Source organism: Zonotrichia leucophrys, chromosome 1 (genome assembly GCF_028769735.1).
Source record: "Zonotrichia leucophrys gambelii isolate GWCS_2022_RI chromosome 1, RI_Zleu_2.0, whole genome shotgun sequence".
Lineage (NCBI taxonomy): Eukaryota > Metazoa > Chordata > Aves > Passeriformes > Passerellidae > Zonotrichia > Zonotrichia leucophrys.
The window spans coordinates 51,701,058-51,845,236 of record NC_088169.1 but is presented as its reverse complement, the minus strand read 5'-3'; the positions used below and the strand labels follow the sequence as shown (position 1 = coordinate 51,845,236).

The 144,179-nt window shown below is 37.5% G+C and overlaps 1 long non-coding RNA gene across 1 annotated transcript; it reads left to right on the top strand.

Moving 5' to 3' along the window:
- Nucleotides 1-47,772: 47,772 nt before the first annotated feature.
- LOC135452383 (uncharacterized) lies at nt 47,773-132,766 on the top strand. The gene is made up of 4 exons (XR_010441608.1): nt 47,773-48,032; nt 49,176-49,236; nt 58,294-58,474; nt 132,412-132,766. It is a non-coding gene; the product is annotated as an uncharacterized LOC135452383 (long non-coding RNA).
- The last annotated feature ends 11,413 nt before the right edge of the window (nt 132,767-144,179 follow it).

Here is a 144,179-nt window from a genome sequence, read left to right as displayed (position 1 = left end):
TAAAGCATTAATAAGAACAATTAACCTTGTAGTACATTAATGCATATGGAAAATACAAGATGGTCATGAACATGATAATAAGTATGTTTAACCATATAGTTTTCTTTTTAGACTTCTGTGAAGTTAGGCTGGGGTTTCAATATATTTGGGAAGTTAAAATGTACTGGATGATGTTGTAATAAGAACAGTCATATCATAAAGTATGTTAGGTATTGTTTGAGACACACAGTTTACATGTTTTGTTTACAGGAACATTATTTACAAAACTATCCAAAACAGATAGTGCAAGAATTAGAAGAGTCTAAGAGTTAAGTTAGAAAAATAATTCCTTCCCAGAGGAAAAATATGTCTGTTTTCTGTAATTCAGCTTGAATAGCTCAGCCAACTGGCTAATGAGTGTGATAAAAAACTGTAGAGGTTTTCTTGTTAGACTCATATGCAGCTAGTATTAAAACATTATAGTAATGATTTATTGCTTTTACCATGTTGGCACACAATATTTTTTGTAATAGTTTTAATAAGTTCCATATGACCCATTGGAAAGACGAACTTAAAACATTATTGATTATCTTTTGCTAACAGTCAACATTTTGGTTAAAACTTTAAAACTAATTGGAGAAATGATGCAGAAGTTTATATCCTTGATATTAAAGTGTCAGAAACCAAATAAAATTTTTAAAAATGGTTCTTGTTTGCTGTTATATTCTATTTTACACATTTCTTTTTTAAAGTAAAACCTCTGCTGTGTCCATTTGTACCATCTGAGGAGAGCAGTGGCTACAAGATTTAACCTCTTATATTCTTTCCTCTGAAATTATAACTGCTCTTTCTGTCATTGAAACAAGGTTAGAAAATCAAATAAGGTGTATGTCTGATCTGCAGAAGCTTTACTACAGAAATGTTTATTAAAGAGAGTAAACATTTCTTTGTAATTTTTTTGCTGTAGCTAATAAGACAAGATGAAAGACACTTTTTTTCAAAATGTGGTTAAGATCCAGAATTCTTAAGGTACTTGCATCCAAAATCCCTAGGTCTTTTTTGGTTTTTCTGTAAATTTTAGCAAGCACAACTTTCAGAACATGATTATATAGTTAAAGTGAACAAGTTTTGCAGAATTGTATTTGCATGGACAACTGAATTACTTGCAAGTAAAGTGGAAGTGGAAATTCTTACAAATTCCTTCATAAATTAAAAGAAACTAAAGAAAACAAATGTTTTCTAAAATCTTGTTTCTTTTTTCCTACTACTACTAGGGAAAATAGTAGTAAAAACTTGTGGGAAACGCAGTGACATTCTTGCTTTTCTGTTTGCCTATTAGGCTACAATTTGGTGCTGCAGTAATTTCTTAAGACTACAGGAACTTTTCAGGAATGTCAAGAAAAAGTTATCTGAAAATTAGAGAAACAATGGAATTACTTCAATTTGTGGAATAATTTATAGCTGAAAGACAAAATATACTCTTCAAAATCTAAGACCCTAATAATTTACTGCTAGTAAAAGAAAGTAGAATACAGTATACCCAGTCCTGCCAGGAAGAGAGTTTTTACCATAATTCTTCCTGGAACAACAGGAATTAGGGAACAGACAAGCTAAACAGGGCTGCCACCTCCCTATCAAAACCTGTCAAGCCAAAATACTATTACTTTTGGGATGTCAGTGTCTTACTAAACCACTTAGCATTAATTGACAACTTCTCCTGCAGTGTAAGAGACTTAATTGCAAACTTAGCACAACTCCATAGTTTGAAGTAGCAGAGCCCAAAGTGTCAAAGCTGGCAGTTTTAAAAATTAGTTAGCCTAGAAGAAGACAAAATGCAGAGGGTGAAAAGTTCTTCCTGTCAGGGAAAACTATACACAGGCTTGATGGAATGCCTGTCCTGGTCTCTGCTGTCACCAACAAACATGGCCCATATTTTGCTGCTGCTGTGCTGGGAAATAATTGAGGAAACTGCAGTGGAGAAGTGCATGGTTATGGCTGGCAATGTCCAAGGACCATCTGAGTCCTGCAGTAATTATCATATGTTAAAATAGCTCTTGTTTCAAGGGATGGGGCAGAGTTTGCTGCCAGGGCAGGGAGCAGACAGTCTGCTGGGGTGTGTGATCAGCTGCTTGTCAGAGGGATCGTCAGACTCACAGCCTGGTTGGGACATGGCTTTTCTCTCCACAGTGTGAAGCTGCAAATGCACTGGTATGACTTTGATGATGATGTTTCATTGCTTATGAGAATTAAATGTATCCCAATAGAAGACTGGGACATTTGAAAGAAACTTGATCGATTATTGCAGGGTTACTCATTTTTCTGATTCAGCAAACTGACACATTTTCATTCTGTTTTTTTTTTCTCAACACTTATGTTCAAAAATGTTGCTTCACTTAAAATTCTGGAGCTACTTAAATGTCTAAATCACCTCATAATAGGCCAAATGAAAACTGACAGTTTAAGAAACTTTAAAAAAATCATACTTAAAAGTTAAATTTTTCTTGAACTTCATGTAATTTATTTGTTTGAGATTTAAGAGAAAAACTGTCTTACAACACATTTAGAAGGTCTACAGCATCATTTCCTAGAGCTAAAGATGTACATGAAAATATAATTATTTTATTACAAATAATTTATAAGAAAAGACTAGACAGTAACTGGACACATGCCTGTGAATTTAAATTATAAGGGATATAAGCAAATAGATTTCCAAGAGCTATTTATAAACCAGAATTTATTAGCAGTTCAGACAGAATTGTACTTAACTGTAAAGCAGTCCCAGCAGAGAAATGTAGGATTGTTTTGTGGGGAGCCTTTCCTGTTAGGCATGACTATGGAAAGCAACTTATTCTTGACACTGCCACCTTCAATAGTAGTATGTTATGTATGGTCTTTAAATAAAGTTAGTAAAGTCCAAGAGATAATGAGATTAACAGAAAAATGTATAACAGATGTTTCGTATAATGTCTAATGTGATGTATAAGCAACTTCAATAAGGCTTTTTAAAACCATAGTCTCCTAAAAAGGACCATTGAAAGTATGGGACCCTTAGCTAGCAAATTAAAGCCAGCACATGTAATGATAGGTTTGTTTTCTGTAATTACTTTTCACAGACCTTTTAGAAACAGTTTGTGGAGAAACCCCAGGGTTCTGTGCACCACAGATTGCAAACCACTGAATTAAACATCCAGGACTGGTGGAGGAGTTAGCCAGTGGGCTAAACAGGAACAAAAGAGTAATAGTTTCTAAACACACAGAGCACCCAGAGCTAGGGATTTATATAGCTCACAGTTGGTTAGGCCAGTGATGTGAGTAAAGAGCTCTGGGTTTATTTAGAATGGTTATAACCACTTGTATTTGTTAACAAAGTTTACAGTAGAGATGCATGTAATGAAGAAAAAATTTTACTGAATTATACCCTTAGAAGACAAGTTTGTAATGAAAAAAAAGGACACAAAAGACGTGTTTAGCTGGAGCTAATGGGATATTGATATTACACAGTGAAAAAAAGAGGTCATTGGCACCCAAAATGAAAAGAAAATGTAATGGAATTTGTGTCTGAAGTCTGAGCTCTGAGGGCTTCTTTCTGAGGATCCACAGCTGTAAAGGCTGAGGAATGTTTCAGGAACTCTAGATAAAATGAACTAAGTAATTAGAAAGCTCTAAGTAATTAGAACAGGATGCATTTTACGTATTTTGATTGTAGCCATTTAATGTAAGCAAAGGCCTAACCTAAATCTCCTTCCTTAGTTTCAGGCTTTACTGTTCTGTGAGACAAGATGCATGAGAGAGAAATCAGAGCCAGTGGAGGCAGCAAACAAAGCAACACTCTGTGCTGTGCTGAGGGACTCCAGATTGTAATACATTTTTCTGCCAAATTTCTAGAGGTATTTTGGTGTCAATACCTCTGGTGCTGAATTTTTATGAAGGACCTGCTAATAGTGGTACCATGTAGTCTGGTGTAGACAAGGAAGAGACCATGTAGCATCACTCATTCTCCAAACCATCACAGTATTTACAGTCTAGCTCTGCTGCTGGCAAGTTCTACCAGCAAAGTCCTTAGACCCCCTTGCAGCAACTGTCTCATTCTATATGTGCATAGCAACCTGAGGGGTTTCATCCCTACCCCCCATTTCAACCAAACAGGTCTCTTTTGTCCCTGGTCACTGCCTTAGCCAAAAGGGAGTGTCACTCTCTTCCACCCTACATGGTATATGCAAGGAAAAGTGACCTCACATGAATAGTCCCAGGAAAAGAAGTCTCTTCTATGCCCTGAGTAAAGCACAGAGCAATTCTTTGAAACATAAAATTTACTCTCTCTTCACATTTAAAATATCAGCTCTGCTTTTTGGCTTCCCAGAACGTTAAACATTTTATTTTCTCCATGTCTATTTCTGTCCAGTTTTGAGAGTGATTGTTCTAATGGCCAACAAAGATTTCTAGAAGATAAGCAACAACTTTACAGTTTCTGAGGAAGTGGAAAAGTCAAGATTTTCTGTTTAAAAATTGTGATTCAGAAATACCTGCTCATACTTATATGGTGATAGTATTTTAAATTAAGATTTTATAGCAATAATAAGACCAGAAACCCTGTGAAAATGAGGTAATTCATAGTGTGTTGTATAAAAGGCAGTGGTACAATAATAATAGGACAATGAGAAACATGAAGAGATTTAACAGTTAAATCTTGAGGGGATATTTAATAACTAGAAGTCTGATAAAGCACTATTTACCATAATTACATATATAGTTAAACTTTATGTACATGTTTTAGTTACAATATCTCAAGCTAGTGAAAGAGAATCTGCTGCCAGACCATAACAGATTGTTCCCACAGGACATCTGTTTCATGTGTTTAATTTCTTTAAAAAAGTAGGCAATTCTTTGTGGCTATAAAAGTATGAAAGCATAAAGTTTTATTTGATATTATGTCAAAATTAAATAGTTGTGCCACATTTTTTCTTTTATCCCAAATAATATTTAATGCTGACACAGTTCTGATGCACCAGTAAATTATTATACAGTCTTCTAAAACTATTGTAGCATTCAGAACACGGAAAACACTAAAATACTTTTGGGCTAGACACAGAGCACTTCTTTGGGATTAAGCACCTTATTGAAATGGGATAAATGCACTTACACACACACGCACACACACACACACAAAAAAATTATCTAGAAAACCCAGCATTCACAGGTGTCTTTTTAGGCATCTTTAATTCAAGGCAGACTCATGACCTTTGGCTGATGAATGGGTATAACACGGAGCAGGGCAGCTTCACTGGGAGCTCCAGTTCATACGAAGATGTGCATGGGATTTAGCCACTTCCAAGCTGAGGTGTCTTGCGTCTATGGCAAAGGGAGGACACTAATGGTAACTATCCTTGGAGTGAAGGTGGTACCACAACCAGTATAGACACTTATGCCTGAGCTAGTTGTCAGCGCTGTCTTTGTGGAATACAAGTACCTAAATACAAGAGCTTGTTCAGGGATTCATTTATCTCATTCTATCAGAAACATCTCAAATAGTTATGACTAATCTCTCCCTAAAAATATCTGTTTCTCTCATTGACTACGAATGGAGACTAGACATCTTGCTTGGGTGTAGATATTTGCTTTATTCATATATAAAGTTAAATGGCGCTCATTCTCCTTGATTTGTAAGTCCCAAACCAAACCCAGCTACCCCAGACCAAACACTGGGCCTAACTACCCAAGCCATAAGTGTGATCAAAGGAGACCTAGGAAACAACAGGACAATTATATTCTTATAAAGACAGATTTAAATGCTGCTGCTCTCCACTCTTTGCCTGATAAGCTGAAGTACTTGTAAGGCAGGCAGATATCCAGGATCCAGTGCCCACACCGTGGAGGAAGGTTAAACATCTACTTCTCACTCCCAAGAATACCTTGCTCAGGAGGGTCTAATTTAACGTGGAGAAGGCTCTCACTTCTCCTGGGAAATTAGCTCACAGAAAGCAAAAGTACAAGAGCTTTGATGCCATAAAAGAGCAAACAAGGAGCAGGATGATTCATAAGCCAGTGGTGAATACAGTCCACTAAACCAAGAAGTAAAACCTGGTGCCTAATGAGGGAATAAAACAGTGAAAGATTTAGGAAGCAAAGGCTTGCCTCCAAGATTTCTGTCAGTAGTTCTGGAGGCCTGATTTCTACGTTGGTGGTCAGTCTTCCTTTTGCTTCTTGACTATGTCTGCACTTTTTAGTTTTTCTTAGATCTAACATTTTTCAAAGCTCCATGGTGGGTGAAGGGAAGAAATATAATTCCCATTCTAACAAGAGTGAGAGAGATATGTATCATCATGGCTGATGGCATGTACAGCAAGAGAGCAGATCTAGGAAGAGTAGGGTAGGACATCAATAAAAGATCCCTTAATGGAGAGGCAGGTAATTTTTTCTGGTTGGTTGGTTTGTTCATTTTCTGTTTCTTTAAAAGAGAAAACACAGAGAATTTCAAGCAAAACAAGTGCTGCCAAATCACTGCATTCAGAAGAGAGAGGGATTATAATAATCAAAAAGCTATATATTTCAATCTATTGGCATTTCTGTTGGGTGCTGGAGGTGTAAGAAAATATCATCATTACTATTTCCTGGCACAGGTGCAGGATTGGCTAGTAAGACAGTGATTTACAATGCTGTCAAGGACAACTCCAGCTCCTAATCAAGGAAAAGTTCAATTTTTTTCTGTATTCGGACCTATATTTTATTTTTTATAATCCTTTTCCACTTCAATACACAATACTCAGCCAAAGTCTCACCTGAGCCCTTCAGAAGCTGTAACTAAGGTGGGTAAACTGCCCACCTTAAGGGACTGGGGCACTACAACCTAAATATGACAGCATTTACAAAAATGAGAGTGGGACTCGATGTGCACAATGTGGGCATCAATCTATCCTTGAGTCTTTACTTCATTTGTTCTTGTGTGCACCAGACTAAACCCAAAAGTTTCTAGAATCAATGGGTTTTCTTTACAGATGCTGAAAATGTAATCCTCAGTGACTCAGTCAATAAAAAATCACTCATCAAACCACAGAGCTTAAAACCTTGATTTGATAATCTTAGTGTTAACTAAGTGTTAATTATTTCATTAATTCTATTAATTTGGTTTGATTATAGTAACCTGGTGTTCAAATAAACCGTATTACTAGAAAATAATTCTGTCTTCATTTTTTTAGGGTTAAGACATGAAAAATCAACAACTTCTCTTGCTCTTTTTGTGCATTATTCCAAGTAGTAAACACGAGTTGTGTTCTCAAACCCCAACACAGTATTCTAGCAGAAGAGTATTCTTTCTGGACCTAAATGTCACCTTGCCTGTTTGTGCCTCAAAGACCTGAAACAGTTCTCTTTGCTGTGTTATCATGTAGGGTTTGATGATATTGTGACACCTCTCATTGTTTCCTGAGCTGCTGATTTCCAGAATATAGTTTTCTACTGTTAAATGTGACCTAGATGCATAATTTTGCATTTAACTTGAATGGGTTCAGCTTGCCAAGCAATCCAAATTTTTCTTTATACCTTCCTGGTCTTCATCATTATGTACCACTCTGCCAATCTCTGTGTCAGCAATGTGAGATATCAACAATGTTTTGATATTTACTAAGGCATATGGAAATGTTGAACAGCATCTTTTAATTCCTAGTTTTTATGACCCATATTTGAAACCATTCAACCCTTACTGAAAAACCCCTACATCTGAGAGTGGAGTGCTAGCCAGTTCTCAAGGTATTGAGTGTCTGCTTATTAATCCTGAAATGTATATGAATTTAGGATACTTTAACCAAGCATTATTGACACATGGGCAACCACAGTGTTACTTGATGTCAAAGGTGATAAATATTTCCATATGGGAAAACTCAGGGACGCAATTAAAGATCCTTCTCCTTATAATTCATGAAACAATAGACATTTTCATCCCATGATTACACTGCATATAAATTCAGGGAGACATACCTGATTTGCATGTAGTACTGCCTCTGTAAGAGAGAAAAAGTCAGGAAACAAGCAAAGAAGTAGTACCAAGCAGAATGAAAACAGGGGAAAACCATGTAGTCATGACAGAATTTAAACAGGGAGAGCTTTTTGAGTGATATTCTGTCTGGAAAGCTGGCATAGAACTGTGAGAAAGGAAATGCTCTCCTGTTGTTTAATTGTACTGTGTTTGGAGTAATGGAACCTCTGTGTACATTCTTTGTAAATTAGAATGATTGCAGTAAGAAAAATATTTGGGTCCTATGGCATCAGGGAGGCCAGGGTTTCTTAGAAGAGGGCTGAGATCACATTGGCTTTTTATTGCTTGGAAGAAGGATATGCAAGTGTCAAAGCAACTCATCCGAGTTTGGAATTTCAGTGAAATTTACAGAAAGTGTAAAGTCAGTGATGGGCATTAGCTCTTCAGAGAATGGTTTTTCTCCAAAGGCTTGTAACTCCTGAACTCTTTTGCAAATAAAATTACTGTGATTAAGAACTTCTTTGTGCCAAAGCTTGTGGTTTTGCTCTTCTAGCTGTCATCCCCAAAGGTTTGAAACTGAAAGTACAGTTTTGGTAGTTTTATTGTCATGATTTTCAACAATTTTATGATCTCCATGTAGAAATAAACCAATATTTTTGTTATAATAATGTTCCCTTCTTAGTTTTCTTATATAAATGTCCGCATTTCATGACTGCTATTTTGAATTATTTATAGTCTATTACCCACTTTTATCCCCCTTCTGGCTCAAATTAGCCAAAGTAATTCTGTCTTTTTTGTAGGAAAAAAATATTTTAGTATTCTAATAAATGATAGTCTTAGATTATTTAAAAATACTAATAATACTTAGTTGTAATTAATTAATTTCTCCTTTTGTGGTGTCTTCCAAATAAGCTGTGCTCATCCTCAACTTTGTGAAAATAGGTCTTTCAAAAATTAAAGCATGCATACTGTCCATTTCTTTGTTTACCTGCATTCCCACAATTAGGAAGTTTTTATTCATCATTCTAATGTCCAAAGTGACACTATCTTTTTCCTGGTTATAATGTATTTTGTGTCTTAGTTCTTTAGAAATTATCCCAAAGATCTTGGGGGCCATCCCCATGCTATTGTCAAAACCCACCATCCATAATCTACAAAATCATAAAGCATAATTTTAAAAGTGCTAGAATTCTTTTCCTGTCATTCCCCAGAAGTGTTTCAGGAGTGCTTTCTATTAGTTAGAAGCCTACTGTTTTGTATTTTGTACCATGGTTAACTCATCCTTTTAAAACAGAACAGAAACTGAGGTATATGTATAAAGTGATATTAATACTTCCCCATATCTACCAAAAAATGCAGCCATAGGTACATTTTAATGTACTATTTCCCAGATTTGAAGTTATAGCTCATTGTTTTCTTAGTTATCCTGTACAAGATCGATTCTGTGACTTCTTCCACCACATTATTAGTAATTTTGAAGTCTGGAATTGATTAATTTTCCCAGGGTTGAGGTAATAAAGGATCTGTTAAGATCATCTCATCCAATCAGCCTGGTGAAAGCAGCATCACCAAGAGCAGATTTCCAAGGGCCATGTCACCTTAGGTTGTGAACATCTGTGGGGATGGAGATTCCACAAACTCTCTGAGTAACTTTTTGCAGTGTTTGAATCTCTTTTATCCAAGTCTCCAAGCTGAAATTCTCCACACTGATCTTGCTTTTCTCCACCCCCCATTCTTTTCCACACCCCCACATACATTACCCAAAAGCCCAGAAGACAGATACTTGCTAACCTCTCAGTCACAGACTTCAGAGAACAGAGACTTGCCTCTTGTGTTCTATATCTTTTGATTCTTGTGTACCAACAGCTCCTTCACAGCATCTACTCTGTCCCTCCCAAGCAGGTTTTAACAAGTGCTTTCAGTATTCTGATTATATGGATTGCCTCATCAGATTTCACTGGTTTCACTTATGTAAAATTTCTTCTTGTCGATGAGAATTCACAGTTCTTCTTGCTCATTGCATCCAACTCATATGTAAGCAGCTGAAAGAAAGGTCATTTCTCAATGCTTGTGGTCATTGTTTCAATTTACTCATGACATGCTGGTTTGAGCTACATTGATGCCTCCTAGTCAATTATTAGTTTGATGATTTTTCTGTCACCCAAGCAGGAGACAAGAAGTTCACTCTCCTCCCTTGGAGGAGCTACATGCCATCTGAAATTTATTGTCCTTTCTGTGGCCTTGATGAAGTTTGAGTTTTTAAAAATCCTTCAGTTCCTTACTAGCTACCCATCCTCTAGCATCTTCTGCTTTTTTCTTTCCACAATACCAGAAGATTGGCTGCCAAGCCCAGTTTCCCCTTTATCTCTCTTTTGGACCCCACTGTAGTTTGCATATTCTCTCTCTGGGATAATTGACTCGGGTATATATCATGACCAGTAGAGACTTGCCAGACAACCTTATAATCCAGCCCAATCTTGCAGCTACAATGGATCTTGTGACCACACTGTGTACATATGTAAACAGTGCAGGTATTTACAGAAAACCAGTGAGAGGCAGATAAAATATTTCCTCTTCCACAGAATTTTACAGTACAGAGCTATCAAAAGCATGGTTTAGAGCACCTGTTTTATAAATGATAATATACAATAAACAAAAGTTCAGTTATACACAGTCTAATGGAAAAACATAGATGATTCATTTCCAGGGCTAAAATAAAGCAAAAGTCTTTTAACCTGAAGTCTGCCCTGGGAAAATACAAAAATGACAAATAGGATCTTTTTACATTAACACAGTTGGAGTTTTTCTATTTGGGTTTTAAATTTTGCTGTTCAATTTTGTTTACTATGTTTTATGGAATATTTGCTAACCTCATCTATTTTATCTCAAAGTTTCCCACTATCTTACTGTGAGACAGAGCTCCATTGATTTCACAAGTCTGTTAAAGTCTGCTCAGACAGGACACTAAATGAAATGCTGCTAGTATTTTATGTATGTTTAAAAAGTTGGGATTATGCTGGAAAAAATTCCATTAGAAACATGATGAGATCCAGAAGTCAACATGATTGGTCAGTTTTTGAAAACTATAAAATTTAAAGAATAAAATAAGGAAAATTCTTTCAATAGAGAGGAGTAATGAAAAAATAAACACAAGCAAAACGAGCCAGACTTGTGTTAGGACAGATCTAGCATGGGAAATAACATTTAAATGAATAAATACCTAGAATTATTGAGCATTTTAGAGGACAAGTCCAAATTTGATACTATAGTTAATAATAAATTCCTTCAGGTGATGGCAAAAGATAGAAAACCCACTATCCAACCAACCAAACTAAAACATTTTAAACTCCTAGGTAGTATGCCAGGAGAAATCAAGTGGTCCTTTTCATTATTTTTGAAGTCTGTAAAAAGTTCTAGAAATTTACAGGACTATGAATTTCCAGCATCCAATGAGAGTCCTAACAGAACATGAAGGGAGCAATTAGTATATGAAAGATTTCTATGAGATTAGGATCCCTAAATTGTAATATCCTGCTGTAATTTCAGCCAGTCTAATCCTCTTCTACAATAACTTGAATATTTTCGCTTTAGAGTCCACTCAAACCTGTTTGCCTGGCCTAAGCACTAAAGCAAATCTTGGAACATAAAGTTCTCAGGATTTGATACATATAAAAGTGTTTCTACAGCAAGTTAAGTAAAAGCTTGTATGATTTTTTGAATATTTGTTCAAAGGAAGGGTTGTAGTTAAATAGATTCTGCCGAAGACCAGAACTACTCTTACCCTAACGAGAGTTTTTTTGTTCTGATGTTCCTCTCATATGTCAATGGAGGCTTAAAACACATTGCTTCAGCTCCTAAATCCAGTTTGGGCTTCAAATTTTCCATTAATTTCCAAGGAATAGAACTAAAACTCATCTCTAGGAGTTTTAATCTTTGTTGAAAGAAGTAATTTCCAGCTAAATAAAGAAAGTAGAGTTTCAATGCAAAATACACAAGCATTCTTTGAGGCAGATCCCAGGACTCCTTTTGATCTGATATGAGGTCCTAACCAGTATAGTAGGTACTCAGTTTGTGCTGGGCAGGTAAGAAGAAGAAAAAGTCTCTTGGAACACAAGTCTGCAACTCAGACTGTAATTTACAACAACAACAACAAAAAATGGCCTCTGTTGTTTCTCTTTGGGTTTTATTCTGTGTTTGAGGGACAAGAATATCTCCTGGAAACTACTACTGTTTGATATAGCAGAAAATTATAATTTAGAAACTAAGCAGAAGTGCATGATAACTTCTGTGTTGTTGAATATTTCTGTTCATATGAAGAATGTGCTGGTCAGTAATTTAAGAGGAGATGTGACAGTAAAGTAATGACCATGTGCTGTTCTCCTGTGCAGTTACACAATGTTCTCAGAGCGCTTTGGTGCAGTACTACTTTTACAGCATAAATTGCAACACACTTTGGAACTGCAGGTATGCTTTTACTGGAGAAGAATGTTTTCATAAGAAATTACCATGCTGCAGCAAAATGGAAGAATTCATTGGAGTTTATTCTCTTCTTCAAAAGACAGGAATGTTGGGATTCATGTGATTTTATTTCAGCGTTAACAGTCACCCCAGGATCCTTTGTACTCACAGTGAAAATGCCTCCACATTTAGGGCAGGATTCATCTGACCTACTTTGAACAGATATATCTAATCAGTGTAATCCTGCTGTCAACGACCCAAAAAAAAAAGGAGTTCATGAAAGCATGAAAGTGTTCATGCCAGTGCCTTGGTAATAGCAAAATGCCATCCTAATAATTATCAAAAGCAATCCTCATTACAGCCAGGAGGGAAGGAGCAATCGGTGCTGAGAAAACTGAGCCACTTAGATGTATTTTCCATTTATAACATAGTTCTCAAAATGAAAAATTACAGATTTTGATGATTGAATGTCCACGTGGTACAATGACTTTGGGGAAAACAGAGAAATGCTCTTGAGGTATTCTCACTCATTTAAGGCTACAATTCAGAAGTCATTATTAATCAAACAATACATAGAAAATGCATTTTTATTTTAAGGTTAAACCCATTGTGTGATAGCTGATAGCAGAACACTAATTCCAAAACATGTTTTCTCATCTGCCTATGATCAGAGTCTTCTGTCATTCACCTGAGGGACCTAGAGTGGGAAATTAAACTCTGGTTAACTTCATGCTCCCTCTGGATTAGGTAAAGTGTTTTGCTATGCCATGCATCAAATATTTGAGTCCTTCAGTGGAGACTACAGGTACTTAATATTATACGCATGCAGTTTCAAAGCTTTCTCATTGCCATTCCCACATTTGTTCCCATTTTGTGACATTACTGCAACTAGGGAAAGATTGTAGCTAACCCAAGTTGGAAAAACTTTACAAAATAGCAGTGGTCTCTGTATGTCTACATCAAAGTAATTCTATGTTTATTATTTTTGTTTTAAGACATTACCCAAATGCTGTAAATCCAGACTAAATTATTACAATGCTAGACAATACACAAACATTCCCTGCCCCAAGGAACTTACACACAGGAACACAAACACAGGAAAAATACCGATAAGGATTAGATAAGGATTAATTCTTTCTTTTTGACCATTCAACTATGTGGTTGAAGAACTCATAAACTATGAGTTTTAGATTAAATTTATGTTCAAGTTACTTATAATGTCGTTTTTCTTCTTCTTCTCCATTACTGATTTGTTGTAAATGCTATGATGGCATTCCCAGAATTGCCAGGGAATTATCTTTGAAGCAATATTTTATGACCCCCTTCTTCAGTCCTCAAAAACATTCACAAGAGAGATGTAATCAAACTCATAAAAATGCCTTAATTGTTCATTCATTTAAATGACCTTTGAGATCTTCAAAATGAGGTTCAGGTGTTTGCATGCTATTGGATCTGCTTACAGCAAATACCACGGAAAGCTTTTCAGGTGTGTGTTGTGGGTTTTGGTCTGTTTTCAAGCACTTCTTACAAAAGTAGGCTTGTGCTTAAGAGAAGACAAATTACTTGGTGTTAGAAAGAGAAGACCCAAGCAACTGAGAGCTGTAGAAAAGATTTCTGTTCTTTACAGAGGGCACCCAATTGTAACCAAATAAATTAATTTCTGAAAGGAGGTGCAATTAAAAAAGTAATTTTAAAGGAAAAAAACCAAAATGAAAACAATGAAAAGTTTCCTGGGTACAGAAACAAGGCAGAGGAGCCTCAGGTCAGCCCAGCCTCAGGTCAGTCCCTCACTGCCACTGGCATTTCCTTTATCCATTCCTCCAAGTCATGCCTGTTGTGTTTTGGAAGGCAGTGACAGTGAGCCCGGGATGTCACTGCAAGGGACAAAATGGGAGAGAGAGTGACAGCAGTGCGGGGCTGAGCCACATTGAGCCCGAGCCCAGCAGAACTGGGGGTGCTGGTGTCGCTGCTGGAGACAGAAGAGTCTGATCATAGGCAGATGAGAAAACATGCAACAGGGATCCTAAAAAAGGAATTTGCTTGCCCTGGTTCCCTGTTGGACTTTTTGGACTGATAAGAGAGAGGGTGTTAAGCCACAGAAACTCTTGTTCACCACATTGGGAAGCATGTTTGTTTGTTCAGTGGTGAAGACACTTCTGAGCATAGATGATCCTCTCTCTTTTGCACACTTTTGTTGCTAATATTGTTGTGATTATTGAAATTTTCAGTAAATTGCTGTTTCAGCTTTTAATCTTTCCTTGTGTTCCTCCATTACCAGAAGGGGTGAGGGGAAAAGGGAGCAGCTTGGGTGGGTTTAATTTTTTAGCTCAGTTTTAAAACCAGCACAAAAAGCTGTGTTAAATACAATAAGCTTTTTGAGTCAATGGCTATTTCCTCTGTTTCCTTTGTTTTCTTGATCCTTTTTTACCTTTTTGCAGAAGTATTTGGGCTGAGTAGATTGACTGGATTTCTGTTGGAACAAAAAGAAAATTCCTCAAAACCACAAAGCGTAACAGAACTTCATAAGACTTTGTTAATTCAAAGAAATACTTTTCTGTGCATATTTCTCTCACTTTCCTGGAAGTTATATAGGGGAATGTAGGCCTAATGCAGGCAGTGAAGCTGACAAATATATATCAGATTTTATGAACTTTATGCAATACCCCTTTTTGTCTTCCCAGTCATATGTGAGAAGGAATTGTCCTTCTGTCCGTATTAAAGACGTGACATACCCCAGGACCTGTACTTTACGTGTTGCTCACCCAAGCATCCTGTAATTCAGAAGTGGCAAGATCACCTTAGCTCTGAGACAACCACAGGCATTCTACACACCTCCACAACATTTTACATGATGTCAGACCTCCTGGGAGGGACCTGCCTGGTATTAGTGATGCAATGTTGCTGCAAGGGCTGATAGAGGACAGGGAGGATCTCTGCGCTGTGATCAGCACCACCAGCCTCATTCACAGAACAGAAACAGACCTGGGCACATGCTGGCACGTGAATAAGCTTCATCCTTCTCCTCAGCCAAGTATTGGAGCTCAAATGCAGACCTTCACTGAAGAATTTTTGACAAAAAACACTATGTTGATCACACGCCTGACGCTAAATTTCCACTCTAAGATGTATGGCCACCTTACTAAATAAAACGGCTCTAGGACAAAATTTGAATAATGTCAGTCTGCTGTGTGCCTTCTTTGTTTAGCTGTTGGCTCCCTCTCTGGCTCTGTTCTGGCCTGCTCCAACATGTTCCACTCAAAGTAATACCCAAGCAGAGATCAAGGAACATGCAATCTTTGGGATATCTCTCAAAAGACAGTCCAGGATAAGTCTATCTCATATGGGGCTCTCTCCAGCCACAGCTGGAATGTTCTTCAGCTTTGTTCCTAGGGGACTTTGCACTCCCAGTAATGCCCTTACACCCCATCCAACAGAATACAACTCAGTTTCTTCAGTTTCCTACTCTGGGAACATGAGCTAGTTCACTGAGCTGCAGCAAAGCCCTAGCACTGTTTAAAACAGTTTAAGCTGTCAAGGCATACAAAACGCAAGGATTAGTGTCAGACCAATAGAAACACCACGCCAGGTAGGGAGGAACTCCAGAACAGTGTTCCGTGGTGTGGACACAGCAGGTTTGCTCATCCTAAGTACTATAGTTACACGAGTTTCCAGTCTGTTTGCCTGCTGGGATAGGTATTGGTCCCTTGTCTTGTTTTATTTAATGGTATTGATCTACCCAGACTGTCCTGTGCGCTAGGAGCTTCAGTTTTGACTTGTTCTATGCAGGAAGCAGAGGAAGGCAGAATCATCAGAGCTGGAATTCAGCAAGAGTGGCACTGCTTTAGGCAATATCCACAGACTAGGAGATGGCATGCAGAAAGAGCACTCAGAAGGCCTGCACCATAACTGTTCTCCTTCCTCCACTGTGGATTCTGTGTTCATGTTTTCCTTTCCTTCTCATTTGAAAGAAAAGAGGACAAACTACTCAGTAGCATCACATAACTATTCCTGTCTAATAAGGCACTGCACAGTGCCTTTATGCTTTTTTTGAGTAATGTGTGTACCATCTCTGAGAATTATGAAATTACCATTTCAACAGAATTCAACGCTGCTGCCATGAAAAGTTTGTAAGCGTGACAGTTCACGCTGAAATTAATGCAAATGGCTTTTGTGTTTGTTTTGGAGATCTCTCTATCTTAATTCATATATCAAAGTTTGGTATTTGGTGCATCCATCAGGCATTCCTCAATGCTTTTCAAACCTTCAGAGAAGTAGTCTAAGTACATTACTGACTTATATTTTAAGTCATTAAGGTGGAAACATGTTAGGAAAAACACATTCCAAACTATAACGATTGAAAAGAGCGCTTTAAGTAAATATAAGTAAATAAATAAATCAGAATATTTTTTTAGAAATAAAATAACACGTAGCAAAAATACAGATCATATTAACTCAGCAAGTAGGGGATTATTGCCAAAAAACTTTTAGCTCTTTTGGGAAAAAGAGAATAATATTGAAATTGTGATTAGAATGAGACAAATTTCACTGTAAGGTTTTCTTGGTCTACTTATGGCAGCAATTGGCCAATTGAAAGTACTTCATCAGCAGTAGCATTTGGCATTCCAGAACCACTTGAAACAAAAAAAAGCTCTCCATATGGAAGAGAATAGTTCTGACACCACAGGTGCTGGAGTGTAAATTTGTATTTTGTGTGAATAAAGAGTTAGTGCCAACCCTCCTTAAAATAATCCTGAGAGAAAATCCTGATCCAATAGGTAATACCTGTGTCATAATGACACTCATATACATACCTGAGCAATTTTTTAATTGACTGGCTGGTGTATAATCAGTGTTCTGTCACCCAGAGCTCAACACTGGCTGTAAAACCTGACCAGGAGCCTGTATAAATATGTGGATTTCTAGCCTGTAGCCAGAGGCTGCAATGAAGTACTTGTCTGTGAGCTGCAAGACAAACAAGGGTGGAACTAAAAGTTCTATTTTACAGGAAGACTGTTTAGAAGGTACATAACCTTCTGAAGATGCAATCGTGTAATGCAGTTGAGGAAAGCCTGGATTCTCATAGGACATAAATGTCATTCCGTAAAATTCCTCAGAATTTTAGTGTATATACATCTCTATCATGGTAGTTCTAGAAATTCAGTGTACAGAGTTTAAAGATACCTCTACTGGTAAATAAAGCAGTGAGTGCCTAGAAATGCTCCTATGTCAGTTAAAGCAGTCTCTGACCAGATTGTGGCTAATAGAGCAAACACCCTACAAATAGGATTTTATTTTGAGGGTAAGGGACCATTTCCAATGGATTGTTTGCAAACATCAAGACTCCTTGGGAGAAAACTCCTTCCACCATCTTCTTAGCACAGATATAGTTGTTTCCTGCTAGAGGGCCTGGGAACTTTAGCAGATGATCATAACCTAGACTGGATTTGGGTAAAAGGTCACCTAGGAAGTTTGTGGCAGAGCCAGTGAGTCTGCCATATCTTAGACTGACTACCTCAAAAATATAAATTATATGATAAAATAAAAATAAAACTCACTTCCAAAAGTAAAGCAATTTTAATACTATTTTACAACCATTGGAATAAAATGGAAAACATAGACAGTACATGGAGAAGACATACAAAGAAAGGCCTTGTGATTAACAGAGAAACATTGCTTTAAGAGGTTTCAAAATACCATTTCTACAGGGGTACTTATCAGAGAGAAGGAGGGTAGAATGAAAACAGAAAATGTTGGAATTCATTTATTTAAGTGCCTGCAGTTATCATTTCAAGGCAAATGAAGCAATAATAAATACAGAGCATTTGAAAGAAAGATAATCTGTATCCACCACATTTTAATAAACAGTAATCACAAAAATCAATGCAGGCACATTGGATCTGCTTTTCTATTAGTTTTCCTATTACTGCTCTCCCTTTCTCTTCTTTCACCTCCCTTCTCTATCTAATACTTAATGGAATGATCTGTAGTCCCCATTGTTTTACTGTCTGAACTTTTGTCTTTATTTTTCTTTCATAAGCTGGGTTTTAAACTTAAAAATTAATTTCCTCACTTGTATTATCAATACTACCAGTCCTAACACCTAGGAGACAGCATATCTCTTAATTTGTTTTCTTTTTGCAATCAATAGGTCAGAACTGCTTCTTGCTAATTTTAATCAGCATTAGGGTAACTGAGAAGGATGATGCTTCCCACCATGAAGTCTGGGAAGGAGAAAGTGGATCAGAAAAAAAAGTCAGATAAGTTTATTTTGAAAGTATTATCTGTCACCAGCCAATTTTAAAACACCGCTAGGTATGTAAAGATCAAATTTTACAGATATTCAGCAAAAACATGATTATTTTACCAGGAAATAAAAAGAGTCAGCAAAATCAACATTTTCTGGAAAGTACAAATGCTTTCTTCTCACACAAACATAATTTTGTATCTGAAATTTAAGCATAATATGAATATTTTGAGAAATTATTAAAAAAATTAGTCTAATTTAATGCACGATTTTATTCCAATGTAGAAATGAGGAAAATATTTGGCCACTGAGTAGAAGATAACACTAGAATTAAATTATAAACAGTTATTTTCCATCAAATAGGTTTCTGATTTAAGAAGTGAGCTAGGTGTCTCCAGAAGAAATTTGTTGCATCCTAAAGTAGATGATGCCTAAGTGAGAGTGATTGAATCATCTGCTGGACATGCCCATCTCTCCCTGTTTACTACAGAGGATGCTGCTCTTGATTTTTACCTCTTATACAGATAGAACCACGTAGGTGAATTTCATCCTACAGAAGTAGGATATTAGAATAACAAATAAGGTGAAGGAAGCCAATTTAGCCTCTCAGCCACAGCTCCACAAGAGGATTTTCCTGGAAATTGCACAGGGTATGTCCCCTTATTTCAGGTAAGTACAAGTGTCCTAATGCCAATGGAAACCTGAATATTCCGTAAGAAAATACACCTGGGTCAGCTCAGAGTAGTTTTGGCCTTAAATCTAATCTTGTAGCTTAATATATCCATTTTCACATTATTTGCTATGATGTTACCAGAGAATGAGGTAAAAAGGGGAACTATATGTTCTGGACACTGTACGAAATAGCAAATGGATCTTCTCCAAAAGACTTTCAGTAATAGGTGGACAAAATAAGGAAAATGTTTATGACCCATAAATGAAGCCAAGAATCATGTTAATTCCTAAATTTACTTGATGGATTTTTTTTTTTTTTTTGAAGGAGATTGCTTTAGCTGAAAGAGAAGAGCTTAAAATACAAGCAGACCAGAATGGGAAAAAAAAGTTTGGTGGAAACTGTGGATGCTGATTCAATGAAAACACTAAGAAAGGATGGATAGAAATGCTGTCTCAATTTAGAAAAGCAACTACACATCACGATATTCTGTGAACCACTGGCTCATCTATTTGTTTGATTTTTTTTTCTTATTATTTACTGTAAGTTATGTGAACATAAATAAACCCCACTGTTCATAGCCATCAGTGCAGAAGTTTGTTTCATGTGTCTTTGTAGCTGTACTAGCTTCAACTTCTGTATCTTAGTTTGTACTCCATGTTGATATTTCAACAAATGACCTGAACCACAGCTGTGGTAGGCAGATTTCTACATATAAATTAACACTGTTAATGTCAAGTAGTCAAGGTTCAGTGATGACCATCATTTTATATTATGTCATGTAAAGACTGCAAATATCATGTCCCTATGTTGCCTGTTTTTACTGACAACCAAGCATCCTAAACACTGTAGCATTTTGTCAGTTCAGCAGATCCAGAGCCATCCATCACTGCTGCTATTTCTGTCATACACATTTAACTTCAGCATCAGCCAGCAGTCTGCAGCCTTGGTTACTGATCAGTATCATCACAACTGTCAGATGGGGAGTGAATTCTTTTTCTCTCCAAAAGTAGGTTCTTGTAATGTTTGATATAGATGCTTTGCTTAACAAGTTTTCTGAGCCGTGTTTGATATTTGAGTGTGAGAATGTTTCCATCATGATCTTTCATAATTTATTTACATTGGTAACACCTTTGTGGACATTTTAGGCATCAATATTGGCTGTTCCAAGGATGAATGTTTTCTTCTTCCCAGCAGTCATAGTCCAAAACCCATGAGCTTCCAGTTATCAAGGGAAGGGGTTCAAGACATCCTACAGTCTTAAACACAGCTGATTTCAAAGATGTAATAAAACTAAGGAAATTTCATTGAAGTATTGCTATGACAGTTTATTTTTATTTCAGAGTTAAGATTTTTTTTTCATTTTTCCTGTGAAGATGAATGAAAGATTAAGGAAAGTACCTAAACAAAGTATAAATCCCATTGATCTCAGATTGTGATCTAGTAATATTCTGGAATAAGGTAGAGACACTCTGATTAACAAGCAGTTTGAACTACAGCTTGTCTTTTATCTTTTTACAAAAGCATCCTCTTCAAACTTGTCTGAAAACAATCAAATGAAATTTTAAAAGGGAGGACTGTCTCAGATCACAGATCAACTGGATTTATTTAAAGGGGAAGCTTTAAATTAAGACAGAAAGCTTTCAGGGACTAAGGTGGTGTTCCTGCAGCACTGTGATGACACAAAATCCAACCATTGTAATCTTTATATATTAAAAAATTAAAATGCCATCTAATACCTCATGATTTAAATAAGTATAACAATTTAAGAGATTCCTTTTATCATTGACTACAGAACTTTTTTTAATAGTTGAATTCTTGCAAGTGAAAATTTCTTGAAATAATCCAATCATTTAAAACTCAGTACAGTTGTCCGTAACATCAGCAATAATAATTCTTGACTGGAATTATTGTCAAAGTTGCAAATTAAACACAGATATGTCCCACACCTGAAGAACTTGTGTGTATGTGTATGTATGTATATACACAGTCACAAACTGCATATTGAATAAGCATAGATCTTTGAAATTCAAAGCAAAAAGAAAAAAAGCATACATCATGAGTACTGAAGATTTAGTTTTTTTAACTAAAGCTAGGTCAAACAAGGCATGAAAATGACTGTTCACTAGACAGATATATTTATCTACTCTATATATGCATCTCAGGCATTGTTGGTATGTTTTCTTTTTTAATACAATAGCAGAATTTATTATAAATTCAATATATTTAATATATAATAATAGAATTTTGATTTTTAAAATATTCTTCATCACAACCTTGGAGAAGTCAAGAACTATTAATTTTCCTAGTAGACAACTGTTGCTTCTTAGTAGAGTGATTGGACTGTGATATTTGCCATTTAAAAAAATCATTAATAAAAGCTGAAAATTAAAGAAACTAGGGAAATAAAATGAAATTACTTCAGATCCCTGCATTTCTCTCCCTGGATTAATTTTGTAATATGGTAAAATATAAAATTATTTTCAAACAAAAATAATAGGAAAAAGTCCCTGAATCGTTTCTTCATAGTTACTTCTAATGCTATAATAATTAACTCTAAAATAATGGTGCATTAGTTAATCACCATATTGCAATGGAATTTCCATGGATACACATATAATGTGGATATTAATAATAGGTTTGTTCATCATAATTCATCTTATAACAATTAATATGAAATGAATGAATGAATGACCGATTAGTCATTTATTAGCAAAGCAAGATGTGCAATTATGTCCTTTCTATACTAAACACTTTTTACTAAAAGATAGTTTTTTGTCTATAGTAACAGAAAAGATGATAGGAAAAGGTTAATGCTATGAATACTTTCTCTTTTTCAAATCACCATCAGATGTATTGATACATATGAGAATACTGTAAGAATTGTCACTTGCTTTAATTAGAAAGCACAATTATTCATATGAAGTAGATGGATTCAATAGAGGGTGAAAAACATACTTTTATAGATTAAACTGAATAATTCCACTTGTTTTTTTTGTTTTTTTTTTTCCAAAAGAATAGTTGTGAAATGGTTGGACTGGAAATTTGACAAACAGCGCATAGAAAGCAATGTGTACATGGTGGTTCTGAAATTATTATCCCAAAATCTGAATTAAGGCAGATAGAAAATGTAAGTTATCTAATTATTTGTTCTAATTGTCTAATATATACAGGGCCATAGAAGGCCATGGGTGTCTAGGATAGGCTTTAGTTAGAATTGAGGTTTTTGCAATCCATATTCTGATATGGAAATCTGTGTTTTTCCACTGCTTAGCCTGTAGGCTCCACCCAGAGCTCAGGGCAGCTGATTGGGGAAAATTTACAGCTACACATGAAGGATACATCTGAGCTTCACACCAGTCTATTAATGCTGGTCTATTTATTGGAAGGAGTTGAATGCTAATATAATTGACCTCTGTGAATTACCTTAGTGGTGGGAACACTTCAGTAGAGAGGAAGCATTTCTACATCACTGCCTTGAGTGCTTTCCTGCTCTGGGAGTACCTAGCCTACTTGTCAGTGTAGTTTGAGCAAAAATGACTCCAGTGCTCTTCTTTTCACCTCTCCCAATGTCAATGTGTCTCACAGAGAGCAGAGCTCTTACATTTAAATAGCTCTTTTAATTTTTTCTCCATTTCATATGCATAGGAGTTAAAAAATTATATAAATCTGAATTTGTTTCTTTACTTTTAATAGTTGATAATTAAAAAAAAAAATCTTTTGGGAACTCATTTTAACCAGAGAAATTTCAAGTTCAATAAGAAAGTATATGTCCTGACAATCAGAAACATTTGCAGAGCAGCTTTTATAAATGTTTCAGCTTTGTGTGCACTCTGATACTAATAAGAAAGACAGTACTTCTGTGCAGGAAACTGTAATATGCATTTTATTCCGTATTTGTCTCCTTCAGCTTTTCCAGAAGCCAATCTTCAGATTATTTATGAGTAGATAATTAATATTTACATTAATATATTTTAGTCTTATTTAAATAAATCAAGTGTCACAGTTCAATTTTCTAACAATGACACAAGTCCCCGGTGAGCAGAGGAATATGTTGACATTGACCTCAATGTTCAAATTGCCACGATATAGTCATAAAAAGTAAAAAAAAAAATTAAAAAAAAATCAACAAATCTATCTTTTTTTTTTAGTTTATTTTCCCTGCTTCTTGTTGCTCTAGGATATGTCCCATCTGGTCCATATTTAGATGAGTGATTATGTATGTCACTCAGTACCAGAAAAACCCCTAGTAATTTCAATTGGAGTTTACTTTCCAAAGATGAATCACAGTTCTCAGCAATGTCTGGGGAATAGTGCCACGGTGGAAGAAATGTATGTGTTAGTTTATTATCTGAAGTGTCTAATATGCTCCATTTCATCTGAGCAAAAGCTAGAAAAATAGCAATCATGCAATGAGAAAAAGAAATCCGAGAAACAACATAGAAGGACAAGGAGTCTGATGTAGGTATATTTGAATTGCATTTGCTTCAACAGCATTAATCCATTTCTGACAAGTGAAGTATCATGCTATCTATAAAAGTGCAATTGCTATTCATAATACCACATATTCTTAGAGAGAATCCTTCCATCCCAAGGACTCACATGAGCTTCATTATTACAAATTTATAAAACTACAAACTAAGCTTTACTTAGAACCCCAGTTTTCAAAATAATTTCCTGTTTACCTGGTGATCATTTTTACTACTCCAGCAGCATAGACCAGTGTATGCCTTATCTGGAAATCTGTCCAGAAAAAGGCTGCAGAAGCCGAATAGTCCTGTCTGTATTCTTCATAAAATTTCAGGCCTCTGCCTTCCAGCTCAAGTTTCTGTGGGACATTCAGGTGTGGTGCATGCTTTTCAGGAGCAAAGCCAGCTCTCTTTGTCACTGGGAGAACCTGGAAGGTATTAGGGATAACCAGAATGATTGGAGAATGGTGAGCAAAGGGTAGAGTCAATTATTAACACTAATTATCGTCAAATGTCTCGGTGAAGGTATCAAGTACTGTCCCCCCTTCACTGATAAGAACAGAAGCATAGGGCAGTCTGTCCTGAGCTCTTTCACACACACTGATCTTATCTGGTCACATCTAGGACAGCATTTATTTATTCAGACAGCTCAGAAGTGGTTTTTCATCTATTTAGGCACATCATACGATTTTCCTGGTTGCCAACATTGAGGCAATAATTTAAAGCAGATCTTGACTGCCTCTGTGCTGTGTCCAGCTTTATGTGTCCTTTTCCAAGTTGCTTTGTCAAATTTCCCAGGGAAATTGACAGTTAGCTCTTGGAGGTGATAAAATATGAGTCGACAAAGTCATCGGTGTTTGTGAGGAAAAGGTACTCAAGACAGACAGCAGTCTTACACAAACTATTATTATTTCAGTCAAACTTCTGGAGTGCCTTGTGAATGGAAAGAGCAGTGAGGCAGCTCTGTCTTGAATTTTCTATTCTTTGTCAATTCTGCTCTCTTTTAGTGTAGAGATGCCCAGACAAGTTTACCCTAGCAATTTCTAAAGATTTTGGTCTGTTGAGACCAAAATTCTCTGGAAAATCGAAATGTATTTTCACTGTAATCAGAGCAAAACTAAGAATTTAGGATTTTCAAAGACAAGAAAAATGACTATATTAGGAATACTTAACAAAAATCTAAGAAAAACTTTTCATGTGAGTGGGATGTCCTAGTTCTATCTGTATTACTATAGCAACCAGCTAATTATTCCACTCCTCCTCCACTGCCCTTGTGTGCATGGAACCTTTCTTTTTTTCCTTTTAGGATCTATTCAGCATCCAAGATTTATGGAGAGGCGATGGTGCCAACTTCTTGTTCTGAACTATTTTTGCAAGCTGAAATTTCCCTTAAATCTTCATCATAAAGCAAATCAAAGGATTTGCAGATAAAAGAGTCAAATCAGTTTGCTTTTTGGAGCACATGCTTAGAATGCTTTTAGAGACACTGCCTGAACTGGTAATGGTAATGACAGTAATGTACCTCCTGATTTTGCACAGAGCTTCATTTTTGCATCACCTTTTCAAAATCCTCAGGATTTTGAGTGCCAGTGTAATGAGAAAAAGAAACAGTGATTTCAAATTTCCTTTTTTAAAGCTTGGGGGTTTGTTCTTGTATTTCCTCACCTTTTTGGTGTGGGGACTGAAAAACACACTGAAAAAATAACCAAAATAAAAACAAATCCACCAAAACCTCTCAAATCCCCTACTCTTACCCTCTGTTGTGGATTTAGTGGAGGAAAGAGAAGGTGCTAGTGGGATAGTTGGGATAGTGAATTGACTCTTCCCTGGCAATTGTCTGCCTCTGTGGTTATCTGCAGAGCAGCTTTGCTTGGCACAGCTAGGGCAGCAGAACCCACATGGCACCGCTTTTGGCCTGGCTGCAGTGCTCCCTTCAAAACTGTCTTGAGAAAGCAGTGCAGATGTTCTTAATGAGATATGTTTGGCATCCTGTGTATACACAAGGAAGCAGAAAACTATGTGGCTTCCTGCTATCAATAGACAAGCAGCCTTGATAAAGCTACTGCAGGGACTCAGGCCTGCTTAGTGTCACAGAAGTGAAAGCCATTTTGTCACTGACTCATTGTGAGCTCCCTTTAGAAGGCTTTTGGGACAAGATTGCTTCTTTTAATTTATTTTTATTAGCAGTTAATCTTGGGGAATATGATCAGATTTCCTCTTCATCAACTGCTTGGTGGACAGCTTCAGTTTGTTTTTCCTAAATATGAGTCACTGTAAAATGGGATGAATAGAGTTAAGAATTATATCTACCTAGAATAAATTAGAATTTAGCTTAAGATATAATACTGTTTGTGAAGACTTTCAAAATTATCCAACAGAAAGAAGGGATTGCTGTTGCAGTTCTCTAACTGAAAGCACATATGGCTGACTGAGAGGTAGACAAGGAAGAGGAGTCTTGACTGAGAAATTGCCCTTTCTTTCCCCTTCCAGGCTCCCACTTGGGAAAGAGGAGAGGGAAAGGGAATACATACCCTATGTCTTATTTACATATAAGACTGGTGTTTGTTGGACAACATCCTTCCTCCTGGGATATCAATGTGAAGTGAGAAACAAATGTTCAATTGATTGTTTAACAGCCTTGTCTCTGCTCAGATGCCACTAACTGAAACGTGAAGTGAGAGCTTAAATAGTGGCAGAAAAGACTAAGTCATCTTCTACTTGTTGAAAACATCTAATATATATGTCCACTATTTTTCTTTATTAAAATATTCAATCTTTTTCTCTCTATTGGATGCCACAAAGTAATAAGGTTGTCTCATTTACCAAGCTGACCTATCTATTCCATGTGGGGCTCTAATTATAAGTCAGGGAGGGAGAAGAAAATGCTCTCTGTAGAAATTTGCTTCAGATTTTTTAATTTTACTTTACAGATCTCTCTTATAATGCATTCCTGTGGTTTTGTTGGGTGAGATGATACTTAGTTTAAGAGTCTCATGCTAAGTTAGTGACATTTCCTTGAAGCAGACTGCCTCCCTGCACAGATAATGAAACATTTCATCAGCTTCCCCACAGGAAACTGATCTTAACTTTTAACCTTTTATTTTCTCTGCTTGGACAAAGCAAAAAAGAAAACATCTTTAAAGTGTTTATTCAATCTAAACATTTGCTTGCATTTCTGAAAAGTTTCACAGCTTTTGACTTCACAGAACTCAGATTTGAAAGAGTAAAGCGTTTGAAGCACTCAGAGAAGGACAAGGCAGTAACTGCTTCATGCTGCATTTGCACATGGGTAGAAACTGATTTCAGTGCTGTTGCCAATTATTTCCATGCTATCTGTGGACAATTTTGCGTTCACCTGGTTCTTATATGAAACATTCTGTGATTCACCAGGTTGCATTGCTGCATTGTTTGCAGCTTCCTAATGTGAATGGATCTCCATAAACAAATGGAACAATAGGATTGGTGGAAAGCTGGGGTTACATACACGTAACATAACAATTCTGTTTGGTGCATGATGATGTATGTATTTTATAGCAAGAATTTTCCAATAAAGGGAATGTGTTTAAAAATCTGCATCATTGGCCAAAGAGAAACCACTAGTCAGAGGCTATTGGTCAGTTTAGATTACCATAGCGGTTTCTTATGACCTTAAAATTTATTGATCCAGGGATTTATGCAGTCATAGATGATCTAGAAAACTCAACAAGTTACTCTTACTCAGATGAGATATACTCATTCCTAGATCATATCAAGTAAATTAGAATGACTTAAATTAAAAATCATTTAGGTCAGTTTACTTTATATCTGCCCTGAACAGAATTTATGCCACAAAAGTAAAGTAACCATGGGCAGTCTTAAAGGCTGTCTTGATAGATTTCTTTCCCTCACCCTGCCTTGATGCATTGTATTTGTTTTTTTCCTGCTGTACTATTATTCACTGTTGAATTGACAGAGAGCTGCTGCTGGACTTGTAATTCTGGATGTTGGCTCTTTTTGCATTCAGAGACAGAGTGAAAACAGGCATAACAGACACAGAGTTTGAGAGCATTAAGACATGTGTTCTGCTTCCATCTTGGTTCTAATAATTATGAGTTTATTAGGCCAGTCGTTATTCATCTGGCTTTTGTCACTATAGTAGAGCTGCCACATTCTTATTAAAACCTCAGGCATTCTTTTAGTTAATGAACCAAAAGCAATGACAGTGTATGGGATACAGCTTCCTTACAGTATTCTTGTTTCTGGTTTTAAAGACTTGGTTGCTTGTTTTAGTAACTTTTGCAGTGTCATATTTGGTTTGATTTTTAATTTCTTGAGTTTTAATTTTTGACCTGCTAAGAATATTTTACAATTCTTCTGTATTTTGATTTTTGCTTTCTGCATTTTCTTGATATCTCTCTCTGAAAATATGTAGTTGTGTCAGTAGGTCAAGCTCATTTTTCTCCAAATTCATGAGCCTTCCCAAAGTGATACCAAGTTTTTGGTATCCATCCACTAAGTCTTCAGACCTATTGGTCTTATTGACACTTTTCTGAAGTTTAAGTGGGAAATATCTCCTGTTGAAATCCATAACTTGTTTTTTACCAGTCTGTTTTTATTTATCTTTCAACTTAATAGACAGAATGAATTTATGATTACTTCACACATATTCTAGACCTGCTATTCTATCACATACTAATTAGTTTCAATTTTGCATGTAAAATAGAAAGACCTCTTGCTGATCCAATTGATACTTGGTGAATAAATTTGCTAGCTATCACATCAAAAAATGGCTGATATCTGGTAATATATTCCAGTTAGGATATGGGAACACATTTTTCTTGCAATATAGCTATTGGTAACATTTATATCTCCATCAGTATTGCAGAGATCATACAGTTAAATCTGTTTCTGCAAGCCTACAGCAAGACCCCAACAAATACCCGGTAGAATATATTTTCAACTTTTGCTTATATAAACTTTGAATAAATAAAATTGAATTATATTGAAACATTAGTTAAAATATTTATCAAGTGTTAATTTGTCTTGGAAACAATGACACTTAATCTGTTCATTTCAGAACTTATCTATACATGCAAGATGTATTTTATATATTTCAGAGCTGTGAGCCATGGGAAAGGTTTCAAAGCTAAGCCAAGGTTTCAAAGTATTCCATAGCCTGGGTAATATTTTAAGACAGTCACTGCTGCTTTATAATAAAAGTATAGCTTCTTTTTGAAAAATGTAACATATGATCCAATATAAATAGAAAATCACCTGAAAGATCCCCAGTGCAGTCTCATCAAATGTGATAGGAACATATTTAGTGAGTTGTCAGCATTTTCAAATGACATTTAAGTTTTCATGTGTCAAACTTAGAAAACTACTGAGTCCACAGAACAGAGTTTGATAACCATTGCCTTGTCCTTTTGCTTGCAGCTTCAAACAAAATACTCAGTGTTAGTATGGATTTCACAAAAGCTTTATTGGTGGTTTTCTTTTTGTTTAATAAGATGTTTAATAAGATGCACATCTTTTTCCAAATAAATACATACCAATTGACCCAAATGCCAATACCATTTTAGGAATTGTCCTTTCTTAGGAGTTTGACTTTATCACAGCAATTTGGATTAATATAATCTGGGGGCTTACAGATAAACTACAATCCCTCAAAAGGTCCTGAATTTTTTTGCTTTCTCTTTCCATCTGTAGAAAATAAACCTTATGCTTAACAATTGAGTTTATTTTTTATTGCTGCGCCCAAGGCAAAATCTCAGATTGGGGTTTGCAATCTCAGAAGACAGACAGATTTAATATATTTGTCACTACCTTGACAGGGGGAAAAAATTGCTTAAATTCAGGTGTGAGAGATGAGCCTTTGTGTAACAGACGTAATCCTCACAATGAAATGTTTTTCAGGCACTCAGTCGTACATGTTCTGATTAGAAGACATGGGCCTTTGTTCTAATTGGCCTAACTGTAGTCACTGCTTTCATTCAGATGCTTCCATTTTCCTTACATTACCCAGCCCAAACCTCTGTGGATATTGTACCCTATTTACCGACTTCATGTATTTCTAAATAATTACAGTATTTTTCTCAAACATAAAAATGCACTTTAAAAGGCTGGAAATGGAAAGGATAACATTCTTAACCACAGTAAATAGCAGTAATAAAATTATAGCTGTAGGCTGATAAAAATGGAGTCTTTTTGAAGATCAAACATAGTGTCATGTTCATGAGTATCAGGTGAGGTGTCCAGGGCTTCAATTTAGAAATACATCTGTAATTGTCTTTTGTCTTTACTTTCTAATTCATATTTAGGGGCTTTAAAGATCTGTTGTAACAGGACTCTTGTTACATTTAATAAGTGCCATGTTGATTGGCGTACTCTAAGTAGGCTTTTCAGTTTGCCTGTGGGGAAATTTAATATAAAAACATTCAACATTCTTTTATTAGTGTTTTTTACTATTCCCAGTCCCATCAGACCTTTGGTGCAAGCAGTGTATTATTGAAAAGCTTATCTGTAAGAAGTGAGCCAAGGGGAAATTCAGCCTTTATTAATATTGACATCATGTTCCTGCACAATGGTTGTCTAAAGAAACTTTTCAATTGGATTTCAACTGCTTTGATGCTGTATAAATGGAAACAACTGAATGCATGATTTAACAGAGAACAGTGAAAAACGTTGCAGCCTCTATGCTCTAACATAAAGCATGTGTTCAAAGATACTACGTGGCTGTATTCTGCAATGTTTTCAGTCAACTTTTAGTTAGGAAACCAGAAAAAAGAACTCCTTTGCTTCAAGATAGACTCAATTTAAAATGAAGTTAGGTTTTTTTTGCATTTTTAACAATTAAGTCTTGTGATTTTAGGTCTTGGACCTTGGTCAAAGGATTCTAGTCCTGTCACTCTTTAAAAAACACTGTACAAATTTGGCCTAATTGTTTAATGGACCAGATGTCCTGGCAAGGCAAAAATTGCATGGGATTTGGTGTTGTGAAGCTTCATTTTCTAGACTGGGCTCTAGCTTCAATCAAAAATCCCTGAAAATGACAAATTTCCTGATAACATATCTTTAAGACATCTAGCTATATATAGTCTCTGGAATATTTTCATAAAACAAATATGCATATGCCATTATAAATTTCAGGTGGAATACATACTGCATACATTTGGTTTCAGCAGTGTTTTAATTTGAAAAGAGCAATGGGGAGGTAGAAGATTCAATGGCCTCTGAGCAGGGTAAGGGAGATCTAATCCAGTTATTTTCTCATGTTAAGGGAGAAAGGATGGAAGAGTTAAAGCTGAATTCTTACATAGGCACAATGCATGGGCACTGTGACCTACAACCCTCCTGCTGAAGGTAAGTCACTGTTCAATAATGAATTTAAGGTTTTCTGGGCCAGAGATAGAGGAGGTAATAAAGTCTGACTCTACAGACAGCTCACTAAAGCACTCATTCAGAAGTGCTTGGCCTCCCCAAATCTGGAGCTATGTCTCTTTTTCAATTCATTATTATCTAATAAAGAGTGTCCTTAGTAGGTATTCTTTTTCATTTCAGGCTTGAGCCATTTTAGGTTCTTGTCCTGGCTTCTGCTGCAATAGAGTTAATTTTCTTCATAGTAGGGGGTACAGTGCCCTGCTTTGGATTTAGTATGAGAATAATGATGATAAGAACCTAATGGTTTAGGTGTTGCTGAGTCGTGTTTACGCTAGGACAAGATCTTTTCTCTCATCCTGGCCCACCAGTGAGGAGGCTGGGGGTGCACAAGAAGTTGACAGGGGACACAGCCGAGACAGCTGACTCCAGCTGACCCAAGGGATACCCTTCACCATATGGTGTCGTGCTTGGCACACAAAGCTGGGGGAAGCAGGAGGAAATGGGGAACATTTGGAGTGATGGGGTTTGTCTTCCCATGTCACCACGAGGTGTGATAGAGCCCTGCTCTCCTGGAGAGACAGAGCACCTGCTGCCCATGGGAAGTGGTGAATGAACTTGTTCTGCTTTGCTTGTGTGCATGGCTTTTGCTCTACCTATTAAACTGCATTTATCTCAACCCATGAGTTGTATCATTATTTCTCTTCCATTTCTCTCCCTAGGGCTGCCACAGGAGAGTGAGCGAGTGGCTCTGTGGGGCTGAGCTGCAGGCCAGGGTTAAACTGTGACCTCTGAAGCATTTCTGTTTTTATCTCTTTTCTTTCTCTTAATAAGAACAATGGTGCTTGAAAAATCTGTCTTCTTAATAAGAGTTTTTCATGGTGCCCCAAAAGGACATTTTGTGTTTTATACTGGTACCTCCTGGCAACTATGTACATTGTAGCAGACTAATCATAAATGCTTTATCTCAAATGTTTTTTAACTTTTCCCTGCATAAAATGTGTGTCACTAAGGACTTCAGCTGTGCATCATAGCTGAAGATCAGGTAGATGGTGATGTTGAGTGTTGCAGACTTGCAAGTAGGTTTTGATGGTGGGACCACGTTATAAAATGTTTCCATTACAGCAAAAACACGCCCATGGGGAAGGGCTGTTATTAGGTACTGAATCTATTAAAGATTATACTGTATGAATCCCAGAGCTGAGTTTAGATGCTATTCCCTTCCCTCCTACTTATTTCTGCCGCTTTTTCATCACAATAGCTTTCTCAGTGGTCTCATAAGATGGCCTCTGAGATGTGGCTGTCTCAGAACAGTCACATGCTTTGTGAAAAAATGAAGTACTTCATGTTCTGAATTTCAAAATATTTAAGAGATTATGTCATTGGGCCTAGGGGAAGTGGAGATGACTCAAAATGATAAGCAATCTTTTCCTGACTTTAAACTTTTTTTTTGTTTAGTAGACTCATAAGTCTCTGAGTCAGTGTAATTTAAGCTAATGAAGAGTCCAAGAGGATAGCAACAAAATGAACAGGGCATCAACAAATAGCAATAAAAATTATTAAGTCAGTTTAGTCTCAAGAAAACACAAAGCCATGATGACAACTGTACTTTATGCAACCTATACAATATGCCAGATACAGGACATGTCATGGGAAAAGTTCAAATGAAAAATATGAAGCATATAGATGTAGTTCTGATGTTAGTTTTGCTTCCCAGAAGTATTACAGTTCTCTAGAAGTATTACATAAGTTGATATCAGTTGAGATATCAGCTGAGGTATTTGAAGGAACTCCTAGCCTACAAGACAGAAGAAAAAAAAAAAGAGTTAAAAATGAAAAAGAAAGATTGATCTTTCTTGTCCTTTTTTTTAAGATTTAATATTGTTTTAACCTAGGTAATAAGAATGAAAGACAAATAGTCATCTTCAATCCAAAATGTCTTATTAAGGATTGGGAAAATGTGAATGCTGCTCCAGCTTGGAGATCTGTGAGAGGTTTTTTTGTTTTAGTTGAGCAACAGTATCTTAGGGCCTAGGCAATTAAACTTTTCATAGCTTTGGTTTCTTGATCTGAAAAAATTAGATGCCACTTGTGAGAGGAGGTGTAGGCGTTCATATCTTCTTGGATCTTATTTCAGACTTCTTAAGGTAACCATCTAAAATAATTTGAATGAATCATGGGGTTTTTTGCAACTATCTTTCTCCATTGTTTATACAGGGAGCCTAGGAAACTGGCTTAGGCTACGTGACTACATTGGGACAGTGGAAGAGATATGTCAGGATAGATGCTTAGTTTTAAATGGCCAAAGATATATGAAAGGAATATGTGCCTAAATGTTCATTCAGTCAGCAAGTTGGTGAAGGGAGTAGTTTCTTTAGCAGGAAAATAAAGACATGCTATTTTTAAATGCAGAAGGTTATTGACACAAGACTCTAAGCAGAGGAAGATACTGTAAATAGTAACTATGGAGACATGCAGTTCTATAATGTCTACCAGTTGTAGAAATGCATTTATTTGTCGGACAGCAGTAAATACAAATGGAATTGGGAGGACAAAAAGATTAGGCAAATGGTCTCCATGAGCAGCAACTTTACCCATGTGAAACTTGGCAGGAACCATTATCAAACAGATTGTTTCTAAAGCCAAACACTTTAGATTAGGTACTATTTTGTTAAGCCTTCTAAGTAATTCTTGCCTTTTTCAGAGGCCATTTAATTTACAAGTTTAAGATATAATAGACAATAGAGTATCTTGTATTTTTTCTAAGTATGGTCTCAGTCTCCAATTATTTCCCAAGGGAAGAGTCCCAACAGCTCGGCTACCTGGTCTTACTGACTTGCTGACTATCCCAGTGCACTATTTTAGACACTAACACACTTTAACAGGACTGATAAGGGGACCCTGTTCTGAAAGATGGAGCTTGAATTCCTTTTACAGGAGCCAGCTCAGGTTGTCACAGTTGTGCTGAACCTGAGTTAAGGGGAGTAATGAAGCAGAGTCTGCTGCTAAATAGAAGTCAGCCTGGGAATGACCCAAGGATCAGGCTGAAGGGACCTGCTGTGGTAATGCTGCTGAAGGCTGACTCCACCCTAGACACACTTTTTTTGAAATGGACAAGGTGAAGCCCTCTGAAAAATATCCAGGGAATAAACCAGCAATTAAACAATGTAAATAATCAGGGACCAGTACTTCAGCACTCTCTGCAGTCTTCTTTTATTTTATCAGTGCAGACATACCAAGTAAGCTCCCATTAGCATAAATAAACTATTACCAGTGCATTACTCTCCTTTCTACCTCTAATTTTGGGAACACAGTGCTGAAACATCCATTCCGGCTAACACAGGATCAGCTGAAACTACAGGAGTGTTTCATTTCTCTGACATATGAAGGATACTTGACTCTTTTTGGACCTAAGCTGGCTTTGGCAGCAGCACAATCATATTTGCATTTGTGCCTGAGCTAATAAACCCAGCCAGATCCATGCAGTCCCTGAGCAGAGTCAGCCAGAGTTGTGGCAGTTCACAGCAGGGCTAGTCCATGGAGCACATACCTGAACAATGGCTGTGGCTGCAAGAAAAATTTGTTTGTGCCTTCTAGCCTTACATTGCATTATTATTTTACAGGCTGCAATTTTTGCTTGCAAAGGACAAAACAAAAGAGCCCCACCCTGAGATGAGAACACTTGATTTCCGAGAATAAACATAATTACTGCTGTGTATTTTAGACAACAGTAAATTAAAAATAGCACATTAGTATCTCACAGGAGAATTCTGTCTTTTACAGTACAAATGATGATTATATGCACTCCATGTATTTAAAAACATAGTTCTTATGGTGTGAAAGAAAAAAATGTTTCTATACTTAGTAGAGTAGGCTGTATACTACATTAAGGAGCTGTATGATTTCACTCTTGAGTCTTTAATAATCTCCAGATAAACTTACTTTACAAAGTGGCAGAGTATATTGCCATGAGGGATCTCTAAAAACTTCATAATACAGTTATTATATAAATAGTAGCTATGAGAAATCAGTCAAGTTTCCAGAGTGACACATGAGATTCAGCAGGCTTATGGTCCACAGAATTTAAATTAAGGCAATTCAAATTCTGGCCTTTGTGCTAGTTCCACAAAAGGATGACAGGGATTTTTATTTGTCTTGGGACTTTGCCCAGCTTTGCCTTGTGTCCAGTCACAAAAAAAAAAATTTCAGGTAAAGTCTACCTTTAGCAGATCTAAATTGAAAGCAGAGTGTTGGCATAAGCAGCAACAAGCAAGAAAAGGAGCAAGGGCAGCTGAAGGGCAGCTTGGAACTGGCAGCAACAAGTTGAGACGGATGAAAAAGGAAAAGTGCCTGAAATTGGTTCCAAAGCTCAGCACAAACCCCGACAGTGCCCAAGCAAACCTTCTTCCACTGTCTGGCTCTGGCTGCAGTGATGAGAGGAGAGGAGGTGCCAGTGTGTTCTGTGCAGACAGGGCAGACACTCCTCAGCATAAAGGCCGTAATCCTGCCTTGGTGTGTTCTCTCTTGTGTGGTACTTCTTTCAGTAAGGCACATCAGACCTGCTCTTTTGGCTATGGCTTTAAATATGTCAGCAGGTCCCTGAAATTCCTTCTTTTGCACTGATTGTCTTATCTGACTTCAGGGAAAAAGATCAAGCTCTGCTTGAGACCAAAAATTACAGAATTCCTCAAAAAGAAAATACTTGCAATTATGTGAATCCTCTACAAGGTGTGAGAGGGGAAAAAAGGGGAAAATTTTAAAAAAGCACAAAAGAAGAAAACTACAAATAAAAATGAGAATTGTTAGTTATTTAGCAAAGCATTGGTTCTGCCCTGTGTACCCTTCTGTGAAGTAAGAGTAGTTAGTTTAATTAATATGGATAAAGAAGTGAAAAGAGAGAGTTACAAATTTTTGCAGGTATATATCCAAGCTGTAAGTCCCTGTACTGCAAAAAGGAAAATGGGAAATACTTTTCAGGAGGTGATTTTTCCTGCCTTTAAAGACTTCTGCAAAGCAAAATCAAAATCCCACATTAAAAACAAATACACACTCATAAAAAGATTGAAACTCACAGCATTTCTTATGATTAATAATTACCAAAACATACAAAGTATGGAGTGCACTGTGTCTTTTACAATAGAAAATACTGTTTCATAAAAAGGGAAATTTTAATTACAATCTCAAAACCTTACAATTTTACAGTTTTACTTTCCCCAGGAATTCAACCATCATGTTTTCTCAACTCTAAACTTTTTCCCTTAATTTAAAGTTCTATGTTGTGAATGGCAAACATATAAGATTGGTAAGGCACACACAGAGAGATACTAATGAGGGTGTTAAAGTTTGCAGCAAATTATCCTAAAGATATTTTATTATACATGGAAGCATTCTCCTAACATGCAATGATATCTTGGAAGAGCACTTTTTAGCTTTATGAAAAAAAACCAGCAGCTGAAAAACTAGAAAGCCTAAAAAGTATTTCAGTTCATCATAAAGCAGACTTGGATAAAATAGGTTAGCTCGTAAATCAGAGTTATAGAATTGACTGCAGTATAACTAAAACAGCGGAAGCAGTACTATTTGCAAAGGAACTGCAACTCCAAACAATGCATCTAACCAATAGAAAACAAACACATTAAAAGAAAGGAAATTAGTGAAGTCATTACACAAACCCAGCTGGGAACCCAGCTGTTTAAAGATGAAGCAAGCACTCTAATTCTTGATCTTTGGGAGTGTCTAATTGGAAAACAAACTAAAAAGTTTTTCTCCAAGACAATATTGAAATCAAAATAAAAAGAAAGCTTCCTTTCAGAATCAGGCTCGTCTGCTGTGACAGTGCAGGATTTTGGAAAGCTGAATAACCAAGCAAAATATAAGCATTACTACTGCAGAGTTATGGAATCAATCACACTTAAATAAGGGCTTAAATCTGCCCAAGCATAATTCCGTGATGTACTTATGAGCAGCTTTTGTTTTGCAGCTTACCTGTTGTGTTTTTACTCCACTGTTTAAAATATTAAATGAATAATTTGGAAGCCTACAGTGTTAATCACCCTGCTTGAACAAGTCAGTCAGGGAAGTACTGCATTGTTGAGGACATAATGGCAAATTGTACTCCAGACCACAGGCTATGCGCTTCCACCCAGAGCCACCTTACCTGCAGGAGATGCAGCAAAGCATGTTTGTGTTATTATAGAATTGCAATCCCAACTTTTCACTTCCTCATTTTCATGGCTCTACTGCTTTGATGTCAGTAACTTTAACGCACAAAGGAGTAAGAAGTTTGTTGCAAGCACAGGAATTGACTGAAACAGGCAGGAGAGGATAAAGGAGACTGGATTTGAAATAATACAGATAAGGATAAGTGTAACAACACTTCTGACCATGTGCATCTAGCAGCTTTAAGATTTCCAAGAAGATTAGTGTGACGGTAAAGAGATTTTCTGAAAGAGATGACCTATGTCATCACTCTTCTATTTTGGAATAATTGTCATTAGACTTAGTGTGAAAGCTGAAAGAATTTGAGACCCTTTTCCCAGCTGATTTAAAAACATGCCTCAGATTGTCCTCACAATTCTCTGAAACAGAATTTTCTTTATTTGTTCCAAAGTGTTGCATTACTCTTTATGCGCCTTACAACTTCAAAATCCCTTCACTGTTGTTAGTACTCTTACCTACTGTTATTACTTTATCTACCATAAAGACATAATTTATGTCAATATAATGGCCGTGTTTAAGCTGCAGTAGTAAAACAATTTTCCCAGTATAATTTGGTTCTAGGGTGCCATCCACTGAAATGCTAGTACTATCAGCCAAAATCCAGTAGCAGAGAGGGTGAGGTTTGAATTTTCTAGGGATTTAGTGCAAAGAAAGGATCTTGAGGCATCAAGAATGGTATAAAACATTACATGAAGCAAGACTGTGCGGTGAAATAGTTTTAATGTGCACTGACTTTTTAAGAATGCTATGTGTATGCTGAATATTAAGCCAATACTTGAAGATATTGGTATTAATCTTTTGAAGAGTACCTCTTTTTACATTATATTAATACAACTTTAAATTGCTATAATAAAATAAGCATGCGGGTTCACTTTTACAAAAACGTATTATCCATCACTAACCAGTTATTCTGCAGGCTAAATTAATTGAAGCTATTTTATTAAAAATACCTTACCAGTATGTAGTATTTTCATCCCTCCGTTGGTTCGGCCATTCATTAAACTAAAATCCATCTTCCTTCTGAGTTTTCAGCCTACCCTCTCACCTGGACTGCATCTACATGACAAAGATTTAAGTTTGGAGAAAGTGTTCTAGGATCCAAAGATCTGACAGAGTGCTACTTTTTTTTTCTCTCATACCTGTAGTGTTTAAGTCGTTTAGCTTGTTTTTTCAGTTCCCCCCTGACCAGACGCCTGGTCATCTTCCCTGTCAGGAGACACACTGTACAAATAACCTTCCTAGCAGTTAGACAGATGCCTGTGATTGTGTAGTGGCTATTTTCCAAATTTCAAGATGGATAATTATGAGCAAGAAAGAAATTTTGGAAGAACTCATGCAAAATCTCTCCTGAGATGGCCCATCACAGAACAGTCTGCCCGAAGGTCCTCCAGAAGCAGTTCAGTCAAGGAAGGTCTCACTATGAGCCTTACCTTTCCAAATCTCTCCTGAGCTATCCTGTTAAATGCAGAGATTTAGAAATATTGAGATTATGATGTAGAGGACTGCTACTTGGGGATTTTAAAAAGTGTTGGTCATTAACTAAAATTAATTAACATCACTTGCAATAAGCAATGAACTTAGTGGGCAGCTGATAGAAAACCTATCTTGACATTATTCTACAAAAGAGGTACATTTCTGTTTTGAATCCAAACACCTCTTCTTTGAAAGAACTCAATGGTCCATAGAAAAAACAATTTTGAATTTAAAACCACATATAAATATTTAGTATGCACACAGACAATGACTGCTCAAGTATTTGATATTTTGTTTGAATGAAAATCAGCACTTCTTGTAAGCTTTCAATCAACTTTTTAAGAGAAGTGATTCTGCCAGGTAAAAAATATGTAATCTCAAAATATTTTGTAAACTTAAATGGGTTGTTAAAATAATTTTCTTAGCAATTATATAGTTCAAGGGGACACAAGTGCACTACGAATTTAGGCAAGATGTATAGGGTTTCAGTACAATCCTGCACAAGCAAGCAATCTTGTGATTGAATATGATTCCTAGATTATACCTTCAACTTGCTATTACATCTTTTCCCCCACCTTTACAGTTTTTGGTTTTAAATACCTTGGTTTTTCTGTTTTCTTTTCTTCTACCTGTTTTAACTTGCCTTGCATTTGTTTGTCATGTCTTATTAAGAATGAAATCTCTCCAGGGCAGGGAACTTGTCTTGTTTATTTTTATCAAATTCAGAACAAATATATGGTATTATGTAAATTATTTTAATTTTAAAATAATAATAGTTTCCTATCAAGTCTCATTTTGAGGTCTGTGCTCAATTTTTCTCTAGTATGCTTCTTATGTTTTTGCCAAGTTAAGTATTTTTCTCATGCATATTTAAATACTTACCTTTCCTTATTGACTGCCTAAATTAATTTACTTTACTTAGGCAGCTGGTTTTCCTATGAGAAGTCCCAATTTCAAGGGGCAAATTCATAGACCCACTGGAGGTAATAAGAATGTTACCATTTACCTCACCAGGGACAAGATTTCCACTAAACCTCAGCTGGCAGTGGTCCCTGTGCCATGAACTGCTATTAAACTGACTACGAGGTAAACTCTGATTCCATCTGCCACTGAATGGGGGAGAAAACACAAATTATTTCCCCTTTAATCCATTACATTGTGTAAAACACTTTCTGAGTGATACTCAGTATCACTTTCTTTGAGTTTTATTTTCCTTTATGGCATCATCCTTTGGCTTTAGTTGTGCTCACTCTTTAGCAAGAAGATTGTTTTTGCATGATGTTCGCCCTTCAGCAAATGAACACCTGTTGATGCTCTCAGCTCCACTTTTCATATGCCTTCTTTACCCTCTGTTTTCTTTCCTTTGTGTTTCCCCTTCCATCCCTTCTAGTAAACTCACCCTTTTCCAAAATTTTCCTTTTTTCCATTCTAGTTCTTCCATGTCTACTCTCCTAGCTCCACATTGTCTAATAATAACATTGTCTTTCTTTGCATTCACTAGTGAAAAGCAAAATCCCATCTCCTGAAGAAGCAAAATATTATTATTATTATTACCCTTATTTTCCAAACAGGAAAGCGAAACAAAAAGGCAATGAATAGACAAAACAAGAGAAGGAATCGGTGTTTAGGTCTGGGATTAGCACACAGAAGGCAATCTGCAATTTGTCTCATGGTTGAGATTTTCTCTCAATATTGGGATATTCATCTCATGGCTTGGGATTATATTGACTGCTAAACTGAAGCAGGCAACAGCCACACTGCCATTCTGCAGCAGCTTGGGCTGCTTCCACTGCTTGCAGCTCACAAAAGAGCCCCTGCTAAATAGGAGATTAAGTATAAATTACACTGAATAAACTGAGATTAGTTTTGGGAGTCACAGCATCCTGAAACTCAAGAGCCCAACTTTACAGACATAAGAGTATGTCTTTGATACATAGACCTAGCACTTAATGTGCCCTGGAAGTCTCTGCACACACTATCTTTGTATCTTTCTTTGAAAGAAAAAATAACTCAAAACCCAAGCAAAAATAAATAACAAAAATTAAGCCATTCTCCTAAGCAAATTCTTAATGAGTGATTGCTTATAGGAATATTTTCACTCTGTTTTGTTAATTCTTGAAACGAGTGCTAAAGTATTTCTACTGGCAATGGATTTACTTTATACTATCACAAGTATAAAATGCTTCAGATGGAAAAAGAAGGGTGAATTTCAATAAAACTGAAGAATAACCAGTGAATGTATTTGTTTCTTTTAAACATTATGCACAGCTGTTGTAAAGTTGGCAAAGATGCATGCCAGAGATCTGCATATCTGATACTACAAACTGTTTGTTTCACACTTTATTCAGTAACAGCTGGTAAAATGGTATTTAAGAAGAGTTTTGATTTAATCTAATGAGAAACTATATTGCAATGTACTGTACTGCCTGCAGAAAATAATAGGGCAAACATTGATTTTTATGTTGCTATAATAGTTTCATTTTCGATAAATAGGAATTTATATGCATAGTTATTTGCTATCATTTCTCTCTCCATATACAGGCTACCAAACCAAACCAAACAGTGTTGGAATGAAGTTTAGCCACTTGAGAACTGCCAGAACAGGAAAAGATCTCCCTTAAGATTTGTTTTATGTTTCACTGACATAAGACCAAGCTGGTGGCAAAGGGAACTAGACAGTGGGACCTAGAGAGAGGCAGAAAGGAATTAGGGCACACCAATACCAACACCAACATGAAAGGAGCGTAAACAGAAAACAGAGCAAGGAGAGTAGCGTAAATTCAACTCCAGTTTCGTACATACACCAAGCATTTGAATTATTAAATATCTTATTTATGTATTTTAAGAATGGCATAGTTCTTAAATACACTAACACAAGACAGCAGACAAAATGTAGCATCTACAAGAGCTCTGACTCAAAGTAGCTCTTTTCTTCCATCAATATGAATTTTGCTTATTTTACATCAGTGTTAATCAAGGTCAGAATCAGGTCTAAAAGTATGTGTTTATGGTAAAATGAAGCAAGCAATGAGCTGGACACCCAATAATTCACACTAATTAGGTGTTACTTACCTTGTCATTTTGCACTACAATTACTTCTATCAAAGGCAGGGCACACATCTGAAAGTAAGTCACTCAGTGGACTTTACCTCAATGTCCAAACCACACAAGATATTATCCCTTCTCCTCAACAGCCTTCTACTTTGTCCCAAGAGACTTTTCATTCCTGAACATCCTCACTATCTTCAGCCATACAATTCCTCTCAGCTTTATGTTATACATCTTTAATTTTGTAGATGGAAAGACAAACCCTCACATCAATTCAGACCCTTAGAACAGAAAATACACACACACAAAAATTAAAATGTAGTATAAGAGTCACAGTGAGACCTTCTATGAAGGAAATGTGGCCAGTCAGTAGGGCACCCTCAGAGAAACTGGCCCAAACCAATGTGGTGGTGAATCAGTATGTACCTCCTGGGCTGGTTGTCAAGGATCACTCTGTAGATCCTTGACATGTCACATGGGTGCCACCAAGAAGGCAAAGTTCTCCTTTGAGTTCTAAATGGAAATGCAATTGTAAATGAAGCTATCATTGGCATGAGAAGACCAGGGTCTTACATGATTTTTCTGGGCGTGATTTAAATGTGTCCATATTCCAGAATTTCTTGGAAGTTATTTTGCAGAAGCTGGCTTAGTAGTGCACACCATCAACCATTTCAAAACAGTTCTACCTATTTCCAAGCAGATTTTTCCCCACATATTAAGAATGAGCCCTGTCAAGTAGTCATCTTTTGGATGATTACGACTTCAATTTAAGTTTATTGGGACTTTTGAGTATGACTTTAATACAGGATGAAAAACACTCATGACATCTGATACCTATTAATTTGGGAATTCACAATTTAATACCTTCAGTGTTATGAGTGTCTTATTTGCAAATACATTTCAAAGTGTGTTTACTTGTGCTTATAATGACATTATGCTGAGAATATTTCCTCCTCAAAGGAATTTATCATATTTTGTTTGCTATTACTAACATGTTTTTTGAGCTGTTAGTCTGAAACAAATATTTAGACAAGTGAAGGAAGTAGTATTATTATTTCTCCCACTGCACATTAGTAAAATGTAAAGTACTGTGCACCTAGATTGTTATCTGTTTCTGATGAAGCTTGTGATTATATTTTCTGGGTTTAGTTTGAAAGCTAAGACATCTGTTTATCTGGTGCATACAGAATAACTCTCATGTCTCTTCATCTCTTAAATTTTCAAAGGCTTTCATTCTGTTTTAAATCCTTTGAAGAAGCAGTAATCAAAGACAAAAATTATCAGAGGTACATTTTTGTTTTCCAAACAATGAAAATAACAACGCTCATCATACTCCGATTTCAGGCACTTGCGATGAAACTTCAAACCTGGAGATTTGCCACAGAAATCAAAAGTAATATGGGTAGCAGCAAACTCCAAAGTGCTGGCTGGATTACAGTTAATATGGGTATACCCCCCCTAGACTTCAATTCATCATATAAATTTAAACCAGGCATTTAAATAATAAAGACCAATAAGGCAATGCAAAGACATCAAAAAACATATCCCATCACAGCATGACAATGCATCAAAGTTTTTTTCTTCTCCTTTTTTTATTCAGATAAAGAAACCAGGGAGAATAACGGTGAAATGCCTTTGTAGCACAAAAGGATTCAGAAAACAGAACACTGAACAAAAAATATTTTGCCATTCAAAACTGATTTTGAATTTCAGAACTTAAATGGAAGCAATATTTTGCAAGGAAGAATCAATATATGCCTGTGAAGAAACTGGCATTGCAGTTGAACTCTTTTAAGTAAGACATTTTTCTTGCCAAACCTATCCAAATTAAAGTTTTACTTAGCACTTGAGGGAAAAACGAACAATGGTCTTTCTTGAAAACCTGAAAAGTTTCTATGTATTTTTCATTCATTGATCACTTCTACATACACCTCCACCAGGATCATTGCTTTTGGAATAATCTTTAGGATGAAAATTAGCAGATTTAGTCAAGTTAATAACAGTGGGATTATGGGAAATGTGTTTTTTTTTTTTTTTAAAACTTCAATTAATTTGTGGCAGATTTGAATGCCATGGGTAAATCCACACAAACTTGGAGTCAAAAATGGCCTTTAAGGATTTGCTTATTATCTTTTGTTTTATTAGAGATTAACATGATGAAGATGATAGTTAAGAACAAATTTTGTAGTCAGTGATAGGATTCCTGCTGCCCAGATTTAGATCCCTGTGCTGCAATTGCCTACTTTATTAATCATCCTTTACAGTCAGTGCAGAGAAACACATTTTGCTAGTCTCCCCTCACCTGACCTATTGTAGACTTCTGCTTCAAAATGAAGTGAATTGCAGCCCAGGAGCATCTAATAACAGGAGCTTGAATGACCATTTCACTGGATATATATCTGTGTTTGGACAAAAGGATTTAATTTCATTTCAGGTATGTGCATTTCCTTCCCTTTCTGACAAGTCCTTGGTGGTCCCACATATGAACTGTAGAGAAGGGAGGGAGGGAGGGAGGGAGGGAGGGAGGGAGGGAGGAAGGAAGGAAGGAAGGAAGGAAGGAAGGAAGGAAGGAAGGAAGGAAGGAAGGAAGGAAGGAAGGAAGGAAGGAAGGAAGGAAGGAAGGAAGGAAGGAAGGAAGGAAGGAAGGAAGGAAGGAAGGAAGGAAGGAAGGAAGGAAGGAAGGAAGGAAGGAAGGAAGGAAGGAAGGAAGGAAGGAAGGAAGGAAGGAAGGAAGGAAGGAAGGGACGGAAGTGGCGGAAGGAAGTGCGGAAGGAAGGAAGGAAGTGGCGAAGGAAGGAAGGAAGGAATGGCGGAAGGAAGAGAAGTGGCGGAAGGAAGGAGGAAGTGCAAGGAAGTGGCGGAAGGAAGTGGCGGAAGGAAGGAAGGAAGTGGCGAAGAAGGAAGGAAGTGGCGGAAGGAAGTGGCGGAAGGAAGAGAAGTGGCGGAAGGAAGGAAGGAAGTGGGAAGGAAGGAAGGAAGTGCGGAAGGAAGAAGGCAAGGAAGGAAGTGGCGGAAGGAAGGAAGGAAGGAAGAGGAAGGAAGGAAGTGGGGAAGGAAGAAGGGCGGAAGGAAGAAGGTGGCGGAAGGAAGTGGCGGAAGGAAGTGGCGGAAGGAAGTGGCGAAGGAAGTGGCGGAAGGAAGTGGGAAGGAAGTGCGGAAGGAAGGAAGGAAGGAAGGAAGGAAGGAAGGAAGGAAGGAAGGGGAAGGAAGGAAGGAAGGAAGGAAGGAAGGAAGGAAGGAAGGAAGGAAGGAAGGAAGAAGGAAGGAAGGAAGGAGAAGGAAGGAAGGAGAGGAGGAAGGAAGGAAGGAAGGAAGAATGGCGGAAGGAAGGAAGTGGCGAGGAAGGGAATGGCGGAAGGAAAGTGGCGGAAGGAAGTGGCGGAAGGAAGTGGCGGAAGGAAGTGGCGGAAGGAAGGAAGGCGAAGGAAGGAAGGAAGGAAGGAAGGAAGGAAGGAAGGAAGGAAGGAAGGAAGGAAGGAAGGAAGGAAGGAAGGAAGGAAGGAAGGAAGGAAGGAAGGAAGGAAGGAATAATGGAATGGGAAGATATAAGACATTTTTGATAGATGCGGAAGGAAGTGGCGGAAGGAAGTGGCGGAAGGAAGTGGCGGAAGGAAGGAAGTGGCGGAAGGAAGTGGCAGAAGGAAGTGGCGGAAGGAAGTGGCGGAAGGAAGGAAGTGGCGGAAGGAAGGAAGGAAGGAAGGAAGGAAGGAAGGAAGGAAGGAAGGAAGGAAGGAAGGAAGGAAGGAAGGAAGGAAGGAAGGAAGGAAGGAAGGAAGGAAGGAAGGAAGGAAGGAAGGAATTAACTTTTGTGAACTGGGCACAATTTTCACCTTAAAGACTCATTCCTCTTTTGACTCATCAGTATTCCTACAGCTGCCCAGCCACTGAAATTAGGCTGAGGACATATTGGAAGAAAAGAAAGAATGCAATACAGTATTCTGCTCCTCAGCCTTCACTCTGGAATGCAAAGCAGACACCACAGAGGGTCAGAGTCCTACAGGTTGCACAGGTTCAGCCTTGCGCTCTGCACTCTGCTCAATGACATGTTATGGGACTCCAGTGGATTACTGTGCTGAAACTGTGCAGCCTTGTCATGCCTCTCACCATTATGGATAGCAGTGGTACAAATAGCATGCAAATTCTGTCGTCTTCACAGTTGCATTGAACAGGAGGAAATAAGTGAAGGTCTTTTTTGCTGTGCTGGAAAGCAGAGACAAACTTTCAAAATGCCCAGATTTTTGACAAGGGACCTTTGCTTGGTTTGTGACTGATGTGTAGCCCATAGATATCTAGTATGGAGAAGAAAAACAACAATTATCTATCACTCAAAAGTAGATAGGAAACGATATTCATGTATATTTCTTATGACAACATTAGTTTCCCTTATGCCTACATTCTCTTTTTAAAACAAGTGTAGTTTGATTAGATCAGTAGTGATCAAAATAGGCATCAACAGAAACAACTTTCTGTTCATTTAATAGCTATGACACCTGAGTCCTTTGTCCCCCAAAACAAATACACATGCGCAAACATAAAAAGAAAGATTAAAATGTAAAAAAGCATGGGATTTTTCTAATTTTAATAATTTGAAATAGTTGTTCTCACTTGTTTTAAAAAGCTCCTTTTGCTATCACAATTCATCTTTGAGATTGCAATGTAGTTTACATCAGTTTGACTAGGCTTAAAATAACTGCAGCAAGTGCTAAAAGTGGAAGCTTTCTCCCAAGTTATCCTAGGACTACATATTTGCTGTCTGTGAAGAGCAGTGCTGGCTTTCAGTCCTGTTGGCTCAGGGCTGCACTCACAGCCCTGTGAGAAACTCATACTGTGGTTTACAATGGCATTGAGGTGACTTAAACCCGAACTACTACTGAAAGTGCCAATTGCCCTGGTTCTTCCTCTGCCCACACTTTCCACTCCCACACCTCCCATTAGCATTTATGCAAAAGTAACTGGTCCAACTCAAAAGTTTTAGTGCTTGGGAAGCTGGGTGTTGGACCAATTCCCAGATCTCTCTAAGAAGGTAGCCATCAGATCTCACGTGCTGGCACAAGGGAAATGGTGGGAACAGTGAGACAGAGAGGAGAAGTTGGAGGGATCATCTTCTTTAGCAGCATTTTGTACTTAAGTTAAAGTGTTCATGGAAGCACAGCCTAATTTAATTCACATTTCCAAGTTTCTCAGTATTTCCAAGATAGATGAGCGACTGTCACACTCTCTGACTCTCGTTTCTACCTCCCTCCCCTCCATCTGGGAACAACCTCAAGATGCTATCATCACAGCAGCAAAAGAGCCCTCAAAAGCATATTTGCCTGTCAGCTGGGTAGTTGACTTCAATTAGAAGTGTCAGGAGTTTTGTTCCATAGGTTGCAGGTAGATTTTCCTAGCCAGATTGGGTTGGTTAACAAATCTATTTGGGTCCTTTGCCTTTATCTGCATGATTTGATTTTTTGCAAAGGGAAATAACAGTAGGGTCAGCTATATGTACCTTATGACCTTGCTCTAAATGGAAAACACAGAATTAAAGTAAAAACCTAAGTAATTATTATGAGGAAAAATAAGATTTTCAAGCTGCAGTTACAAAAAATGAAAAGTAGAAAAGGTGAGGGAAATCAAAAGTAAAGAAGGAAAGAAAGAAGGAAAATTAAGTATATAGTAATTTTGATAAACCAGCATAGTGAAAAGGGTGCCATGAAACATTGAAAATACATTGGCCTTCTGCCTCAAATGGACAGATATTCTTTCAAAACCCATTAATATTATGTCTTAATAAAACTCATTTCAATGCAAATTTCAAAAATATTAAGAGAGCAACTTTTGAAATATTGAAAGCCTATCTGCTATAAACCAACATGTTAGGAAGTATTCCAGAGTGACAGAGAAAAAACCCAAACAACTGATGCCTTTGTTGAATATAAGTCCAAGATGGTACATGGCTTAATGATTTTCTTTTTCCACAGAAAATAATCATCTTGCCTCTTGGCTTTCAGCAATATCTTCTGCCCTGGATATTTGCTCCCCTCCCCAGCTGGAAGAATATCCCACTGCTCAGTGACAATTTGTACTTGTACAAATCATTGACCGAATACCAAGTCAGGTGTACTTGGCCACTCTTTAAGGAACAAAATCCTGGGACTGTCAGATAAGGTAAGATAGGTATTTTTAAATATTTTTTTTAAGAAGTATAAGGGGTTGTGTTTAGAAGACAGAGTTAACAAGCAATATCTAGAACAGATTTAGGACCCTACACCTGAGAGAACTTGGAAGTGTAATCCATCCTGCCTCTTATCCTCTCTACCATTTCCAAATGAGCCTTCTCAGGAAGGGAAACCCAGTTTGTTTAACCATCCCCCAGTGTCAATCATTCAGTGTTAATAAAACATCCCATAGCAGACAGTGTCTGTCAGCAGCAGGCTTTCCTGAACTCCTGCTGAGCAATACTGAACTGCAGACGGAAGAGAGGAAAAGGCATTTTCAGCAATGGGCTTGCACATGTATAAGGTTAATTCCTATTCTGAAGCAGGCAGATGAAAATGAAGAAGGAATTCAACTGTCTAATGTGTCTGCTGTAATTTTAAATGCCTTAGGCTATGTCTGCATCAGGAGCTCATGAAATCCAAAAGGAACACTCTTGCAGTGCTCAAGACTCCATGTCCCCACCACTTTCATCTCACACGTTTTCATTGTGTACTATTTGTAGTCTGGTCTGAGAGGGTGAACTTGGTGTGCTCATGTGGAAAGCACTCTCTAGTTTAGTTTAGACTCTCCCAAACTTGGTTCCCTGGCATTGGAACCCCTTTGTAATGGAAACTGCAGCTTACAAAAAGGGAACCTGTAGGAGATTGTTTCAGAATGCACTCCTGATGCAAACATCTGCAAGGTATCTGAGGCATTTAGGCAACCAGATAGGCCAGAGATTGTGGAAGGCCTGTGCTTTTTTGGAGGAATATTTAGAAGGTAGGCAAGACACTCTACTATGTCCAAAACATCAGAGTGCCACTCCCTAAGGGGAAAGGAATTGGATAAATACATCTCACGGCAAAATGAAAACAAATCTGAGCCCTGTGCATATTCTGACCAAAGCAAACAATCCCCTTAATATTCCCATCTGTGAACACAGACCTCTGTGACAGTAAATGAGGTATTTATATATATTTGCACAGAATCTTTTTCTTTTATCTTCTCTGTTCATATAGTCCTAAGAACCTCTGGGAATTATCTGTATTTATCTGCCTGATTCCTCCCATTTGGTTTTGTATCTCTTCAGTTCTATCTTTTCTTTATTTCCAGAAGTCCACATGGCAGCTTTCCAATTGTATTTATCCACTCCAACTAATTGAGTCACATAAATGTAAGTAATTTGAAACATTATTGTGAGAGATTTCTGTTTGCCTCTTTAATTAAGCAGTTGTTCACAGGTGCATACAGTTACAACAAAATTAATTGATAGCTTTATATTGCAGTTCTTGAGTCTGCTGCACTTTGGTGTTTGCAAACAGTGCCATTACATATGTCTTACATTGTTCATTTCTCATTTTCCTTCAGAAAAGGTTAGGACAGATTGACCTATGTATTGGAAAATCTATGCAAGCACTAAAGGTAATTTTACTGAGAAGGAAACTGAGCAAATGTTTATTTGTGGAATAGTTTATTACCAATGTGAAGAGCTACAACCCTGTCCTATTTTTCTGCATCCTTAGAAAGTATCTTGAATGCCAAAAATCATTGCTAGGGGCAGCTAATCACTTCTTGTGGAATTGTGGGCACCTTATTTATTGTTGCCATAGACTTCATTACCTTAATCAGACAGGATTATTATAGGATTATTGATAAAATTTATTTTAAGTGGTCCATAAACATTAAAAACAGTACATGTAAAAGGATTTTAGCAACAATGTGGGAAAACTTTAGAAGAGTAAGCATGTAAGTCTGATCCTGTATAACTCCCATATCTAACTTCAAGCTACCAGTAGTCTAAATGGAAAAAATATAGGTATAAGTTCGATGGCAATTAATAGAATAATAGGATCATGGAATATCTCATGTTGAAAGGGACCAATAAGGATCACTGAGTCCAACTCCCTGCTCCTTCCAGGAGCATAACAGCACATAATTCTATGAAACTGCAAAAGATTTCAGTTTGCTTTTAAATAGCCTTAATTTTAAAATTATATAATATTAAGAATTATATTATTATATTATCTTAAATTTTTAATTATGACAGTAGATTGGAGCAATCAATGCAATGCTAAAAAGCTGTGCACAGCAAGCAGACCTGAAAGCTGTTTCCCAATGCATCTGCTGAATCTCCTATCATCCGAGGTTATGGATTTCACTTTTTGGCACTGGATTCCAACAAATCTTTTGCTTAATTTATTTTCATTGCTAAGTAAGGTGATCTACCATTATTGTGATGATTCAAAAGCATGATTTTCTTTGGGCTGACTTTGGACTTGCCAGCAGATGGACTTAGACCTAAAATACACCTAACTTCTCGCCTACTCATTTTCTGTTCAAATCCTTTTTAGTTTGACAAAAGACTGGAAGTTTAAATCCATTTGCTGTCTCTGTAATTGCCTGCTCCAATGGTTTCCAAATGTGGAAAGCATAACGACCTCACTTTCTTCTTAATGCCTTCTGCTACCTTCTTACTTTTGTTGCCACTTATTTTTTGCCAACTGCCATTAATTCTTCAGCTCAACCAGCAGAAGAAATTCTAAGAACATTCCTCTTCTGCTCCTGTAAATACAACAGTTCAGCTTATCTAAAGTTAGAATTGCCATGTGAAAGTGACTACTTCTTTCTCTTTGTCTATGTGTTTGGTGTCAAGTCACATAGAATGAATTTAGGCTACAGGATTGCCTTTTAAACATATGGTATTCCTGAAATATCTTTATTTTCTATTTTCTATCAAGGTCTTAATTTAAGATCAAAATACATGTTCAAGTTGCTAGGTGAACACTCTTGTTTAGGTAGTAAAAATGTAGATAAGAGTCTGTCCCTCTGTTTAAACTCTTGTTGGCAGGATTCTTATTCCTTGCCACAAAAATAAGATGAAGTAATAAGAGTAATGAATAAACAGATAATAATTTACCATTAACTGAGATGGAAGAAATAAAAAGAGTATATTTTCTTCTACATTTAGATAAACCCAAACTACTACCATATGCTTTTCCTACAGGCTATACCAGTGACAGCAGTAATATAAGTTCTCCCCTAAAGTTGTTTAGTATATAATAACTTCATACAGAGCAAACTATGTTTAGTAGAGTCAAATGCAAACTTATTCCATCTCTAAACAGAGCAGAAATGTCACACTTAAAACAAATTGTGCCCTGTGACTGAAAATGTATTAGAGGTTAGAGTGGGGAGTTGGACTTGATGATCCTTATGGGTCTCCTCCAGCTTGAGTTAGTCTTTGGTTCTGTGAATTGCTGCCTTCCATTGTGATAATTTGAGAGCTAATCTGGAGAGTTCTCATATAATTTTCATGACACTCTTGGAACAGCTGATGTATTGTTGTGCCTGGGCCAGAAGACAGTAATTGGCAGCCTTATTTTACTCCATATACAAAACAGGATCATGTGCATGATAAGCAGCTGTGTTTCAGGAATGGGAGGCAGAAGCTTCCAGCTGAGGGATAGAGGATGTCATGAGGTTCATCTGAGCATGAAATCCTGAAACATTTCAGAAGTAGGGTGCTGAGAAGCAAGTGTGAATCTTTTTGTTACATTGAAAAAAATGTAATAGAGGGATATTGCGCCCAGTTTTTCTGTCACACTTGATAGTTGCAAGAGAAATCAGAGAGAAGTTCTAAAAAGAAGCTTCAAAAGAGATTAAGTTGAAGAGTGGTAAGCTTAAAGAGCTCAAGTTGTTTCATTTCCAAGAGGAAAAATACTCAACATGGCTGTAATGAACATGTATCTCACTTGGAGAGAAGGCTTTTGCAAGTAGAAAACATTCTTGATATAGCAGAAAAGGAAAGAGAAGAGAGAGATAAAAAGACCCAATAGCAGAAATCTGAAGGCAGACAAATTCAGTTGTGAAACACAGTGTCCTTTTGTAAGCGAGAACTTCACAAGGATCTTTTGTATTTCCATTATCTCTTCAGTTGTCTGTATTAGTTTTGGGTATTCTTATTAAAATCTATTCTGCAGGTCATTTAGAAATTATTAAATTACTCCCAGAATAGTTGACTGAAAATCTGTGTTTGGAGAAGTCTAGACACTAAACAGTAACAACAGTTGAGATGTGAGTGTATTAGTAGTGAGCACGTAGGTAACTGACTGAATAGCATATAAACCAGGAGATGGCATGATTTTCCTTCCCCTCACAAACTCAAATACAGTTAAAATACTGCTGTAAATCTGAACACTGGTGCTCACCATTTAGTTGGGACATCCTTTAGAGCTTATCAAGGTTGTCAAGATTGCGCCCTGTGGCACTTATGCAAAATTGCATATATACAAGAAATTCTGTTCAGTATGGTCTAAAGTGTTAGGTACAAGAATGCCATGCAGAAGTTAGTGCTGCTGGTGTTCTCTCTTGAACTTTTATATAGCATCCATCACCGCATTATGTATGGACTTTTGGCAGAACTAGGCAAGAAAACCTAGGAAATAATCATTTTTCAAGAGAAAATCTGCCCTGATTTGTTACCATAATTGTCTACTACAATAGAATATTGTGAATGTTTTCTCATCTGTCATTATGCCTAGATTTGTTCTTTCAGTGGACAAAGATGATTTCCTTGATGCAAATACAGCAGCACATTCCCTAGCTTTCTTCAGACTCTTCAGGAAGCTTACCAGACTCTTCAGAAAGTTTGCTTAAGTCTATTACAAATGACAGAATTGCAGAATCATTTATATTGGAAAAGCTGAGATCAAGTCCAGCTTTTAACTGACCACCACATTATCAAATAGACCATGGCACTAAGTGCCATGTCCAGTTGTTTCTTGAACACCTCCAGGGATGGTGACTCCACCATCTCCCCATGAATTCCATGACGGTGTTTAATAACCCTTTCTGTGAAGAAACTCCTCCTGATGTCCAGCCTGAACCTCCACTGATACAGCTACAGACAATTTCCTCTTGTCCTGTAGAGGAGTAGAGACTGATCCCTGGCCTCCTTTCAGGCATTTGTAGAGAGTAATAAAGTAACTCCCAAGTCTCCTTTTCTGCAGGCTGAACAACCCCAGCTCACTCAGCCATTACTCATAGGACTTGCGCTCCAGATCCTTCACAGTTTTATTGACCTTCTCTGGACACACTCCAGCACCTCAGCGTCCTTTTGCAGTGAGTGGCCCAGAACTGACACAGCACCAAAAGGTGTGGCCTCACCAGCTCCGAGCACAGGGGGACAATCCCTGCCCTGGTCCTGCTGGCCACACCATTGCTGACACAGGCCTGGATGCCACTGGTCTTCCTGGCCACCTGGGCACAGACTGGCTCCTGTTCAGCCACTGTCCACCAACAGCCCCAGGTCCTTTTCTACTGGGCAGCTCTGCAGTCACTCTGCCCCCAGACTGCATGGGGTTGTTGTGACCTCCATATAGTTGGTGTGGGCTCATTGATCCAGCCTGTCCTGTTCCCTCTGCAGAGCCTTCCTCAAAGATTTATGAATCATCGTGTGACTAATGATCTTTCTGGACTGATTTATAGGGCTGCTTTTGTTGGTGAGGAGGAAACTAGTTCTGAAATGAAGTATTGCAAAAATGCATGGTGGCTTTCTCTGTTTGCTCTGTCTCTGAATTTGCATAAATTTTACTCAGACCGGGCATAAAAATGTTTTTCTTTTTAAGTGCCAGCACTGAAAACCTTGTACTGGGTTCTGAAAGTCACTGTCAACAATAAAGTTTTCTCAGGCCAAATTGTTACAATTGAGTAGACGCCTTGTCTCCAGCAGGTTTGTGAAAGTGCAAATAAGGGAGGCATTTGGCATTCCAGAGGGAAACTTGGAGATAGAATAGCTTTGCTGATGACATATGAGATTGACTTGCATCCAGCTTTCACCCTCAGAGCTGTTGGGTCTGGTAATAAAAAAAAAGAAAAGAGTTACAAATCAAAGTCAAAGCATACAATTGTTTCTGAAGCAGACATATATGACTCACAGGCAACCTATCAGTTGAGTATGAGGCTGCCTTTCCTTTGAGTCACCTTAAGCATGTGTCCATTTAACATGGTCTAGCATTTACAAAATCAGTATATTCAACCAGGTACAACAAATAATTTGAAAATTTACAGGGCTGGTGAGTTGCAATTAGGAGCTTGCTTGCACACAAATGACTTTCCCAACCTGCTTAGGCACCTGTGCAGCTTTGGGGTCAGGAGTCACTGAGGCATTTAGCACGGCTCCTCAACTGGTCACCTAAAAAGATGTCACCTATTGTGAACTCCAGTTCAGGTGTCAAACTCCTTTGGATGCTGAAATCAGCCTGATAAACTTTGCCCTTTGTCTCTTCAGTCCCTGCCTTTTTGTCTTTTCCATTCCCTATTTCTGTCAGCAACTATTTTCCATCTGTTACATCTCCAGTTAATACCATTCCAGCTGAGCTTATTTCATGTTCTAAGATAAAAACAACTGCAGCATCTCATAAGCTGCAACTTTGGGAAATAAATGATGAATTTCAGGTTTTAGCAACAACAACCAAGTAACAGGAATTTGATCCTGGGAAGAAAAAACCAACCATTTTTGAATTACTGTCCTGTTTAAAGCCCAATGTTATATGCAATATTGGCCATGCAAAATGGGCTCATCACTTGTAGAATGAGGTACAGCAAGAGAGAAATTATGGTCAGCTTCCCCAGGGAGGTACACATTCAAGTGCAGGGGTGAAAAGATTTATTTTTAATCAAGTGGATAATCCTCTTCACTGTGCAATGGGAATTACCTCAGGTATAAACATTAACCATTGTAACTATTAAGTATGAGGGAATATTAGATTAATTATTCTGTAGATGTGAAATAAACTGCTGCAGCTTTTGCAGTATGTAAAAAGGACAACGAGTCGAGAGTCTAAATTGGGTATTTAGCTCAATACACAGAAAGATACTTTGATTTAGTGATCACATGATTTAGTGATAACAGTTACAAATTTAGGGTCTAGGGTATTGAATCATGTTAAATAATACTCACTTGTTCCATTTAACAATATTTAATGCAGTGATTGGAAATTCCATAGTAGGCAAAGGGAGCTGGGCTGACATCTTGGTGTTTTTTATTAAGATTTGTCTTACCTAACTCCTCTGGAATAATTTAAGAGTACAAATTCCATTGTTTTCAGTGATAATACATAAAATTTCTGTTCAATATTTTTATTTTGATAAAGTTTTTTTTGTTTGTTGGGTTTTTTTGTTTGTTTGTTTTTGTACTTGTTTGGGATAAAATAATGAAAGATGATCATGTATGAACATGGAAATAAATATCTGATTATAAAGTCAACTTTTGCCAGACAAAAAAATTTCTTTTTTCTTCCTTTACAAAAAAATAAGGACAATAACAAGTTCTAATATATTAATTTAATTTGAATTGGAATACCAACACATCACAAGGGCAGTAGTTTTAAAAAGATAATTTGCAAATTCTTCAGTACATAACTGCAGTGATATCTCTGTGTTACAAGTTAACATGAGAAAATTATATATAATACTTCGCTGAATTCAGTTGTGATACCCTGGAATAAAATTCTGGTTTTATACCATGGCTATATCAACTGGTTTCCACAGTATTTCCACAAAACATTAATAGATCATGACAACACACCTCTTATACAAGTTAAGCATTTTTCAGAATGTATAAATATTATTTTGTGTCTCTACTTAGATTAAGGTTAATACTGTTGAAATATCTACATCTGCTTTTCTTCTCACTGTGATGTTTACCACCTAATAAAAATGCTGAAGTTACTGAGGAAAGATGTTTAATTTGTTCTTGCTGCTCAGTTGCATGTTGCATCCTATTTTGTAGTAAATGGCACAATGTCCCAAGTGGGCTGCCATACTGTCAGATACATTATTTATACATAACATTACTGGTTAATCAATGAACAAAAATGCAGGATTCTCTTTTCCCACATTTCCTGTGACATCTTTAAAGCTACAGCAGAGAAAAATAATTTTGCAATGTATTACACTGTTACTCACTTTTAAATATAGCTTCAGGAGTTTCCTGGCACAGTTTACACCATGCATCTGATTAAATCGAATGTGATTGTTAGACAAATGCAGTAACAATTTGTGCAGTGAAAAAGAGTAATTTATTTAACTTTGTAGGCTATACTTTCCAGTTGAAAGTGAGCAAAACATATTCCAGCAAACGTTTTAACAGATCTTTTTAAAATCCAAAATGAAAACTGAATATCCAGCCCATCATGATTTTTCATGTGTATTTACAAGACAGATAGAATTTAAAGTCACTTGAAAACACAGCAATTTTAGAAGTTCACCTTGTATTAAATGGAAAACAGACTTTATAAGTGAACAAAGAACTGAAATATGAAAATATATTTGTGCAAATGAGAAACACAGCTGTACTGTGTCACAGTACTTCAGGGGATTTTTGTTTCTACTTCAGCTTATTCTGTTGTATTTTGTTCATAGACGTTTCAGATCAATACAAAATATTCAGCTCTGTTCCAGTGATTGAATATGAATACATTATATGCATACAAAAATAGTGATAATCTATGTTGATACAATAGTTCATTTTGCATTAGTGTCCTAGATGGGACAATGTTAAGAAGCAATTTAAATGAAATTCATTTAAATGTCAGCTCTCATGCTTGCGATTTTTCTATAATTGGTTATTTAATTAAAATAATTCTCATAGTCATTAATTTAGACTAAAACTTGCTGTGCACTGACATGTTTTAATTACATGGTATTAACAAAATTGATATGCTTTAAAAAAGCATGGTTAAATTTTAAACAAGAATAAATTAGAAATCTCATAGATCATCCTACTTAGAGTATTAGTAGAGAAAAAGTCAGTCATTTAAAATGTTTATTATAAACAAAGTCCCAGCATTATTGTGCATGCATCATATTTGGTTCCTGCTTCAGTGTGAGGAGACTTTTATGTTAACACAGCACCTCCATCTTCGAATTCCTTTAACCAACACACAATAAATAAGGTAATGAACCAAATTAAATATTAATAGAAATCCACATAAACCACGGAAGACAGACACAGAACTGACGTTTGAATTATACTATACCTTTGATATCATTAGGACAACATATTAATGAAGTTTTAAAGGGTTTAATCTTTATCTACTGTTCATGAAGACAAAAAGGATTATATGAACTTCCTTATAAAATGCAGATAAGGAATAAAAAAAATTAAGTATTCTAGTGAAACTACCTGAACAGTATAGAAGTACTAAAGTCTTAGACAGTGACTGTGCAAGGTAATCCACAGACAGGGAGCCACATGCCTTTATGAAGTACCCTGATGTCAAAGGAACTACTTCCATAAATAAAGTAGGTACTTTGTTTTCAGGACTGGACTACACTGAAAAGTGAGAATCAGAATTTTATCTCATTGTCTATTAATTAGGCTAGGTCTATATTACTTTGACCTTTTTAATATTCTATGATTTAATTGGATGATCAGTCTACCTCAGCCTATGATTGCCAATCATTCTGCATAATGTACTTCTACTCTTTCTTACCTTGACATGTGCAGGTTCAGACTCTTGTTAACATGAAATTATGATTTTATTGTGAATTCCTGATTCCCAATAATTGATTTCTGGGGCCAAAAAGGATGTGCACAAAAATGTAGAACATTATTAAATCCAAAACAATATAAATTAACAGTGTTGCTTTTTCTGGCAGCCAACATGTAAAGCATTTATATCTCTTCCAGACCTTTCCCTTTTGATCTTCAAATTCCACACTGCACATCCCAGAGCCTAAAATGCTGCCCAAGACTGAGGCCTTACCCAGTGTCATATTGCTCACCAATCTGACTTACAAAACACACTGTGGTAAGAAAATGCTGCTAAAAAGCAGCTCTTGCATTTAGAGAGTGCTTCTTGTTCTTTTACAGTCTGAGGACTGGATTCAAATAAGTGTGGTTGTCTAGAGGTGAGCTAATGATTGTAGGCTCTTTATAGTCAGTGGAGAGCAATACAGCAAAATATCTTATTCCAGAGACTGTGTTTGGTTAGATGAACTGTGCTCTAGAGGTGGCTATAGTTTTCTATTCATTATAAAGAAAAGTTTGGACAAGGTCAGAGATTTGATGTTCAGCTGGATGACTTCCACCCATTCTGACTGTATAGATGCATTTGCTTTAATATTCTTTGTTTGGTTCTGATTTATGCATAATAGATTATCTTTCTATATATTTTATGGATATAAATTCTGCTCTGCAGAATCATAAATTCTTTGTGTCTCTCAGTCTTTAGAGTCCTTATCGTCCATATGTGCGTGAAGAAGTGAAGACCTGTTATTTCTGCAAGATAATGGGAAAACTCCTAGTTTACCAAGAGAGCACAGGAAGCCTGTAGCAGAACCAGAAACAAATCCACCATCTAAGCTCCAGGCACCAGCAGAGTGACCCATACTTCCTATTTTCCCAAGTATGACTTCCTTTCTGTTTTGTGGCCGCGCTGATATGGTTTTGCATGAAAGCAGCAGCACAGTTGTCTTATCTTGTGACCTGATGGGGGATTCTGGCTTCTCAGTTGGATCATCCTGTCCTACAGCCCTTGCAATGAGGCTGGCTACAGGATACCTCTCTTACAGCAGATTAAAGTGTGATTGTAGCTAAGTGTGTTAACTAAATGTGACTAACACAATTACACCATCAGCAAAAACCAGGACAGTGCTTTATGGTATGCCAGCAGTCTGAATGTTGGTGTGTATCATAATGATCCTTAGTCAGTTGTAGTCCAACTTCCAGCTTGTAAAAGTGCTACCTTGACTTTTCTGCACTTCTCTGCATGAAGCAGATCAGCTACAAGGTTATATAGTATCTCTGATTATCATATTTTCCTTCCTCAATGTCAACATGCTTCCTGAACTGTAAGTAACCCATATTTACATTGTAGAAAATCATAGAATCATTTAATTCAGGAATGATCTGCTATAACCCTTCTTCAGCAATGAAATTCTTGGGATATAGGACCCACTTGTGCACTTACTAACTAATTTTCATGGTAAATGAAACTTTTGAAAGAAAAGTTTGCTGATGCAAACTCATTTACCCTCAGACTTTTTGCCAGGACTTCTTCAATGTGAAAGTATTTTCAAGTGTATGTAAACATAATTGATAGCCTCCCTGGAAGGTTTCCATCAGAGGTATCTTCAAGACTAAAAGGAGTACATTTTCAGTTTAAAATCTATATGCGACTTTAGCAGTGAAGCTTGAAATTCAAGAATTCTTGAATAAGACCAACTCTGTCAGATTCTAGATTACTTCATTGCTTAATACATTGCTTTAATTGAGAATATTCTCTGAGTGGATATATAAAGGAAAAGGAATAAAAGAAAAAGGGAAAAAAAGCAAAGGTAACAGTGACCTGCAGCTTTGTTGTATGGAATGTTAAAGACAAAAATCTTCTTCCTGAGACAGCAAATAGTTTCTGCCTTAACAATAGAAAGACAAAATAGAAAAAATCTGCAGCACTTACAAAACAATGTAATTTGTAGCATCACAGCTATGCATCTGATCTACATTTGGGCTTGGTAATTTGTTCTGAGCTATGATCAAAAAAAGAGAGAAAGAGAAAAGATAGGTAGAGCAATTAACAACACCCCCCTTGCCCCACTGATAATTACTTAATGATAAAAAAACTTTGGGGCTTTTTTCCTTTAAATACACATATTTTTTCTCATTGTATTTCATCACACCCTCTGTATTGATATCCGAGTCCTAAATCACATGCATAATTTTCAAGACTGTATTCTATGCTGAACACACTGGTGTATTTTAGGAAATGCATAAATGTAAAGATAAGATATGTGATATCACACATCCTGTAATTCCATCGCAATTTGTTGATGTGTTGCCAACAAATCTGTTTCAATTTCAGGTTCAGAACTGATGTTTTCTATTGGAAGTTGGTCACTGCTATACAAATGTGTTAGCCCCACTTCAAGCTTAATGCTGAAAAGAATTCAGAAATAACCCTGGGAACATTTAGTATTTCCTTGAAAAAGCTGTGGATTGTCATTAACTGACAAACAGTTCGCTGCCAAGTTCTTGCAAGAATTGTATTTGTTGTCTGATGCCAAACAGCCTCTTTAAATGCTAATGAACAAAGTATGGCATGCATTCTGTTCTTGATGGATTATGCCTATACCTTCTGTGGTCAACAGAAGGGGAATTCCCGGCCCATATGATTTCCATTCTGGCACGCAACTCTTTTCTCTGCTTACAAGGCAGTAAGCACTCAAATAGATTAGTCAATCTTATTTTTAAATTAAGTATAGCCTCCGCACCCTAATTCGCATGTATGAAATCTGGAGGAACCGTGCCAGGCTGCCTACGCACTGTATGAGTTTTGTTTTCTTTAGAGGATTAAGCTTCTGACTTAGTATCACTGATGCTCACTGTATACTGATATGCCTTTTAAATTCAAACATGAATGTTTCATAAACAGCTGATTTACATGTTTGTCTTTAGCTCTTTGGAGACAGATTTAAGGAATTAGATTTTTTAATTGTCTTCTTTAGTGGTTTTCATAATTTCCTGTAACAGAAAGAGCTGGCTTGGTACAGAAATACATTAAAGAACAGTATCTTACTACCATGTGTACATGAAGTCTTACAGCCAGTAGGAGGTCCAGATTTGTGTATATCAATATCTTTGATTACACCTTCAAGCCCAGCTTTCCAAGAAGACTAAATTATGCAGGAAATAGCAAGCTCAGGAGTTGTGCACTGAATAATTTTTATGTGATATGATATTTTAATTTGTTTTAATTATCATTCAGTAACTGCTGTTAGTCAGATGATCCTCTTTAACTAGTTTATGATCTGCTGAAAAGGAAGAAAAAGCTCTTGTAGGATAATAGCAACCTTCAAGCTATAGGTACAATACAACTGATCTTTAGTTAAAATGCACAACTACAAGATAGAAAACATGCCATTAATAGAAATAAAAAGTAATAGAAGTGAATAGGAAAAAATTACAACAGTATTTTTTTTAACCTCGATGAAGGAATTTTTCCTTTTAGATGGGCCACTATACATTTCTCAAAAACTGACATTTGAGGCTGAATCCAGATGATTCTAATATGGAACTAACTTAACTGTTTGTGGTCTTCCTGCAACTTTACAAATAGCTTTGCTAGATAATATGAAATAAAAATTTAATTAGCTCATCAGGAAGAGAAGCTTTCAATAAAATATGAGTTTGTAGGGGGGAAAAAACGCATCTACATACCTATACACATAGGAGGAATATTTTTTTTTCTCTATTATATATGGACCCATCAAGACCAGGTTGGATGAGTCTTTGAGCAACCTGGTCTAATGGAAGTTGTCCCTGCCAAGGGCAGAGAATTGAAATGAGATGATTTTTAAGGTCCCTTCCAACCCAAACCATTTTATGATTCCATGAGCTCTGGAAATTGTGCTTCTGCATGGAGAAAGCATGCTTCTGAGTTAGTGAGAAATTTGGTCAAAGCTTCTCCTCTCTGTGGAGAAAAAAAGACCTCAGTGCCTTTTGAATGAAATTCCTATGGAGAAAAGGTGGGAAAAAAAAAAAAGAAGAAAGAAAAGTAGCAAAAGTATTCTGTGTCCTGTGTCTCTAATTTACTGGAAGAGCTGGAAAATCAAGATCTCCTGTCATCTTATATTCAGAATCATTTATTAAATGGATAACCATACTTATAGGTATTAATTTTACAAGAAAACAATTTTTTTTATGGCCTCGCTCTCTTTTGAAATGAGCAATTTCTTCTGGTCTTCCAGCTATTTATAGTAAGACCTTTATAAGCTCAAACTAATTAATAAACGAGATCAATTTCAAGATTTTTTTTCCTTGTTCAAAACCACATAATCATTCATTTCAGTAACATTTTAAAGGCCATGTCTAAAATAGATTTGCACCCATGTCCCCAATGTGAATTTTTCACTCTTTGGCAGCATGCAATAGGTAGTGTATAATGACCTTTTCTCTGTTTGGAACAGGGATTAGAATAATATATTTGACCCTTTTTACTCACCTGGGAGTGATGCTAGTCTCCATGTTCAATGAAGTAAAATATGTCTCTAGTGTCCCAAGGTTAAGGCCATGACTTTAAACTATTTAACACAAGCCATCAGGCTGATTCACCTCAGTCAGTCTCTATAGAGTGGTTGGTTTTAGTTTTTCTTTTTTCTCTTTTCTATTAGGCTGCATTATATATACTTCATCACAACTATTTCTTATCCACAACGCAATTAAGGGAAATATTTTGCATTACAAACAAAGCAAGTTAACCTGGTCACATTGTGCATTATAACAAAATTTATGGCTGCATAAATGGCAGTGTAAACTTACAGAAAGACTGGTAATTATAGTGCCATTGATGGTCTTTGTTGCTTTAATTCTGAAGCAGCCAGAATGATTAAACTGAATCTTAATCGACTTCTCCATTAAAAATGCTGGCAGAGAAGCTCCCTTAACCTTTCTCATTGATTGAACACAACAATCACCATTCAATTATAATGCAAAAGGACATTTGTTATAATGTACGAAAGATGCATGAGCCATTTCCTTTTACTCAAGACAATCAATGAGATGACTCCTACCTCAAAGAAGGTAAGGTGAAGCTACTGTACCTGGAAGAGCATTAAAGTCAAACAGAACTCAGATAACTGCAAACACTACAGTTTTCAGGGAATGGCAGATTACCTAAGTGGAAATAAAGCAAGCAGTTCCTCACTCTACAAAAAATAAATATCCTCCATTATAAAAAAGAGATAAGAATATAGAATTGCAAGTAAATTCCTATTTTATAAAACTAAGTGAAACTCACGTGAAAATAACTAGAATTCACACATGGATGTTTAATTTTAATGATTTTTTAATATCTTAATTTTTTACTTAGGAAGAATATTTTCTGTATTTAAGTGGCTACAACTGAGAATTAATAGACCACAGGAATCACAGAATGGGTTGGAAATGACCACAGTGGGTCATCTTGTCCAACCTCTCTGCTCAAACAGGGTCATCCTAGACAACATTGCTCAGGCTTGTATCCAGATGGTTCTTGAATATTTCCAGTCAGAGAGACTCCACAACGTCTCTAGACACTCTGTCCTAGTGCATGGTCAGTTGCACAGCAGAGATCCTCCTCATATTCAGGTGGAACACCCTGGGCATCAGTTTCTGCCTTCTGTCCTATTGCTCATCACCACTCAGAAGAGTCTGGCTCCAGCTGTCTCTATCAGGCGCAGCTCCTGCAGTCTTTCCTCATAAGTGTTTCAATCATCTTTGTTGCCATCTGCTGGACCCACTTAGGAGCTCCCTGTCTGTCCCATACTGGGTAGCCAAGAACTGGACACAGCACTCCAGGTGAGGCCTCACCAGGGCTGAGCAGAGGGGCAGGATCAGCTCCCTTGAGCTGCTGGCAATGCTCTTCCTATTGCACCCCAGGATACCATTGGTCTCCTTGGTCCCCAGGGTACTCTGCTAAATCATGGATGGCTTGTTGTCCACCTGGACTGCCAGATCTTTCTCTGCAGAGCTGCTTTCCAACAGGTGAGCCCCCAGCCTGTGCTGGTTCTTAGGGTTATTCTTCCCCAGGTGCAGGACACTGCATTTGCCTTTGTTGAATTTCAGACAGCTCTTCTCTGCCCATCTCTCCAGCCTGTCAAGATCCCTCTGAAGGGCTGCACAGCTCTCTGGACCATTCCTCCCAGCTTTGTGTCACCAGTGAACTTGCTGAGGAGGCCTCTGTCCCTTCATCCAAGCCATTGATGGGGAAGTCAAACAGGACTGGGCCCAGTATTGAATCTTGAGGGACACCACCAGTGACAGGCCTCCAGTTAGACTCTGTGTCACTGATTATGACCATTTGGGATCCTCTGTAATATCACATGCTGAATATAAACATTGCAATTACTAAGAAAAACACTTTTTCTGCACTTGGAAACTACTTGGAAACTAAGTGACAATATTTCAGAAAGCACATGGTTTTCACTGGAACAATCGCCTTCATTAGATCTTTTATTTCCTCACGAGAACTGGAAGAAAAAGGACACTAGATAGCACCTCACACATATTTGAAAAGATTGCTCTTAAAGAGGTTTTATAAGCTGATCCAGTGAGATCAACTTTTTAAATCTGGCATATCCTTTTGGAAGATGTTATTCATTTCTGTCCAAACAAAGATGTAATTTCGGAATTCATGTGGAAGCTCTTATGCCACTTTTGATATCATTGAGAAACTGGAAACCCATGGTGGACAGAAAGAGGAGTATCCAGGCCCCTACTACTGCTAATGCCAGTAGCAGATGTGGAATTTCCCGTCCTTCAGTTTGCACCAAGTCAGACCAGCCCCATAGCTGCTGGAACTCACCAGAATGGGACACTCTACTTTCAAAGCAAAATGTACAGGAGCTGGAAACTCAATACTACGTTTTCATCTGTAGTCCCTAAACCGCTGGGGTTGTCTCCACCACTAGATTTTGAGTGGGAGAAATCCATTCAAATATTTCCTTTAGCCTCTTGATAATTTTGCAGCATTTCTTTGCCCTTTCCAGCAAGTCTCTGCCTTCAGAGTGTCTGATGGACAGGGTGCTAGAGTTATCCATACACTGTTCATTGTTTTCAATTTTGCTGTTCTATCTCTATTAAAATATTGAGATACAGTTCAACATCCATTTTCTGAGAGATGTTGGTGCTGCTTTTGGATTTTAAAAGCCCCATAATACAGTAGTCATTCTCTGAATCCGTACATGCATTTCCCAGTAGAAAACACCATATGTTGTTATCTGCCCGGGAAATTATTTCTTCTCCTGCTTAGCCTTTTTCTCATTACTCCAGCTTGTTCTTTAATGTAAAACACATCCTTTTTCCAGGCTGTTAAGTCAATTGATAGGTATCTGTAATGTTCACCAGAATCAAGAATAGCCAAAAGGTTCAGAGGACTGGAAAAACTACCCTGTATAATCTAAAACCCTGAAGAGTTACTCCAAAATTTGTGACACTCACTCTTCTAACCAAAATTATTAATAAAGAAACCAAAATAACAACAGGAAATTAAGGCAAAGGAAATATAGTCTAATGGTTTGTACTGGATTATCCAGGGAATGTTGTTTTTCCTGTATCTTTTTAGCTTTATAGGACAGATCTCATATCCTACTATTTCTTATAGATTGATAAGCAGTTTTCTGATATCACATCAATTAATTGTTAATAACAACCAGGAGATGAGTATTTTCTGCTTGAATATCATAGTTCTGCTTATAAGAAATACTCTTCAAATTTTCTGTGATATTGTGATGACCACACCGTTATGGCATAAATTGCTGTATAAGATACGAATGTGTTCTTGATAACTGACATGGCAAGAAACATTAATTTTGAAATTTTCTAAATTTCTGGCACATCCTATAAAATTTTATTGTAAAGAATGTAATTTTCTCAGTGTTGTTAATTATGTTTGGAAATTCAAAATATAAATAAAATCAAATCTATTTTTCTGTATGGTGGAAAGTTGAATATTTACTCCCAACAGAAAATATTGTACAATGCAATGTACTGTGATCACACTGTAATTAACAATACAAGATATACTAAAACTCTGGACACATGCAAAATCCGTGAATAGTACTGTAAGTAGAGCTCAAAATTTTGATCATTATCACATTAAGGTGGTTTTATCAATCTCCTCTTCCCCAAGCTTTATATATTCTTGCATAGGAGGTGAGAAAGTCAGAAATGTGAGATGTGAACTCCCTTCTCCGTTGTGGAATATTTATTCCCTTAGGAGAAGTGAGCAGTAGGTTCAAATACTGTTGTTCAAACTGAGGGAGACTAGAACTTTCTGTCCTTTAAGACTGAAGGAATTGCTACTTCCAAGAGTAACAACCATGATATCTTTCCCAGTCTCAGCCTGTCTGTTCCTTTTTTCCCACCTACTTTCCTTTCTTTTCTTTAATTTGATCATAGTCAAATAGGGAATTGATTCACCATTTCTCACATTTGGTAATCCAAAGCAAAGTTGAGGGAACAAAAGGACTGACACAATGAAGTACAAACACGCTCAAACATATCAGCCTCTAGCAGAATAGCCCTCTGTTTTGACAAAAGCATGTCAGCTTTAGAGCAATCCAGCTGACAGCTGCTTGTTTCTGTATCTGCTGCTTTATCCACTCCTTTATACAGAGCCAGCTGTTTGTGTGCCATCCTTTCTTGGGAAAGAAATCTCCAGCTTTAGGGCAGAAAATAGAGATCTTTCTCGCTTTTCAAGTATTGATTACTGATTTTATTTGCAAGCCAGTAGCCAGCAAGCTCGTTGCTAGCCGCAGGCAGCCATGCGCAGGGAGGTGAGCTGCCCGGCTGCCGTCTGTCCAGCCTGTCCTGGCTGCTCACAAGTAGCCACGGAGCCCTGGGCTGCCAGCACTGCCTCTGCCCCTTCAGCAGCCCAGAGAGGAAAGCTCATCAACAGGCAGCCTGCTCTGGTGGATATCACACAGGCAGGGTTTGGGAATAAAACTACCAGTACACAACGGCATTTTCATCTAAAGGCAATTTTTTTGCTTCTCCTAACATAGGCAAGAATCTACTAGTAGTAAAAGGCAGTCCTGCTCTGATGGAATTAGACCTCAAAAAGAAAATATAACTCTTGGGAAAAGTAAATATATTTGAGGAGTCAAATCAGAAACATACAGCATAAATTTTATGTCAGTCAAAATTATCACACTCTTTCATGAACCCTGAAGAATTTTACTTTCCTTCTGTTGCCCAGAATGAGAATCTGTTAACTTGATTGCCCCTGCCCAGCATTACTGACAACTGCATATACAGCTTTATTAAATTTTATTTGGAGTCAGATCCACTGCAGAGAACTCATCTGGTGTGTCCCACGCCAGCAAAATTTCTTGACACTGCAAAAGGAAAGGAAAAGTGAAACATTTGTTTTCATAAACTGGATATCAAAAGTAATCTAAAATGCACAATGTGAAAGAGATCTCATAAAAATTATTTCCAGGTTTAAGGTGAGATGCTTTGTAAATATAACTTATCCCATACTGTAAAAGCTGTTCCCAAGAAGTAAGTTATTCTAGTAAATGTCATATTTTATATCCAGAGGCTTCACCTCATCCTTAATGTTATACAAAGCTTTTACTTTTTTTTTTTTGTAAGTAGGTTTCTCTTGTCCATTATAAGAGAAAGCAAACACACTGAAAAGTGCTGCCACAGAGAACTAGGGTTAATATAGTGGTGTCTAAATTCAACTGTTCAAGCACTTTAGCAGTTCTCACTGACAGACAAATTGTAGGATATTCATGTGAATACATTGGGACCAAAAATACTAAAAATATTGATTTGGAAGTCTTGTTAGAATAGAATATTTCAAGCTACTTGGAATATTTTCTACTTGGCCAAGAATTAATGTGATAGGTGTGCTTATAACATGTTGGTACTCCTGTTATCTTTCCTTGTGGGCTGTAAATATTCACATGGAAAAGAAAAAAAATTTAACTGGTTCATGCACGAGGACTCTAATTCAGATGGATTCATCAGGCCCCCAAAATTTAGCTTATGGTCAAAAGTTAAATTCAAACTTCTGGATAATGTTTATGAGCTATGTTCAAGTTATAGTGAAGTTTTTATGGGAACTGTATTGCCATTGTTATCAAGAAGCAGTTCTTTTGCAACAATTTAATGCAGCAGAAAAAAGATTAGATATTTCTCTGTAGTGGTGATACAGGAACACTGTTAATTTATGAGTGATCTAAACATTTGTTCAAATGAAAAAAGTGTCTATTCTAACTTACATTGCAATATAAAGATGCTCATATATTACATTTCTGATTAAATGTATCTCAACATGATGTAGAATCCATTAAAGGTCACACAGAAAGGAGGTTTATGGAAGTGGATAAACGTTAATAATTGCATGTGGCTTAATCAGATAGTCATTGGGGTCAGGTTGAAAATGCTGAACACTGGATATAAAAGTTGCATTGCTGTTATGTCAGGCAGTACTTTAAAAGTACCAAACAAGAAAATTTTCAAGTTTTGACTCAGTATCTATTTCCTCAGATAAGCAACTCAAGCAAAGTCATAATTCACATAGTCAGTATGCTCATACTGAAGGACACTATGTTCCCAAGATCTCCAGGTCCTCATACACACTCTCTTGCTGAAGGTCTCTGATTTCTGCATGCCCTTATTTCTGATTTTGTGGGCAAAATATGTGTTTGATTTACCACAAGATAAGGTTTACCCTAAATTTGTATTTTGGTTCTTGTTCTAAGAAGACTGCTTCTGGAACCCTAGGTAACAGGAGGGAAAACAATATAATTATCTCCTTGATCTGCCCTATAGATAAGTAAGGTTTCTTAGAGAAAGTAGCTTGTCAACCTGAGAAAGAAAAAAAAAAGAAATAAAAAGAGACTTTTGATATGGCATGGTTAATATTTAAGAAGTAAAATGATGAAGATCAAACTGAACGCTCCATACCCACTGTTTATGTATACATCTCACTGTAGTGTAGTCTCCAGCTGTGTAACAATTAAACTTTATGAACATCCTCATTCTGTTATTTACTTAATTTCTTTCTTCTTCTATTTTAACTTACTTCTAATTATGGATTATTTAAAGTTATAATTACAGATAAAATGTCTGCAAACCATTCCTTTGACTGCACACCTTGTAGCACATATGTGCATTCTAGTACTCACAGGAGCTCACTGGTTGTACTGAAATGTTGCTAGAATGTCTATGGACTACTTCTGCTTAACACAGAATTTTTACTGAAAAAAAATTGGTGAAGAAATTTATTTGCTGATACCATTCAGCCAGACTTTAACTTCAAACAAATTCAGCTTATTTTTTTCACCATTAAAAATTTGGCCCTTGGAAGAGTTCTCCTGTCCTTCTTTTTCAATTCGATCAGTAGTGTTACTCTGTCTTTCTAGCCTGAGATCTCACCTAGCTGTTTGTGTTTTCTAGAAACATTTTGAGGAAATTAACTGAAGGGTTACAGAATGGCTATTTTGAAAAATACAATCCTGAATCAGTCGACTTTGTACAGGCTATTTCAACCTGAAAAGTTACATTTAACATATATCATTATTTTATTTTATTTTATACAAGGAGTATGTCTATTTCAGCATTGTGCCATCAATCCATCAAAAAATCATCTAATGCTGATGTTTAGATTCATATGTGTTTTGTTAAAAGTATCTTTTATATTTGTCCTTATTTTGTCCAGTTGCAGGCTCTTGTTTCTTGGACTCCAGTTTTGTTAATTTACTCTTTGTTTTTCCCAGACATATTCTCATTACTGCAACCATCTGGAAAAACTTCCTTTTCTGTAAATGTACATAACCTCTGTGATGAAATTGATATTAACCAAGGGCCTTATCTGTATTTTTAAAATAAATGCCTGCTTTGCTCAAGCAAGTCCAAAATAGCAACAAGTGACCTTGGCAGGAGAACCCCCGCAACAAACAGTATGACAAATGGTTGAAAAATCAATCACTGGGAATAAGTAGAGAATTTTATGCCATGTTATTTCTAGAATGAACAGCATATGTAGTGCATGAGCTGTGATTTATAGAACTAGATAAATTCCATTTGAATCAATGAGAGATTAAACTAGGATATATCTGGAAGAGATTACATTAGGACATATAACATTGAACAAAGTTATTTGATATTGTGCACTAATGATTAATCATTGCTTAAATAGATCTCTTGGCACTGGACATGTTCCTCTCAATTATACCAAGACCAAATGACAGTGCACCACACACAAAAAAAAAATTTTTTGAAGATTTTTGAAACAATTATTAACCGGAAAGTGAGGAGAAGAACTGATATTGATTCAGATAGTCACATAAATGTTGAAGATATTTTTGAGAAAAGAAAAGAAAAGAACAGAAAAGAAAAGAAAAGAAAAGAAAAGAAAAGAAAAGAGAAAAAAGAAAAGGTATTTAAATTCCATAGGATTTTTTTTAAACTTAAGTACTTAACACCTAAATTTAACCAATGCTTAATATTAACACATCCTAAATTTAACCAATCCTAAACCAGAAAGATTTGCCAGATAATTGAAAATGTCAAGATATGTTGAAATACACACACTTGGTGAATCCCAGTTTTAGGAGTGCTTAATTGAGCTCCAGCAGGCTAAGTGAGGCAGTGCTTCCTTTGCAGCCTCTGACAGTATTTCATACATAACAGTGCTAAAACTTCTTTTCAGGGACCAGGACATCAGTGGTGCTTCTGTAGTACTCTGAAGCAGACACCTAAACATTGGGAGCACTACAAATCTACTGCTCTTCAATGTTAACAGAGGCAATGACACTTAAAATATAATTCTAGAATAGCCATGAATTTAAAGGCAAGGACCTCACAAATGCCAATTTTTAATGACATCTCTCTTAATCCATCCCTAATGATTATGCAAATTTACAATTTGCTAATCCTCTTGAAAATTTTTTTAATCTGCAGGGAGGCAAATAAAGAGGAGAGCATCCCAGCCTTGGAGAATGTGACAAGTTGAATCAACAACATTTGGTATCACCCTCAGCAGATAATTATTTCACTCTACTTTTTTTCCGTATTCTTTTGGCTTCCACAAGAAGACTGTAAGGTAGTAGCCAGGCTACTGGGGTATAAGCTACTATTAGGTTTCTAAATCAGTGTAGATGGATCTCTGAAACTTCATCACAGTTAAAGTTGTCAAGTCCATTGACTGTATTTAGATCCTTACCAGGAAGGAAAAGACACAACAGAGTACTTCTGAAACTGTAAATGTCAGGTTAGTGATAAATGCAGTAACACTTTAAATTTCTCTCTGAATTGTTATTGATAATTGTTAAAGTAACAAAAATGAAAACGGAAGCCGGGTTTCCTGAATATTTTCATTTTCTGTGTAGTTCCATACTGCAAGTATTCTCCAGACAGATCAGCTGAATTGTCACTAAAACAACACGGAATCTTTCTTAGACATATAAATGTCTGTCTCCATGTGCTGGCATTTACTGTAATCAATCCCATATTGCTCATCTTCAAAGAACCCAGAAAATATCTCTGGACTATATGTAAAAACTCATTTGTTTCACCTTCCTTTAAAACTTTGTAGTAGTTCATCACTTTTCTGGTGATCTTTATTCATTAGTTAAAGAAATTGAAGGCGCTGTTAGCTGACATCACACCATGAGTTCAATAACTGAAAGAGAAAATATTTGCTCTGCAAGTAAAACATTGGAAAGAACTCACTAAGTTCGATATTATTAACATGAAAGACAAGACACTTAAAGGTTGCTTTTCATTCCTGTTTCAGCTACCCTGTGCTTAGCCTTCCCTCTGATGCACTCTACACAGTGTTTTAAAAACTAACTTCTAATTTATATAAAGTTTATTGGAGAAAGGTGATTTTCACACTCTCATTTCTGAACATCTCATCATACAGTGTGAATAAGGAGAAATAATCTGCTTTTCATCATGTTCTGTGTTAACAGAGAAGACTTAGTTATAGCCTAGGGTATAGCTGAGGTAAATCTTAAACTGAATCCTTAACATCTAAACATTTCCAAATGCAATGAAAACATCACAGATTGTTCTAATGTTATTTGTTTTTAGTGTGAGAAACAAATTGAAGTTTTAGCTACCTAACCTGACCCACCGAGGCTGATTTGTTGTAAGGCCCTGGTCTATAAGGGCTCATAGTTGAGTTCAAGCTCTTAGTTGAAACCAAGGTTATTTTTAATACTATTAGATACTGAAATTATAAAAAAAGCCTAATTGAAGATAATATTTTGCTCTTTTTTTTCCAATACAAACCTATGATGCTTTTCACTTATTAAAGCTGATGAATAACAGCATCATTGTCTTGTTCCTGAAGATAGCTTTTACTCTTTGCATCCACATATATTTGTGGCAGAGATTTTCTTTCCTTATTCCAAAACACATAGTGATTAGAAGGTATTTTTAATTAAAATAATGGCTGTTGTGGTTATGTTATTGAGCAATATTTTGGGATAAATACATTCACTGTTAGAAGTGTAATTCTACTTTTCATCTTCATGCTAAGTAATATTTATATAGTTCTTCTTTAAATTGTGTAAAATTGGATTTGATCCCAACTGCTAGAAGGTGTTGTTTTTAAAACAAGGCTAAGCAAGCACAAAAGTTTATATGAAGATAGGGATTTGATTATCATTCAGACAAAACAAGTTCAGCCAGGTTGGCTTGTGCAGCTATTCCAGTCTGACTCCAGTGACTTTCCACTGTGTTGACCTTTTAAAGAGGGACTGTATTTTGTTACAACCTATAGTGCTTTTGAAAGGAAGAAATACTTAGGGTGGCAGGATGCAGTGCGGGTCACAATGGTTAATAACATGCATTCAGCAATCTCTTATAGACATCTGCATTAGAGCCAATTCATTAACAGTCACAACAGAGTTTATTAGAGGTATAAAGAAAAGCATTCACAATCACACCCCTGTGAGCTTGTCTCTTGTTCAACACAGTCTCTAGAAATATTAAGAATATTCAGTTTAGTAACTTCCTTTTTGAAAGACAGTATGCTAAAGCAGTGATACAGGAATTCATATAAATCTCTACTGGGTCAAAGATTATGCAATGATTCATATTTATAGCATTTTAATAATAGTCCAAAATCTCTATTTCAACAGAAAAACAGGCTTCCTGCAGAATACTGCAGATTCCACTATTAATATGTGAACATATAGAAAAACTATGTGAACAAAACAACTGGGTAAACAAAATATGCATAACTCAGTGGATACTGAAAAAAACCTCAACAATGTTCCTTTCAAAAATAACGAAGACAATCCCAAAATATACCACGTGAAAAAAGTCCAAACCATTTAAATCCAAGAGCGTTAAGTTGCCTGTCAATGGTGCAGAAAGCCACCTGTGCCAGCTTCTCATCTGTTTGAGATTAATCACTACAAATGTCAGGGTCTAATCCTACCAGATACTGCAATGGAGCATCAGACAGCACATACTATCTTGGTGTGATTCAAAAGGACTTCTTTGCCTGGAAAGAGCCAATCTAATGTAAAACAATAACTGAGTGGGGTTTTTTTCAGAGTCCAAGTGAAAACTACAGAGAATTATGCCATTGTACTCTTTGATAAGTTCAAACTGGCAGAATAAAAGGCAAATTTCAATAATGATTACTGCAAGGGTATGACCCAGAGGTGAAAAGACATAGAAGAGATGAATCCATGATTTTCTTTTCATCTGTCAACTACTGCCTTTTCTTCTGTCCTGGCCTTTAAAAAGTCTGTGGCAAACAATGCTTTCCTAACTCATTGCTTTGACCTTGCCATTGATTTGTTGGCCTGTTGAATTCTGTTCAGTTAGATGTATTGCACAAGGCCCAGAAGACCTGAGAACACATCAGAACTGCACTGTTAGTGCTAAAGAAATATAAACCAGAGACTTGAGTGGGTTTTATCTTTCTAATTTAGGCATTTAAGATCTAAACTCCTTATGTCTGCCTTGGTCACCTGGCACGATCAAAGGAGAGAAACTATGCTGAAACAGGATCTCATATTTTAGACATTACTTCAAAATAACCTGCTGACTAAATTTGCTAATTTCTCACCATTTAATGGAAACCAGAATGTATGCCTTTATTACAGGTGTTTGCATTTAGTTGTCTTTGTAGTCTCTTCTCTCAAGGAGCTCATAACATATGCACCACCCCCAAAAAGTAAACAGGATACCACTAAGGGAAAAAATGGAGGAACCTAAGATGGCTTTCTAGAATGAAAATCTCTTCAGTTGCAGATTGCCCACTTTTGAAAACTTTTATTCCTTTTATTCTGCTAGTAGTATTTCCTGCAGAGATGGCAGGTTGTTCCATCAGTTATGTAACAATGTTTCTTTCCAATGACTAGCTGGGTAGGTGGGGTGATGGTTTGAAAGGCTATTTTTTTCTGGAATTTGGGATCATAACCAACTACTGTCCATATCTCTTTGTGGATAGTTATTATTGCATAATTTACTAATTAAGTGTACAGTAGATGCTATCTATGCAATTTTGACCCTTGTTTCTTTCTGATTTTACAGGCTTGTGATTTTCAAAGTTCTTCTACTTTTCCCCTAAGCAAAGCTTGCATATTTTGATATTTAATATTTCACATTTACAGCATACTATATCCACCACTGGCCTAAAACTTCCTTAGCCTCTGACTGAAAGGGAACATTTCTGATCTCAGTCATGCCGGTTTTAGTAGAATGTTGATATTGCTCTTCCCCCTACATGCTGATTTTAATGCATTAACACTACTAATATCAAAGTTTATTTTCTCTTAGATTCTTATCACTGATGCTTGCCTCTCCATAATCCTTTCCTTCTTTCCTTTCACTGTCTGTGTTTCTTTTTTTTTGTTGCTTCCTAGAAAATCCAAAATCTATTTTTCCTGACAGCTTTCTTCATCCCTGTGTAAATTTCTTGTAACCCTTTCATTATCAACAGAGGCTCAAGCTCTAGGGTTGACTTAAAAGTTTGTTCAAGAAAGTTGCATGATCCAGTAGACTGTATGACATAGGCTTTCTGGTTTTAAGTTACTTTTTAAACAATTTTTCTTTTTTCTTTTCCCCTTCTTTATGCTTATCATGACTTGACCATGTTGTTTCTACATAAAATCACAGTAGTGAGTAGGTCAGATGGCTGAATTGTTCTATACATTTGTGACACTTCTGTATCAACACTTATTTGTATATTTAGAGCCATGTCTTGCATCCTGTTGACTTGGGTTGCTCCTGGTTGATGGTGGTACAAAAAGACTTGTTCAGCTCTCACTGCCATGGTTTGCTGTGGGTGCATAGACCTTTGCATATCTAGAGAGCAAATAAAACTTCATACCGTCACAGATCCTTTTACTGAAATCCTTGTTTTTCCTTTCTTCCTCTGAGTTTTTATAAGCTACAATGCTGCCATGAAATCAGAGGAAAATATTAATTGTTCCTTGAGAGCAAATCACGAATATCAATAAAATATCCATGGTAGGCTCTAGATAATTTTTTCTGTGGTTTAGCAATAAAAAGTCGTTCCAGCCCAGAACAGAACAGTACAACACAGCACTAGCAGCTCCAATCTGTCTACTGCCTTTCTGACTTGGTACAGACAAAAAACAAATTTAGATCAATACCCACCATTTGGCATCAATATCCCAATTTCTATCGAGACATCAGCAGTAAGAATCTTACTGTGCAGAGCATTCAAAATATTCTCTCCAAAAGCACTATTGACAAAAGAGTGGGACATAATAAGAAATCAAATGAAGCTGAATAAATACTTGCATTGAATGTTTGATATCAAGAATGCATTAGCTGAAAACAATAAGCAAAAGAAACAAAAATATGTTTGGGCAACCACCTCAGTAAGCTTCATGGCTGCATGATTAATTTGTGTGCCTTGGGTGCTGCAGTGCTAAACATGGAGAAAATCACCAGGCCTCACATCTCTGGAAATTGGAGGGGGAAATGGGATACCCAACTTGTATCATTGTTAGATTGTCAAATTTTTGCACGGACATTTTATCTGTTTTGAGGGACTACAAATTCAGCATGCCCATTGTGACTGGTATTTTCTAAATTTTGTGTGTTCTAGTGCCAGCTGTTTAAAAAAAAAGAAAAGGTCAAGGACTTCTGGGCACCAGGAGGAAGAGATTAGATGAGCTAAGAACAGAGTAGCATCAGAGAATTAAAACTGTTTGAGTTTCACAATTATCCAATAGGCTGTGCTGAGGATGCTGGTTGAGTAGGCAGATTTACTGGATTTTAAAATAATTTCCTAAGGTACGTGTGCTGAGATAAATATGTTTTGTTACTGTAGAAATGCAAATTGAAATGAAGAAATAAATCCCACAAAGGCTTGAGCAGTGGCAAATTGCAGTCATTATCTCGACGTCATTCCTTTGTGCTTCCTTGTTCTAAGCTTTCTTATGATTATCATTATTTAAATTTAATGTTTTGCATTGCTAAGGGGCATCACTTTGTAACACTTATAACTATAAATATCTGCTGTTGTATGATACTTTTTAACCTTAATTTTTTTCCTATTTATGTGGAAAAACTACAGGTGTGTAAGACTTTACAGGAACAGGAATAGAGCTGTTGTAACAGGGAGGGGAATACCACCATACCATCCTCTGAGGTTATCATGTATTTATTTTAATCAGCACTTCAATGTCAGGAGTTCCTTACCTGGATTTCTTCTATATGTGGGAGTGTTCTCTGTTTAAAAATCAAAGCAGAGACTTCAGCAGTGTACAGTCAGATGGTAAAGAGCTGAAGTCTGCATATTACAGGCCTGATTCATTTGTGCTGTTCCAACCCATGCTCCAGGGTTCCAACAAGAGAACTAACCACAATTGACCTTGTGAGAGTAAAAGCTTTTAAATTGCAATGCTTTGGCAGGCAGGTGTGAATCTATGGAGTAGCTATACAAACAATTACTCAGCTTCCCAGTTTGGTGGTTGCATTATGATCACTTAGTAAGATTGCTTGGGCCCCTGGTGTCTCCTTTTAAGCCTGGATCTTTGGGGCAAAAACAGATTCTTTTTTTTTTTTTTCATGGCAGTGTGTCTGCATTTGTGTGTTCCATTAGTCTATCCAAAGTATGGACACGCACTCCAGTTCCTAATAATTTTCTGTCTCAGAAAAATTAAGTACAGTGAGCAGTAGAGTCCCTTCCCTAGCCTGTGCTCAACCAGCACAGTGGAATTTGAAATACTTATTTAAAATGTAATGTTTGTAGAAAAATGCCTTTAAGTAGATGAAGGAAGACACTAGAGACCAGAACAGGATGAACTACGAAATTAAATAAAGCTTCTGGGTTTAGAGAACATAAATCAACAGCTTGTTGCAAGAACAGTCCTCAAGTTAGCAATTTTGTGCTTGACTGCATCTCTTATTCTCCACCTGTTTCTTCTAAGCCATTTCTAAAATTTACTAATTATGTAATTTTTCTGACCTAAAACATATTTTTTGATTCCCAAATTTTATAGTATTCTCAACTCCTTGTATTGTCATCATATACACTGATGATGGCATTTATCTCATTCATCTTAAGCATGTGATGCTTAAGTGAAGTTGCTTAAGTCTAAACTGATCAGTTTACTGTCCATGGAGAATAATGGAAGCCAGAATCAGTAACTTAGGCCAGTGCTATATGTAAACCTGACAAGATCCATGTCTGCTCCTGAGGACTCTGCTAGTGTCTGCATTTATTCACTCATTCACTTTCAGCAGGTTCACTTTCACATTGCTCATGGGTAGACTCAAAGCAGCTGGTTTCCATCCACAGTGCATTTTGTAACAGGTGACCCCTATCCCTGTCTATTACCCCCACGAAACTGGAACGTTATTGTTGTATTTTTGTTTCATCTGTTTCAAAGAGTCTGAAATTATGTGAAACTTGTGTTGCAGGTTGCTATGATGATGTGTTTATAACACAAAACTGAGGGTACATTTCATACCCTGAGGCCGGACTGGAGGATGTAAAGCAGTGTTTGAGAAAGAGTTTTGGAGCTGTATATGGCGGAGAAAGGCAAGGCTGGCTCAGTTTTGCCTATTCTGTCTTTTGGGAATGACTACTGACACAAACCATCAACAAAAACCAAGCCTGTTTTATTTTGTGGGAACAAAGAAACCAATCAAACACCCTAGGAGTGAAGCAATAAATAGACTAGGGAACTGAGACTCAAGAATGAACTAAGAAACTAAGTTTTTTGATTGGGTACATGTATTTAAAGAAAATAATTTTTAATTATCTAAGGTAGAATTAGGTGAATGCCATTCTTGATCTCTTGTCTCCTTTCACAGGAGGAGGAGACATAAACTTCCTTTTGTCTAGAAAAATCTTTACCAGTAGGAGCACCCATAGGAGCACCTTCAATGTTGTACTTTCATGCTGTTAATTTTGGGGCTTGATTCTACCCTTAGCAATGTGATGCACTTTTGTACCTTGTGAAAAAATGTTGGAGGGATGTAAATATTCTCATGGGGCAAATAATTTGAGTTAGTATTTTGGGATTTTGAGGATCAAACTGGTAATCTATGTCCAAAAAAATTTACTGCCTAAAATTTTTCTTTATTTTTCATTCCATTCTCATTTAAGCCCAGTAGACCTTACTTCCTAAGTAATATTGAAAGACTTATTACTTTAACTATTTAATACTTTAAATAATGATTTCATGTTTAAATCATTTGGGTATTTTAAAAATTTTATCCAGGGTTTTTGACCCAGAGATTAAACACAATGGCCCTAAACATCAAAAAATTAAGAGCTGGTTTTCTAAGAGCCCCAGCAGCATTGTTAACAATCTCTTTTTTTTACATTTGCATCCAGTCTCTCCTGCAGGTGCAGGCCCATACAGAGATATAACCCTGTACACAAAGATAAAATTCAGACAATATCTTAACATCCTGAGCTGCTATTCTGTGTCACCATTACCTGAATAGTCATTACTTATTTCCTAGTTCCCTACTTCTGACAAATTTCTGCTTGATTGGTGCCTTTAGGGTATAGATTTATATTTTTCACTCTCTTGATGAAAATAATTTTCTCATATTGAATGAGATTGTGATTGCTTTATTTTTCTAAATATTTCCTCTTGTAAGACTTAACTCACATGGATTGGCCCATAAATGCTAACCATATATTCATTGCTATTTCTATATACAGGTTTTTCTTAGACTGCAAGCTCATTGAGATAAAATTCTGCAATCTTACTCAGAAGTTAGAGATTGAAATGATCCCAGTTAGTACTCTTAGCCACAAATGTACCAATTGTAATAGTAGATGCTGAAAAATAGATGGTGTAGGCATTATTTTAAAGAAAAATAAAAAGCCCCTGCATCAAGACCTAAGATTGACACAGTTCGACCTCATCAGAGCTGACCCTGCTTTGAGTAGATTGGACTAAATGACCTCCTGAATTTCCCTGAAACATGAATTATACTATGATGTTATGAACTTCAACTGCTGCATTTCATTGTTACTTTATGTCTCCTGGAAACAAATACCAGAAAAATATAATTTCTGCTGTAAATTTTTTTATGCATAGGTGTGTGTTTTATATATATATATAAACAGGGATGCACAAGTACTGGCCTCTTGCTATTCTTACAGGATTCTAAAATGAAATCACACCCTTTTCAAAGTTATTTGGTACTTCTAGTGTCATGGAAATAAATTTACTTTGTTTTAGTAAGGGAAACCAAAATGAAACTCACTAAAAATGTTACTTTAAGAAGCCAGTCAGTGCATTCATGGGAAAATATTATCCATCCCTCAGCAGAATATTTTTAATCTATGATTGTTGTTGCTGCTTTTTAGAGAGGTTCAGTTCTTCTAAGTCATATATTTTTCAGTGATAACAAGGGCTGCAAGGTGTAGTTTAGAGTCCCATTCTTACTCTGGCATCAGTTAAAACATTCAAACTCCCTCTTCTTTTCCATTCCTTTCTTTCCTGTGTCAAAACTATATCATATTTTGTGTACATTTTCTTGTAGGATTGAAGAGAACAATTTTATGTTTGAAATATAAAATCAATCTTGATGCTAAAATTGAGCTATATGGGCTTTTTTAATATTTGAGAGCAATCATATTCTCAGAGGAATCTGTGTACAAACTCAGATCCGAAGGAAAATGGTGGTGTTTTTACAGTATGTGAACACAACCATCTGATTTATAGTTCAATCTGTTAATGCACTCTGTTATTAGGCCACCTGGCAGTTTTATGCATTGTGAATTTAAAGAGGAGCTCAATGTAACATAAGCTTTACAAGCTGGGGAAATATTATTGAAATGAAACATGAATGAGAACCATTTAAACAATAAAATAATGTGTGTAGACTATATATTTTTTCATTTTAGTAAATGCACAGCCTAGATTTTATTTGTTGAAGTTAGATGAGGTTCTGAGAGACTCCAACGATGAAAGTTTGAACAAGCTTCTTATAATACTGACAGGTCTATAGTTTTTGAAGCTCGCATCAGTATAACCAAGCACACATCTCTCTATTGCACCAGGAAAATGCAATTTGGAGAACTATTTTCAGTTTTCTTAAGGTAACATTTAATTATTGTATGGGTTGCACTTCATTCCTCAAGAGAAAAGAAAAATATAGATCTATGTCTACCAGAAAAAAATTGATAGACCCAGTTTTACCAGCCCACTCTGTAAATGGTCATGAACAAAGGCCTTAAAGAAAACAAGGACCATCCTAATAAGATGGAGTTAGTGTTAGCTATGTGTGTGTATATATATATGTGTGTATATGTAAGTAATTTACACATGCATACAAATATTAATTCTATTTCTCTTTTTGCTTTGGTTTTATGTCTTTAAAATTCTTGTTTTCAAGGTTCTGTTAAATTCCAGAAACTTCCTTTTTCTGTTTAAAATGAAATCTGAGCACATTCATATGACCTCAGGGCCGGCAAGAGGAGTTGGCAGAGCTGCAAATACAAGCATTCCATTATTGTGTGTTATAACCCCTCCTCACCTGGCACAGAACCCTGGAGGCGCCTAAATTTTCCTAGGTGCCTATGGGCACGTCTACATTCTGAGCTGTGTTTCAATTAAATGTTTGCTAATTTGCCCAGTACCCACAGGAGACCATTTTCATTGGTGTTAAGAATCAAAATGAAACCTTATCTGTAATTTCTTGCTTTCTTTACAATGTTAAAATAAAGAGATATTTTGCATGCAGTGGAAACACACAGTTAATAAAATGGGCAGAGTGCCTTTTTAATCTTGCCTGGGTAGTTATTTAGAGCACTTCAGAACTCCTGCTTTTTTATTTGCCCTCAACTACAGGGACAGGATTGGAATGATTTGGGAATTTGTCTTCTCAGGATTTTACTGGTCATGAGCTGGGAAGGCTGGTTTAAGCTCTGAAAAAAGCACAACAAAAGAGAAATTCAAGGGAATGGTTACAAACTTGAGTCACAGTCCTTTCCCCATGGCAGTGCAGATAAGCACCTTCCCTTTATTCAATACAAGAAGTGAAGCAAAGCACTTTTTATAGGAAATCTTGTGAGTATGTCTATTAATATAAATTTATTAGCACCTCCATGCTTCAAAAGGCACAGAGTAAAGAGGTGTGATTCAACAAGGAAATAGTGCACAGTTAAGAGACCTGTGTGTATCACCCCACAACCTTGGCCAGGGTATTTAAAGCACATACAAGGCTTTGTAGCTAACCCTGAAATACAGAACCTCAAAGTCTTGCCTAGATAGGAACTTATTCACAACTGGAAGATCTAATTTCCTTAATTGACATCAGAGAGGAAGACTTGAATACAAGTTGTTCACGTCTTTGATGAACGCAGAATAGTTGAGCTTGGAAGGTTGCTCTGAAGGTCATCTTGTCCAAACCCTCTGCTCAAGCAGGGAACACCCAGAATCAGTTGCCCAGAACTTTGTCCACAGAGCTTTTGATTATCTCTAAAGACAGAGACTCCACAACCTGTCTGGGCAGCCTGTGCTAAGTCACCATGAAAGCAAAAAACATTTCCCAGTGTTCAGATAGAACCTCCCGCGTTTCAGTTAGTGCTCATTGTCTCTTGTCAAGAGGTGCCACTGTACACCACTGTAAAGAGTCTAGAGCCTTCCTCTTTATACCTCTGTCAGGCATTTATGCACATTGGTAAGATCCCCCTGGAGCCCCCTCTGCTTCAGGCTAAACAGCTTCATCTCTCTAAGGCTCTCATGGATGAGATGCTCCATCTGAGTGCACCTTCACTAGAGTGTCTCCATGTTTCTTCTGTACTGAGGAGCTCAGAAATGCTCACAGCATTCCAGGTGTGGCCTCACCAGTGCTGAGTAGAGGGAAAGGATCACCTCACTCAACTTGCTGGGAATTCTTATGCTAAATAGCCCAAGATGTAATTCAATTTCTTTGCACCCAGGGCATATTGCTGGTTCATGTGAACTTGGTGCCCAGTAGCACTCCCTGGTCCTTTTCTGCTGAGCTGTTTTCCAGTTGGATGGCTCCCAGCACACACTGATATGTTGTTTCTCCCCAGATGCAGGGCTTTGCACTTCCCCTTGCTGAATCTTGTAAAGTTCCTGTCCTGCACATTCCACCACTCTGCTGAGATCCCTCTGGATGGCAGCATGACCCTCTTGTGTAGCAGCTGCTCCTCTCAGTTCTGTGTCACCTGGAAGCTTGCTGAAGGTACACTCTGATGCGTCATCCAGACCATTAATAATGATGATGTTGGACAAAACTGGAGCCAACACTGATTACTGGCATACACTGCTTGTTACTGGCCTCCAACTAGACTTGTGCCTCTGATCACACCCTCCAGGCTCAGTTCACCCAGTTTTCAACTCACCTCACTGCTGATGCAGCCCATACATCAATGGCTTCTCTGAGAGGCTTTAGTGGGAGACTGTCACAGGCCTTACTGAAGTCCAGGTATCAATCATAAGGTATTAGGCAAAGATGCTACTACTAATTGCCTAGATTTGTTATAGGATGGGGAGAAGCAGACAAGTGTTCAAAGCTTCTACAAAAAGAATAATTTTTTGCACTACCTGTATCACCTTCACTGACTATAGATGGAATATGGGATTACTCAGCATGATGCAGAGAGCAAACAATGGCCATAAGTTTCACTTTTGTGAGTCCTTACTTGAGATAGAAATCTTACATCATGCCAGGGTCAGGGAACCAAGGTGAGAGGCAGCGTTACTCCTCTCACATTTCATTATATCTAGTCCAAGGAAGCATACTTGCTAAGTGGGCCCAGAAGTTATTCTAAACTTCTTGTAGATCATCACTGAATGATTTTCAGATGGTGTACATTTGAATTTATTTGTCTAAATATAGATGTCATTATTTAAGAGATCTCGTTTTTTCTTCTAGGGAATGGAGAGCTACCCAAAGATATCTCAAAATGGCTCAATCCTGTACCAAACCAGAAATAACTAGTACCATTTGAAATTACTTGACCTCTCCATCCAGTGTATGATACTCCAAGAAAGTCTGTTTGCCACAGGTTCTTTGCATTGTATAACAGCACATGAGACTGTCTCAAATAGTCTGAGGCATCTTAAATAGTACTAGACACTAATGGTTTGTCAAATTTTGCTCTTGGCCACTTTTAAAATTCTATCAATTGCTTTGGCAGACATTTAGCTCACACATAATCATGTGTATTTTTGCACACATAAATATAGGTGTTACAGGTGGGAGCTAAATCTGGTTTTGGTGAAAGAGTTCTACATAAATAAATGCTTGTAAAACATTTATTTTGAGGAGAAATACACCACATATGCACTTTGAGAAGTTTCTCAACACTACTCTTCAAAGAGCACTAGTACACTATAAGGTTGCAAACAGCCGGTGTTAAAAAATCAGGGTTTTAATCAGTAAGTTTTGAAAGTACTTGAATGCCGCCTGAATCCAAAGTGCCGGACATGGAGTAAAAATAAAGCTGTTTCTATTCTGCTTCATTTTTGTTAATCATGATGATCAGAATAAGAAAGCTATATTCTTACTTTAAAATTAACAACGTTAAAATATCTTTTAACAGTATTGGGAAATGTCATTAATTTGAGGGTTTTTAATAAGTCTCCAGGCTTACTCTAATGTGTAGTGACTTTCACCCTGTGAGTCAGTGCATCAGGAGACTAATTTGTTTGTGTTAGTTCTGAGAATATTTTTGCACAGATGGAAGGCTTGGCAGATTCATTTCTATTCTACTTCTATTTCTAGTCTGCTTCAGTTTTGTTAATCATGATGATCACAAAAAGAAAACTATATTATTATTTCTTTAAAATAAACTATATTGAAAAATCTTTAATCTTGACAAATATCCTTTATTTGGGGCTTTTTATAAGTCTCCAGACTTAGTCCAAGGTGTAGAAACTTTCATCCCAGGAATGAACCTACAAGATCAAGTCTGAAGTGCATATGAAAACATGAGCAAGAAGACAATGAACTGCCAGTGTAATACTGAAAGAAGGAATGCAAAGGTACAGCATCTCCTCTGTAAAAACAGAGCAACACTGTCTCTGCAGTTGTCAGCTAGTCACCTTTCACATGCAGAAAATTCATTTCACAAGGCTTTTTAAAATTCTTCTTTCCTTGTAACAAAGCTGAGCTTAGAAGTTTGAAATCAATGCCTTGTAAAAAGAAACCAAGTGGGTGGCATTTTCCAACCATGAGACATGTCATTACCATTGACCTCACCACTCTTCTTAAATAGCCAGAGAAGGGCAACAAAATTGTCAATTAGATTTGCAGTGAGCAGGAGTCAGCTTTACTTAACTTGTGCTTGCCTGCATAATCATGCATATCTCTCCTCTATATCAGGAGTTGTTCAAGCCTATAATAACCAGGGTTCAACAAGTCTGAACCACCTTCCTTTGCTGATGATATGGAAGTCGTTGATTTGCTACAGATTATTCGGGATTTTTTGTAGCCTTGACGGATGGTTGTATTTTAAATTCCACCCCTAAGAGTTTCTGCTGCAGCTTCTACCAAATAGGAAACAGTGTAAAGAAGTGCAATATTAGGCAAAACATGACTGTGTTTTCACTTGTTTAAAGACTGACAGGTTTCTTTGTTACTCTTCACATCATAAAGCAAGCACACTAAATTTGGCATGATGTGCAGTCTCATCATAGGACATGGTAAGGGACAGACTGCTGAAGGTGAGAGCTAAGCAACATTTTGAGAGGTATATGCGGGCAGTGGGTGAAATGTGGCAGCATTATGACTTCCTTGGCCACAAATTCTACTGCCATAAAAACAAAATATTTACTCAAATCTTTTTTAAAAGTTTAATCAGGTTAGATTTAAAGCTGATGAGCATGCTTGTCAGCAGTAATAGCTGTGCAATGTTTCTTCAGTTGGCAGGGTCCACTGTAGGAAGGGTGCTTGTTAAAAATTAGTAATTCTTCCTTCAAGGTTGGTATCTAATTGTTCCCCCGAAGAGAAACTCTCAACAATATATTCTTCCAAGATTTCCTTTACATAATATAGCTTGTCTCTTCACCTAATCACAGCACTGAACTTCCCTGTTTTATGGAAGCAGCCTAAAGCTGTGCTGCTCTAACAAATTCTCACTAACTCACGTTTGAGTCTGTGGTTTCACATCCCAAGTTACACTCTGGGTACACCAAGGCTAGAAAGGCCTGTTTTATGTGCTGAAAACAGGCACACAGTAGTCCTGTTAAACAGCAACAGCTATGCATATCAGCCATTTGTAAAATGATGATAATCTTGACTACCTTTTCCACATGCACATACTCTGTAGGAGATGGGGCTTTCATGCAGATCAAATATACTGTTCATCAGCAATTCTATGCAGCCACTGGTCTAGGTACCCATCAGGGACACATAATATTCCACTTTACTTCAGTGATGTAGAGATTCCATGGGTTAGAGATGTGACTAGTCTTGAGCAGGATTTGGACCCCTTTCCCATGTGCTTGTTTTTTCCTTTAAAATCCATCCTGGAGCTTTTCTACCTAATCTGTTTTTCAGGTGATTGATAGTCCTGTTATACACTGGTCTTCGTCTTCATTGAATATCTCCATGTAGAACATGTTGCTTCCTGCTTTATTTCATGGCACCCGTTTTGTGTGTGAGGACCTTGCCAGGAACATCCACAAAGACACCTTGGAGATCTCTCCTCCTTGTTGTTAACTTATGTGCCTCTTTGTTTACTTCCCCATTTTTTGACACTCAAATGTTCAGAAGACATTGATCTTCATTCAAAACTGAATTCTAAACACTAAAAAACCCTAAACTTAGATGTTTCATACACAGAAAAAAAAATGAGACAATCTTCTCCTTTCCTCTAACATTACTGTTTTCAGTTTACACATTTCTACCATATCTCCTTCTACTATGTCATGCTGGCCCTGGAATTTTTAATGCTCTAAGGCCTGATTTGCTACAGAGGCTAATATTTTTCAAGTGTTATTCAACTCAATTCATCACATTTACTTAAAATACATATAGGAAAACATAAACCATAACAAAATTAGTCTTAGTTATTTAAAAGTGTAGAGCTGTAAACTACTACATCACTGGAAGAAATCTCAATTAAGCAGAATTGCCATCCACATTAAGCAGTAGTCATTGCCATTAAGTATCATTGGACTTAAATTGTTCCCAGAGAGACGTCCTGATTAAGCGGACTTCCTAGTCTAAGTGTATCTCAATTAAATAGAATGTGCTGCATCAGCATTTCATTTTATGAATGTTCTGAGAAGATGTTTGATTAGGATTTTGAAATGGTTTGTCTGATTGCTATCATTATTGAAAATTTAGATGGGACTGTGAAAAGAACTTAGGGGAGTCAGTATTTATGGCAATTGGGCACCTAGCACACGGCCCTTTTAACAATGACCAGTCAAAGGTTTCTGGGTGGTTTGTACAGAATAGTTTGGTTCTGTGTTGACACAGTTAGTTGTGCTTAAAGGGATTAAACAATAAATCTAGGGGTAAGTATGTGCCTGGTCTTGAAGGCTTAAAAAAATTTTATTTCCCTTTCTAAAATTTTTTGGCTTCAAGGAGCTGTTTTTCTGCACACATATGTTTAGGATTTTAATGCTTATTTAGAACTTTTCAGGGCTTCTTACATCCTTATATCTGATTTCTCTCGTATGTAAATATCAGATGGAACCATTCTGTATTTTAAGCCTGATGTGAAGTAAAGTCATAATCCAGAAATTTTCATTTGTATCCTATCAACACATATTTCCAGAGAAACAGAATCATTCTTTCAGGAAAGAAAAATGATGATATGGATATTCCAGTGGTATAAATTACTCATCCTGTAACTTCTATTTCATGAGATTTTATTCTGAAATAGTTATTTTATTATAAAATAGAAGTCAAAAGAAACCTATTTTTGAATAATATTGTTAATATGAGAAAGAAATGAGGAACAACTGAAAGTCATAAATGTCTATAAGTACATCATCTAGCTGAAAAAGATCATGTAACTTGACAATGTTTGCTTGTGAGTTTGTGTAAGCCTAACAATCTTCTGGAAGCTACTGACAGTTTATTCCGCTGGGATAATCAGAATAAAAGTTATAATATAATATCATAAGAAATATAATAATATCTATAATATCAGAATAAAAAACTCCAGAAATGTTTTATTCCTCCCCTCTGTATTTGGGCACTTCACTGATCTTGCCATGTGCAATCATGTCCCAGCTGCACAGATGAAGCCTCTGTCACCTTAAAAAATGGAAGTCCACTTATTCTCAATGCAAGAAGGTATTTATCTGCCTAATTCCCATTAACATTAATGGGAGTTACATGCCTAATGCTGCTCAACATTGGTGAGAAATGCACCTTAAATTTTCAGCTGCTTGAAGTAGCAACCTCCGCAACCACACATAAGAGATTATAAATAAAGGAACAATAGAAACAAAGCAGGCTCCTAAGAGGTACCAGCAGCATATAGATAGAAACAGACAATTTTCCCTTCAACAAGATTTTCTGCTTAAATCATTTTAGTAAATAAATATTTAACAAGTGACAGAACTTAATTGATGTTTATATTTACACAGCAGTTAATTTATATTCTGCTAAAGCTGAATCCTCCATCCACAATAATGCTTTATATCCCTCTGTGGTGGCAGACACCCAAACAGCACAGTTGTGTTTTTGAAGAAAAACATAACAACAACAAAAAAATACACTACTCAAATACTATATAAGTCATTACATTTTTTTCCCTCTCTTCAGCTGTCAGATGCATTGCATTATATTATCAGATTGATAGATCTAGTGTTATTTCAACATTTACCATTTTACAACAACAAATAGAAAACATATAAAGAAGCTTTGGTAACAAATCTTTCTTAATATGTATGTGAAGTAGACAGTTAGTCCAAGAAAAAAATATAACTGATGACAGATTTTATTTCAATCTGCTGGCTCTTATTAAGATGTCTACAAAGAAAAAAGCTGCATATGAATACATCTCTTTGTGCAAACAAAGGAAACTTTTAATTGCTTTAATCAGCATTTGCTTTGTCTTTGCAGTGACATAGAAAAACAAGTCAGGTACAATCAGTAAATGTTTTCTAAAGGAAATTTGTAAGCAGAGACTTCAGATGATTTTTATTATTTGTGTGTTTAGAGCACAGTTAAGTCTGTGTTACAGGTGTAACATCTTAAATTTGCTTTATAAAACAGATTTGTACAAGATTTTATTTTATATCATTTTAGCACATGGAAAAGAAGCCGACATAAATCTGATCAAAACTCTCTCCCACAAAACCCTACAGCAAGAGCTGTAGAAGCTATATCAGATTTTAGAAATCAGAGCACAGCCCAAGGAAATAAGCTGCATGTTGACAAAGATGTGCAGCTCAAAAGATAATAATTTGACAAAATCCATGTCAGCCAACAGGGTTTAGAGAAAGCGATCCATTACTTCTTTCAGCTCATAAGCTCTTGATTTTATATCCTGATGGGTCTGTAGCTCAGTCCTTCTCAACAGAAAGGAGGGTCAAAAATTGTCTTCCTTCTGTTGAAAAAAGGAATAAAAGGAACCACAACACCCAAATCTCTCTTAAGCAGAAAATGAGAGTTAGTGCTTGCATGCAGAAAATCCTCAGCACTTTCTAGATCAGGTGTCACAAGGGAATTAGTTTTTCAAATTTCTAAACTGGTTAGATAAAGTCATGGTCCTGCTGAAGGGATGGACCATTTGCCTATCCAGAGGAATCTCAGAATCATAAAATGGATGAGGATGGAAGGGACCACAGTGGGTCATCTGGTTCAACCTGTCTGCTCAAGCAGGGCCATTCTAGAGTATGTGGCAGAGGATTGTGTCCAGATGGGTCTTGAATATCTTCAGTGAGGGAGACTCCAAGGCTTTTCTGGGCAATCTGACCCAGGAGTCGCTCAACTGCACAGAAAAGAAGTTCTTCCTTATATTCAGGTGAAACTTCTTGTGCATCATAGTCTGTCAGAACCACCAAGAGCCTGGCTCCATCCTCTGGACACCCTCCCTTCAGAGACTTGTACACATTGATGAGATCCCTTCTCCACTGTCTCTTCTGGAGCCTGGCCTAGCCCAGCTCACACAGGCTTTCCTCATAAGAGAGGTGTTCCAGTTCTTTAATCATCTTCCTCTCTGCTGGACCTGCTCCAGGAGCTCCATGTCTATCCTGTCCTGAGCAGCCCAGAACTGGACACAGCACTCCAGGTGAGGCCTCACCAGGGCTGAGCAGAGGGGCAGGATCAGCTCCCCTGAGCTGCTGGCAGTGCTCTTCCTATTGCACCCCAGGATACCATTGGTCTCCTTGGTCCTCCGGGCACTCTGCTGGCTCATGGATGGCTTGTTGTCCACCTGGACTGCCAGATTCTTCTCTGCAGAGCTGCTTTCCAACAGGTGAGCCCCAGCATGTGCTGGTGCATGGGGTTATTCTTCCCCAGGTGCAGGACACTGCATTTGCCTTTGTTGAATGTCAGTTCAACAATTCTTCTCTGCCCATCTCTCCAGCCTGTCAAGATCCCTCTGAAGGGCTGCACAGCTCTCTGGGCCATTCCTCCCAGCTTTGTGTCACCAGTGAACTTGCTGAGGAGGCCTCTGTCCCTTCATCCATGCAATTGATTGGGAAGTGAAACAATAGTGAGCCAAGTATTGAACTTTGGGGGCCGCCACTAGTGACTGGCCTCCACCTAAATCTTGTGCTACTGATGACAGCTTTCTGGGATCTGCTTTTCAGCCAGTTCTCCATACATCTCACTGTCCACTCATCCAGTCCACACTTCCTGATTTAGCCTATGAGGATATTGTGAGGGACAGTGTTAAAAGCCTTGCTGGAGACACTTACATAATAATACACACATACATAATATTGCAAACAATATTACTGCGCTTCTCTCATCCACTCAGTTAGTCGTTTCATCATAGAAGGCAATCAGGTTGATCAAGCATGATTTACCTTTAGTGAACCCATGCTCTCAGCTCCTGGTTACCTTTTTTTCCTTCCCATGGTTAGGGATAACATGAAGGATGAACAATTCCATCACTTTTCCAGGGACTGAGGTGAGGCTGACTGTCTGGTAGTTTCCTGGATCCTTCTTCTTGTCCTTTTTGAAGACCGGGGTGACATTTGCTTTCTTCTAGTCCTCAGGCACTTCTGGTCACCATGACCTTCCAGAGATGATCATAAGTGACTTTGCTATGGTATCCACCAACTCTCTCAGCAGTCATGGATGTGTCCTGTCAGGGCTTATGGACTTGTGGATGTCTGTTTTGCCTGGGTGTTCTCCAAACCAAACCTCCTTGACCATGGGAAAGTCTTTCAACATTGCTTGACTCTGGTCTCCTGGGCCAGTGATTCCTGAGGACTGGTCTAGTCAGTGAAGATGAGAAGAAGGTGTTAAGTAACTCTGCCTTCTCTGCCCTCTCTGTTACCAAGGTTCTCCTTCTATTTAGTAATGGGCCCACATTATCCTTAATTTTCTAGGCATGGTTTCATTCATTGTCTACAATATTTTGCTCTTATAAATACAGAACTGTTGTCCATCATAGAGGAAGAGTAATGGAGAGAGAGATGAATCTTGCTTTTGTCCCTTTCTGCACCTAAAATAGGATTGTTCAGTGTTAATATCCTTACAAGTGATTCTTAACTGTGGTCCCCATGGAACATTCTCAGATGTTTCAAGCATTGTCAGTATCTGAAAGCCTCTGTCCAGTTATGTCTCCTACTGCACACAGGTGGCATTAGCAGAGATACATGTTTTAAATTAATACTTTAAGTGCCTCTGGGCATTGAATTCCTTCAACAGGCCTCAGTATGTGCAGTGATTGTTGCACTATCATTGTTTACTCTTTGTCAGATCAGTAGCAGGCTAAATGAACATTTAGTTTCTGTGTAACTGGTATGACTGTCTTTTTTAATGTAAATAACCACACCAAAATGCTTTCCTTGGAATGTCTTTAATGTTCCATAGGAGAAGAAGCCTGACCAGCCTCACCAGCTGTTCCTCTGAGCATATCGTGGAGCTCCGTGTCATGGCATCTCTTAGACTTCCAAGTAAAAAAATGGGATTAAGAAGAAACAAACATTAATTTAGCTCTTTCTGGTCTTTCTTTCTCTGTTTTTCTCCACCTTAGCTGAAAAAATTAGCTAATTCTGTTTTCAAGCTGCAGCAAGGACATGCTCATTTCTTCTCTGAGAATGGATCTTTTCCTGCTTTGTGACATCCCTCAATACACAGTCAAAGTGCCCTGCCTGAGTTTGCTGTTTCTGTGGTCCAACCTCAGCATTTAGCTGAAGTCTGTGATCTTCTGAGACTTGCTAGATGTTCAACAAACATGAAGAGAAATATGTTGCTTCAGAAGAGACCTTGAAAAAAGAGATTAATGTCAGTGCTCTGAATTACCCTCTTGAGAGGACTGTGAATCCCATCTCTCTCTCTCCCTGACCCAAACAGAATTTAGGAAGCTCAGCCTGGGCCTGTCTCTTTTGCATTTAAAATTGGGAGTGTGTTATGGTGTCAGTAAATAGCTGGTCCCCCCCAAAAGCTATTATAATACAGATTATCAGTAGATACAGCTAATCAACAAAAATAATTTTGGTGAAAGATCAATGTCAAAGTCATACTGGCTTCAACAGGGCCAGTATTTCATCCTATGTGTTTATAAACTAGCCATGAAATGGACAGTACTGTGCTACTGACATTGGAGCTATCATTTTATCCCTAACTCAGACAGTAAACATTTCACTTGCTAGCTATGAGATGGACAGACTCATACGGAATAACCCTTCAAGGATAAACACCCTTTTTAAATCACTGAAGAATTTGTGTGGGACCTTAATCACCAGCACAGACTGGCAGGTCATTTTTCTGACACTCGCACACAATTTTGAAAATCAGCCAGAACTGACAGGTGCAAAGTTTCCGCACTCCTGTTATACACAATAATTCAGTGGTAAATGGCTATATGTGTCCTAGGTATAAATATAGATATAGATTGATAAAGATATATCCAGACATGTTTTGGCAGTAACTGGTGCCCAGTAATGGAGGAATATAGTACACAATTGTGCTCAAATAAAGCAGTAGAGAAAAATATAAGTTAGTTAGATTTTTTAAAAGTTAAGTATGATTACTCTTTGAATTTTCCTATAATACTACATGGTTGACCACCATTTGCAAACCTAAAAATGAAGAAAAATTTTAAAAAGAGTAAAAAAAGTTCCACTGTTTGTGTGTAAAAGCCATTCCTCAGAAAACTTAATCTTGAAAACCTTTGCATGTAAGAAACATTTATGAAATTTAGTCAGGAAGCATATAATTATATGTTGGATTACAGTCTAAATCAGCAATGCATAATACAGAGGTCATCCAGGAAAGAGCAGTTCAAAGCAAAGGTCTTCCAAGTAAATTCTCTTGTCCTCCAACCTTCACCTCATCCCTAAACTTACTTCTGCCCCCTGCAGAGTTCTTGAGAGACCATGAGTGGCACTCATTCCCTCACCCTCTAGTTAATAAAGTACTGAAAATGTGTATTATTATTTTATTGACATTTTAACTTTTACCTATCATAATTGCATGATCAACATTTTGCATGATTAGTGTGAGAAATCAAAAAGATTGGTGAATGTTTGCTTTTTTTTTTTTAGTACAAGCTACTGACCAAATTCTCTACGCATATCTGAACATACTTGTTAAATAACAGAATAAATAATCAGCAAAACAATTCAACTGAAAAAATGCCCTACTTATGCCAGTATTTCTCACAAACACTGAATTGTTGTCTGCATCCAAAACAAAGTCCGGTAAAAACCCTTGTAAAAGCCTAACAAAGGGATCAAGGATGTTGGAAGATGCTGCTCTACTCAATGTAGAGCTCTTGCTGAAAATATCACCATATCAAAACCAGATCCTTTGGGCACTCTTGCCCAAACTAACACATCCTTGCTCTAATATTCTATCTTAGTTTCCCAGCCATTAAAATGGGTGAAATGAAAATGCTTTATGTTGATATTCAGAGTACTGTTAAGAGGAAAATCAAGTCCATTCATTTAAAATATTATGTAGTGTTTCATACAAAGTAGGTTGTATCAGGCCTTGGTGCCAGAATTTCAAGTCTCTATTTCTAGATATAACAGTGAAAGCATGTTTATATTTTAATAAAATATGATTTTTGTTGCCCCAATGCCCTGTAGGATGTGCAATATGAATATTAAATAATGAAAATTACTACATTTTTGTCATGGTTTGACCAGGAAGGAGTGGGAATTCTGGGAAGCTGTGGTCAAACCAATGAAGGTTTTGGGTTTCATACTGACACCTGGTGTAGCCAGTGGGGTTTGGACACACCTCCGAGAATACACAGGGGTTAAAAGCAAGGCACTGCCCTGGCACTTCCTCTTTTGGACATCGTCGGGCGAAGAGGTCAGATCTCTTCCCCCGCCCGGCCCGCTGCTGCTGGGCGGGGGAGGGGCCGCCATGCCGTAGGCCTGGGGCCTGGACAGAGGTGGGGGTTGAGGGGGCTTTCAAGGATGGAAGGGTGGGGGAGCCCCAAGAGACATCGAGACATCGGGCAGCCAGCCCCCCCCCTCCCCCCAGGAGAGCAGCCAGCCAGGAGGGGAAGGAGGGAGACTGCCCGGCCGGAGCGGCAGCGTGTGGGCAGCGTGCGTGGGAGTCGCTCCGGGACCGACAGCAGAGACTGAAAACTTTTAACCCTTTCTTGCATGATTGGGGCCTTACAAAAATGCTAATCCTCCTCGAAGCTGAATAAGAAGGGAGATGAGAGATGAGATGACTTGGCCCGGAGATTGTGGAGATGATTGGATGGGGAGAGATGATTTGGAGTGGCCTTTTGGCTGGACTTTTTCTTGTAGCCATGGACTCAGTTGTTCCTGTGACACAGACTGCATTTAGGGGGAGGCAGTGCCTCAAAACCAGGAGGGTTCATTTGTGAGGACCCCCCGGCCCCAGGGGGTTGGAAAAATATGGGGGGGACAGTTGTCCCAAAAGCAGAGACTGTGCCTTTTTGGAGTGAGACAAGGCATCCTTGAAAGACAACTCTAAAAGCAGCTCTGATCCATGCACGGTGGTGAGAGCACTGGGCATGGAAGGAACATGTCACAAGCGGCAAAAGGACTTTTTTTCCCCGGGCGGTGCCGAAGTGACAGGGAAGCACACGAGGTTCTCAGTGTGTCTCCACGAGAAGCCTATGGAACGAGAAGGACTCCTTTCCTCTTCATGAACTGCAGTTTGAGTATACTAAAGTGTCGTGCCGGGTTGGGCAGTTGGTGTTTTTTGAGAGAATGTATTGGATTGGGAAAGTCAGGGAGTGGGGAGGAGGAAAAGTGGTTTTTGTAAGGTTTTCAATTTTCTTTCTTTTTTCCTTATAGTCTTTCCCTATTTTTCCTGTAGTTTAAGTAATAAAGTGGTCTTTATGTTTAAGTTAGAGCCTGTTTTGCTTATTCCTGGTCACATCTCACAGCAGACACCAGGGTGAGGCATTTTTCATGGGGGGCACTGGCTCTGTGCCAGGCTCAAACCATGACAATTTTTTAATAACTTTGCAAAACAGAGAAAATAATAGAAAAATCTTTCATGTTTGTCATAAGCATGCCATTAACTCTACTTCATTTAACAGAAATACATGTTAGTTTCAACTGTGCTAAAAACATTTATCTAATCAGAAGATTTTAATATTTTCTGTTCTAATCTAATAACTAATGTAATCATTATCCCAGCAACCATTGCATATCCTCTGATAGAGTAAATCTTATTAAAGGTGGACAGGTTATACTAAGTCTCATCTGTCACTTCCCTGAATATTTGATTGTTTTTTAAACGGAGTATTAAAGACACCTGCATATCTGTATATTAAGTCCAGAAATGCAGTTGTTCAACTGATGTTAAAAGTCTAAAATTCCATAAAAGAAGATGAGATATTTTCATTAGGTAAGGGGTTTTTGTCAATAAACATTGGTAACAAAGGGGAAACCAGTTCTTTCTCTAATTCCATACTTTAAGATAAAACTGAAGGATTAAAGTAAGAACAATAAGCATGTTATCATGCTATTATTGTGAAGTGTATCTGAGTTATGCTAAACTATAAGAAATAAATGACAGGAAAAATAATCTACTTAGGTGGAATAAGTGTGATACAATACTTTGTATAAAAATAAAAAAACATTCAGAATAGAAATCCCCAAATTATTATTATGCTAAATATTTAATAGATATCACTTGAAAAATGAAAGCTATTCACTAAATAAACCAAAATATACAAAGAAAAACAAAGGAGGTTAACATTGCATACAAGTCCTAATTTTATTTATTTAATCTTATCTCAGGCACCTATAATATTCAAATGTTACACAATTACCACAGTACAAAGCTCTGAAAATAAATTCAAAAAGCTGATATCTAGCCAAGACAGCATCAATCAAACCTCCTATCAAAAGAAATCAATTGCTCAGAGGTACAAAGAATAGGAAAAAAGAGAATAGCAGGAATGAATTACACAGCGGGGAGGGCAAAGAGTGGTCAAGAATAAGCCATCCCAAATCACAATGACTTTTGCAGTATTGTAGGAGTTCACAGTACTTTAAATACCAAACCCTCTGTAACTCTGTAGCAGCAGATTTCAAGCATAAATGCTGCCATGTCTGCAAGAACAGTGACAGAAGGGGACAGGATCTCCAAAAACGTTAAGCACAGATAAACACACCCCACACCCCCCCCAATGCAGTAAATGCTAGCACATTCTGTTTAGTTTATTTACCTTTTAAGAACTAGACTATAAGCATGGAATGAGGTCAGAAAAGGATTTTTTTTTAAGCATGACACATATAATACATAACCCAGATAATCTTCTCACAGACATTTGAGAATTGACCATAAAGTGAATAAGCCTTGCAGCACAGCAGAAGTGAACAGCTCATTGGTCTTCAGAAGTACAATGAGAGGCAGGTTCTCCATCAGCTGCAGATTCCAGGTCAAGGAGTTCTGTTCAGGGTCAAACTGTGACAAGGTTAAGTTTGGCAAAGGACAGACATCATAGTTCTTAACTTTAGCAATGTCTCTAGAACAGAAATTGTAACATCTTATTAGGCATCTGAGATACTTTCCTGTTTTAAAGAGGCATGCCCAGAACAGCTAAAATTGGCTTAGTGAGTAAGACCAGTGACACAGGTTAGCTAAAGTCCCATGCCTTCTTTAAGTTGATATGCCTCCCTGGGACTTTGGAAAGGCACTTTGCCACCTAAGAATCCACACCACAAAAATAATTTTTGAAGGAAAGCCCCTCCACACTTTTCTTCCCCAAAGAATTTAATAACATTTTCACTTCCAATTAAAAGAAAAAGATATCACTGTGTAGCCACAGACATAGCAATCTTGTCAAACCTATTACTCACAGTAAAGCACTGCAGCCAATTTGGGTGTATCTATACCAGCAAATAAAAAAGGACCAGGAATCAGTCTCTGGTCTGGCTTGTTGCCACAAGGCCATCTGACTGACAGATTTTATACTCCTTAGGACTCGCCTCCTATAGAGAGATTTACCCTGCAGTCAGCATAAGAAGCGTATCAACTAAGAGTTAAGCAGTGTGGACAGAAAGGATTCAGTACTGAAGTCTGCTCTGCTGTTGTCTTTTATTTAGAGAATTCTCCCCCCCCCAGTGCTCTGGGGAAGGAGTATTGTTTTCTCTCCCTAAGAAATTATGCAAGAAAAAAGCAACATTTGTAAAAAAGGATTACAGAATATATTACACTGGTTGACAGAAACTGGGAAAAAATATGCTTTTGGGACACACACTTTTTTGCATTTCTGTCATAGAAGCTTCAGTCTTGAAAGCTAAATACATGTTGGAAGAAATTACTCTTGTTTTAACCTGTTTATAAGATATGCCTTACTATGACAAGGTGAATTTGAGATTTGTTGGGCCAGAAAGAAGAACAAGCTGAAGATAGGACTTTCTAGTCTGGTGACTAGTGATCACTAGGCTGCTTAGTGATTCCAGGTTCTGTTCCCCAAAAATATCCGAAATTTTGGAATATAAGCCTATGATAATTGAAGGCAAACCTCAGCAATGTGATTGCAAGGAAGAACAAGAAACACAGGACTCTCCTTCTAAAGTAGGTGCCCTAAACATTCACATTCAGTGGAGGTGCTCATAAACTGCTACTGTCTTAGTGACTCAAACCTTCTTCCAGGAGGATTGGATGGAACAGGGGCTGCCTGTGTGGATGTTCTAGCCAGTAGACATGAAAAAACCCCAAAAAACAAAAAAAAAAAAAAAAAAAAAAAAAAAAAAAAAACCAAAAAAAAAACAACCCAAAACCCAAAAAACCAAACCAAAACAAAAAACCCAAGAAACACCAAAAAATCCCACATTATTATTGTAACAGACAGGGAGAAAGACAAAAATTTCCATTGTATTTTATAGGCAACTTGATAGTGCTGGAATGAAATCAGTAAGAAAAGCCACTGCGTGAAGCCCCATGAAGCCTAAATTGAGAAAGGATCAGTATCCAAAATGAAAAAGAATATTAGGCAAGAACTGTGGCATCTTAGTGTGCCTCCTGCTGTTCTTGGAAAGTGACAAATCAAGGTGCCCAGTGAGCAACAAATATTTCCAAGGATGCTGTTTTGATCTAATTTCTTTCTGAGTCTCAGATTAGGTGCCTAAATCTATTCTGGGAAGCAGTACTGCTCTAAAGGTGTAGTCACCCAGGGTGAAACATGTCCATGCATTTGCAGTGGCACACAGATATTTGCATTCTTCTTTAATCTCTGTTATCAGCTTAGACAAAATCATTGAGCAAATCACATTAATGTTGTCCCCTGTCATTACCTAGTTTAGGTGTTATGACTACACATCATCACTGAGGGGACAGAAAAAAGTGAAGATTTGGCAGGCTGGGATGGTAGTCAGGCTTTCTTTAATTTAGATGCTAGTCACTGTGACTGAGTAACCTGAATAATGTCTAGCTTAATTCATCATTTACAAAATAGGAAGTTGATGCCAAGCTCTGCAAAGAGGGGTAAAGATATATATGATGATGAAGCAGACAAAAAACCCCCTAAATTAATGTCAAATACTATTACAATTTCATGAATGGCAGCTAGGTACTGACCATCACCCACCGGTTTCTTGTAACCTTTTCTTCACCAGTCCAGAGGACCACAGTTTCTGATGAATTTCATCTAGCTTTTGATCCTATTTTGAATCAAGTTTCAAGCTCTGAATCAGAAACCTAAAAATTATACCAGGACAAATATCTTTCTATGATGCCATTCCTCTGGCAGATGACACATTTTCCTCATCAGGGAAAAATTAAATTCGTGCAGTAGGAAAGTGTTGTCCATCTTAGCAGTGAGATATTGAGTTTAGTCATGAGGATGCCAGGCCAGCTGTGTCAGTGCTAAAGAGACAAAGAGGTGTGAAAAAGTGTGTGATCTTTGTGTACTCAAGCAAGTTGAACTCTAGACCCTGAATTTCTAATTAACTCTTAAAAGTTTGTTGCCATTTTTACTTTGATGTCCTGTCTAAATGCAGCATCACACAAGCCAAGAAATAAATACTGAAGACCTTTAAATGATGGCAAAACAGTAAAAGGAAAAAACCTCACAACAACCATGGAAGTCAAAACTTTGTTGTATCTCTTTCTTGGAACGGATCTGAATAAGTACAATGCTAAAACAGTATCTTCAACAACGCTATGCATGTGAAGACTGCTTAGATTGCAGTAAGACATGGCCACGGTTGTAGAAACGCTGCTCTAACCATCCCCAAATTTAATGTAGAGAGTAGTACCATATTCCTGGCAAATTCCTGAATAAGGTGGGACTGAGGTGAGTACGTATGTTAATGCTCAACAGATCCTCCTTACAGATAATCTCTACTGGTACTTCCCTTAATATGACCTTATTACTGATTTTATGACCTTCTGAGTAATGCAAGTGTGCTATGCAAAGATACATTATAGGCTTAAAATCATGCTGTACTTTTGCTAGAGGATTTTCATTTTGTTCAGCAGAAAACACAATCTTGAATCCTGAAAAGGGCGTGTTGCATGATTCTACATTGTACCACAAGATTGTACCACTTGTAAAATGGGATAATTTTATTTTGCCCTTCTGGTAAATGGCTTTGGGGCTTACAGAAGAAACAGGGGCATTTATTTTAACTGTTGGATGTTAGTCTCTGCATGAAGTCATAGTAATTATAAGTTTTACCATGCTTCTATTTAAGCACACAATATATATGTATATAAATAAAATGGAATGTAAATTTGGCCTTTAGGTCTAGGCTCTGGCATGTTGTATTACTTACTTTATGTCAGTCCTGTGTAATATGATACAGATCTGCATTCTAGTATCACTAGTTTGGTCAGAACCAGTGTTTGTTTTACCACCTTACAAAAACAATAACTCTTAAAGCTGTCCAGATAGATACAAATCTCACCTGAAACATTCAGAATGAATCCTAAGGTGGTTTGCTGGCAGCCAGAGGGGAAACTGTAGTGCTCTTGCTCCTTTCTTCTACCGTGGCCTGAACACTGAGAAAAACAATATTTATAACCGAGTGAGTTTCCAAACTGCCTAACTTTTCAGATGTGTGTTTTTTATATGTTAAATATGGTTCAGAAGATTAAAGTCTTCATTTTAGGCAAAGAAAGGAAATAATGTTTCCTGTCCCATTTGCCAAGCTAAGTGAACAACTGTTCCAGCACAATTAGAATTGTTAATTGATTTGAAAACATAGGGCTTTGAAGGTGGAAAACTGCTGACATTATTTCAATGGGGAAATGCACTCCTGAGAGAGAGCACTGCAGTACAATTTCTCTCCTTGTTTTGTTGAATATACATCTATAAAAACACTGTGAATCATGCAGTAAAAACTGCTGTGCTGATATCATAAATCTCTGATAATAAAAATTTCATTGTTGAAACAATAAAATAGACTTTTATTATAACACAGAGTATCCACCTAAACATTGTCCTTTTAGCTTCTTTGAGTTAAATGTATGCACAGTTTTACAGTCTATAAACAGATCTGGAATAAAAGTTAATAAATGTCAAAATTTGCATTTCAAAAAATTCTTGCTGCATTTTAGGGAAGATCAATCTATGAACCTTTCAACATTATGTCAAATGAAATGCTAATTGTACCTTTAGGAATTTCAGAGACAGTGACAAGAAACTAAATGCTCTGTTCCTTTGCATCAGCAAGTCGAGGATAATTGTATATCTACTCTTGTGAACTTCTAAGAAAAAAAGAGAAATGCTAAGGAAAAAGGATTTTCTATTCTTTAACTCAGGAGGGTAAACTCCTTCAGCCATCCTTCATCAATCTACCTTCAAATAAATTGTGTTAACATGTTGACAATGGACAAATCACACAGAGCTACATTTATTCATTTTATAATGGGTTTGTCAAATGAACTTCAACTAGAGATTTAAGAGTGAGAAACATTTCCATCCAGGAACAACTGACTTCTCCTATCCAAGTTTCTAGAACAGTTCTCAGAATAAATTTCTTTTTGTGGGAACAACTATGTTTCTCATTCCTCCTCAAATATTAGTAAAGAACTATTTCTTCTAAGGGTAAAACCACTAAATACATAAAGGAGACACATAAGAGGTTTTTTATATCTACTCTAGACAAATGTGTAATGCATCCCTTGTTTTGTTTAGGAATCAATCTTAGCAGTTTATCTCTAAGCAGTACAAATTTTACGCCATAGTGGTAAGTGCAAGAACACACTCGTACAACAAGGAGAATTAGCTGCAAAGTAGCACCTTTTTCAGGTTTGCAATGTTTTCCTTGGTATTATCCTATCCTTGCTAGATTGAATATATTTCCTACAGTTACACAGACTGTTGAAATGCTCACTTACTGTGTGAAAATTGAGAGACAGAATAAACCTGGGGAAATGTTTATGCTCATGTTAACCTATTCAGTCAGCTTTATCCTGCTCAGGCCTGGACTAGGCATCTTCTCACTGTTTAAATGCTTTTACAGCAAACAATTTGTGGTTTCTAAAACAGAGACCAGCCTCATCATGCCTTTTTATCTTATGGTCTATAGGCCCACATTTGTGCATTTCAGGTTCTTCACTGTAAAAACATTCCAGACTATATTTCAGTTAGGAGTTACATAACTCAGATGTACTTCAGAACCAGAATTCGTATTGGAGAATATACTTCTATTTGTGTTGCTGCTATATATCTGAAAAGGAAACTTCAGATCCTATAGTCAGGTATTAGAGCCAAATCCTGTTTTCACTTAAGTCAAAGACAATTTTCTCTTAGGTGTGAGTAGGAATTATGTGGAATTCTTTTTATTTGTAGATCCACAAGAATACATAATGACTGACATATTTTAAATTTACCCCAAATAAATATTAAATTATATACTCAGAAGGGATATATTTGAGAAATTTCAGCCCTGTGTATCTCTCACTTCTACCACACAAGCTACTCAATGGTTCCAATTTGATACCTGTTAATTTTCTTTCAAAGAAGCCAAATTCTATGCCATCTCCATGCCATATAATAGCTAGATGGGTGGTAGACATGGACCTTTCCTACCTAGCACTTTTTTTTATACCAACTATTTTGAAATGCATGATTCCTGATCCTGTTTTCTAAAAAATTCAGTTCATAGTCACCATATATTGGAACAAGAAGCAGTAAATATTAGAAGTAAAAGAATATAAGAAGGATATATTTTAAAAGTGGCATAATCTGCATAATTTATTACATATTCCATGCAATAGATAACTATCCCACGTAGCAAACAGCACTGTGCTACAGCTCTTTGGAATAAGTGTATTTCAGCATGAGTCAAACTTTTAACTGTAATTTCCAATAAAATTGAAGACAATTCACTGGGGCTCTTTTTTCACCAGTATATCTTTTACAACTATAAAGATTGCAATAAGGTGGGTACCTTTTCTTTTATGTAGGTAGGAAGTGAAATGAAAATAAAGAACAGATAGGAAACAAACAGAACTTTCTTAACCATAATGTTCATCTCTCTTTTTTTTTTTTTTAAGAGTCAAAACTGCAGGCTAATAAAGACCATTTAAAATAAAAGGGACCATTACTCCTCAGTTTTATATGAGCTTACATGCTTTCATTGTGCAAAGTGTGTTATTAATTTAACATGCCAGATTCATAGGTTTCTGCAATATCAGGTTTGATGTATTCATTATCGGCACTCAGTACATTAATTCACGCTGAAGTCCGGTAAATCAAAATTATACCATCTGGCTTCCTGTTCTTAATGATGAATTTGATGTAGGGGTGATTAAGATTGTTAGGCTTTTGAATTTTAATGTAAAAATTAGGGGATTAAAAAGGCATTTAGAAATGACCAATAGTTAGAATAAACTTACTGACAGGATCTAATTTGTGTACTTGCTAGTAAAGCTCCATTTTAATTAGCAGCCACAGTCTTTCAGCACAAGCTCAAAGAGACAGAAGTTTAGTGATTAAGAAGATGAAGCTGTTAAATTGATAAATTGACCTTGAAATACTTGTAACTGTGGGGGATGGCCTAGTAGTTGTATGGTTGGTATGGTTGGTATGTTGTGCTACCACATGGGGGAAAGGGTTCCACGACTGACCCTGTAATTCTGCCTTTTTAGATGATTGACCATCTGGGGATGGGACAAATCACAGAGGTGACCCCCTCAATGTCTAAATTCAATTGCTCAATTTGTAAGCAAACAAATTCCATTATTATTCAGCTCTTGCTGGCAGATAGCCTGAAATACCCCCTCAGTTCTTCAACATCTTACTCACTACCTTTGCCAGAGAGAGGTGCTAAAACAAGGTGGAAAAGATAATGGGGTTGAAACGACATCATAAGGTGAATGATGACCTGTCAGCTTCCATCGAGAGCAGAACAGTCAGGGACAAATTCGGCTCTCACTTCTCAAATGTTCTTGACAGTGTCCAAGCAGTCAAATCTTTGACAAGACAATTCCATTGTATCTATGATATTTTATTAATCTAAAACAAAGACATTGCACACTGTTGCAGCAAAATTGCTAGAAATCTTTAACAAGGCAGATAAAATATGTAAGAGCTAGAGCATGCAAGGGGAAGATAGCTCTGCTTAGGGTGTTTGAGCTTATTAGAGCTGCATGACATCGTGTGGAATCATATTAGGGTCAACAAGCTAAGGCTACCCAAATTCATACACATAGCATAATTGAAATAATAATAATAAAAGCTATTGTTCCCACACTTTGGCAAAGTTCCAGTTATTTGTACCATCTCAGAGAAATGTGATAATATGTTAGATCTCACCTTTCCATTAGAATTCCTAAAGGTAGTCACTAATATGGGTACACTGTGGCAGGTATAACTTACAAGAGAAAACGAGTACATTTGTACATATCAACAGTTTGAAGGATTCTTATTCCTTGGCAAGTCACAGAATATTTTAAGTCTTATATTTTAGAGGAAATCGAATCTTGACTAACCACTGCAATTTATGTCATTTAAAATAAGATATATTTGAATAAGTATATTTTTCATGCCCTAAAAAGACTGATGTCTTCTTTTATAAGCTCATCCTGTGACACACTTGAGTAGGTAGGTATATTGATTTTTTTCTTTTTCTGATGGCAATGAAGTGTAAATGGAAAATATCAGACTTGGCAATCACTTAAACCATGTGAAAATTTCAGAGCGAAGGCTATTAGAGTCACTTTGTGATCTCCCTAGATGACCAAGGAAAAAAACATTTCTACATTTCTTCAGATCCTTTGTGTGACAGCTAAGGAGAATAACATTTTTTCTAATATGCCAGTTTTAGTCTCTAGTTGAGAATAACCTCAGTGCTTTCTTATGTCACTAGCTGAGAGAAGATGAAAGACCCAGCCTTGTGTAAATGGCTTTGTCTAACCATCAGTCTTTAGCTCTGCATGGCAGCTGTACTATTGACATTAGCTTGTGCACTGGGTGAAATTGAAGTGAGTTAAATGTGACCTTGGCTTAGTTGTTGAAGTAGAAATGAACTCTACTGGGAGTGAAAAAAAATAAGACCAGTTTCTCTAACTTCATTTTTTCTTTAATGAGTTTAACAGCACTCTTAGGATTTGATACGTTTTATAAAAAAGCTTTTATTTCCTTTTCTATTATACAGTGAGTAATCACCATTAGTAAGGTTAGCTTGCCCTTTCAGTATAAAATCCTGATTTTAGGTGTTTATATCCCAATTACTATAAAAAGCAGATCTCTCTCAGAAAAAAATCCAGTCTTTTCCTCTATGCTGTCTGCTGTACCATTTCACAAAAACCTGTTACCGTATTATTATTATAGTTGAACACTAAAAAATCTGCCAACTGTTCAGTGTTTCTAGTGACTTTGCATTGTCTTTAGGTTAAATTGAAATTTACTGTAGCCCTTGCTAGTAAATCATGTGCTCAATATGAGAAACGTGCAGATAAGTGATGATGGTTTGGAGTCAACCCAGGATTTTCATCTTGTTTATATTCTGCATTTCTTTCATGTGTACAAGACAATGAGATATCTGAGGATAGTCACATGAATCACGAACAACAAGTTACATTCCCTACATCCAGATCTTCAGTGTATTGTGTATAGGGTTTCAGCTGGATAGATGTCAGCTGAATAGAATCATAGAATTGTTTGGGTTGTAAGAGATCTTAAAGATCATCTTGTTCCAGTCTCTCTGCCATGGGTATGGATGCCAGCCACTAGATCATGTTGCTCTGGACCCCATCCAATCAGGCCTGAAACACTTCCAGGATAAGGGATCCACAAATTCCCTGGGCAACCTGCTCCTGTGTCTCATGACCCTTACCTGAATTTTCTCCTAACATCTAAACAAAATCTCTCTTTTAGCTGAAAAGTATTCCATCCTGTCTAATCGCTATCTGCCCATGTAAAAAGACAGCCTCATTTTTTATAAGCCTGCTTTAAGTCCTGGAACATCCCAAAGAGATCTTCCCAGAATCTTGTCTCCTCCATGCTGAGCAACCAGAGTTCACTGAGCCTTTGTGGCAGAGATGGTTTAATACTCTTTGTGGCCATCCTCTGTACCCTCACAGATCCATGTCTTTCTTATGCTGGGGACCTCAGAGCTGGAAGCAGTACTTATGGTGAAGTCTCAGAAAGGCAGAGTAGAGGGGGAGAATTACATCTTTTCATCCAGCATCTGTGCAGGGCTGCTGTCAATGTACTTATGTCTGGGATTGCCCTAAACCTGGTGCAGTGCCTTGCACTTGAACTTTTTGAACCTTGTTATGCTCTTTTGGGCCCACTTTTCAAGTTTGGCCAGGTCCTTCTGGATGGTATCCCTTCCTTCTATTGTGTCAACTGCACCATTTAGCTTCATGCTATTTACAAACTTGCTGAGTTTGTACTTGAGGGTGCACTTCATCTCTCTCAGTCATTGATAAAGATTTTAAATAGCAACAATGCCATGACACAGCCTGAGTTACTCCATTTGTTACTGGCCTCTTCCTAAACAGAGGCATTGACCAGATCTCTCTGGATCTGTCCATCTTGCCATTTTCTTATCCACCAGTCTGCTCTTCAAACCCATGTCCCTCCAATTTAGATCTAAGGATGTTGAGTGGGAGTGTTTTAAATTTCTTGCAGAAACATAATTAGATCCCAACAGTCAGTCTTCCTTGCTGACCATTGCAGTCACTCTGTCATAGAGGGCTACCAGGCTGACCAGGCACATCTGCCCTTTGTGAAGCCTTGTTGGTTGTCTTGGGTCACATCCTTGCCTTGTCTGTGCCTTAATACAGCTTCCATTAGGATATATTCCATGGTCTTCCCAGGAACAGAGGTAAGATTCATTGCTCTGTAGTTCCCTGATTTTCCTTTCTCCCCTTTTTTAAAAATAGGTGTGAAGCTTCTCTTTTTCCAGACACTGAGGTTTTCACCTGACCACAATGACTTTTCAAATAGGATGGAGAGTGACTTTCAATCACATGAGTCAGTTCCATCAGGACCATGGGATTGTCAGGGGCTAGAGCCTTGTGCCGACAAAGCTTCATCAGGTGGTCTCAAACCTGCTCTTTTCTTATAGTAGGAAGGACTTGGCTCCCTGACTCCCAGCCTGGAGGTTCAGGGACTTGTGACATGGGAAGCCTGACTGCCTTTGAAGGCTGAGATGAACAACTTGCAGAGTACCTTGGTTTTCTCCACATCTGTTGCCACTAGGGACGTACTGGGAAGAGATGCATCAGATACTCGCACCAGTCTATAAGACAATCTCAGTGAAATCACACAGAAGTATAAACCTTGCATTGACTGTTGGTTAATAAACTAGACATATTTCATAGAAAAGGATTTCAGAGGAAGCTGCATAGCTCACCAGCGAACTGGAAGAGGAACCATTCTGAGGCTCTGTGACCCCAGGACCATTACAGGAGAAAGGATGACAGAAATATTGAGAGAGAAAAACAGTCACAGAGAAACAAATTGTTCCTTACCTTCAGGGAGGCACATTTCCTGCCTACTGTTGAGACATCTCAGCTCTGCTGCTCAAACTGAAGGCAGAGTGCTCAGATCTGGGATAACCTAGTCCTGGGTTCAGCAATCTCAAAACTGAACATAACCCTGGGGGAAGAACAACTTTTTATTGGTGGGAGACCTATGCCAAAAATATGATAGCTTTTGGGAAGATTAGATCCAAAGTGGTGTTGGATGCAGCCATTTATCAAAAGGCTCTCCATTTCTTCTGGGCATTGGGGCAAGCATTTTTTTCCTGGAAGGTAAACTTCAGTGAACCTAAATTCACAGAATTAAACAGTATAATATGATAAACTATGTGAGGTTTTTCAGAATGTTAACTTAAACCAAGTGGAAGCTATTTTGTTTATGTCAGACTTTTTTTTTTTTTTTTTTTAATATATTCAGAAGCCTGTTAATTTCAATGAAATCTCTCCCAGGAATTTAGTCCTTATAAAAATTTCCTTATTCTGTATTTGCAACTCTTTACTTGTGGGTGTTATGCCCAATGAAACATTTTTCTGGTCCCATTTCTACACCAAACACATAATTCCCACTCAATTACATTTCCAAAGTCCGTTCATGTAGCCCTAGTTCCAGTTTCTTACAATTTACTGCTTATAAGCAATAGGTCAAAGGTTTACGTGATATATTCCACTACACCTAGATTTTCTGTATTGCTGTTTGAAAATTGAAAACCTTTCCTTTCATCTTCAGTGTCTTTCTCTTATATTTTTCTGAATTATGTCATAACCATATATCTGTCCTTGGTCTTAGCCTTTCCAACTGCTCTTTATTTTAGTGTCCACCTCATTCATTTTGACTTATTTTCCAGTTTTGTGCAGTCATCAAATTTCAGCCTGTTACTGCACATTCTGTGTTTCAGGTTACTTTTATATAAGGAGAATAAAATCTGTCTTAATAGTGATACTTTGGCCTTATCCTTGTCTGATACTTTCCTCATTCACAACTGTTCGAACTTATAACTACCCTTTATAATATATATGTCAATCCTTAGGACATTAATGTAACATACTGCCAGTACCATAGATCACCAGGCCTGCAGCAAACTTCTCTTGAGTTCTCTGAAAAAAACTTTGCAATGAACTCTAGAGATAATTTTTCCATAGCCTTTGTCAGTGTTAATCCATTTGAATTTCTTTATAACCTTTTTTGCAAACTAAGCAAAGTATCTCAATTCTGTAGTAGTCATAGTTTCTTTTTGTTGAATTTAATTAAGTTCGTAAGACTTCTGGATTAGAGGATTATATCACAGGAAAATCCTTTGATAAAATCAGGAATGAGTGAAAACTTCGGTGAGCTGGCATTTTCAGAGGGTCAAAAATCATATGCAGGGCCAGATTTATGTTTTTAAAAAAATATGTCAAGCAACAGAAGTTGTGGGCTGGAAATTACAGCCATTTCAAGCATCCTGTAGGTGTGCAGTGCAGGGCTAGGATATTCTGGACTGCAGAGAAAATGCCTGGCAATGTCAGATTTGACCTTAAAATGCACATGATCAGAAGTAGAGACACAGATAACTCCCTGGAATATCAAAATCATCTCCAGCCTACAGAACAGAATATATATGGCTGTGAGTATTAGGGAGCATTTTCTCAGTATCTCCAAATGAGTATATCTTGCAGGGGCGGGGGGGGCGTATGTGGCCCGAAGTTTGGAGTCCGGCTAGCTGAGGGTGAAAGGCCAACGCCCCTCTGCAATTCCTGGCCAGCACCCTTCGGTGTCTGATGGCCTCGGGCTGCGCTGGCTGCGGACTGGCTTACACCGCTGGTATTGGGGAGGAACGGAGCTGACCACTTCACCGGGGGTTAAACGTCGGTTTATTGATGGTATTGTGGGATCCAAACGCGGGGAAACCAACCAGGAAAAGTCTTTCAATAGGGGGTGAAACAGGATTATAAAGGAGGGGGGTGGGTACAGGCGGAACCAATCGGGAAAGGTGAGGGGATGAACTTCACAGAACTGACACTCCATGGAGACCAATAATCAAAAGGTAAGGGAGGTGTCCTGGGACCCCAGCCAACCACCATCTCCAGAGAGGAGAAGGTTCTCGAAACCTGGGAGGAGAAGGGGGTGATTGACTGGGCCCAGGGAGGAGACAACTTTCACTTATAAGGGAAACTAGGGGAGAAGCAATTACGTATCGGCAACTATGAATAGCGAGGTTACTATAGCAACTTAGCTGACAGGGTAGCAGTGGCGGGAAAAACTGGGGGAAGAAAACCATTTTACACATAATAGGGGAGAACAATACATAAATTGGGGGAATAACACAAGAAACTTAACAACACACTACAACAAGTATACATTTCCATAACTCACTGAAGGACATGGCAAATCACAGAATCACAAAATCATAGAAAAGCTGAGTTGAAAGGCATTTTACAGAATCATTGAGCTCAGCTTCTGGCCCTACACAGGACCATGCTCAAGAGTCACACTGTGTACCTGGGAGCATGGTCCAAACTCTCTCTTGAACTCTGTCTGTCTTTGTGCTGTGACCACTTCCCTTGGGGACCGTTTTCCAGTGTCCTACCATGGTCTGGGTGAAGAATTTTGTCCTAATATCCAACCTAAACCTCCCCTGACACAACTTCAGGCCATTCCCTCAGCTCCTGCCACTGGAATCCAGAGAGAAGAGATCAGTGCCTGCTCCCCTCTTCCCCTCGTGAAGAAGTTGTAGACTTCAACGGGGTCACGCCTTAGTCTCCTCTTCTCCAGGCTGAACACATCAAGGGACCTCAGCTGTTCCTCATGTGGCTTCCCCTCAAGGCCCTTCACTATCCTCGTGGCCCTCCTTTGGACACTGTCTAATATCCTTATGTCTTTCTTGTTTTGTGGTGTCCAAAACTGCCCCCAGCACTGGAGGTGAGGCTGCCCCAGTGCAGAGCAGAGCAGGACATTCCCCTCCCTTGCCTGGCTGGTGATGCTGTGCCTGAGGCACCCCAGGACAGGGTTTCCCTCCTGGCTGCCAGGGCACTGCTGGCTCATGTTCAGCTTGCCACTGACCAGGAGCCCCAGGTCCCTTTCTGTGGTGCTGCTTTCCAGCGTCCCATTCTGAAGTCTGTCCGTACATCCAGGGTTGCACTATCCCAGGTGAAGGATTCAGCACCTGTCCTTGTTGAACTTCATGCAATTGGTGATTGTCTAGTCCTCTGATTTGTCAAAGTCTCTCTGCAGGGTCTCCCTGCCTTCAAGGGAGCTAACAGCTCCTAACAGACTTGCAAATGAACCAACTTACGATAGAATAGAATTATAGAAGAGAACAAGTTTGAAAGAACCTTGAAACATCATCTGGTTCAATATTTCATGGAAAAGGGAGCCTGGATGAGATTACTTTGCATCCTATCTAATTGCACTTCCAGGAGTGCAGACTTCACTTCCAGTGAATGATTCTTCTCACCATATAGAATTTCTTTCTTGTATCAAGATCAACCCTCTCCTAATGAAACATGAACCTGTTACCTCTCATCTTCTCCATGTGGTTCTTTGAGAAGGGAGAGTCTCCACCTTCTTTGCACCTCCCCTTTAAGTGTTAGAATACTGTGAAAAGGTCACTCTGAGTCTTCTCTTCACCAAGGAGAAAAGACTGAATGCCTTCAGTCTTTCCTCATAGGACAGGTGTTCCAGTCTTTTGACCATCTTTGTGACCTTTCTTTGAGTCAAATTCTTTCTGGAATTGTGGGGACCCATTCCTACCAGAGCCATAAAATCACAAACAAATGGTGGTAGTTCTTCAGAATGGAAAGTGTAAGGCTTAAAATTTAGTCTTGTTCCTTTATTCCTTTTTCTCTCAGAATACATGATCCAATGCTTTAAATGTCTTCTTATTGCTAGAACTGTATGACAAAGTCTCCAGTATTCACATACATTACTAGTGATCACCCATCATTTTATAGAGTTCATTAACACAGAAAGAGTACCAAAAGAAATACAGAACTTAAAAATATTAACAGATAACCAGAATTCATAAGGTTTTAAGACAGAAATGCACTTCTAAGTAATTCTGAAATTCACACGCATGGTCTTGTACAGCTTTTGAAAATCCATGTAATTAATTGATGTCTTTACCTTTTAAAGCATTTGGTTCACCTTTTATCTTAGAAGTCAAGCTTTCTAGATTTTAGCTAGATCACTTCTTAAATATGTGCTACTTTGCCCTTTTCAATTCCAAAGGGATTATAAATAAACTTGCTAAAGGTTTTCCTATCTCTTTTGGGACGCTTCATCAAATGTGTACCTTCTGGTCCTTTAGTTTTGTCAGTCTTTAAATGTTCTAATTTCTAGGTCACCTCTTTTGGCACGATCTTGAGTTTCTTCAGTATGCTTTCCACCTCTGCTGTTAAATTTATGTCTGTTTCTGGCATCTGTTCCCAATCCTCCTTTGTGAACACTGAGGCTCAGAATTCATTAAAATTTTTAGCAATGCTTACCTAGGCTGTCAATAAATTACTTTCACTGTCTTTTTGAGGCCTTATTGTGTCTTTCAGTGATGTCCTGATCTTATTAGTCAATTTATCCTAACTTTTTCCTGGTTTCTCCTTTCTCTTACAACAATATAATACAGAAGTCACTGTGATGAAAACTATTATAGGAATCTTTTAACATTTTTTTGTCTTACTCCTTCTTTTCTCCTCCATATTGTCGCCTATTTTGTGATCTTTTTGACATTTTTCCACATCTCCCAACATTCTGTAAACAAGTGAATTGTCTTTAGGCAGATCACTTTTCTAATACTACCCAAAGATGTTATGCCTTCCAAAGATATAGTAGATTGGATTCTAATATACTCTGTACTTGGTCAATTATTTTAATTAATGTAAATTAAATGCAAAGAACCATAGAAAAAGCTATTGAAGCACTCACATTGCCTGAGTATCAACATTTATCAGACAGAGATCAAATCCATTGTATCAATGAAGATGTTCTAGGCTGGTGTCCATTTTCTTCCTCTCAGTGTTGAGATTTTTGAGGGAAAGTACCTACCTCAAAAATCAATTCAAAAGTTTGGTGTTTGAAGTGGAAACATAGAGTCCACTGAAAACTGAATGTGGATATTGCTATCTAGAAACAGCTACAAATCAATTTAACTATGGTTATCTATACAAGAGTTTTGCATAATGTGAACTAAATGTTAAAGATACCATTAATGTTTGTATAATATCAATAAAATCAGTACAGCTCTGTGCATGGATGCTTTTATGCCTGTTTAAAAATGCTGTAGATCAATTAAGATTGTGCCAATGTATTTGGACAACTATTTTAAAAAATGTCTAAGGAGCACTTATAAAGATGTGTGTATTTGTACCTTCCATTTTGAGGCCATGTATAATTCTAATCACAGTTGTACACCACAGTTATTAACCTGTTAGAGACACTGATAAATTCAGAGTTATAACAATTATTACTACAGATACTATCTTTGCTATGCATTTTTGCATACACACATCTTAGAAAATCCCATGAATCCTCATTTTATTTTCAAAAACTTTCATGTTTACCTGTTTTTCTCTCCAAGTATAGGGAATGTTTCCTTCCTTCTTCCCCCTGCCTGGCATTTTGTTGTCTATTTTGTTGTTTGATATTATTGTCACTATGTCCACCCATCTGCTTCTTCAGGCTACTTCTTTCCTTATTTTTGACAGTGCCTGTATAATGTTTCTCACACATCTGGTTTCTCTCCTATATACTGGCTTAAGCCCTCCCTCATGTTTCTGTGTATCCTCTTAGCATCTGGTAGATCACTGCCTGTTTGAGGAGCTGCCTATTCAGAAAGCAACTTTCTGCTGCAATGTTGTGAAACTCCAGGTAGGCCGGGGTGAAGCTACAGTAGAAAATAATTATTATTCAGTGACTGATGCAAAAGTTCTGTACATAATGAAAGAGTCTATTGTTATGCATATACTCATGAGGATAGTTTGGGGGTTTCTGAAGAAACTGTTGGTTTAAATATTTCAGTTATAATCTCATTCTTAATGTTACATCAGTACAACTTTTTATTTAATAAAAAATGGACTAAGTTTTGAGAGTACCATTTTTTACAATAATTATCCTGCTTATTTGTTCACAGTACTCCAAGAATGATTTTATTTACATACTTTGAGAACCCAAACCACCTAGGGCTAGCTAATAAGGACATAAGATCATGCAGCCTTATTCAGAGTAACACCTTCCTTGTGCTCTTTTCCCCTTAATGTTTTTTCCTCCACAAACAGACATTTCTTCTTGAACTCATAGATGCTTCTTGGTCTCCCCCCATCACTGTCCCTATACAACCTCAGTTATTCCATGTTGCCATATTTGTGCATTTTTCTTATTGGTGGAGCACTGGTGCGATACCAGACTGGTTCACATTTACTCCTAATACACATAAGATTTTTGTGTTTTTGCATGGCTTTGAAAGTTTTCTTACAGGAAAACACTTGCCACATAGTGAACAAAATAGTACAGAAGTGAACAAAATCAAGTGGAAGAGCTTTGCAGAGCCTCATTTGGACGAAGGGAGTCAGTCAATCTTTCAGCCGTGCTTGTGACACTGTGTCCCCCTGCTCCATGCACTAATAACCATGCAGGGTTTACATTTCTCTTTGCCTGCAGACACATTGCTTGTCTCATGGCTTTGGTGGCTCAGCTTTCCTTGGACTCAGACCCACTTTTTCTTCCTCATTCCTTGCTCCTGGGAAGAACACTGATGCCTATCACTGCTCTGTGGTACACAGCAGGAGCTGGGGGAAGCACCCCCTGTTAGTCACTGTTTGTCTGACATTAAAATCACCAACAGTTTAGAAGACTTGTTTGTCTTTGTTAAAATAACTGTTTATCTCTCATCATAAGTGCTACCTTGGTCCAATAGTGCAGGCAGATCACCTCAAAATTCCTTCTGTGTGACCATCCTTGACGGGTCTATACACTTCCTGCCCTGTGCAGAGGGGAGTAAGCACAAAAATGGATTCATTGTTTGGTTTGCCTTCTGTAGTCATACACATCATCCAGTCTGGGAGATACAGAAGAGTAGTCTTCCAATTTGTTCCTAATTTGTATATTTAACCCACTTTTTCCTTCTTGAATAGGATGAAACATCCCTGTTCCGGTATTTTTTAATTCTGCTGTTGTACCAGTGTTTTGTCCATTACTGTATAATTATTTTCATTCCATGATGGTACCTAAGTGATTTATCTCCAGTATAGAAAATTGTCAGTTGTTATTTTTTAAATTCTAAGTATATTACATGCATTAAAATTCTCTTATCTGTCATGGCAGTGATGTCTTACAAAATTCCATATGGTATATAAGTTTGACCTCTCTAGCCCAAGTCCACATTGATTATCAATTTTTCAAGGAGAAGTATTTCACTAAAAAAACCAGAAGGTGGCTTTGAATATTTTAATTAAACAAATTAGTTAAATTCTATTTTCTGATGTTGCCTCTCTTTCATTTTTAATAATTAATAGTTTTAAAACTCTTCTGTCTCTAGGGCTTAGAAAACCTTCTTTAGGAAATTTTAGGAAATTTCTTTGGAAAGAAAGAAAAAGTGATTTTACTGTGATAACTGTGACAAATTTAGTTGGACAGAGCATCTAAAAATATTTCACTAGTGTTATGTAAATAGCAAATGCTGTTGGAAATAATTTGATGCAAACTTAGCAAGAATCCTCTTATCTGGCTCACTATTCCTGCTTGAGTTAATGCCTCTGTATCAGGAAAAACATGAAGTAACAGCAGGATTTTTCTTGCTTCTCCATGCTTTTAAGCTATTCCCCATGGAAAGAAGTTACAGGAAATACATTGTATTGGCAGCATCTATATTTGTAAAAATTCAAATGCCTTGCCCATAGGTAGAGTCTTATAGTATGCCCTGAAACTGGCAAATTCTCTTTGCCCAGATTTGATAAATAATTACCTTCACTGTATCTTGACTGCTTTATGTGCTTTATCTAGGCTTTTTTGGCTAGTAATGTCAAAAATGTGCAGTCCACTGATGTGGCACATGCTTGATCTACTATGGATGCGTGAAACATCTCAGCTATGTTTATTCTGTTATGACTCAGAACCAGCTGAATGCTGCTGAAGGCAATGGGAGTAAGTCTGACACATGTGAAAGGAATCAGACCCATCGTCAGCTATTCTGCTGAGTATTCTATTGAACTGCTGCAAATGACATCCAGAGCTGAACTGAAGACAACCACATTTCATAGTGAAATAATATTGCGTTTCTGAGTGGGGCATGCTCCTTATGCCCAAATGCCAGAACTGTTTCTGAGAAAGGTTTCTTGATGTGGAAGGAAAGATGAGGTGATTGAAGGGAGCAAGGAGAACAATACAACACAATTGTAAGGAGAGACAGAAGAGCATATTGGGGTAAAATTGGAGCCAAAAGGTGTCATGACGAAGAGTAGAGTAACAAAAATAATTTCCATTTTGTGCAGCACCTTTTAGTCAAGAATATCAACATACTTTGCAGCTTAGCTTAATTCTGTCTGTTGCTATAAATAAGTGCTAGTAACCCATCCTATGAGTGGCACGTGGAAAACAGTGAGTGGCTTCCCTAAAGAGCAAGTCCACAAGAAAGTTGAATACCCTGTTCTGACTACTTCTGACTTAGCCAATAAAATATGTTCCTCTGAAGGACATGGAAACATAAAGCAATAAAAAATGGAAGAAACAAAATGATGCAATGAGTCTGGAATACAGCCTTCAGCCTAGACTTTCATGAAAGCTTGTGTTCTTTGTTGCTCTTTCAGCACAGCCATACTCCCAGCACTACTGGGATTTGACTTCTAAGGCTGCCTTTGGTATTTCACTCTGGAATACAGTGACTAGAGGAACAAACAAGGAAGACAATTACTTCTAACTTGCACTCTTGCTTTTCTAGTACAGCAACTGTCCATGAGAAAGTAATTTAATGTTAATGGTCAGGTCCTTGAATTCCAGCTCAAAATCATGGTTATCAACATGACTATGGCAGAATATGTGCATTGTATAGACTTTCAGAAAAGTATTTATGTTCACAGGAATCTCATTTGTGTTCACTGGAAATACAGAGGCAGAACTTACTTCAGAAAAGCAGTGTCACTGTCTTTTCTTTCAAGGAGTTAAGGGCAAAACACTTTTCTTTCTGGATACAACTGGTAGCAGGTACGATTACACCTCACAATCGAGTAGCTCACCAGGGAGGCAACAGTCTTGACAGTGTTTCAGTTTGAGGAGGCTCAGAATAGTGAGACCAGGATTGTTATTTTGTCTTGTAAGCACAACTGGTAATCAGTTTCAAAGAAATCAAGAAAAATACATTCTTCTCACCTTCTCCCAAAAAGATTTCTTTCTTAGTGAGGCAACCGTCACACAAACAATTTGTCTGTTGGCCTAAGTATTTGACTGAAGCCTGACTAGACAAGGAAAAGAACAGGAAGCTGGAGGAGAGACAAAATGTCCTGAGGTAGATCTGCTACTTATGGAAACATTTACTTTATCGTCAGCCAAAACACCTCAGGAGTCCTCCTCCTTCCTCTCCACCTAATTCTTTTCCCTGTCCCATGACTACTTCAAGAGTTTCTTGCTTCCACAGTTCAATGAAACGCTGAGTCTGCAGGCTTTGTTTGAGAGGAAAGAAATTCTGACAGGGACTGGGAACAGGCATTTGTGAATGGGTGTAGGAGTATGAGCCTGTTACACAAAAACAAAAGCATAACTTGATCAACATTTAACAAGCTCAGTTCAAAGATGTATCACCCAGTTTTCCCAGAAAGAGGCCTGACCAGGAGGTCTGAGACTGCTGTGGGTGGGAATGTTCCCTGCCTTCCAGTTCCCTGCTTTTCTTTGGCGTTGCAAATCGTTCAGTAACTGAAATACAGAGGCATACATAAAAAACCCCAAACAAAATATGTTTGTGAATGTTGTCATTAATGGCAGAGAGCCATTTATACATTAAGTAGCTCATGATTGTGAAAGTCTGCAGTGTCAGTGTCAGAGTAATGATCTAATCAATGCACTGCCTTAAAATATGTGCATATGCAGGATTCTTTGATTTCTTGTGAACCAACGAACCTCAAGGCCTTGCTGCTCTTGGGTATAAGTCATTCATAATTTTGTTCTAAGATAACATCATTTTTCATTTTGCCAGGGAAGTCCTGTTCCATGGATTGCAGTATTTTTTGACTCACATATGGTTCCTGGTATTTTTTTCTGGCTCTGCACAGAAAAGCATTCACTGAAAGATATGAAATCTACCTTAGATCCACACTTATGTCAGTAGGTAAGAGTGCTATATTGGAGGTAAGACTGCCAAATGTAACTTTTGGTTTTGTGTGGATGGAGCACTTTGGCCCATCCAGAACACTGACTCAAAAATTGCTGGTAAAGGTAACAGGGAACAATACTTACAAGAAGAACAAGAAAATTAGAAAGTGTGAGTATCAGCCTCTGGATACTTTCACATGCAGTTTAAGGCATTTATCTCTTCAATATGATGTACCACAAACTGGACATATATCTATCTGTAAGGCTTTTTATAGGAAAAACCAGTAGAATCTGCAGGAGACAGATTAAAATGATAGCTTGAAAAGCATGCTGCCATAACAACAAAAACCTGAAAACAGCACTTCTGCAGTGATGTACAGATAAAAGAAGGGTGGTGGAGTGTCAGTGTGAACTGCTAAATTTTCCATCCAAAAATAAAAACAAATGGTAAAAATCTGAACTAATTTGCATAAAAGTAAATAAATTTACTTTTTAGTTGGTGGAATTCTTCTGAATGCAACAGAGATTAAAATCCAAATTAATGGTTTCTTCCTATGATCAGACCTGATTTAACTGCAGGAAATACAAGGGACTTAAATATGATCAAAAATTACACAGTGCAGTAAACTTTAGTAGTGAAAGAGTAAAGCAACATGACTAGCATTTCTATCTCTGCTGCTCTGGCTTTGATGAGTATTATAGAAATAACAATCTCAAGCCTTTGTTCCAGTGAGGATAGTGTGTATGAAATCTGACTTGCCACATCTTACAGAAAATTTTCTGCATGGTGACCTTTTGCCAAAACAAATTGTATGAAGTTGCTAGCGTTTGCAGGTAGTTGGCAGTTTGCTGTCCAAAGCAAATATAAGAAACTCAATGTGCAGTGACAGTTATGAAAACTGTTGTGTCTAAACAAACTAACCAGAACACAGTTCCCGAGACACAGTGCTTTATAAATTATTTGTTTAAAGTGTAAGCTTACGGAAAGAAGCATTGCATAACTCAGCCATAAAAATGGAAGAATCTGTGCTTAAATATGACTGCATAGTTCTCCCAAATATATCTTGAAAAAAGAATATATTTATATAAATAAATACACATGTATAGAGTAATGCCTTATGCAACATTGTTTTTTCTTGTGGAGATGATAACCAGGACAAAATCATGTCCCTGACTCAGACAAAGTAACATTTCACATTAACAAGGACAAGATTTTTTTGAAATTTTGATGGGTTTTAGTGCTTTTGGGTAGAACTAGTATTTTAATTAAAAAGAATGATGTATTGTACTGGCATAAGTCCCAGTAAGACCTAAGTGACTTATAGACCATTTACTAGTATAACAAGTGAAGATCTCCCCAATATCCCATTTATTTTCAGCAAAAAGCTTACAATGGGTTCTCAATATTTTACTTTTCCCAAAAGTCCATCCTTAATTTTTCATAGAGAAGCAACAAGGTATAGCAGTTGGATATAAATCAGTATTTCCCACTATATTCCCAACTTCAAATGCCAGTGCTCAGTCTTAAGTGTGTCATCCAGACTCCATTTACAATTTTAAACTTCTTCCAGCTTGTGGATCTCACAGATTTTCCAAAAGCAGTATGAATCCTCCTGTCAGTATTTCTGCTGGCACCAGTCTTGGGGCTTTTATTTGCCTTTCCTGGATGAAAAGCCGAGAGTCACCTATCTCTTTACCAGTCTGTGAAGGGATACTTCTACACACTACTAGAGGATAATTCATCCAACCTCTTTTAGACACCCACCATAGGCTGAGATTAAACACTCTCCAAAGACACCTCTAATTTTCACTGTAACTGTAGATAAGTTTACTAATAAATGTATGCGAAGAAAAATCCCACCAGGAGCATCAAAGCCATAAAAAGATGTCAGATGATTTTTTTTAAATACCTACTGTTTTAAGTTGCTAAATTTACTCATTAAATAGTCTTATCTGACATTATTCATTGTTTATTCTGGTTAACATTAGAGTAAAATGTGATCATAACCATAAGAGCAAGTATGTTTATAGTAAGAGACTCCGACTATAGCACCATGCCAACAGACCTTACCTCTAGAAAAATTATACATGGTCTTATTTCAAACACCTTACAGAAGAAATCAGAATACTGTTGCAGGGAGCTGCAAAAAAGATTTACCATAATTTCGGATACTTTGAACTGAGACACACCCATATATCAGCACTATGTAGTTCAGGCACACCAGTCTGGTGGAGAAGAACCAGCAGTGAGGATGTCAGGCAGTCTGCAACACTTGTCAAAGAATTCCTCCTGGCCTTTCTTTTTCAGAAATACAGATGCATCTCCCATTGTCCATCCCAGCTTTTGAATGTTCTGTGGTGGAGGAAGGTCGGGAGATTTGAGTATTCCGATCCCACTGGGAAGGCTGTCAAACTATCCAGAAAAATTTTTCAGATAAAATTCAGGAATAGATTAACCAACTGAGAAACCAGCAAATGAAGGACTGCTGTTTTAGGAATATTTCTGAAATCCCACTTGTTAGATTTCTACACAGGAAGTGGCAGCTTGGGGGAGAACCACCATTTTGCATTCAGGGAAAAATGAAAAAGACATCCTGTTTATAATAGGGACCCTTACAGATATACACAGGACACTTTTCAGAAAAGGAGTTTGTTGAATAGCTCCAGAACAGACACATTTAGACACTAAGGCAATGTCTTTCTTTGAAATCAAGGCTATCCCTTTCATTTTCTCCCACATTTTTCTACTGAACTTCTAACAGAGTATCTTGGTAAGTAGATGATTCCTACTACACAAAGCCCAAGGATATCCAGAGCTTATATAATACAATAATAGAGCTGAATCTAATGGAGAACTGAGGTATACAATCTAGATTTTATCAAACTATCTTGTAGCCTCATCAAAATGGATTTTCAAGCTTTAAATATTTAAGGACAAAAAAAAAAAAAAAGGAAAAAAAAAACAAACAAAAAAAAAAAAAAAAAAAAAAAAAACAAAAACAAAAAAAAAAAATCAACCCTGTAGGGAGAAATCAGTTTGAATAGATTTTGTTTCTGTGAAACAGAAAAGAGCCCAGATATCCCTATGATTTCAAAATGTCACTGAAAGATTGATGGAAAAACCCTTCAGTCTCATTCCCTAATGTCAGAGAAAAGCTGCTTCAATTGCTTTTCTGTGGGGAAAAGGGTGTCAGTAACCAGTTATGTTGATAGCAGCTGGTTACGTCTCATATCAGGAATTATTATATGTATCCATTGTCAATTTTTCTAATTTGAAGAAAATTGTTTGACTTCAGGGGAGCACTACAAACTTCTTGAACTCCATGCTTTTTTTCCTTGTGTGTGTATGTGTCTCTTATTTATTTATGTTTAGCACTAGCAGTTTCCACTAATCAGCTGCAGAATGCAAACAGAATTCCAGCTGGCCTTGGCAAGAGACTCTGCTGGGAAGTAACCCCAGACAGCTTCACTGTGGCAATTAGGGACTCATTCATTAGTAGTGTGAAAATATAAAGGCTGCTGGAGGAAAACAGACATCTATAACATCCAGACTTTTGAAGGAAGGATATTTGCGCTAATTTCACAGATTCCATTGCCCCAAATCAATTTATTTCAACACTGCAAGAAGGTGCCTTGAACTGCAAACAGTAGTTTGTGAAATTTATTTTCTTTCTTCCTAATGAAAAAATTCAGCAAGAAACCCTAAGGACCAAACAAAGCCCACACTTCTGGTCTATACACAGTCTTCTTCACGATTTCCATGAACATTTTATGATGGGAATTAATCCAATATCATAGGCACGCTGGACCAGCTGCTGCTGTAAATTGCTCATGCTGTGATTCAGCATTAAGCTACAACTTAGAGAAATTTGCCATTTTTGGTGACACTTGTGTGTACAGCTCTAAGGTTAACCCTCTAAGCCTATGTAGGAGAAAATAATTTACAGAGGACTGAGGGATAAGGTATAACGGAGGTGCTGGAGTGAATCAGTGTCACTGAGTGCAATTTTGCTGTCAGCCATCATTCAATAGAGCACCTGACCGTATTCTTAAGAAGAGCGTGATGGTAACCAAATGGGTTGCATTTGTAATCACTTTTATGCTTTGACTTAGGAGACTATTAATCTTGTAGACTTTAAAGAGAAGTTAAATGCAACTACTGCCAAATGTTCAACCACCAAAGGCATTCATGGATTCAGATGTTTTCTGGGAGGGAACTTATATCTATTCTAAGGGAAGGCAGTGAAGGGAATCCTACCAAGGTTGAACTATTTTCCATTGCATCCATTACTGATAGAAAATAGCAGAAGGGAAACAACTAAGATCTGGTTAAGACCCTTTATTATCTGAAAACCATCTTGCAGTGGTCTGAAATACCTTAAAGTAAGTTGTGGTTACACTAGCTGGCATATAGAGCCAACAGCCCATTAGCCAGATGAAAATTGCTGCAATATGACAGATGTTTGACTCCATTTCTGCCTGGAGGCTGGTGTAAACCAGTAACATTAGTTCTTTGCCAGCTGGATAATATTCCTACACTAGATATTATTTCTTGCTCAGGTAATTCAGTGACTGTCCATTCTTTGTTAGAAATGAAGGAAAAGAATCAGCCCAGGCAAAAGGTAATTAATCTTATTAAAACATACCAAAACACAACAACTGGAACTCATTACACTAAAACAAGGTTGAGCTTCTGGTCTCAGTTTAATTCCTTGAAGATAAATGCCCAGAAGTAAGCACTTTTATCCCTGTGGCACATTTATTAAAACTCTTAAAAGAGAATCAACAATTGAGAATCAGCAAAAAGTCCAAATAACTAATTTGAACCATGCAGAAGTATTCTAGGTCACAACTAATGAATCTGACAAGGTAGGGCATAGAAAATTGTGATCAAGTGAATTCATTCTATATTAAACAACCAGTCCACTCAGTAAGAATTATTTGAGAATATTTATTAAGTCAAATATACTTTACTTGAAATAGCAAAATAAAACTAATAACACACAAATGTTTTTATTTATACATATCAATTTTCTGGGCAAATTCCTATATTAGTATCTTATACCTCAGTCTTTTGATGGTCAATTACTTTGAGTAGTTACATTAAAAAGTAAAATTCTTATTTTTCACTATAACCATCCACTTCTCTATAAAAAATCAGTACTATTATTTATCACAGTTGTCAAACTCTGCCTTTAGTATCTGGCTAGAATCTTATTTATATCACAAACACATCCAAGCAACTCAGTTAAAACAAAATGCCAGAAACTTTTTTTTCTCTGAATTCTGCTGTAACAAACCAACAGAAGAAAACCTCCTCTCCCCTCCACAGAAACCATCTAGATTAAATGCTTTTTCAGCCTGATTCTAGGTGATGCAGCTCTCAAGTTAACAAAACCAATTAACTAACATATGCACTCAAAAGTACCTTTTGTTCACTGGTACAGAACCAGAGCCATTTTCAGACTACCAGGAACATGTGCAACTACATAAGCTGTACAATTATAAAGATGTTCTTAGGAAAGTAATATCTGAAGAGTAACAAAGCTCATAGTTTATTCGACCTGCATATAAAACCATTGAAGTATAATACATTTATCACATTAAAAATGCATCATTAAAATTTAAAAGCAGGTGCAGTTACTCAATAAGCTAATGGTATAGTCTGAAGACTCCACTCAAGATTGTACTGTTGAATTCCCATTTGGATAAAACAGAGAGAGAAAAACAGAGGGAAGGAATTGGAGTGACCTTGCACCAAGGTGTTAGTGCCTGATCCTATGTTTCTGGTAGGCTGTGGTTGAGCTCCACTCTGAGGATCTTTAAAGCACTGCATTTTCTCTGCTGTGAATGGATGCATGCTACAAGTGAGCATGAAAAAAAGCAACAGCCAAACTCTATGGAGAGGCACCTGTGGATGACTCTGCATGACAATAAGCCAAAAGCAGTCTGATGAAGGAAAATAATTACTACATCTACACAGGAAAATAATAAAAATTGAAGCACATGACAATTTCCCCCAACATTTTGAAGAACACATGTATTCATGAAATGAGCTTGTACAATTCCTGGAGAAAGTGAATAAGTGAGGGGACTTCCACTTTACATAGAACAAAAATTAGTGGCCTTCTCAAAGAAGCAGCTGTGTTTTCAGGAAGATTTGTCTTTTTTAAGAGCTCCAAGACAAATTTATTCCCTTTAACTAAAAGTTTAAATTCAATATGCATTCTAATTTTGTAAAACAACCATGTGGCTTCACAGATATAAGATTCTTGTCAGATGGAACACATCACAGCTCCATTTAGCCAGGAGTTTGCACTATGGAAGCGTGTATATAGATCACAGCTAGTTTGGCTGGGAGCTCTACATCTCCACTGTTTGAAGTTTTGGATATTCTCCTTTGCTCTGGACTTAATCTGAAAAGAAATTTGTCTTATTCAAATCACTTCATGGTGTAAATGGATCCGTGCACTGTAAGTGGGGGAACTGGGGCATCCACCTCCAAACTGCAGCATGAGGGCATTGCTACGTAACCAAGACACTTCAGTAGGAACCACATTTGGGTGAGTTCCAATTGCAGGCAAAACTTAAGTGGATTGATTTAGATGATTGTTAAATATTTGTTACCTTGAACCTTGGGAATAATAGGGAGTTTCTCTGTTCATGTCATATTTTTGAAGGAAAGAAGAGTAGATCTGGGCTGGAGGGACAGAAATGACACAAACTGATAGTGGTAGGCTATGTACCAGGCAGCCACACTCTTTTCAGCAAAAGAGAGCTGAAAGACTATGTTGTCTTAAAAACTGCATTTCAGTTCAGCCTGTGCTCAAAGTATTTCTATCTAAATGCCCATGTGTTTTTGAGGTCTGCTTTATTTAGGATAGAACTGCAAGGATGTAGGCCACATAGTGCCAGGTAACATTCATGGGCTTATTCATGAATGAAGTTTATAAATAATCACAGAATCATTTAGATGGAAAAAGAACAGTAAGACCTTCAAATCCAGCCAGTAACATAGCACTACAGAGTCCAGCTGTGTCCATAACAAGTCTGCCACTCAGCCATGTTTGTAAGTGCCACATCTACATGGCTTTTAAATGCCTCCAGGGATATGACTCCACCACTTCCCTAGGCAGCCTTTTCTAATGCTTTACTGCCCTTTCCATGAAGAAATTTTTCCCAATACCTTATCTAAACCTCTTCTGGAAACTTGAAGCCATTTCCTCTTTTCCTATCACTTATTACTTGGGAGAAGAGACTGACCCCCAGCTTGCTGCAACTTCCAGTGGTTGTAGAGAGTGGTAAGATCTCAAATTCCCTTGGCTCATGTTCAGCCAGCTGTCAACCAGCACCTGCTGGTCCATTTCCACCAGTCCTTTTCCAACCACTCATCCCCCAGCCTGTTGCACTGCATGGGGTTGTCGTGACACAAGGGCAGGACTGGGCACTTGGCCTTGCTGCAACTCATACAGTTGGCCTTGGCCCATGGATCCAGCCTGTTCAGATCCCTCTTCAGAACCTTCCTACCCTTTGCAGATCAACACTTCCACCCGAGTTGGTGCTGTCTGCAAATAGACTGAAGGTGCACTCCATCCCCTTTTCCAGATCACTGTTAAATATATTCACCCCAATCCTGAGTCCTGGCAAACCCCACTCGTTACCAGCCACCAGCCACCAGTTGGATTCCATTCATCACAACTCCCTGGCCTTGGCTATCCAGCTAATTTTTTACCCAGAAAAGAGTACACCTGTCCAAGCCATGAGTGCCCAGGTTCCCCAGGAGAATGCTTTGGGAAAAGTTGTCAAAGTCTTTAGTAAAATCTGGGTAGACAACACCTTACAGCTTTTCCCTCAGACACTAAGTAGTTCACCTCATCATAGAAGGAGAGCAGGTCAGAGCACGTGCTGGCTGGACCCAATCTCCAGGTTGTCCTGTACATACCATGTGATGAGCTGCTCCATGACCTTCCATGGCACTAAAGTCAAACTGGTCTGTCATTCCCTGCATCCCTTCAGGCTCTTCTTGGAGATGTGCATCACATTTTGCTATCTTCCAGTAGCAAAATGGGACTTCCCCAGTTAGGCAGAACTTCTGGTAAGTGATTGAAAGTGACTTGGTGAGCACTTATGCCAGTTCCCTTATTATCCTTGGGTGGATCTCCTCCGGCCTCATAGACTTGTGTGGGTTTGTGTGCTGTAGCAGGTTGCTGACCATTTTGCCTTGGATTCTGTGATCTTCATTCTGCTCCCCATCCCTGTTTTCCAGCTCAGTGGGCTGGGAACCCCAAGAGCAACTGGTCTGTCTAATAGTAAAGACTGTGGTAAAGAAGGCGTTAAATGCCTCAGCCTTTTCCTCACCCTTTTTTCACTATGTCTCCTCCTGCATCCACAAAAGAGTGGAGAGCCTCTTCAGCCCTCCTTTTGTTGCTCACTGCTTTATAGACATATTCTTAAAATTTTTCTTATGTCAGTAACCAGATTAAGTACTAGCTGGGCTTCAGATCTTCTCATTTTCTCTCCGCATAATTTCACAACATCCTCACAGTCCTCCTGAGTGACCTGCCCTTCCTCCAAAGTTCATAAACTCTCCTTTTTCTTTTTTTTTTTTTTTCCTGAGTTCCAGACAAAGCTTTCTGTTCAGCCAGGTCAGTGTTCTTCCTTGGTGGCTGATCTTTTGACACATGGGTATGACCTGCTCCTGCACTTTTAAGATTTCCTTCTCAAAGAATGCCCAGCTTTCCTGGGCTGCTTTGTTCTTCAGGACTGCCTCTCAAAGGACTCTTATCAACCAGGCCCATAAACTGGCAAAATTTGACTCTCTGTAATTAGTTGTCCTACTGACCCCCCTCCTCACATCACCGACCAGTCCTTCTCTGTTTGCAAACACCAGATCCAGTCAGGTGCCCACCCTAGCTGGCTTAGTCACCAGCTGTGTCAGGAAGTTGTCTTCCACACACCTCAAGAACTAAAGAAGTGGCCAGATCTAAAAAGAACTAAGAAACATGTTTATCTTTTGTTCATTTTTTTCAACTGGCATCTGATAAAAATAAAGAAAAATAAATACCACTGTTGACGGAAAGGAAGTGAAGAGGAAAGAGGTAAAAACAAAGAATTCTAAAGTATTGCTTCAATCCTTCTGCAGATTATTGTGTCAGTGATCAAAAAAATTTTATGACCCCCCAATACTGGCTCAAAAGCTTTGCAATGTCTGTAAGGCATTATGAAATGTGAAAGTTTTATGAAACATCAAACTCCCACAGCTTCCAGATACACTTAAATAGTGGGGCATTGCAGTGGAAGTCAGAAGCCTCTGTAGGAAATGTGCAAGGAGCTTTTGACAAAAAGCAGCACAGCACTGTTCACTGGGTGATGGGAAAATGTGTGTCCCTCTCCTGCCTCTTCTGAAACAACTGTCCTCTGTGAGAGACTAAGGGTTTTTTGGGTCCCGTTTCTTCAAACATGCCTAAACAGGAATAAGCAGAAGTAGCAAATTAAGTGCAGAAATACATTATTCATATATATGTATGTATGTATGTATGTATAATTGAAATTGTCTCCTTCATTGAGCAAAGCTTTGTCTTGGAATTGATATGGATATACACTTTCTGAATGTAGGCCACCACCATCAGGTTGTGCAGCTTACAGCACCACCTCACAGCGCAGAGAGACAAAAACGAGGCGAGGCGTCACAGACTCAAATTGTACTGCTGAAAAGCAGTGTGCTAAATGCTGCTTAACTGAAACATAACCTGAAAGCCTGAAGGCCTTCAAAGAAAACCATTTTTGAGGTGTAAATTCCTTAAACATAGTTGGCATGCGTGCCTCACACAGGAAAATATCTGAGGTATATACACCTGAAGTATACACAGCCTTAGCACATGGACGCATATGCTCTTTCTCCATGTAAAAGCACTGTGCAAGCTTCAAACTAAATGATGCAATACATCTGAATATCTCAATAAACTTACACTTTTAAAAGAATAAAGTTAATGTATCTAGAAGCAGATTAATTCCCAGTATAATTAGAAGTTCAGGAATGCCACTATGATTCAATATGTTTCATGTTTCTTGAATTTCGCTGGCAAAGTACATTGCAAATTGGCCCAGAGCTCATTATCAGTTTGGAAGTTGAAACTGTCATTCATTTTCTGCTGATCAAACAGGGAAACTTAGTTTGGTATGCCCTTAAGTTTTCTATCAACATAAATGAAATAGTTAATTTTTCAGTATTTATTGTTCATTATTCACTAAGGAAAATTATCTGTTTTATAATTTATCATTGATGTTCTATTTATGTACCATGAGTGGTTGTCATAGTTTGTTTTTCATCTTTCAAAAATTAAAGGTGAACTAGTTCTTTTGTTGTTATCCACAAATGAAAGAGATGAAAACTTGTTCTTCAGGTTTTAAATCTATATCTTTGCACTGACAATATATTCCTCTAGAGACAAGTCACCTTCATTGTGGTCTTTGCCAGTTCCTAGTTTATTGGTTACTATATTAAATAGTACATTTGAGGAAACAATACATAACTTATTGCTTGATCCAGAAAATTTGCATTATGTTATTAATATATTTTCAATAATGTTGCACATTCAACAGTTTTAAAATATTTTCATCAATACTTCTCCAAAGTAGAAGCAAACACTTATAGACAGATATCTTTATTCCCAACTTGAGTTTCTTAAACTGCTATTCCTTTTGACTTTTGAGTCTTTTCCTTACAACAGTTAGTTGTGAAAAAAAACCAAAACCACCAGGTGTTCAAATTCGTAAACACAGATAAATTTTGCAGTGCATACAGAAAAAGCTGATGAATATTCTTACCACAAGCTCATGTCCATATGTTTAGGCACTCTCCAACAGAACTTCCTGTGTAGGAAGCTCAAGTTAGAGAATAGTCTCTTTTATGGATGACATTTCAGTGCCTATTCAGGGGCATAAGCATACTCAGGGAAATCCTCAGTGTCTTAAATTATCGATTGTCCACACAAAGTTGGCAGATGTGACACAGAAAGTGCAGAAGACCGCATTCTTTCTGACTAGTAGCCAAAGGAAGGGATATCCTGAGGAACTGAAAAGGCATCATCTACAGCTGTCATTAGGGAAAGAAATCTTTCCTATCATAGTCAAAACAGATCATATAGAGCACTTTGTCTGTAAACTATATAAACTGCACTGCAACTTCCTACAACTGTAGTGAAGAACAGTTTTGGAAAGATGTGCAAAGTTTTCAGCTTTCTAAAGAAACCCCACATATACCTGAGTTCAGTGAAGAACGAAATTGCCAAGATCAGCTGTGAATGTGTCTTCCTATTTTAAATGCATGCAAGTTATAAATTGCATCATGCCTGTCTTATATGTGGACATCACAACCAGTGAATCCCAAGGGTAAGGTCAATGGTGTCCATCATGATCATACTTGCTACAGCCCAACTGTTTGATAACCTGCAGTGTAGCAGGGGAATGCTCAGACAGGAGAGCCTGAGTGGATCCATGTCTGAATTCCTGTAAGAAAAAATTACTGGGAGATTCCACGTAATAAGAGGCCAGCCCATGTGCCTGTGTGGTACCTTGTTGTCTGAAATCACTTTTTCCATTGATGAGGTGTGAGACTGGGCAGTGATTGACAAGTACTTGGAGTAACAAATGGTATTTTGAGAAGAGCATTGAGAGAATGATTTAGAAGTGTTTGACATTATATTTAAGTATGGTTGATAACTGGTGATAACAATTGGTGATAACATTACCAACATGTCTCTTTTCTTTAAGCACTCAAGATGTATAGGAGCTAGGCATGTAAGTGACTTGTTTCAGGAAATACAGACAAAAGTGGACATCTCAAGCAGAAAGTGAGTTGACCCCACAGGGAAAAACAATCTGTTAAGAACCCAAAACGCTTGGCAGGCAGCCTAGACCCATATCTTTTCTTAGATAAAATGTACAACTGAAGGGAATGTTAAAGGAAATGAAAAACCTGGATTGTGATCCTAAAGCTTTTTATTTGAGTTCCCAACTAATTGCTTACAGACATTGTAGTAACAAGTCAGGGCACTTACCTGTGTTCCAGTAAACAGTACAAGAGCCACAAGAATAGCATATTCATTAGTCTCTGGGGTAGTAAAATACTATTATCTTCAATTTCAGTGTGTACAGTATCATTTACAAAACAATTGTGTAGTACAGACACAAGAATAATTTTGGAAGGTGTAGAATTCCTTCTTGAAAAATCATAGTATTTACTCCCCTATGCTTAAGGAACTGGTTTGACTGGGTTTACAGAAGATATTTCACAACATGGATATTTAAAAAATAAGTTTAAAAGCTCAAGGACATAAAATATCATACCACAAGAGTCAAATAAGTTTTAGAATGTCACAACACAAGTTCAGGAGTGAGCTCAGCACAAATTCTGTGAATGCACCAAAAGCAGTGTAATCTTTCCCATAAAAATAATTGGCAACAAATGCATCCTAGCAGGTCTCACAATCCCCATGCAACACAAGGCACTATTTGGATTGGAAGTATTGTGTAGTAACTGGGGCACACTGTTGTAGTGTGTTGTTAAGTTTCTTGTGTTATTCCCCCAATTTATGTATTGTTCTCCCCTATTATGTGTAAAATGGTTTCGTTCCCCCAGTTTTTCCCGCCAGTGCTAGCCTGTCAGCTAAGTTGCTATAGTAACCTCGCTATTCATAGTTGCCGATATGTAATTGCTCCTCCCCTGGTTTCCCTTATAAGTGAAAGTTGTTTCCTCCCTGGGCACAGTCAATCACCCCCTTTCTCCTCCCAGGTTTCGAGAACCTTCTCCTCTCTGGAGATGGTGGTTGGCTGGGGTCCCAGGACACCTCCTTTACCTTTTGATTATTAGTCTCCATGGAGTGTCAGTTCTGTGAAGTTCATCCCCTCACCTTTCCCGATTGGTTCCGCCTGTACCCACCCCCCCTCCTTTATAATCCTGTTTCACCCCCTATGGGGAAAACTTTTTCCCGTTTGGTTTCCCCATGTTTAGATCCCGCAACACCTTCAATAAACCGATGTTTAACCCCCGAGAAATGGTCAGCTCCGTTCCTCCCCAATACCAGCGGTGTAAGCCAGTCCGCAGCCAGCACAGCCCGAGGCCATCAGACGCCGAAGGGTGCTGGCCAGGAATTGCAGAGGGGCGTCGGCCTTTCGCCCTCAGCTAGTCGGACTCTGAACTTCGGGCCACATATGCCCCCTTCTGCAGCACACCCTGTATATTTATCTGAGATTTCTACACTCACACAATAGATTTTTCTGCACATAATTATTCAGAATTATTTACTTCAAGGGTGGCTTTTCCTTAGCTTTCAAACAGTTTTTGGTGGACTGCACATTAATAATGTTCCAAAATATACTATCTCCTCCAAAGGGATGCAGTTACAAACTATAATGAAATAGACTTACAGACTGTATTCAGCCCCAGTGGGCTGAACATGGATTCTCCTGTCCCATTTTACAGTTAAACAATGACTAGACTCCCTGCTAATGAGGTTTTGGAACTCTTTAGTTTGTTTCCAAAGTAGTTGGCATTCTACAAATTTGTAGTTTTGATGATTATTATAGGCTTTTTGTATTAAAAAATACATTTTCACAGTTAAGGGATTTTTATTTCATGTATGTTAATTAGTCAGTGGTAGTATATTCTGCTGTTCAGTTTTGAAAAATGTTGTTTGCAGTGGGTTTTAAACAACAGACAAAGAAGAAAATATCCTAAGTAATGTTTATGTTGATTTTAATCTGTGTCATACATGTCCATTTCTAATAAAACTAATGGTAACATCCAGTTCTGAGAGAATCTGATGTACTTACTATCTCCTGTTTCTAAAACTCCGGAGATGAGAAGTGAGTGAGCAAGGAGTATACCTGTAATTTAAGTTGCTCTTTTGCAAATATCTGCTACTCAGATACTCTCTTTTGTTTCAGCTGGAGCTTTGTAATGTTTTTGCACTTATAGTGACAAGTAAAGACAAATCATTGCTTCTGTTATATAAATGGGGAATTTAGGCAAAGAGAGGGATAGAGGGATTTGTTCAAGGTCACTCGTGCACTCTAAAATAATGCTGGAAAATGAATTTTTCTACTCCCAAGCTAACAAGTTATTAAATCACATTTCCTCTCAGTGTGGTATTATACTCCAATTTGAATTTGGGGGATAGGGGGGGTTTAGACTACTTTTGCTATTTGTAGCTGAAGGCATGTAGAAGGAGGAAGATGTTAACAATGAAAAAAAGGTCTTCTCTTGCTGCTAGAGTGAAAAAAGTGCTATAAACAAGTTTCATTTCATAATACAGAGAAGGCAGAGCTATCTCATGGCACAAAGTTTCTGTATGCAACAGAGAAACAGTAATGCCCATTCTCTCAAGGATGATATCAAAGTGTAACTGTTTACTATCTTGTATGAGGCAAATTTCCTTTCAGCCTGGCATTTAGTTATCAGTGTCAGTCTAAGTATATCAGTGATCCGTGTTCAAAACAAGGAAATAAGTTATGGCAAAAAGATAACATGATTACTACCTAATAATAAGGCATTTAAACACAGCAGGGCTCTTGAAAATGTGTGGGTGTAAATTAACTGAGAGGAGGGGGCAGACCAGTGTTCATTACATACCCATTCCCTCCCTTCACAGGAATGAGGAGCCACCACCAGGCTGACATATGGGCACAGTGTTCCCAAAACCTAAAACCCTTTATTCTTCAGAGAATCCAAAGCTTAACCAAAGCACATGCAAACTTTCCTTGTGGTACTCAGTGACATATTTGCAACAAATATCTGGGAAACTTTGGATTTGGGAGGAGGAGAAAAGATGTGCAGCCTGGTACATTAAATATTTGAATATGTTTGCCTTTCCTTTGTCCCCTTACCTTACATATGTCATTTGTTTTCTCACAATGGGAACTGTATTTGAGGTCTTGTCAAGCCCAGCCTGTGTTTTCACAGAGAGAGAAGCATGTGGACACAAATGGGGTCTGTGGATGATTCTCAAGGGGTTGAGAGGGAGACTGCTTCTCCTCTTTTCCTTAGAGGAGAAACTACAGCCATATACTTCAGGTCTGGTTTAGTGATTTAGAGCTAACTTCTATATTTGAAGAACAAGAGGGAAAAAAAGGAAAGAAAAATAATTTAGTTCAGTTCTATGAATAACTGGGCACTTATAATTTAACAGCCCAGTTCTGATCTGAGTAAAACAGCAATTCCCTTGAAGTTGGTGAAATGGTGCTGGATTTACCTCAGGGCAGAATTTGGCCCCCCGTTAGTGATCCAGCTATTATTAGATTTGCATTGAGAAAAATCATTGAATAAAATAATTACCTGTCTTGTCAGTGGAACTGTTCTTTTTTTTTTTTTTTAATGTCCTACATAAAATCCTTAGACCAAAATTCAAAGGGATGTAGAATAAATTAATTAATTGGGGAATTAATTGGGCCATGTTGCCTTTTTTAAAACTAAGCTGTGTTTTAGTTATATTTTGTTATGTGCCCAAAGGCTCCTGGGCATGGATGGCCTATAAATACAAATGGATAACAGATTATTAAGAATAAAGCTACCACAAAATAGTTTCTCTGTTTTCTCCATACAGGTCTGAGAGGAACAACAGTGGAGCAGTAGCGAAGAAACAGCTGGGGCTGTGAGAAGATGCTGTGGAGAAGATTGTTTTGCCAACAGAAATGACTATGTTTCAACTCATTGTACTTTCCCACCTCCTCCTCCTTCAGCCTCCTCCCCAGTCCTTCACTGACTTTTCATCTTTGCTCATGGTTGGCAGCATAAGGTAGCTCCCATTTCCATCCTGCTTACACTCTCTGATGTGATTCCTGCAGGAGCTGATCTCAGGCAGCTCCTCCTTTCATGTTCTTCTCTTCTCTTAGGCCTGAAACCCTCTCTGTCTACTTTGCTCAACCTCAGCTCCACCACATCCACAAGGGCTGTGTAGAGCAAAACCCCATAGATCTGCAAGCCCCATCTTTATTTTTCATGTTTTCCTCTCCTTTTTCAGCTAGATGTTTTACTGATTTTTCAGGCAGTAGGAAAATATAACTTACATTAAAAAAAATACTTAAAAAGAATCTTTTGACTTTACCAATTCTTGATGTAAAAACCCACCTGGCATTTTGACAGCAAATGATTAAAAGCCTTTCTCAGTATTTTACAAGCAAATATGAATTTTAACAAGATAACTAAACTTACAGAAATGAAATATTCTATTGTTGTCTGATGCTAAACTAGCTGTCAAGTTTGAGACACTTGCAGTTAGTGTTAGGAATGATTAGAATGAAGATATGTTAAAAAGAAATACAGGCCAGGTTTTGCTCATGTGTTGCAGATATAAAATTCAGATTTATAGACTCTTTGGATGACACCAGCAATAAAGTGGTGATTTTGTTCTGGGGTTTTACATTCTGCTCCACAGATTAGTATATATCATGTGCCTACATTTGTGTTTTAAACCTACGAGTTCTCAAAGTACTTTCAAGCTAAGGTATGAGAGAACTTTGCAAAGAATGGGTTGTCAGGAATGCAGGCAGAATTAACTGAAAAATTATTTTTGCAAACTTACAAGAAGAGACAGTGAGAGAAAAAAGTAGGCTTGAAATGCCAGTGGAGAGAGAGAGAGGCAGAGAGGTCAGGAACTCAAACAGCTTTCTGTGGAGGATGTGGGAAAGGAGTGAGAGGGATGGATCACTGTTAATAACTGCATCTGAAAGGAATAATGCTAATGATTAATGTAAGAACCTGGATGAACTGTCTGAGGTACACTGAAAAAAGTAAGAGACGGTGAGACCTCTTCACCTAAATGTAGGGAACAATGACATAACGTGGCTGAAATAGCATTGATATTCTTCCCTCACAATTGGTCTCTTTTTACGTGCTTTCTAATCACTGTGAAGAATACTGGCATCCTGCCAGTCAGGCCCATAATCCCAGCGTCACTGATGGCCAAGGCATCATTCCATCACAGCCTTCCAGCAGAGCCTTCCACAAGTCTGGCAGGTCCTTGTCGTGTGGTGTCTCAGCATGCACACCTTCCACTCATGTAGCTCCATAAAGGAGTGGCTGGGGGAACTGGTGTTGTATAATCTGGAGAAAAGCAGTCTCAGGGAAGATCTTATCACTCCCTACAATGACCTGAAAGGAGGCTGCAGTCACCTATGGGTCAGTCTCTTTTCTCAGGTAATAAATGACAGGGCAAGAGGAAAAAGCCCTCAAGTTGTGCCAGGGGATGTTTAGATGTTATATTAGGAAAAAAAATTCTTCACTGAAAGAGTGGCCAAGCATTGGAACAGAGTATCCAGGGAAGCAGCAGAGTCCCATCCCTTGGAGATATTTAAAAGATGTGTAGATGTAGCTTTAAATATGAATTACTGGTGGACGTGGCAGTGCTGGGTTAATAGCTGGACACAGCGATCAGTTGGACACTGTGATCTTAGACGTCTTTTTCAACCTAAAATTCTGTGATCCTACACCAGAACCTACTTCTAGAACCTACCAGAAGATTGTTCTCAGGATGTGTTAACTTTTCTGTAGTGCCCTTTTAGTACCGCTCCTCTAATTTTGGTGCTATCTTTTTGGCTCATGAATGGCACTGTCTCAATGCCTGTGAAAAAAGAGTGATGTGGAATGGAAGTTTACTTCAATTCATCAATATTAAAGTGTTATTTTAAAACAGTTTGATTGAACTAAAATTTACAGATAGTCATCACTTACAACTCTAGCTATGTTAGTTGTGATTGCTCTGAATGTACCCTCTTACCATGTGATGTTTTGAATCGTGTTTTTGTATACATTTCATATTCAAATGCCAGTTTTGAACAATCAAAGAAATTTGGGGATAACATTGCATTTCCCAAGTTGTGACACTAGAATGTGAGACTGAGTTTTGAATTTATTTATTCCTTTAAAATAAGTTTTTCTGCACAGTCATATCTTCCCAGCCAAATTCAGAAACCAGACCAAGTGAAAAGCTCTGAGTAAAACAATGCTCCATGTGCATAGATATGGCAGAATCTCATCTATGAAGGTCAACGTGTTCTCTTTGTATGCATGGAAAATCCACTTCTATATGTATGACCAAAAACATAAAAACACCTTAATATATTAGAATTTTAGTTCTTCTTGTGTGGCATTGGTATTCCATTATGAAGACAGAAAAATGAAGAGATTTGAATGCTGAATGAGTGCATGGCGTACATACACAGAAGTCGGGGCGAGGGAGGTTTCACTCATATAAGCAAGTAAAGTCTTAGCCAACTCCACCAACATTGTTTATGGACTTGTATTCAAAGTAACTCTAAAAGTTAGGCTGAGTTCACAAATCTGAGGTAAATTTGCAAATTTTGCCCTAAGAACAGCTAGAATCATATACCTCCCAACAGCACCCTCCCCCAGCATGGCTTCTCTGGCTCTAATTTGAGAGTTACTAATACTATCCTGAATCAAAGGAGGCCAAAATGAAAGACAAAAAAAGAGAACAAGGAAATCAAGTGTCTGAGTGCTCTTGTCTTTGTTGGAATGTTTACATCAGCTATCAATATGTATTTCTCTAAAAACCTGCCATTTTTTTTCTGTTTGGGAAAGAGTAAGACCAGTGTAAGAGGAAGGTACGGCACAGTCTTCAGACTAGGTTTAAATTCACAATTAACCTAATTTTAATTTATAAAATTCCTTTGAGAAACTAAAATTTAATATGAGAAGGTGTGTATAATGCAACTATTATAAAGAGAATCAGACATTACTTCAGTATCCTGTAAAACAGGTTTTTGAATTAAGCAGAATGCATGCAATAGAAATGTAACCAAAATGATTAGCATAAGTAACTGAAAAAATCTGATTATAAGAAGGAAAAGTAGTTTAACACATGACCACATTCATAAGTATGAAATATTATAATTCTATTGTCTATTCTTTCTGTGAAAAGTTAGCTCCTTCAGGAATGTCTTAATGAATAATAAAACTGACTTGATTTTCCCACTGCAGTCAACTTTGCTGCCAGGCTATTAATGATTCATAATGACTGTATGTTTAATAGTTTTATGCCAGATAAAAGCCGTCCAAGAGAAGCAAGTAGCCGGTGTCACTTCTGCAGCTACTCTCTTGGTATTTTCAGTAATATTGGTAAAAACAATCTCTAAAAATGCAGAACAGCTGAGTTACAGTGGGAAAATGCTTTTAAATCACCCAATAACATCAGTGCTGAAGTCATATAAAATTCTTTATTACATTACCTCTGCTGTAGAAGAAAACACAGAGAACAAGATTGCATGAGGTTCATAAAAATAGCATATTTTCCTGTTCATATCATTTCATACTCTTGTATATTTTATTTTCATAATGCAGTGATTTGGATAATACAACTAGCCAATGCTTAAATGAGAATAAAATGTGTACTCTGAGAATAGCTGAGAAGAATAATACTCAAATCAGTTCTGCACAAGATGATAAACACCCAGACTGCTCTGAAGCTGCAGGAGTTTATCTACTGTATATGTAAATGTTTTTCTTTTCTTTGAGGAAAGCCTTTGCAAGAACAATGTCCTTTAACAAAGGTCTAAAAATGCATGTGAAAACCAAACATAATAACACTGTTATTCTGCCACTTATTAACAGAACAACAGGCCTTACAACAATTAGATATGAATATTGCAAACTGAATTTAATATTAAGCTGTCTTTGAAATGCCACTTTGCAGCAGGTTTTCAAATGCTTAAAGCACAGCGGGAGGCTAACTCCATCTTCAAATATTAAATCAAAACCTTTTTTTAACCTGATAAATCTTTCTGAAGGCAAGTTCTCCTATTCAAGAGAGAATTATTAAACTATCAGACAAGGAAACTAAACCTTGCAGCCTATTCTTGGCATATGGTGTGTACCCACAATGATTAAAAACAATAATGAAAAGGATTACTAACATCTTAGAATAGTGTCTGAGAACATTCTTAACCAAACACAGGGTATAAACTGCTAATAAGTCCAGTGAATTGGAAACAGCACATACTCAAACATGGTCCCATTTTCTCAGCTAGAAATCTCGTGTTAAATACAAGTCAGTTAGAAATGTTTCCTAGAGCCAGTTACATGCCATTGAAAAGACCAAAGATCTCTTGAAAATGGTAAATGCAAGGACATTTCATTGAAGAACACCATAGGAGAATCACAGAAACACATTCTGTGCTTGAATACCTGCCCCTAATGGCAGCAGGAACTGTATGCAGTCTTGATATATTTGGCCCATATTAGTGACAGGAACCACGTATTAAGCCATATAAAACAATGGATCTCACAGAATTCTTTCCAATCCACTTTTTAATGTCCCAAGTGGAAAAGCTTCCCTTGGAAGATAGCCTAATAGTGACAATTGGCAGGAAATATACCTGGTTATTTTGCCTGCATTTATCTACTATTTTTCTCTTCAGCCTTAGCTCAGTTGTGCCAGGACTTGCATCAGACAATTCTTTTCTGGCCCTGACAGTTCCAGGGCATTTTCAAGGTGTTACGCTCTTCCTTTAAACATTGCTATGTAAGTTTTCACATTTAGCTTACTAATTCCCACCCCCTCCACCCAATGTCAACAATTTCTTGTTTCCTAATTACTTTGGCACTTTCCAAACTGCAATCCTGATAATGAGATATCCAGGGAGGAATGCAGTGGATGGGATCACACAGAGTCCCAGTGGAAAGGGCTACTACTCTCTTCATACTCTGTGGTGAGGTGCTTCATTCCAAAATGGATGGCCTTGTTTTGCTATTGCTGCACACCACAGGTAATTTCCCATTTAGTAATGCTTTCTTCACCCCACATAAATCCTTGCAGTTTCTGTGTGGTATTGGTATTTCAGATTATTTTGTTTGTTAACTCACACCAGCTCAGCTTTGTGTGTTTTCTAGACTTCAGACTTTGCTGTTTTCTATCCTAATCTCTTTGGGATGCCTTTTATTGCTCTGCTATCTTTGTAATTAATCCTCTCATTGAATTTACTATCCTCCAAATTACTAAAGTAAAGGTTAGATAGAAGACTGAACCTAAACCCCACTGATACTCTTTAAGATGCTTCCTCATATGGGAAAAAAATGACATAAATTAGTTGTCACATATGTAATTTTCACATCGCTCCTTCACATGATAAAGGCTCTGGATGAAAATATTTTCATGCTGGTTTTTTTTTTTTTTTTTTGCATATGAAACCAAAATTTGCATGCATTTCATCTACTGCTCTCTTTTTGTTTTCCCCTTTGGACTATTTCCACAGCACCACAATATCTCTCTGTGATTACTCTGCATGTGTGACCTCAAGCAACCTACCATTGTTGTTTCCAAATTGGGAAGCAGGCAGGCACATGTCCTGGAGGAGGGTAGCAGGCTCTGGATTTGCCTCTCAGCTGGTATCTGCCTCCTCCCATGTGAGATGGTGCCAGCTGAGAGGTTTTTGTTTTGTTTCAGAGAAGTTTTTTGTGCAGGGAGGCAGTCTCAGCTGCACTGCTGTGCTTTTGGTGGCCACATCCTGGGCCACCCTGCTGTGAGGTTGTGGGAGGGCTTCTCCATGTCTGCTTCAAATTTCAAGCTCACCTGCTTGATTTTGGGCTGAAGTAGAAAAGATGCTCCAACAGCCAACTAGAGAAACTGGAAATAACAGCAGCATGTTTTATATCCCAAGTCATACTGAATAAATATCAAGACACAATTCAGCTAATTTTCACATGACAGAGTTCTTTTGAGAGTAGGGGGTCTAAGAGCCCTCAGGATTCTATGCTCAGGAATTATGGCTACACTTGAGGTCCATGTACACCAACATACACTCATGTAATGCCTGTACCCAAATAATATCTGGAATTTATAAAATTCAGCGACCTCCTTCACTTCCAGCGTCAGTGCTAATAGGAATATCTGGCTGTAAAGATATTTAATCCCTTCTGATTATAGTATTGCATGCTTATGGATAGGAACAGGGGCTGGTAGGATGCATCCTTCCCTCAAGTACCCTCTACTTTCTCCATAAAGTTATTAGCATGTCCCATCATAACAGTCTTTGCAAGCACTTTGCATCAGTTTTGGAATTCCCTGACTCATATAAACATATTGCATGTATTGTTTTCACCTCTCCTTTTTATGTTCTTATAAATGTCCTGGACAGTCTCTCAAGAGCTAAGCTTGCAGTTTTAAGTTCTTTGTCTCCTTTTGTGTGGTGATCTGCAGCAGGAGTTCATTCTAATTATTTCTTTTTATGTATTTATTAATTGCTAATAACTTTATGCACAAAAAGTTGCTGCCACAGCAGTCTTCCAACCTGAAACTGTGGCATTAGCACTATATTTTGACATATACTGTGGCCACCATTTCAGAATTAATAAATGCATTGCATTTTTCTTGTCTATTTTTTCAAAATGTCTCTAAGCACTCCAGTTCATTGACACTTTACATGTTTCCATGTATTTCCATCTTCCTCCACTGTGTGAGTGGATGCACTATGATTTCTTGTAAAATTCAGATCTCATTTTTAGAGTACTGTGCCATTTCTTCCTACAATCAAACCAAGCAAAAGTAAAGCAAACCAAATAAAAGAACATTCTCAGAAACCTCAGATTTGAATGAGTTTATTTTTTACTTATTTGCTTAAATTAAAGCCTAAATACACCAAGCAAGTTTCTTACTCCTCCATAAATATTTTGCTGACCTTTTATAGTCCTTAGTGCTGATCTGTCTTCTTATCCACTCCTAATATGGGAAGGAAATCATGCTATCATTAGGATTTGTCTATTTTCAGATCTATTTTAGAATTCCTGAACTTTTTCTCAGTATATTCCATAAAGTAAGGTCAAGTGTGTCTGAGCTGCTCTGGAAATTCCCTGGCATTATTTAGGAAACTTTTTATTATAACAGTGTTAGATGGCTATCTGGAGGTGGATGACGCTAACCTTTCCTGCCTGAAGTCCAATTATTTTTTTATATTCTGAAGTGCCAGCAAAAGGATTGAATATCTATTTTCTCTTCTAGTGTTTCTCTTTAAATTATTTTGGGGATTCTATTGTCTAACGAGGTTGTCTCAATGCCATTACCTTTTCAATGGCAAAATACCTACTGGAGTAAATAAGTTTAAAATGTTCTGTGTATGATCTCTTAATTTCCCTTTTCTGGATCTCCCATCTCTTATTTCTTGACTCACTACCTGTATTAATGCCCTTTGGTCCTCATCATGCCATTTGCCTGGCTTGCCTACCTTCATTCTTCAGCAGTTGTGCATAACAGGTACAAGTGAGGTTGACATTCATGTAATTTAACTCATCAAAAAGTTAGATGTTTAGCCTAGGTGAACTGCCTTAACTTCCTCTGTTGTCAATCCAGAGAGAATGGTACTTCCAGCCTGTGATATAATCCATACAAGTTTCTAAACAAGATGGAATAAATCATCTTCTGAGGAGATTTGCTCTGGACATGTCCAGTTCTTTCCATCACTTTTGGGAAAGAATGGATACTGACTATCTACTTCCCTCCCATACAGACAGCTGAATTCAGAAGAGAAACTTTTATACTTCCCATGTTCCCTAAAATCTGAAATCAGCCATACCTACTGTATCAAGACACATACATGCTTTCTTGTGCCTTTGAAATCAACTGTCTTTTGATAAAGGTTTTAAAAAAAGGTATGCACTAGAGGTGCTATTTGCCAGATGAACATCAGCACTCATTAATTCACCTTTGGAGTTCTCATTATTTTCCTCACTTCTAATACCACTGCCTGTCTCCTGGAAGTAAGACATCTGGCAACAAAGTGGGAATGTTAAATCCAGAGTAACACACTGAGTGAACCAAACTAGTATGGGAATAGGGGTAATAAACATTTTTCTTTTGTTTGTTGTTTTTTTGTTTTTTTTTTTAATAAATTTCAGTTACTGTGTTTTGCGTCATTTGTGGTTATGGTATGACCTAGATTTAGAGCATGGGAACCTGCAGTTCCTAAGGAGTTTAGTATTTGGTAACTGTTAGCTGGGATGGATTTGACAAAAGCACCAGTGGTGGAATTTACCTGATTGGGAGACACAAGTTACAGCATTTTGGAATAGAGAGATCTTAAAGCATAAATCTTCTGTATCCTGGATGATGACTATTTTAACACTCTCATTATCATATATACATGGGTAGCACTGTAATACTTTTAAAAAAAACAACTAAAATAGTGATTCAATTGTCTGTAAGTGCTTCTCCTAGTGTATGACTGTAACCATTTAGGAGTTGAAGACTACATGAATAGATCAGTCTAGATTTCCTTTTACAGTGAATAGAAAAAAACACAATTCTCTGCAGATGCAACACATGCAAAGTGAGATGAATCATATTCCATGGATTCTTTGCCCACCAAACATGGAAAAATCCAACTTTTAAATACTCAGAGTAAGAGGGAATAAATACCATACTAAAAAAAAATAAAAAACAAAAAAACCAACCAACAAACAAACAAAAACAACAACAAAGAAACAAAAAAGAATGTAGATGTCTAAACAAGAGAGCTAATTTTGTACTTATTGTTTGTTTCATGTACACATGCTTTTCAGGTCTGTGAAAAAGCCCCTTAATCTAGAAGAAAGTTAAAATTTCATGTATCTTTCCTGTGTTGTCTGCTAACTGCCCTGGCAATCCTCCTTCACAGTGGTTTTATCACAGGACTTTTCCAGCAAAATCTCCACGAAGTCTCTGTTCCTGCCTAGGAGCAGACCCTGAAGCTTTGGGCCTTACAGAACCCAACAGCAAAGACACATAATGCAGGTGGCGCTCCACATGAGCTAATGGCAAGGTTAAACAGTCATTAGCTAGTGAAGCAAGGCTGTTACAAAACTTGTGAATATTTCAACAATAGCACTCTATCCAAGAGGATCCTCTGTTCAGTCCAGGTCAGCTGCCAGCAACCACAAACCACATGAAGGGAGGAACCTGCAGCAATCAGGTATCATATAAGGACAACCACTGGGAAGGAAAGTCCTCACTTGCCACGGTCACAAGCCTTATTGAGGTCAGAGGCAGAAAGAACATGACTGATTGGCACAAATTCTCTCTTTCTCTTTTCTAGTGTATCTCCTCTGGATCACAGATACCCCAAACACTGTGCTGCTGGTGGAAAAATGCAGGTGATTAAGAAAGGAGTGAGTGTCAATATAGACATCTGTTTGGTTGGGTCTCCTGGAAGATCCATATAAACCACTTGGAACACACGACCAAGCCTTGAGCAAACATTTCCCTGAGGCAGCTAAGAGATGTCTAGAGATTCAGAACATTGGACTGAGAAATATCCTTACCTCAGCAACATTTGTTTATAACTTAGACATAATGTATGATGCAGCTTCTGAGCTGTGTGATTTATCCAAACATCTAAAAGAAAGACATAACATTGCCAGAAGCTTATTCTGGGGTGTCAAAGCAGATTCAGGTTTTTGCATCAATGGCTGACAATCCTGGCTCTTCCGCTGAAGAGGCTGTCAGTGCTTTTCAGAACATGTTCTTAAAAAAAATAAATCTCTGCACCAGGGGAAATGTCTTAAAAGCGGTTACGGAGAATTTTCATGGAGTCTCAAAAATAACACATATTGTGAAATGCTGTTCACAAGAGCATTGAAAATTAGCACTGCTCTGAATAGTGTTTCTTGAGAAAACCACGCAATGTGATTACATACCTCTTGATAGGAGGTGTCAGCTCCTGTGTTACGGCCAAATTCTAACCTGTATAATTACCTTCTGCTTATCTAAATTCGCCTCACAATTCCAGCTGAATAAGAGCTATTGTTTCACTTCACACCCTAAAATGTTGAGATGTGCAGTGTTAGTGTACTTCTAACCAGAGGTGGCTGCATCTTGGTCTTTGGTTTTGCAAGCATTTTCACTTTCAGACAATACCAGACAATTTTTCACTGTATAGCAACTTAATTTAGAGTTTTTAGAATTTTTTCTAATGTTGCAAGTGCAAAACCTTGTAGCTCAAGGAAGTGTCTATGAGGTAGAGAGCCTAAAACACTTGATATCTCTCTAGGATACAAGAGTTACATATATACACACACACATAAATTAATAATTCATATATGATTTTGCCTATACATCACATATTCTGTATGCATCCAGAACAGAATCAAATGCTTTCTTTTATAAAATCTTTTGCTTGAAGCAGACTAAAAACTAATAAGGAAAATTCTATGTTTTTTCACTCTATCAAAATTTACAGCACATGTTTGCAAAATTTGCAAAGCCTTTCAGAGTTTTTTCCTGCTATGCAGTTGGCTAAGTCAGAAATGAACAGATGAAACTGGAAAGATCTATGCTTCACCAGCAGTCATGTCAATTAATTTTTTATATACTGCTGGGCTTAATATAGAACTCTCTAAACTAAACAGGCTTTTATTTTTATCGGCAAGAATGCCAAGGTTACTTATAGCTGTTTGTTGCCCTTCACCTTTTTATTTTTTCCTGAGAAAATGCATTTTGCAGAAGCTTAATTTGTGGTATTGATTTGAAGTAAGCGTATGTAAATACAAATCCTTCAGATAAATAAAAAATTTGATTTCTTAATGTTATTTTAAAAAAAGAGAGTGTGCAATGGAATCCAGTAGAAAACAACAAACAAACTTGGTTTTGTAGTCATGTCATGTACCCTGGGTCAGGTCTTTTTTCTCCAGTCAGTCCAATCTTCTGATATCTGGCAACGAATTCCCATTTATACATACCTTTGTGCTTCCCATTTTATTTCAAAATCAGAGTTTATTTTTCTGTTCAAGTTCAGAAAGGCCAGAAGCTATCAGATGAAAAACACGTAGGAGAAAAAAGGTCATCAATCATGGAAGTAAAAATCCTTATGGAAAAAAGAGACTTTAGAATGCAAAAACAACCTTTGTTTGGTCATTTCAGAGATTGACTTTAGTTTTAGCCATCGTTTTCACATATTTTTTACTATTGCACATATTGTAAGGAATGAACACTTTTTAATGAATAAAACCAATCTGTGTTTTCCTTGGAGCAAAGTAGCTGCACAAAGTTTTGGAAACTGAAGTAATTATCTAATATCTTCCTTAATGCATTTAATACAATGGCAGAAAATCTTAGAACTTGAGGTTTAACCTATAAAGGGATTGCTTCAAAGTTTAAAACATGAACTTTCCTCCTCACACAAGTTGTGGACACCACTGTCCTGGGACAGAATTAATGTTATGTAAACTTCATTTTGCCTAACTACATTACCCAAATCAAATTAAGTCAAATCTCTAAAGAGAAATTTAAAACTTGACACATATTCCTCACTTAACTTTGTTAGACAGTTGCATTTGTTAGTAATTAAATGCTGACAGGACCATCCAATTTAAATGCAAAGGACGAGATGT